General features: G+C 41.8%; 2 protein-coding genes and 1 non-coding gene across 6 annotated transcripts; 1 reads left to right on the top strand and 2 right to left on the bottom strand.

The window, feature by feature from the left end:
• Positions 1-12,326: 12,326 nt before the first annotated feature.
• Positions 12,327-46,855, bottom strand: nxph1 (neurexophilin 1). 2 transcript variants are annotated; one of them, XR_009061925.1, is made up of 3 exons: positions 46,539-46,855; positions 14,996-22,828; positions 12,328-12,909 (listed from the first exon to the last, which is right to left on the bottom strand). XR_009061925.1 is itself a non-coding variant. In XM_057828488.1 (2 exons), the coding sequence occupies exons 1-2, from the start codon at positions 46,590-46,592 to the stop codon at positions 22,073-22,075; spliced, it is 810 nt and encodes a 269-aa protein (XP_057684471.1). In that variant the 5' UTR covers positions 46,593-46,855; the 3' UTR covers positions 12,327-22,072. The 2 variants fall into 2 exon arrangements, 1 of the variants encoding a protein (XP_057684471.1); XM_057828488.1 differs by having other exon boundaries at positions 12,327-22,828.
• A 14,509-nt stretch (positions 46,856-61,364) lies between these two features.
• Positions 61,365-110,918, bottom strand: thsd7aa (thrombospondin, type I, domain containing 7Aa). Of its 3 annotated transcripts, XR_009061888.1 has the most exons (28): positions 110,547-110,918; positions 90,960-92,028; positions 89,600-89,848; positions 85,280-85,461; positions 81,676-81,831; positions 81,321-81,524; positions 80,901-81,095; positions 78,405-78,645; positions 77,965-78,080; positions 77,487-77,619; positions 75,208-75,311; positions 74,665-74,859; positions 73,911-74,177; positions 73,374-73,684; positions 73,167-73,300; positions 71,718-71,871; positions 71,366-71,507; positions 69,394-69,509; positions 69,216-69,333; positions 68,864-69,009; positions 68,537-68,708; positions 68,259-68,432; positions 68,076-68,171; positions 67,879-67,961; positions 65,719-65,932; positions 64,479-64,566; positions 63,699-64,031; positions 61,365-63,318 (listed from the first exon to the last, which is right to left on the bottom strand). XR_009061888.1 is itself a non-coding variant. In XM_057828156.1 (27 exons), exons 1-27 carry the CDS (start codon positions 110,683-110,685, stop codon positions 63,794-63,796), a joined length of 5,436 nt encoding a protein of 1,811 aa, XP_057684139.1. In that variant the 5' UTR covers positions 110,686-110,918; the 3' UTR covers positions 61,365-63,793. The 3 variants fall into 3 exon arrangements, 2 of the variants coding, with proteins under 2 accessions (XP_057684139.1, XP_057684140.1); XM_057828156.1 differs by having other exon boundaries at positions 61,365-64,031; XM_057828157.1 differs by lacking the exon at positions 63,699-64,031 and having other exon boundaries at positions 61,366-63,318.
• Positions 110,919-122,043: 11,125 nt separating this feature from the next.
• On the top strand, positions 122,044-122,177 carry LOC130911049 (U11 spliceosomal RNA). The gene has a single exon (XR_009061953.1). It is a non-coding gene; the product is annotated as a U11 spliceosomal RNA (small nuclear RNA).
• Positions 122,178-123,934: the final 1,757 nt, after the last annotated feature.

Raw genomic sequence — 123,934 nt, forward strand, 5'->3', positions numbered from 1 at the left:
ATGTCGCCTAATCTGACGCCGCGGTCGTCGGGAGCAACCCAAAAACATCTCGTCGTCGGGTCAGGCATTACAAATGAGGATCTTGGCAACTAAATCAGCAAGTGAAGGAAAGGGTTTTTTTTAGGTGGGAAAAAGCCACATTTTCCCCTGGATTGTGACATCGAGATTGTGGATTTTAGGGGATGGAGAGCTGGAACAGCCTTGGAGATAAAGATGAAAATGAGATGTACAGGACCTTGAAAAGCAAACTCAGATAAACCTTAAGACGCCAAAGTAAAGAAGATAAAGTGTGAATAAGTGGACCACACAACTTACCTGAAACTCCTAACAATTATGCGTGAGGACTGTTTTTAACCCGCAGTCAAAAAGACATCTAATTGCTAATCTATAATCCTTTTAAAACGCTTTCCCATTGATCCCATTCCAGCTGGAACAGCAGCACCGGGGGCCACATTAATCCTGTTATTGAAAGCCAGAAGTGTGGCTCTGGAAATCTGCGAACCTCTTTTACCCTTGTCGCCCACCCATCGCTTTTCAAATCATTGTGTCTAATTAATTATGAAATGAACAACAACGCAAAGAATGCAAAAAAAGGAACGCCACAATGTAGTATTGTTTTTTTCCCATGATTATGGTACGTAATGCATAAATTAGGACTCGATGAGCACAATGTAGCAAACTGCTTGATGCGATGGAAAAAAAAAAAAAAAAACATATCAAACTAAATGACCACCCTTGGGAGTATTTTAATCATACATAATATCAATTCCTGTCCATCATTTCAAAAAAGAAAACCTCGAATGCCCTTTTATTAGTTCTGCAAGATGATGATGTGCATGGTGAACGTTTTCTAGTTGCTCTTTTTTGCCTGGCAGATTTCTCATTAATGCGTGACATGCAAATAGGCTTGGCTATGACTGCATCGTTTAGACTTTACTGTTGACGATATCTCAGCCAAGCATTTTAGTTAGCTCAGTGAGACACTGGATAAGGTGAATGAACTTCCCCGAGGCAAGCTTTGATTTTTGCCCCACAAACGGAGGATGAATAAAATAGGATGCCGACGCGATGGGTCCATTCAGTCGGTCACCTGAGCATCTCTCCCAGCTGCATAAATTGAATGACTGAATCTAAGCCGGCACGCCAGATCAGTCTAGTCAGGTGTTACTGTAATCTGATTACTTTCTTTCAGTATCGATTCATCTAACGCATTCATTTTTCCAATCCAGTAATCTGATTAAAGTTAGTTCCCTTATTGTCTGTGTGTTACTATTTTGTTATTGCCTCATAGGTCATGGCCTACAGGTAACGAGAGCGCTTCTACAGTTTGTAAGCAGCCTTTACGTACATTTTATAGTTACAGTTTGTAACATAGACGGGAGTTTGACTTTTGGGGGAGAAACTTTTGGCCTGTACTGTATATATATATGTATATATATATATATGGCGGAAAACACAGACAAGGCTGAAAAAGCAGTTTCTGCTCACCCCTCTTTAAAATAAACTGCTGTATTTTAAGCCAAAAGAACTGTTTTGTTTGATAGAACAATAAGTCTATATGCTGCCATTGCAGATTAATGGCACATTAAGCCCCCAAACTGTTTTTAATTTGTTCGTTTTACCCTGGAAACCCCCGTTTACAGACGTCGCGCAACCGCTTTTCTTTCAACCCAGCCATAAAAAGAAGGTAAGTCATTATATTTATTATTCAAAATGTCTCATTTTAGCTTAGAATCATTAATTGATGTCTAATATATAATATTTTGTTAAAAAAACACAAACAAAAAAATTCCCTCGCATATTTTAAACTTTGAAACAAATAACATCAAAATGAAAAAAAAATGGCGTCTGTAAATACGTCACGTTAGTGTCACATTTTACCTGATATGTTAGAGGATAAGTAACCGTTCCAAACAAAGAAAAAAAATGTTTAAAAGGGTAAATATATGAAAAAGAAAATCTCGACCACTCCTTGATGTCTGCGATTGAAACTGGTGATATAATGGTCATATAACATGGTCTGTTATATGACCATGTTTCATCCATAAAATCCCCCAAAAATCCGGCTGTGGCCATTCACAGCTGTGTCTTAACAGTCATACATGCTTCATGGAGTTTTTGGATCGAAACAAGGTAAGTAGACGATAATATCTCGTTAAAATGAAGGTGTCTTTAATTACACTATCTCAGGTCTCACCCCCAGTTGAGGTTTTGCTGTTTACATTTTTTTTTAAATGCCCTCCTGTTCAGATTTTTTCTTCCTCCAGAAAACTGAAATTTTAAGCTTTCCAGCGATGTATCAGACGTGCATATCAGACAATTTTGAAATTTGGCCAAATTGGGGGTCTCAGAGCAGAACTTCAAGTCACATGTGTGTTTTCTGCCCTAGATGTGTATAGATACACATCTTGACACTGTCCTTGTTCAATTATCGGTTCAAGCTCAGTTGTTGTTGAAGCTTTTGAAAGCTTAGGTTTAAGGAAATTCTAAATATCCATCCTCAGCTGTAGTTTTGGACCGTCGCTAAGGTGGTTGTCACATGATATGTTCGAAAGATAATTTTGACCCAATATGAAATACTTACTACTGTAGGATTCTACTTCATTTCATTCCACCTTATTCTTTGTTGTATTGCTTTAAAACTTTAATAGACAACATTTTAACAGATAGGTCATTATCTAAAGGGGAAGTTCAGAATTTTTGACATTAGGCTTAATCTTCGATTTTGCGAGGGTATAATTAGTCCTCGCAGTTGAAGTTCCGTGAAGTTTGTCAGTTATTTGTTAGTTTCAGGGCTCCGGAGTGGCTAAGCTTGCGCGAGTCTATGATGGTTGAAATCAACTCCGTCGACTAATTAAACCCCCGTTAACTCGAAGATTAAGCCTCATGTGAAAAATTCTCGATTTTGTCCTTTAAATTCAATTCTCGGAAAGTCAATGACATGCGATGACATTTTTCTGTTGTCATTCTGGCTTAACATTTGATAAATGACTTTTAAAGTAACTTAGTTACTTTGATAATGAAGTAATCAGTAAAGTAACAAGATGACTTCTTACAGGCATAACCAGTACGGTAATTTAATTCCTTTTTCAAGTAATCGCTGACAACACTGCGCCAGATGGATTGTTCCGGATACAGTCTACATATCCACATATCAAGATGGAAAACATCCAATCCAAACCTGTTTGATGGGAGGAACCTTAAGGGGCCACCACCTCACTGTATCTGACACATCTTGTAAGTTACCTCCAGCACAAAGGAGAGTGAGTATAACTGACCTCACAAAATGGCAGCGTCTACAAGCGGTGCCATTTTCTGTTTAAACATGATTTTCTACGTTATCAAATGTAGCGTGAAGCGTATTTTGATTCAAAGTCATTTGTACTAGGGCATGTCTGTAGATATCTTCTATATTTCTTTTAAGCACAAATTAATTTTCCAAGTATGAATGTTTTAGCAAACACATTTTTTGGGGGGAACGCGCAAACTTCTTCACCACCCAAAAACAGCAGCAGGCTATATAAATAGAAAAACAACCCGACATCCAGACAGAATGACATGATCAAGGGAGTTCATATAAATAGCATGTTTTACAGTCATTAAGAACAAGGACATGTTTTCCCATTTTTGTTTAAGTGAATGCAAGTTAATGCTGGTCGCCCAAAATTTAGAGTTACAAATGTCTTTTTTTTTTGGGGGGGGTGTCGTCAAAACAATAAATATTATACACTCATTAAAGGGTGTTTGCCAATCCCATCCTAGCCTAGCCTAATCCATGCTTTGTCCCGGAACAGAATTTCAGCTTTAATCAAAATCAGAAAGAGGAAAAAGACCCTGCGTGCCTCTGGGATATTTTTCCATTAACCATTCTGACACATGACTGACTGTAGGGGATTATTGGTTTTTGAAGAACTATTAACAGCTTTACATTAGCATTTTAATATAGTTCTCCTCAACATACTAATGCAATTTACTTCTCAGCCTTGTCGCCAACTCATTCCTGTCGCAATTCAAACCAATGGCAATAAGCCCTGCAGCTTTCATCATTTTAATTGTCATGGAATAAAACTTATTTATCAATTTTTTAAAATCACTAGCTCACACAAATTCTCTCTGGACTCTTCCTGATACAGTACATACCTTCAGGGCCAAAGAAGCACCTTTTTCTCTGGCTTTAGATCAGGGGTTCCAAACGTATAGCCCGCGGAGCGCCGGTCAATCGGCCCGAGAAGAGCGTTGTCGCTCATTCGTACTGCACATACAAAATCACATATATTTCATTTTACATCGGCACAGTAAAACTGTAGATTCGCGTGATGGACGCGCGTGGCCGCACTCGGCTCACTTTCTTGTCCGACGTTACGTTCGTTCATTCGCCCCCTTCCGGTCAAAATGGATTGAATGTCTAGCGGCGTCGATGGTGGCCAAGGAAGTGATCCATAAATGCACCAAAACTAAGCGGAACTGACAGCAAAAAACTGAAGCAGATGCAGCCCCAAAAAACATCATGGGCAGGAAATGATCCAAAATCGAGAGACCCCGCAAGTATCTCAAAACGACACGGATGTGACGCAAAATGAACTCGTTGCTTGTCGTCGACAACGTTAGATGCAGGGAAATGGGGCAAGGTGGTGATCAACTCAAAAATGTTTGAATACAAGAGGCCGCGGATCGGTGAATACACAAGGAGCAGGCCACACCAGGTGAAATTCAATGGGTAATCACGAGGCGTGACACACAGTGCCATTGACGGCACTCGACATCCAATCCATTTTGACCGACAGAGGGTTCTTTCACCCCTCCCGGTCAAAACAGATTGGACGCGGAGCACCGTCAATGGCAGCCAGCGAGTTCACTTATTTGGCCAAAAAACAAACGAGTTGGGCTCACATGAAATCTAATTGCCATAAATGTGGCTGGTGAACCAAAATGAGTTTGACACCCCTGCTATAGACGATGTTTGAAACGGAGGTGCTGTTATTTAAAAAATATCATTTAGTCTCCTCCAACCTGAAATAACCTTTATATTAACATAAAAATGATTGAAATAATGACTCCATTTTCTGCGTAGCAACCTGTCTGGCCTTGCGGGATGGGCAGGTGAAACAAATCCAGGACATTGGCTGATTGAGGTCCCAAAAAGGTCTTTTGATGAGAGTGAAATCTTCCTCATTAGATTGCTTGTCATGCCCAGACAGTCAGCATGCATCCTGTCACGGTCCTGTTATTTGAAGGTCCCATTTTATTTGGAAGTTTGTCACTCACTTTGCCTTGTTGTTAATATTAGAAAGAGGAATAAACAGAAAAGCTGATGATAATAATAATGGTTATAATATCAGTATGACTTTCCTCTTGTCAAAGATGCAAACATCATTCTATTCTATTCTATTCTATTCTATTCTATTCTATTCTATTCTATAAGAAAGCAGCTGTTCCGTTGCACAAACATACCAATTTTGATCAGCTGTGATAGACGTCATTCGCTTTCCCACATTTTGAACATTACTGTCGATGTAGATTCATATACTACAGTATATAAGGGTTGGCATGGATGTATTGAACCCTTTGGGTTTTGCATTTTCGGTTCGATTCACTTCCATATCGTTTCGCTTGTTTAACTGAAGCTTTTCGTATCTGGAGATACTGCTGCATTAGTTTCGAATAAACACCACATAATCTAATGTTGGCATATGTTCTCTAGTACGTGATAAAGTATCATAATATTTAGGAGATGCCATGCCACACAATCTGACAAGTGTCATTTTGCAGAAAGGGGGCAAGCCAGGTCAATGGGGTGTGCTCATACAGTATGTCCATGCTTATGGAGTAAAGATGCACCGATACCGATACTAGTATCCGCAGGGGGCGCCGATCCGGCCCGAAATGGTGGTATCGGTATCGGCGAGTACCAACAAAGACGGCGCCGATACCATTTACCGGTCCATTATTATAACATTTGACCGCAGCCTTTTTTTTTCCTCCTGGCGCTCACTACACTCTGTCTCCGTGTTGTGTGATGACACGTGAACACCAAGCAGCTATCGCTATTGGCCTGCTCCAGACCAATGAGAACAGGCCAATAGCCACTCCTGACCAATGACAAGGCCGCTTGGCGGCGCCGACATAGCGACGGTCGGGAAATATTTCAAAATAGAAATCCCGTCAATTAAAATCAATGGCTGCATGCAAGATTTGCGGCCTGAAAGTTTCGAGATGTGGAGTTAAATCGACCAGTTCCAATACCTCGAACATGATAAAACATTTGAAGACGAAGCGTGAACAAACACAACGAGTTTGAGCCTGCAAGAGCAGGACTGCTATGGAAGGGCGCTGGACCGGTGCAACAATCTCTGGTCAGTTCACTACGTCAACTTTACTTTGTCTTTTACTTAAAGAAATACTGCAGTAATTTGGGAACTGTTTCCAAAGTAGGGTTGCCACCTTTCAGAAATTGAAATAAGGGACCCCCCCCCCCCCCCTCCCGAAAAAAGGAGGCTAATAGAGAGACGGGATGCTGTGGTCAATTATTATTACTCATAATTGTTAGCGTCCGCAAATGCGGAAACAAGGTTGGACCTCGAAGCGGACAACAAGCGGGGGATACGTACAAGGGTTTAATGATTGCAAACAAAAAAATAACACGCCATCGCGGGATAGTAGAAATAACAAAAGGAGTCCGTGACAGCAGGTCGACGGAGCTCAATACTACAAACTCGAAGGTTAACTAAGACGATAGGCAGCGAGCCAAAAAGTCAAAATAAAAACACTCAAATACCTGCACAGGGTAGAGGTTACAAACGAGTGCAGCACACTAACAGAAAAAACCCAATGCAGGGGCGTAACAAGCAAATGTAGCGAGACTATAGTGCGAGATGTCAAATGGCAATCAGCAAAGCAAATATCTCGGCAGCCTTCTCTGAGCTCACCCGTGCTTAAATGCTGCGTTGATGAGCCTGCATTGGATTTAGGTGTGACGTCAGGAACGCCCCCACTAACAGCCCAGCAACAAAACACAATCTAACCAGCAGCAGAATGTGACAATAATTTCATGAAAGTTGTACTGTTTGGCCTTTGAGAGGTTTAAAAAAGTTTACTCAGTTCATTCAGAGTTTATTATTATGAACTTATTTTTACTTTCTTACTGTTGGGATAGTATTATACTTTGTACAAATCCTTTTCCTATTTTGCAAAGGTAAGCAACAGCCTGACAAAGCCTTGATAGCAATGATTTCACATCCAATTATGTAGCTCTTTGGGGGAGAAAAACAAACAAACAAACAAAAAAAATATATATATAAACGGGGTGGTATCGGTATGGTATCGGTATCGGCCGATACTGCACAGCCAGGTATCGGTATCGGGGCCAAAAATGGTATCGGTGCAACACTATTATGGAGCCAAAGTTCAGCGGTTGGCACCAGCACGCTGTCATCACAATAATATCCGCCGTTGCTGTTTGCCCAACAGTGCGTGTGCTGTGCTGAACAGTCAGAGACCAGGAAATTGATTGATTAGCGATTTTGACGAAAACACTTCACAGTAACAGTATGTGGTTGAAGGTTTTGATTCTTTTAAAAAGAGAAATTGGTCTCTTCAGGAAACAGAGGTGAGCCAACTGTTGTACAATCGCTAGAACGGTTTGTGAGATTGAGATGAAATATGCTGGTCATAAAACTGCTTTTGACAGAGCAATGAATCCGGGATTCCAATTTTGATTAGAATCAAATTGTATTTGTAATGTTGTTTGGATTTCCTCTTTTGACCCGTATCGGTGTAATATTGTTGTCATGACTACCTCAGAGTTTGCATAATCATTCCTGTCACAGCCGGCAAGAAGAATTTCCACCGCAGTCATCATTATAATTGTGTGGCGTTTTCTTCTTCGGGCTGTCACCTGTAATTAATGTCAGACAGAAAGTCAAGTCTGGCCGACACCGACTTTAACATTTATAATGGGCTGTCGGATGTTAACTTTTCGCCATCATTTATGCCCCTTTCTATGGAGAGACGGGAAAGGGCGGAAAAGGAAATTGCTACTTTTTATTTTTTATTTTTATATTTTTATTACTCATGACAATTTTTTTTAATGTCATTAAAAAAAAATCTTTTACTTTGAACCCGTTGTCCCCACCCCCAAAAAGTCCTTCAGTAATTATTTTAAATTAATTGTATGTTTTTGTTATTGCCCATCCAAAAATTGGTGCAGGCTAATTCTACAACTGGATGCCAAATGAGGGACGCCAACTATTGTCGCGCGGGCCGCTCGTGTGAGACCCCTGCGCGATACGAATGTAATAAAAACATTTTCAGAAAAAAAAGTTATAATTTGTGCATGAAATGTTTCATTGTTGTTGATTGAAATGAAAATAATACAATGGTTTGAACCTTTTCTATATGAAGCACTACATCTCCCATGATGTTTATCGGCAAAACGGCAACGATTCCTCAAAAATGTGTCTCCCGCTGGACGTCGGGATCTCTGAACTGCGAGGTGTCGTCGTAACCGCTGGATTTTATTTTAAAATGACATTTAAAAGGTGTCATGTTATGTCGAGATATATCAAACATATACAGCAGAGGTTGGTAATAAGGCATTAGATTTACTCTGTTACATTTACTTGAGTAACCTTATGAGAAAAATGTAGGTAGTTTTACTAAGCCATACTTTTTACTTTTACTTGAGTAGATTTGTGAAGAAGAAGAAACGCTACTCTTGCTTACTCTTATTCTACATATTAGAGTTGACTTTGTTTATTATGAGATGATGCCAGCAGTGGCTCGATCAGTTTCACCAATGAGCCGTCGCAATAATCCATTATACCATTCAGACTCAAGCTTGCCGTTCTATCACACCGGCCTGTTCAGTCACGTGGTGTCTTTAAAGAGCGGTAAAAAATGAAGTATTTGACATCGAGCGCTGCCGTCAACATGACTCGAGAGCACTGATTTTAACCTCCCTCCCAGTATTTATTTGGCACCGATTGACCACGGAAAATCAGAAATGTGATCCTTTTAATTTCATAATAGGAAATATGTTTTCTCCACTAGAGGGCACTCATGCTCTTTGGACGAATGATGCTTTATTTCTGTAAATTGATTTTCTCTTAGCAGAATTGAATGTTTTTTTCATTGGCTTAATGTGTTTATGTAATAGGGTATAGTGCAGTATAATAATGGCAGTTCATATAGATCATTTTATGCTGAGAAAAAAAAATACCATTGTTTAAATAAAAGACTTTTCCCAATGTTACTCATTCCTCGAGCACAATTTTTGGATGACTACTTTTACTTGAGTCTGATGATTCTGAAGTACTCTTACTTGAGTCCAATTTTTGGCTGCACTACCCACCTCTGATATACAGTTTATATTTGAAGTTGATGATGCAGCTTACTGTTTGTTCATCCGTACGATTAAATGAAGGCACACATTGGAATGGGTCAGTCAATTTTTATGCTTTTGATTTTCAACCTTTTAATATGAACACTGAAATGCTTAAGCCTGCATGTCAAGTTTAAGCATGTATGTAATTACTCCTGGCTTTATTGAAAAGCCTATTGTATGTGTGAGTGTCTTTCTGTCCAAGATGCGCGAGGCAAAATGTCTTCAATTCCCCCTCCAATAGTGTAACTGCTGCGGAGCGGAGCATTTTAACAGCATTGTGGCGCAATCTGTCTAAACAATGAGTAAGCCGATTTGTCAACAAAGGAACAGAATGTAATTCCAAATGAGAATTTGGACTATTCATCCCCTCTTCACAGGCTGCGTCGCATAATCATTCCAAAATATTGGTGGATGACGTGATCATATATCATGTTTTGGGTTGTTGGGTTTTTTTCTTTCATCATTGACCTGTGCCGCTTTAAGTTCAATCACATCGCAAGGATTAAAGGCAGTTATTAAATTCAAATCCACTCATGTTTGCCAGAGGATGAGATCAAACTTGAATTGAAAGTTTGAGGCTTAGCGGTTCCATTTTGTTCTCCATGGGATTTCCTGATCCTTCAAATAAAGCCCTCCACCTGCCACGAAACAGAAATTCATATCAACATTTTATTCAACGAGGGACCCAAAAAGTCCATAACGCCGTTTCCTATGATGGCTGCTTTCATCTTATTTTTGCGTGCTGCATTCAAAATTCATTTTGTCGTTTTTGAGCTAAAGGATCCCCGTTTTCATTTTTGTTTAGAAAGCTGTTCCCAACATATTTTCTTGTTTTACAAAAAAAACACCCAGTAAACGATGAAATATAAAACAGAAAACTGTCATTCTGATGCACTTCTCCAAGTGCACGCACGCAAGCGTGCTCACTTAAATACATCACTCTCTTTTTGGAAGATGAGACAAAAATTCAGAATTGGGTCACTTGGGCCTCCCGTCTGAACGTAGTCTTAAATCGGTGGGCTTTGTATATTTATTTATTTAATGGGCAGTTTCCACGTCAAGGCGCTTGCTTTTGTCTTTGTTGGAATAAAAAAAGGAATACGACTTTGACGTTTTCTGCCAACTTCAGCCGCCACGTTGCCAGCGGCGACAACAACCCGTGTTGCCAGCTCGTGTAAAATTTCTCGCCCAACTTGAATCCATCGCTTAGCCATCCGAAGTTGTGGAAAGCCAAGGTTTAGCGTCTCCCATTTGAATATGTTTGAGTTAGTTTCGCGGACACGAATAGTTTTGCATTTTAATGAATAGTTTTAGTTGACGAAAAATTTTTTTCAATTTTAGTTTTCGTCATTTCGTTCGTTTTCGTTTACGATAATATCCTTGGAAAAATGTCACGACGAGCAGAAATTCGAACTCCCCGGACAACGTGGTCGCGAGGCGTCCGAGACGCCGGATCGGCAGTCTGCGGAGACGTCACGATACCCCGCTTCAAAAATGTCGGAAAGTCTCTCGTCTTTCGTCCCGTTTCTGACGATTTGGTACAGCGTGTATGATCAAAATCACTGCTGAAATATTGCTATAAAATGTGACCAACCCCAACAAGGATGGCGAGAATGTTTCAGGTGATTACAGAGAGTAAATATGGGCAAGTAAAACTGTCTTGGCACTTTTGTCTGAGGGGGGCACATTGCCAATGAAGTTAGCCCGCCGAAAAATGAACACACAAAAGTGATCAATTGTGAGCCAGCTAAAGGCATCTGATTTCCCGGCTCGGGCGGCTTAATCTGCTTTAAGACGACGGCTGATCCAAACAGCTGAGCCGGAGGATTCGATAGCAGGTGCTGCTGTACAGTCCCTGAACAGGCACCGGCATTCTTCTCATCCCCATCTCCCTGGGATTGAAAAACAAGTCGTTCAACTTTATAGGATGCTAGGCTATTAGGAAATCAATTGGAAGAAGTGCCGAGGTGTCAGGCGAGGATCTTGTGCTCCGGCTGTCGTGTTTTCTATGTCGGTAGATTTACAAAGGTCTAGGGTTGCGCCCTAACTAAGGCCTTGTTCAGACTGGCATCTTGATTGAAACCGGATGGCTTTTCTGTAGTCTGAACATTTACAAAGCACGGTGTTGAACTATATTTCCATTTATTCACAATAATCATATGTGGGAGCAGCCACTTTGCTTTTCTTCCAATATTCACACAGGCCCTTTTTCCTCTTACCAGTGTATGTCATCTGATCAGGGCCTGGGGGTTGCACATTCCAAGCAAGTCTTTGGGGGAAGTAAGAAAAAGGGTAGGAGCTGAAAGGCGGGACAAACTCTCTGCGTCCCGGTACCGGACTGTGATGTCTTTTCTGTTTGTCTGTCTTTAAGTGTAAATTCTTTGATATTTTTTACTCCTGAATTCTGTGTCATCATCTCCTGTTCCTTATAACAGGGGTTCCCAACCTATTCCACTAAGGCACACTGTGGGTGCAGGATTTCATTCTTACCAAACAAGATGACAACACTTTTTCCCCAATCTGGTGTTTTACAAGTGCAATCAGTTGATTGCAGTCAGGTGTGGCTTGTTTTAGCAGAAGCCTCATTGGTTCAACTGTCTCTGCTGGATCGGCTGGAACAAAAACCAGGACCCACAGTGTGCCTTGAGGACTGGGTTGAAAACCCCTGCCTTATAAGAATAAAACAACCTGTAACAAGGAATAATCGACTCTTTTCCTTCAACGGGAATCGGACGGATTGAAAGCACATATTACACTCCTCAGTCTGAACAGCTCAGATGGGCTTTCACTGTCCGAGACGCCGGTCTCTATGTTGGATAACGCCTTGGTTGCGATGTACAGTATGTTATTCAGATGCAAGTTTAGGTAGGGTAAGAAAAAAGGCACTTAAATATGATGTTTTTGATCTTATCCTGAAAAAATGGAATTCATATTTTTTGTTGAGTGCTGTAGATGATAGCGTGATTTCTAAATCCTCATCTATAATGAATTATGCAGAGGCCCATTGATGATCATGAAAAGCAATCATTTAATTTTCCTGAGCAAAAAGTACACGGTGAATTTGTTTTGAAAAGAACAGTAAATGAACAAACCTGATGCATGAATGATGAATATTACAGAGCAACATATCAGTCTGACAGTAAAATGTACTATAGTTTTATTCATTTTATTCATATCCAACTTTTCCTCCGATAAAGACAAATATTAGGAATACATACATTTTACAGGGTGGCCTTAAAAACACTCCCTGATTTCAAACGGCGATATCGTCTTATTTACAAACACTGCACTCTGTCACTGTCATTCAGCTTGTGTCCTCGTGTGTGAGTGGTCATTGTGATTTCCCCTGTTGTGGCCTGCTCCTTATGTCTTGACCAGTGTTGGGAGTAACGCCGTTATAAATAACGCCGTTACGTAACAGCGTTATTTTTTCAGTAACGGGGTAATCTAACTCATTACTTTTTCCGCCGTTACCGTTACTGACGGTCAAAAGCGGTGCGTTACTTACTCTGAATAAATTGAAGAAACTACCAGCCGTGTCGAGTCGACTCTCTGCTCTGTTGATTTGTCATCCAAGACTTGGGGTGCGTTCAGGTTCGAGAATCGCGCACGTACTTTTGACTCCAAGCTGTTTGTCCCTGCTCATTCAATTAGACAATGCTTTCCAAAGTTTGATAACGTTTCTCTGTTTGCTACACCTGATGCTAGCCTCGTTCCCATCTCCCACTGTCAGCCAGCAATAATTCTGCTTCCATCTTGAGGACGGCAGACGCTTTGAAGGTGACGTGAATTGTCCAGAAACGAGCCTACCTAAATGCAGCCCCTCGAGAGATGCGATGGAAGTGATTGGGATTGGCTGAGGGTTAGAGTCATGTGTCGTGGTAAGCCAATCAAAGCCGGTGATTTCACAAGCAAACCGGAACAGCGGGTGCGGCAAACACACACACGCAAAACAGATGCACAGGGTCGGGATGGCAGACCATTCAGAAGAAAAATGGTCCTTTAAGAGGTGGAGATATAGACACTATTTCAAGTTTGTCGAGATTAAAGGAAAGAACCTGCATGTAATGTGTAATTTATCTCCCGGGGCAAAGCGTTTGTCGACATCTGTGGTAAGCAATTCAAATCTGCTGAAGCACCTAACAAGTTAACTACCTGTCTGTTCTTCTCTATTCCACTGACTCGAATACTGCTCAGAAAATTCTTTGACATACAACAAGTTGTTTTTAAAGTAACAGAAATAGTTACTTTAGCTGGTAACTAGTTACTTTTACTATAGAGTAATTCAGTTACTAACTCAGTTACTTTTTGGAAGAAGTAGTGAGTAATGTAACTAATTACTTTTTTAAAGTAACATGCCCAACACTGGTCTTGACCAATCCGCTGCCTCTTGTATCAACCACTCGGGTCTCATTGTCTTGTTACCCCAGGGGTCGCGTTAACCGAATATTTTCCGTCGTTGACCGTTTTTTTAAAACGGTGACGGAAAAAACTGAAGTCCATCCGTCATTTTGACAGGTTGCAATTCACACCCCAGACCACAGGATGGCGAGTGAGCATATTTATAAGCTATTGTCTCTCTTGATGCATGACGTCGCTGGCCTTTCTCGGAAAAATGTCCGAACTAGCATTCAGGTGTAGCAAACACGGAAACGTTTGGAAGCTTTGGAGAGCATTGTCTAAGGCTGCGTTCATTCTACAGGTCTTAATGCACGAATCCAATTTTTTCGTGTTTTTCCGACTCCAGTCAGGCATTAACTTGACGGTCTGAACGGGACAAGTCGCATAGAAGTGGACCATTTCAAATCCGATCTGGGTCATTTTTTTATGTGGTTCAAATCTGATCTGGGCCACATTTTTCCAGACTGTCTGTACCGTCCAGTGTCCGAAATCCGATTTCAGTTGTGCGTTATTAGCGCCTAGCTTGCAGTGAACACGGCTTTTGGGGAAGGGCTGGGCTTGACAAACAGTCATAAAAAAATTAAAATGGGTTGAGGATAAGCATGAGAATGATCGGTTTTCTCTCTCTCCTCTATGTGAGCTATATTTCAACATTTCCTACACGGCCGAGAGTCGGGAGAGGGGTCTGGCTGCAGCCCGTCTTGGAGAGTCGGGGCAAACTGCCCGTATGTGTGTGTGACATGCACGGACAGTGCGTGCATGCTATCGATCCATATAAACTGTGAATATAAGCCTAAACGGGGATTATTTATGTCTGTTATTTGTGTCCTCCTTTTGAAAAGCAAAATATGATAGCCCTGGAATGACGGATGACTTGTCATTTGTTTTGATGCTTCTGCGCACCGGCGCGTGTCGGACTGCGAATTAGAGCGCATGCGTAATACTTGAATGGTCTCAATGGACAAAGGCAGTCTGAACGGGCACGCCAAAAAAACGGATATGACCAAAAAAAAATCGGATTTGTGCATTAAGACCTGTAGTATGAACGTAGCCTAATTGAATGAGCAGGGACAAACAGCTTGGAGTCAGAAGTACGTGTGCTATTCTCAAACCTGAACGCACCCCGAGTCTTGGATGACAAATCAACAGAGCAGAGAGTAGACACAACATGGCTGGTAGTTTCTTCAATTTATTCAGAGTTGAGTAAGTAACGCACCACTTTTGACCAACACTGCTATTGAATATGTCATTATTATCATTTTTAAAATTTAAGTGACGGGTAAAAATAGATTATGACCGGATTTTTATGACCCTGTCAGTCAAAATGACAGACAACGAAAAAGTCTAGCGCAACCTCTGCACCGCATGTCTGTATTTAAGTTCCCCATGTACTGTCTGTTCTCGTTGGGTCATTGTCAATCCAAGTCTCTATCCCAAGGTCTATTCATACCTCCAAGCCCTTGAATTTATTTTCCCAAAGTAAGTTTGATTCCTGTTTTTGTTGTTCTCCTTGAGTTTGGTTGTACTTTGCTTTTTGGACTTTTGTTTATCGTTTAAACCATTTGGAGTTCACCTCCACCTTGCTTCGCCTCTCCGTTTCCCTGCTTTTTGGTCCACGTCCTCACACACTCCTCCGGTGTCAGTGACACTGGGGAGCACAATTTGTACCTTGTGTTATGTCCGACAGCTGATTTCAAATCGGTTTTTGGTGTGAGGAATCCAAAACTGGTCCAGTTTTTTTTTTTTTTTTTAAACAAATTAAAAACAAACTCATTAATGTGCTTATTACACATATAAATCAGAAATGAATATGACATAAACAAGCATGGCAGCAATGATGATTTAACACGAACAATTTTCTTACTGTAATTATAATTTTGTGCAAGTATTAATCGTGAGTACATAAGGTGTGGAGAAAAAAACTTGATGTGCTAGGAAAAAAATGTCAGTATCAGTATACCGATTTTAGTTTAAATTGGCATGAAGATCAAACAGATCCAAATACTGTCATTTATTTTAAATGATCCTGTTTAAGGTTTCAGTTTCAAGGAAGATGAGGTACCTAAACTCCTAACAACACATTCACAAACAGGAGAAGTCTCTGGCCAAAGGCAGAACAACTCAAACTCTCGTACGGCACAGCCAACCATGGGTTTGTTTGGTGCTCGTGACGTGCAGTGTGAACCGTCTTAGCTATACTGCTGGCTAAAAGTATTGGCACCCCTGCAATTCTGGCAGATAATGCTCAATTTCTCCCAGAAAACGATTGAAGTTACAAATGCTTTGGTAGTAATATCTTCATTGATTTTGCTTGCAATAAAAAAACACCAACATCATTATCATTTTATGCAAAACTCCAAAAACGGGCCGGACAAAAGTATTGGCATACTTGGCAGCACAACCTTTAGACAAAATAACTGCCAACAACCATCAATGAGTTTCTTACAATGCTCTGCTGGAATTTTAGACCATTCTTCTTTGGCCAAATGCTCCAGGTCTCTGAGATTGGAAGATCTCTCCAAAGGTGCTCTATGGGATTCAGGTCCGGCCACTATACAAGTCTCCAGTGCTTGCTCTCAAACCATTTTCTAGAGCTTTTTGAAGTGCGTTTTGGGTCATTGTCCTGCTAGAAAAACCATGACCTCCAAGGGAGACCCAGCTTTTTACTTTACGGTATGCTCCAAAATTTGTAGGTAGTCTCCAGACTTCATAATGCCATGCACACAGTCAAGCAGTCCAGTGCTAGAGGCAACAAAGCAACCCCAAAACATCAGGGAACCTTCGCCATGTTTGACTGTTCATTTCTTTGAAGGCCTCGTTTTTCCCCTCCTGAAAACTCTATGTTTATGTCTTTTGCCAAAAAGCTCTACGTTTGTCTCATCTGACCAGAGAACATTCTTCCAAAACGTTTTTGGCTTTCTCAAGTACTGTAAGTTTTGGCAAACTCCAGCCTGGCTTTTATATGTCTCTGGGTCAAAAGTGGGGTCTTCCTGGGTATTCTACCATAGAGTCCCTTTTCATTCAGACGCCAACGGATAGTACGGCTTGATACTGTTGTACCCTCAGACTGCGGGACAGTTTGAACTTGTTTGGCTGTTATTTGAGGTTCTTTATCCATCGTCCGCACCATCTTTCGTTCAAATCTCTCGTCAATTTTTCTTTTCTGTCCACATGTAGGGAGGTTAGCCAGCGTGCCATGGGCTTTACACTTATTAATGACACTGCGCACGGTAGACACAGGAACATACAGGTCTTTGGAGATGGACTTGTAGCCTTGAGATTGCCAATGCTTCCTCACAATTTTGCTTCTCAAGTCCTCAGAGTTTTTTGGTCTTCTTTTCTCCATGCTCAATGTGGTACACACAAGGACATAGGACAGAGGTTGAGTCAACTTTAATCCATTTTAACTGGCTACAAGGGTGATTTAGTGATTGCCATACCCGGTTGGGTGCCACAGGCAAGTAACAGGTGCTGTTAATGACACAAATTAGAGAAGCATCACATGATTTTTCAAAGGGTGCCAATACTTTTGTCTGGCCCATTTTTGGAGTTTTGTGTAAAATGATAGTGATTTAATTTTTTTCCCATTCTCTTTTGTGTTTTTTCATTGCAAATAAAATAATTGAAGATATTAGTGCCAAACATTTGTCATTGCAATCATTTTCTGGGAGAAATTGAGCATTATCTGACAGAATTGCAGGGGTGCCAATACTTCTGGCCAGCAGTGTAAAAAGGGTGAGGTGGGTCAGCCCACTTACAGTTGTGGTCAAAAGTTTACATACACTTGTGAAGAACATAATGTCATGGCTCTCTTGAGTTTCCAGTTATTTCTACAACTCTGATTTTTCTCCAATAGAGTGATTGGAACAGATACTTCTTTGTCACAAAAAACATTCATGAAGTTTGGTTCTTTTATGACTTTATTATGGGTTAACAAAAAAAGTGATCAAATCTGCTGGGTCAAAAATATACATACATGGATCTGAAAAAGCGAATCATTGACTTGAACAAGTCAGGAAAGTCACTTGGAGCCTTTTCAAAACAGCTGCAGGTCCCAAGAGCAACAGTGCAAACAATTGTTTGCACTGTTGCAAACTGTTTGCAGTTTGTAAGTAGAAACCCCATGAGAGCCATGACATTATGTTCTTCACAAGTGTATGTAAACTTTTGACCACAACTGTATGCTGCCTTTATGTGGTATCATAAACATGTTAAATACTACTTGTCGAGTGGAAAAATCAAGACATAGACTAACTTACAAAAATGTGTGCGCAGGAAAGGGCAGCATTAACGTGTCACCAAAATATCAATTCTTCCCAGTAGGAGAGATTTTTTTTTTTTTTTTGAGTTGACATTGTTCTCTGGTGGCTGGTGTTAGTAATGCGAAAAAAAAACGAAGCGCAGCAACGAATAATTGTCCTCCGCGTTTACGGCGGCACCATTGTGACGTAAACAACAATAGCGACTCGTGTCGAAATAGTTTTTCATCTAAAAATTATTTCAAAACTTGTATATTACCGTATTGGCCCGAATATAAGACGGCCCTGATTAAAAGACGACCCCCTCTTTTTCAAGACTCAAGTTTGAAAAAAAAACTACTTTTTGAACACCAAATTAATTTTTATACAGAAAAATAATTACAGTACCTCTGAAACAAATGATTATAACAATACAGTTGAGAGAAAAAGCATGTTATTTTGCCTCATTCAAATCTTAATATCTGAACATTTAAATATGTCAACTAAAGTGTGATCACATTCTTAAATTAAATGGCTTCCGGTTTTTGAAATGTAAATAAACCAATCTATTGTGATAAAACAACACAATTGCAATAACTGCATTAACCATCAAAGTGAAGTCTAACTGTAGTCTTGAAACAAATTGCAATAAAATAATGCAAACTGGTTAAACTGGAGAGTAGCTGAGATCTGTCATGACAGAACATCGCTTCAATGATATCTGGCGCCATCTAACGTCGTGAATGGGTATAACGTCTAGACCGCGAATATAAGACGACCACCGCTTTTTCAGTCTTATTTCAATGCAAAAAACACCTTCTTATATTCGGGGCAATACGTGTATATATGAGCTAACATTGAAATAAAGCATACAGAACTGACATGTCAAGTTCCCTTTAATAATCTGTCCATTCCCTCTACCTCTTATCCTTATGAGGGTTGTGTGCTGGTGATTTTCCAAGGCAGAAATGTTAATCAAACACACATTAATTTTTTAATCGGTGAATCCTTAAAAGGCACAACATCAATTTAATCTATTGTTATTAGCAGTGATGTTAATAACGGCATTAGATTATAACGGCGTTATTTTTTTCAGTTGTGAGTAATCTAATTAATTACTTTTCTCATCTTGGCAACGCTGTTACCGTTACTGAGGATGTAAAGGCGTGCGTTACGACGTTGGTTGAATGACACGGGAAAAGTCTGCGAGAGACACGGACTCACGGAGACGAGAGAGCACAGCGGGGAGTGGGGAGGAGGGAAGGGAGTTGTGACGGCGTTGCAAACGCGATGCTAGGTGGCTCCAATAATACCTGACTGTAGCCTACAAACTCCACCCACATGATAGATATCACATGTATAGAGAACTAGATGCCAAATGACAGACACGGCGGCATTAGTAGGGTTGCCACCTTTCAGAAATAAGAAATACGGGACGCCCCCCTCGCGCCCAAAGCTGTACAGGCAGAGAAAAAAACTCCTAAAATGCATAGAAATGCATCTATTCATTTATATTCCTTATTAGTTCAATGCGTAACGCAACATTTAATTCCCAATTTCGGATCGTTTCTTATTTTAAGGGACAGGTGGCAACCCTAGGCGTTAGTAAATAGCCGCCATCTTAAAGCAGTAGACTTCTCAGGAAGGCTCTGTTGTAGAGAACCTTCCTAGCGAACCTAAGTAACTTTGTATCTAAAATACTCTTAAATCGGCAACATTTTGAGTTGAATCTATCTTTAAATGATGAAACAGGTTTAAAACGTTCACATGTCGAAAGTAGACAGAAGGGAACTAATGCAATAAAGGGAGCAATTGTAACAACTTTAACAGTTTATTCACAACATTAAATGACTTCCAAACATAGCAAAGGTTACTATGTTTTTGGTTTTTTTTTTTTTGGAATGGAAAAAACAAACAAACATGAAAGGTAATGCCAGTTACATTGCCAAGTAACTAATTACTCTTACATTCAAGTAACTGAGTTACTAACTCAATTACTTTTTGGGAGAAGTCATTTGTAACTGTAATGAATTACTTTTTTTAAAGTAAGATTAACACCACTGGTTATTAGGGGTGGACCAATACGGGATTTTTTTTAAAGGCTGATGCCGATAAAGATTTCTAGCAAAAATAAATTCAGCCGTTTGCAATGTTTTAAGCTGATTTTGCGTGCTGATATTTGAGGCCAATACGCTTTGTTTTTAAGAAGTTTGATTATGAAAGGTAATTGAAGCACTCGTTATATACAGTAAATGTCTATATTAGTGGTTCAATTTTTCCCTTTTGTAATACTGGCCACTAGTTGGAGCAAAACCAGAATTAACAAAGATCATCCCCCAAATGTTCTGATAGATTGACTTCATTTGCCAATCTATCGGCCCGGTATGTTAGCCGACTATCATATCGGTCGACCTTTATGAGAAAGATCAGCACCCAAACAGCTGACCTAAGGTCTTCTATATATTGTCCCGTCTTGAAAAACATCCATATGTCATTGGGACTTTAATTATTATTTCTTAATAGCATCAATATTTGTAGTAGTGTAGTGCATGAAAAGGAGTTCAATCTGGGAGTGTTTCTTCAGACACCCCGTAGTGTATTTTGTCCATACAGGCTCTGTACAGGATTGCTGTTTCGGGTAAATTCACATCTAGGGCAGCAATATCATTTTCTTTGATAGAAGAACCAAGAACAAGCATCAACTGGATGGACTAGTAGACTAAGCAAGAAAGGAGTTACACCGACAGTCATGGGGTGCATATACAGAAGCAGCAGGAGAAGAAACTATTTACAATTAGAACGTAGATATAGAATTAAATACATTACATTTCTATAATATACTCTATGTATATTATGTAGCGACGAATGAGTTTCATCTCCCCAAAACTATCAGATGATTAGATTCCAGTCAGGTAATCTGGTATGCGGTCAGCTAATGCTGCGTTCATAATCATCTGTTTGGACTATTTGCATTCTAAAGACAGTGAAAGCTGAGGCATGGTTGTCTTCCAGAGTCACGTTAATGCTAAATCAGGGTTACCCATACAACTGGGGGCACATGTGCTCACACTAATTTTAAGTTTGCAGTTTTCAAGCCGTTAGCAAGATTCCCCTCACTTGACTTTTCCATCCCCCCCTATTCTTTCCAGACACACACTGTACTACGACCACGCTATACGTTCGTCACAGCTGCTACTTCTCGATGGCGTTTAACCCAACATGTAACTCTAGGAAATGTTTTCGGAACGGAGATTCCATCGAAACCTCTGCTGCATCTACGGAAAGATTCACAACTTTCTCAACGGTCTCTAATGAGCTGCTTTCGACGTGATGAGATCAGCCCAGTTTTAGACTCGAAATAAAAGGTGTGTGGAAAAAATGGCTGCATTTTCAGTTAACAACAAACTACGATGCCGCTGAATACTAAAGAACAGAAAGCGGTCAAATCGCGCTTTCTTTTTTGGCCGAAAGAAGAGAATCGACTGTATCTTTTCATGAGGTACACATAAAATCATAGAACACAAACGAAAAACATTTTGTGCCGTTGTCACGGTCAGCTCACTCTTGAAAGAAAATATTATTCTTAGAATATTGTGAGGGCGGGTCTTCAAAAATCGGTCGAAATGCTGCCAAATGACTGTCCAACGTGGCTTGGTCGCTATGAAAATGGCTGGCAGTGAATAAATGAACTACAAACTTTACCTTTAACCATACAACGGAATTTTTTTTTTTTTTAAATGGGGATTTGATCATAAGAGTGTTGCAGGAATGAACAAACACATTGACGTAATAATCTAATTTGACAAGATTCTAAAAACATTGTATATTGGACCTCAGTGGTTTGTTCACAAACGACCATCTTATTCTGTTTTCTAATCAGTCAGTTAACCAATTGATAAATCCATCCGCCAATACATCAAATAATCCTCATTCAATAAAACAGGCTCAGTATTGTTAGCTTTTGACATATTTAGCCCGTCACAGTAAAGTTCATTTCTTGCCAGAAGTTAGAAACTCAACACACATTTCTCTTGCATTTGAAAATACAGTATCAGCCAGATGGGAAATAAGGAGTGTCACTATGGTAGTTGTAGTCCGGACAAACTTTCTGCACCAATTTGTAGTCAGTGCTATAGAAGGAAATGAAGATGCAGATGACTTTAAAAGGTTTGGAGCAAAGCCAGGAAACGTGACTCTGCGTTTGTTCCTGGTAACACGTCTTGGACGGGTCGAAATTGCAAAGTGTGTTTTTGGCACCCTTCTCCACCTTCTCGTACTCGATACGGCAATTGAAGGACTTGGAGTCTTTGGCGTCGATGACCGACTGCTGCGCCATGACGTCGAACTCCACGATCTTCGTCGGAGGGACCAAACTGACCGATACGTTGCCCTGGCCCGTAGAGTTGTGGCGAAAATAGACGCTGAACGTGCCGTTGCCGTGATCGACGATCTTGCCGGTGATCAGCAGGTTGAGTTTGACCGTCTTTATATTGGAGTGGAAGTCCCCCCAGCCGAACATCTTTTTAAACTTCCCGGTTTTGACCATGGGCCGCCTTTTAGCCCGAGGCCGTGACTCCTGTAGCTCCGTGGAGTTCCTCAACCATTCCCACAGATCTTGCTCCGAATAGGGCTCCGGGGTATCGTAACGAAGATCCAGCGCCGTGTTGTTCTCCTTGACGTGCAGAGTCTGTAACAACAGCCTACTTATGGACATGTCCTTACTGCTTTCTGTCCGTACATGTTTGAGAGAAGATTTGGGGCTTCCGGATTTGACGACCTCTGAATGTGTGGAGTGCACGCTTGAAATCTGTTTCAGGAAAAAAGATGAGATACAAAAAGAAAAGTTATTCACATCGCGCAGATTTTTTTCATCGTAATAATGTGTTGTTGTCTTTCTGACTATTTCTCTCTGGTGACGCAAAAGTTGGATGTGATGGGGTTTAGAATTCATCATTTTTCATTTATTCGTGCAAATGGGCTTTCCTCACTTTACAAATCCCCCGCATCTAGAGCTCTCTCCAGGCACAGCTGCTACATGTGCTAAGATGTGATCAGTCCATGTACAAAGGCTGCAGCCTTGTACATGAATTTATAACCCAGCGTACGTACTGGCACAGAATTGACACTGATGTTATTTCAAATGCTTTCATTACAAGTATCATTTAACAACACTGGTTTTTAGTATAGCTTGGAACCACTTAGGCCAGAGGTGTCCAAACCTTTTGCAAAGGGGGCCAGACTTGGTCTGGTAAAAATGTGGCGGGCCGACCTTGGCTGACGTCTTTTACGAAGAAGAATATATTTAAGCAAATTTTAGCAACCCACTCTGTGTGTCACATTTGCTTTATTTATTTATTTTTTTAATTAATGATTTCAACAATCTAGCAAACTAGCCTTTGTGGCACGCTCTTTCGACCCTCGAGCTCTTGCAAAATACTACTGCTGTGAAATTTAACTAGCTTCAATTTCTCACTGCGTATCTTCCCTTTAATCTTGTCGTACATGTCCGCGTGTCTTGTTTGGTAATATCGCCTCACATTGAACTTTTTAAAAACAGCGACTGTCTCTTTGCAAATGAGGCAGACACAGTTGTTGCGTATTTTAGTTAAGAAATATTCCAATATCCACTTATCCTTGAAGCGTTGGCCGTTGCAGTCAACTTTTTTGTTGTTGTTGTTGATTGTCGCCATTATAGAAAATTGGAAGTAAAGGGTCACCCGGGGTAATGTTGCTTAGAGTGCTGCTGCCTTTTAGTGGGTAAATGAGGAGCAGCATTTAGTGTGTAAACTACTTCATACGCTGGTAGCAGTACTGCTGACCAATTTATTAAGTGTGTGCAAGCCAGACATGAATGATTTTATGACAGAGGCTGGGGGCCGGATGAAATTTGACCACGGGCCGCATTTGGCCCCCGGGCTGGACTTTGGACATGCCTGACTTAGGCAATTTGCATGTAAAATGCCATTCGTTGTACCAAAAAAATCATCATACGAAAGCCGCTCTGGAATTTTTCCTTTCTGCTGTACCTGCCCCCTCCTTAATACATTTCTGTGGTATCAAATCAGGACTTAAAATCAAGTGACTCGTGTGCTCCGGACACCTCTAGTTTTTGACCGGCGGCGTTCCGCAACCGGTGAACTCCCGGGTTAAGTGCCAGAAAAAGACAAGCTGAAGACCTCATCCAAAACAGTCGCGGCTGGTGTAATAGGGTGAAGGAGGTCATCACGAGTGAAGCCAAGCGGTCACGTCATCAGATGGAAATGAAAGCATTTAGTTAACATTTCTTGATCGTCAGTCTGTAGTGGTACGCTCCAAAGCCACTTTTCAGTGGAGAAAGAAAATCAAATGGAATTTGTGGAGAGGAAAAAGCTCTCTCCATGATATCCACCGCTGTTCTGATCAGCTGCTCTGAGCTGTCCCCTGAGCTGTTTAAATAGGAAATAAATAATGGCAAACAATGCCAAAGCCTCCTCGCAGCCCTTTTGTGAGTTCATTCACTCCCACTTTGGTCCCACTCAACTAATCTTCAGTGTCACACTTAATGAGATTTTTCCAAAAAGAGAGAGAAGAAAAAAAGCAAAATGGGCCAAATCCCTCATCAAGCACACACATTACCTTCACCGTTTCTAGCATCAAGCTAAATGCTTTTAAGCAAACCAGCCTGCGTCTCATTCTGCTTTTATGAATGCAAAATTAAGGATTACTACTTACATTCATCGCATTCAATAATTCACTGCAAAACTATAAAGCTATTCTAGTTGTTCTATTATTTGCCTTCCTTACGAGAAAACAATTTCTTTATCTTTTCCATTTCCGGAAAATCATTCAACGTCACAGAATCCGCTACATGGGCTCGCTCTTTGCTGAATGATGAACAAAAAAAAATCAACTGTTAATTATGGTGTGTCTATAATGGCTGTTTTATTTCATACGATTACTCTTTTGGTGATTCAGATCTTACAATCTCAAGTCGACGGAGAGAAGAGAACATTTCCCTTTTAATATTCCGTGAGCATCAAAAGATGTTTATCTTTATTTTCCGTACTCAGCAGCTTGACCGACTGTTGATGTGCCTCTCTGTTGCCTTCAAGCTTCAATTTGGAATTTCTTCAGCTTCTGAAAGAGAATGAGTTCCTTCTAGAAAGCTGCGGCTTCTTCTTCATTTATTTTCCGTACTGCTCGTCTTCACTGCTGTTTGGTCTCATATTAGCTGGAGCCTACAACGGAGTGAGAGGCCAGACACGTGCTAAAATGCTTGCCGGCCAACTGCAGGAGTGGTAAGAGTAGTGCTACTTCTGAATAGCATTACTCGAGTAAACGTCAAAGTAGTCATCCAAAAAATGGACTCGAGTACAAGTAAAAAAGTGCTCTGTGAAAAAAATACTCAAGTCATGAGTTACTTGTATTATTTACAATGTGTTTTTTTTTTCCTCAGCACACCATCTATATGAACTGATATTATTATATTGTACTGTACTGTCTATTACATGACCGTATTAGGCCAAAGAAATACACCAAAATTCCGACTAGAAAAATGACACATCATCCATCCAATGAGCACGAGCGCGCTCTAGTGGAGAAAACGTATTTCCTACTGTGAAATGAAAACCATCATCTGTGGTCTATTGATGCCAAAGAAAAACTGGGAGAAATAAAGTCATGTCATGCCACAGGATTGAAGAGGCCGGCGTAATCGCGTTTAAACTTGAAGCTAACGCTAACGAACAGCTGCACGCTACCATAGCACCCTGTCTCTCTCACTCTTTTCTGACGTAATTGCTGCATGAATTCCGATTTGGAAGACTTGGCAGTTCAGACCGCCACCACATTCTGGAAAATGTGGCCCAGATCGGATTTAAACCACATACGAAAGTTACCCAGATCAGATTCGTGCATTAAGACCTGTGGTATGAACCTAGCCTCGTGCTAGAGTAGCGCTTCTTCTTCACAAATCCACTCAAGTAAGAAGCGCAGTGTGGTAAAACTATTCCCATCCATCCATCCATCCTTCCATCCATCCATCCATCCATCCATCCATCCATCCATCCATCCATCCATCCATCCATCCAGCCAGCCAGCCAGCCAGCCAGCCAGCCAGCCAGCCAGCCAGCCAGCCAGCCAGCCAGCCAGCCAGCCAGCCAGCCAGCCAGCCAGCCATCCATCCATCCATCCATCCATCCATCCAGCCAGCCAGCCAGCCAGCCAGCCAGCCAGCCAGCCAGCCATCCATCCACCCACCCCTCCCTCCCTTCATCCATCCATCCCTCCCTTGCTCTGGGGTCGGGTCGCAGGGACAGCGGCTTTATCAGGGAAGCCCAGACTTTCCTCTCCCTAGCCACTTCAACCAACTTCTAGAAGTCCAACTTTCTCCAAAAGTTACCCAAGTATGTGCAACACGTTACTATCCACTTCTGCATAATTATTCATGATTGTTTATTGAAAAGAAAATAATAACATTGTTTTAAGAAGAACCCATGGTGCTCATCAGTGAAACGGCGCTGATTCCACCACAATGCTTCCCTCACTGTTTCCTTATATATTTCTGGTTCTTATATGAAAAGAGATGAATATCTTGAACGGGAGGTTGTCATTTGGGCTGTTTTTTATTGAAACTGGGCGGGATGTCTTTCCCATCTGGCAAGCCAGTTTCAAATGCTGCTGGTTAGTTTCAGTGAAATAATCAGTTTGATAAATATGGATCATCTGTCAGACCGATGTCGTTAGAATTCAGAGGCATTATTTCATTCTAGGCTAAGGTGTTCCCCACCTCTCAGTCACAGTCAGAAGTGGCCAAGTTTGATGGATGCGTGCAATTTTGATGGACCTCGGCAAACGGCTATCAGAGCGGGCTCAGAAAAGTTATTTCTGGGTTAGGTTTTGCCAGTCAGAGTGGTCCTGGGACAAAATAGCATTTGGCGATATATTGCGACATAAAACGGCACGATACGCATTGCCTTTGAAAAAAATAGTTGGCTAGATAAACTTTCTGCCTCATGATTTGAGCAATATAGCCTAAAATTATTGGAGTCAAATTGCTTTAGTGACCCGGCAACTTTACCAACGAGCTAGCTTTTTAACGACACGTTAGACATTGTGATTTCAATATAAACCTATATAGATATTGTACTATATCATTCAGAATTGAACTATTCCCCTCCCCCCCCCCCCTTCTGAGGGGTCAAGAACGTTTTTGAAACCGAGAGCTACTTTTTTAGCGCTCATTATTGTGAAGGGCTACCAGATACACAATTGTGAAATAACGTATTACAAATGATCTGTCGTCCTATGTAGTTACTGATAAATAATGTCATTTGTGACTGGAGTATTCCCACAGTGAAGGCTTTTCCAATTAAATTGACACCGGCTGCTTCTTATTCACAGCATGTGGCACCGCCGCACATTGCTGTGTGTGGGCAGGTATTATTCATTCCAATGAAGTCAATGGAGTGTTCACCCGCATCTCAGAGCAGCCTCCGGGCGGGAGGGCAGAAGCAGCCCCGGCACACAACGCTAATGTGGATTCCGGATACGCTCGGTCGTCAATGAACAGCAGCTAGCTGGAGATTATCCCTTATCTGGCTGACTGGAGCCCCTGAGAGAGGGGGGAACGATGAGGGATGCGGGATAAGTCTTAACACACGCTGCTCATTTTTAACACCGTAAGTCAGGTACTCTTAGGATCCTCTAGTCCGACTGCTAATGGGAAAATCAAAGGTTGCGCTGTCTGTCTGAAGCCTGAGGGTAAGAGCTGTTAAGTGATGGCCACGCTCCAGATTTTTTGATACCTTGTCTGTCTTTCTCCCTCCGCCTCATCAAAGCAGAGCAGTCGATAAATGTGAAGCGTTACTTTTACTCCGGGCCGAAAAGAGCCTTTAATTTCATATCAGATCTTGACTGCCTCTGAACCGACTCGGTGGCCACTTGATGCCACGTTGTCAGGATTTAATAGAAAACAGACCTGGGTCTGTACTCGGCTCGCAGAAGTTGGACTACGATGAATTAGTGCACATCGAAAATGGGGATTCCTCGGGTTACAATGTCCTCAACCTACAACGTCAGCACAGGGACTCGAGGACCCCCTGTGTGCATGTAGGTACACGTATATACACGTACAATCGTACCTACGGAAGCTTCAGTGCACGACAAAATTCATTTTGTAAAATGTTTATCGAAGCTTTTTCGCTTTGTATTACGGAAAATTATTCAGCATGCGAAAGATAAGACGTATCGTAATAGATGATTCCTGCTCGCAATCGTGTAATTACAGTGATATGAAAAAGTATCTGAACCTTTTGGAATTTCTCGCATTTTTGCATAAAATCACCATCAAATGTGATCTGATCTTTGTCAAAATCACACATATAAAAAATTTTTAAAAACTGTCTGCTTTAACTAAAACCACCCAAACATTAAAAGGTTTTCATATTTTAATGAGGATAGCATGCAAACAATGACAGAAGGGGGAAAAAAATAAGTAAGTGAACCCTCTGCCAAAGGAGACTTAAAGAGCAATTGAAACCAATTTTTACCAAACAATTTAAGTCAGGTGTGTGCCCAATCACTGAGGAGTGGTTTAAAGCTGCCCTGCCCACTATAAAACACACCCCTGGTAAGAATTGTGTTGATGAGAAGTATTGTCTGATGTGCATCATGGCTCGGTCAAAAGAGCTGTCTAAAGACCTGTGATCAATGATTGCTGATTTGATTAAAGCTGAGAAAGGATACAAAACCATCTCTAAACGTCTGGATGTTCATCAATTGACAGTCAGAGAAGTTGTCTACAAATGGAGAGAGTTTGGCACTGTTGTTTCTCTCCCAAGGAGTGGCCGTCCACCAAAGATGACTCCAAAAGTTCAGCGCAGAATACTCAGAGGAGTCAAAAAGAACCCTATATGTCTCCTAAAGACTTACAGAAATCACTGGCTCAGTCCAATATCTCTCTGCACACATCAACTATATGCAAAACTATGGCCAAGAACAGTGTTCATGGGAGGACTCCACGGAGGAAGCCACTACTATCTAAAAAAAACATTGTTGCTCGTCCACTGTTCAAAAAAAGGCACTTGGACACACCACAAACGTTTTGGCAAAATATTTTGTGGACTAATGAAACCAAAGTAGAATTGTTTGGGTGTAGCACACAACATCATGTGTGGAGGAAAAATGGAACAGCTCACAAACATCGACACCTCATCCCCATCGTGAAGCATGGTGGAGGAAGCATCATGATTTGGAGCTGTTTTGCTTCTTCAGGGCCTGGGCAATTTGCAATCATTATCAAACCAGAGGCCGTCTGCCAGACAGTTGAAGATAAAACGAGGATGGATGCTGCAACAACACAATGATCCAAAACACAGAAGTAAATCAACTTCAGAATGGTTTCAGAAGAACAAAATACACATTCTGAAGGGGACAAGTCAAAGTCCAGACTTGAACCGCATGGAGATGCTGTGGCCTGACCTAAAACAGCGATTCATGCCAGACATCTGACTGAACTACAGCAGTTTTGTAGAAAAGAATGGGCCAAGATTAGTCCTGATCGATGTGCCACTGATCTGCAGCTACAGGAAGAGTCTGGTTGAAGTAATAACTGCCAAACGGAGGGCTAAAAATATTATATGTGATGGTTCACTTTTCCCCCTTTTGTCATTGTTTGCATACTATCCGCATTAAAATATGAAAACCTATAAATGTTTGGGAGGTTTTAGTTCAAGCAGAGTTTTTTTTTCATCAGTGTAATTTTGACAAAGATCAGATCACATTTGATGGTGATTTTATGCAGACATGTGAGAAATTCCAAAAGAATCAGATACATTTTCATTTTCGTAAAGAAAGGAAACATACGCCGTGCGTGAACTCTACTGTACCGTACGTAAGTCAACATTTTGCTATCAAAATTGCAGCCAGGTCAAGTGTCCTCTTTTTTAAAACAGGGTCACTCTTCGATACAAAAGTATGCATTGACCAGCATTTCTGTGGAAGGTTTTCGACAACGTGCCTAAACATGTTTCATGTGCCGAAATGGTCACATTTGAATGATTCCACCCTTCACTTTCAGGGCACGGAAATCACTTTCCTCCGGTGAAGCAGCTTACTGCGCTCCGAGTAGCTAATCTTTGAAATAATGACTGTGAGGTCTGACAGATCAGCCTGAGCTGTAGGTCTAACACATGAAAAAATCCATCAAAGTGACAGGATAAATTAAGGGTGAGACACTTCACTACCAGTAAGGAAGTACTCCTATCAGCAGTAATTGTTTTGATAAATGTACGAGCCGGATGAAAGATGAGGCTACGGACACCTAAATGGCACTTGAGGAAGTCTTACATAGGGGGTAAGTTTGTTAAAAGCACTTCAGGTAATAGAATTTCTCGGCATCTGCGCTATGCCCAACTGTTGTCTGTAGATGAATCGTCTTAATATATCACCTTCATTTCCATAATGATGCTCTTTAATAAATGAATTCCATCTGATTGTTTCAATCAATACATCTCTAGAGAAAGATAGAAAGACTGCTTGTCTCAAATGTTTAATTGCATTAAGGTTTGAACTTCCCATCTTTAAGTGTGGCCCAAACACTGGGGTTGTCTAGTATTATCATAATGAGTCATTCATCTGCTTCTTTGAAAGATATATATATATATATACATATGAAACGACGTGCTAGGTAGCATTCATTTCAATGAAGAAAAGAATAGTGAACTGATGAGCTCTTTTTGTACATACAATCTACTGTGTATTGTAGATGCATTAGGTTAAAAAGAGTTTTTCATTATCTTCTGAGTGAGTGTGCGTCATAGAACGTGATAACTAAGTGAGAAATAGTGAGAAGGGCCATATGAAAAAGAGAGAAGGAAAAATCGGAAGATTGCTCACGTCGCGCATGATTGACAGCTGTCACACATCAAAGTGTTTCTTGTGACTATTTGTCAGGCCTTCCCCGGAGACGACAAACTGAATAGTTATTATGGAAATCAATATGGCTGCCGCAAGCCCTATCATGTCCTCAGAAAGGGAAACGGACTGAGATTGCTCAATTTATTTCTTATTAAATATACTCTAATATATCGATTGGTGAACAATGAAACGCTATCTGCTTGCCGTGTACATTTCATCAAACACTGCACATTTTTAATCTACAGTATATCACAAAAGTGAGTACACCCCTCGCATTTCTACAGATATGCAAGTATATCTTTTCATGGGACAACACTGACAAAATGACACTTTGACACAATGAAAAGTAGTCTGTGTGCAGCTTATATAATAGAGTTAATGAATTTCCCCCTCAAAATCTAAACCCCTGGCAACAAAAGTGAGTACACCCCTTAGAAATCACATCCCTAAATGTCCAAACTGAGTACTGCTTGTCATTTTCCCACCAAAATGCTATGTGACTCGTTAGTGTTACTAGGTCCAGGTGTGCGTAGGGAGCAGGTGTGTTCTAATTTGTAGTGCAGCTCTCACACTCTCTCATACTGGTCACTAAAAGTTCCAACATGGCACCACATGGCAAAGAACTCTCTGAGGATCTTAAAAGACGTATTGTTGCGCTACATGAAGATGGCCAAGGCTACATGAAGATTGCCAACACCCTGAAACTGAGCAGCAGCACAGTGGCTAAGATCATCCAGCGTTTTAAAAGAGCAGATTCCACTCAGAACAGGCCTCGGGTCGGTTGTCCAAATAAGCCGAGCGCACGTGCCGAGCGTCGCATCTAAATGCTTTCTATGAAAGATCGTCGCAAGAGTGCTCTCGCCCTGGGAGGAAGCCTCTTCTGAAGACAGTACACAAGGAAGCCCGCAAACAGTTTGCTGAAACCATGACAACAAAGCACATGGATTACTGGAACCATGTCCTATGGTCTGATGAGACGAAGATGAATTTGTTTGGTTCCGATGGTCTCCAGCGTGGGTGGCTGCGAGCGGGTGAGGAGTACAAAGATATGTGTGTCCTGCCTACAGTCAATCATGGTGGTGGGAATGTCATGATCTGGGGCTACATGAGTGCTGCAGGTGTTGGAGAGTTACTACATTCCATTGAGGGAAACATGTATTGTGAAATACTGAAGCAGAGCATGATCCCCTCCCTCCAGAAACTGGGTCACAGGGCAGTGTTCCAGCATGACAATGACCCCAAACACACCTCCAAGATGACCACTGCTTTACTGAAGAGGCTGAGGGCAAATGTGATGGACTGGCCAAGCATGTCTCCAGACTTGAACCCAATAGAACATCTTTGGGCGATCCTCAAGCGGAAGGCGAAGGTGCACAGAGTCACTCAAATATCTGGCAGCTCCGCAACGTCGTCGTGGAGGAGTGGTAGAGCATTCCAGTGGCAACCTGTGAAGCTCTGGTCAACTCCATGCCCAGGAGAGTAAAGGCAAATCTGGATAATAGTGGCGGCCACACAAAATATGTATGTATGTCAATATTGACAACTTTCACTAAGGCGTATACTCACTTTTGTTGCCAGGGGTTTAGATATTAATGGCTATATTATGAGGGAAAAATAAATGAACTCTACTGTATAAGCTGCACACAGACTACTTTTCATTGTGTCGAAGTGTCCGTTTGTCAGTGCTGTCCCATGAAAAGATACTTAAATATCTGCAGAAATGCGAAGGGTGTACTCACTTTTGTCATACACCGTAAGTGAGGCACTCATAAATGATTAGCAGATAGCCAATGACATGAATGATGCATGGTTGTGGTAATGCAAAATATTTACAATTAACCATCATCACTCAATGGCCACAACATTATCATGCATATACTACAGTTTACTACACAAAGTGAAAAAAAAAGATCTGCCAATCAAAAAGCAATATTGTTACATGTGGTTATTCTTGCACAACTTGCGGTTGGCGTTCGTGTTCAACTGCACTGCGTCATACTGAATTCTCCCTCATATGTAAAATGATTACCGTATTTTTCGGACTATAAGTTTTTTTCATAGTTTGGCTGGGGGTGAGACTTATACTCTGGAGCGACTTATTTATGAAATTATTAACACATTATTATATCATTTCACATGTTACTTTGGTGTTTTGGAGTGACACTGATGATTTGGTAAACTTGTTAGTATGTTCTTTATGCTATAGTTATCTCAATGACTCTTAATAGCTATGTTACGTTTACATACCGGCCGCGTTCACATTTCGTTGTTCATGCATCATGTAACATTATCATACTGTACACTTATTCAGCATGTTGTTCTCTATTGTATTTTTATTTTACATTGCCTTTAAAGATGACATATCTGTTCTATGTGTTGGATTTTTTGGAGTAAATTTCCACCAAAAATGCAACTTGCAAACGACTTGTTTTTTTTTCCTCTTTATTGCGCATTTTTGGGCTGGTGCTACTCGGGTGCGACTTATAGTCCGAAAAATACGGTAAGTGTATTGATGTAGTGGTACTAATAGTAGGATTTTATTCTCATGCGAATGCTACCTTCACATGCTGTGGGAAAGTTGAACCTTACCACTTGCTAATTAGTAGTTACTAGTATGTCCTGTTCATGAGCTTTTGTTGTCGTAGCGCAAAAACAAAACAAAAGACAGATTTCATTATGGTTTGTTACGGGGGCAAAACCTTTTTTAGACCAATTCATTTATTTACAACAATGAGAAAAGATTGCATCAAAAAGCAAATGGTGACTTTTTGTTTGTAACTGAACACTTTAGCAAACACTTGGTTAAAAATAAGAGATTTATAAATGTATACATTACATAACTATGTTGGTTTTAAAAACAACGACAACAAAAAACATGCAAATTGAGTATACGTCTTATGAAAAAAAAAAAAAAAAAAAACTAGTTTCTTACCATTCACAACTTCTAATTGGCGCTCCGACATTTTGAAAAGTAAAAGGTCTACCCATCTCGGAAACGCGGGCATTGCTGTCAAAGCCCAGTTTTCCAGTAAAAAATACACCATTTTCCACTGGACAAGTGTTTACCATAATTACGACACCACATGAAGGCAGCAAAATAGTACTTTAGAAGTTTAGAGGGTTTAGAACTTTAATCTCTTAGTACAATTTTTTTTGTCTTTCTTTGGCCCTAATACTCCGTCATATGGTATTGCAAGTTGTTAGCCAATATTGTTTTCACAGAATTATTAAGAATAATTATCCTATAATGTAAGAAATGATACCATTTTTTAAAAATCGGCAAGGTCCAACATGTGAGAAAGTTAGCTTTCGTTTTTTTCAATTTTGATCGATGCATTAAGTCAACATTTTGCAACCAATATCCCAACTGTAATTTAGTTTGAAATGACCATTTAAAAGCGTCGTAAATCATTTCTATTTCCTTCTATAGATGTCTCTGTGTCAGATACTGCTTGGCCAGTCACTGGAACACAACAGTCAGGAAAGATCAAAAGGGGATGATAACAGACAGGGTGGAAATTCCCACCAGACTTTTGAGCTGAACAGTAGAATGGTATGGTGGAGGTTTGGCTTTTCAAGTAGTAGAGGGAAACATTTCCGCTTATTTCCCCTCAGGAGAACAATATCTCAGCCTACGTCCGTTTCAGCGGTCATCGGGCCGGAAAGCGGGGCGATCTATCACTGTTCTACAGCAAATCCGCTTCCTGGATTGCCAAACTCTGTCAGTGTCATGCGCCATTTCTTGTGTATCTACACCGAATGAGCGATCGGGCAATGAAACGGGACCGCGCTACCGTGTCACGTGTTCCATTTGGTCATGAAAAGCATAACAATCGTACCATGAATCATAAATATCATTGTAATATCTTCAGTGTCCTGCTCATTCCTTGCATCGAGTTCCTTACCGCCTAACAAATGAAGCATTCAAACATTGTCTTATGTTTACAATGTATTTGATTATTTCAACTAGATTTTGTCATCTAAAATAAAATTATTCGTGGAATCTCTTTTTCTGTAAACTGTTGCCGTTGTGGAGAACCTGTGAAAATACGGTGATGTTAGGGTTTGTTACCTCCTCGCGTGGCTTGCCCCCGTGATTACCCATTGATTTCACCTGTAGTGCCTACTTCTTGCGTGTTGACCAACCCGCTGCCTCTTGTCACCCACCTGTGCCTCATTGTCTCGTTATCCCATGTCTGTATTTATTTGTGCTGTCTGTTCTTGTTGCGTCATTAGCCACCTTTACATGGAGCCAAATATTGCAATCGGTTTAGATGTTCAAACCGAATAAATGTGTTCCATATAAACACCTCATTCGGAATGAACAGGCCCAAACCGAATGGAATTTCATTCCGTTTCACAGGGGTGGAATATTCCTTTTCCCAAACCGATTAGAAGTAAAATTATATCATGTAAACAGGGAAGCGGAATGGTGTCTGGTTGCGTTCTTTCTGCACATGCTCCGTACTGACGTCACTTGGTGACGTAAGTAACGTCACTTGCAACATGGCTTCCAAGCACAGCGCACAGCGCACCTAATTGGAGTCCGGCGGAAAGTTTATATCCATGAATCCCTCCACCAGCCCACACAACTTTTTAAATGAACGGCGTGTCATTCTGAAGTTTTGTTTCCACTCGAAAAGTTAAAACAGCAGCTGATCTGACGATCGATCTCCATGTTTTGCAACGTGACGCATTGTTTTGATTAATCTGCGCATGTCAGACGGCAGTTGTCAAACGTCCTTTCGGAATAAAGGCAGACACATGTAAATGCTGGACCGGAATAGATGAAGTGACATGTAAACAGCTGATCTGAAATTTCCATTCGGAATTATTTGAATCGGTATGAATAAAAGTCAGCATGTAAACGTGGCTATTGTCTATTTGTAAGTCCAAGCCCTCGCCATCCCCTGGTCTTTTTTTTGTTAGCTGTTATTAAAGCATTTTGAGTTCCCACACACCCTGCCTTGCTATTTGTTTTCCCTGCGATTGGGTCCCCCTCGTCCTTGAAACCCGACAGGTGATATATCGCGATACATTGATCGTTCCTTCCAACGCTGCCAACCCCTCAGTCAATCTGATTTCATATTCCTAAATAAATAGAAATGGCAGCAGTGAAACATCTCTCAATGCCAGGTTTCCCAGGGGAATGGATTTGATGTCTAGAACCATCGACGGTAGTGAACGTGTTCAGGGCTACTAGTGACAAAGTTCATCCAAAGGTTTCAGTGTTAATATTCATACTGTACATCCTGTAACATATTTATGTCACACTGCTGTTGCCATCGTTGTGTTGCCTGGTATACCAGACTCACCGCTGTTCCAGCCATTGAGTCTGGCGACCGTCCGGTGGATCAAATTCCGAGGGCGGAGCAAGCCACAGCAAACTGACAGCGGAGTGGACCAATCAGCGACGGGCAGACGTGACATTGTTAAAGCGACAAGTAATTAGCGTGAGCGGAGAATGGAGAAGTTTATTCAACATGGCTAGCGTGAGCCATGTTGACTTTTGTCAATGACCAAAAACACATCAAAACAAGTCATTTAAAACCGGTTTTACCTCAGATTGGAACATATTCTCGGCTCTCCCGTTCGCCATCTGTCTTGTTGTAGACACGACTTTCGGCGCGCAAGAGTGACGTTACTCGTTAAGAACACGTCACGCAAATAAACGAATCTGATTGGACAACTGATTTTGTACTTTGCTCGAGAGGCCGTTAATGGGCTGGGTCACAGACTTTCTCACAGTGTTTGAAAAATACAGGGAGAATAGTCTGGCTGTGCCAGGCAAATCGTTGTGCCCTCCCTGTGGGTGAGGTATTATGTTAGAAAGACATTAAAGTGATGATTCGTGTGCACATATGATGAGAAGCACACTGAATAAAGAAGTGTTGTTCCACTCAAGTCTCGCCCTTACAAGTACTTAGACTACTGAAGTACATAACACATGCTCTTACTTTGACATCGTAAGATCGAGTGCACGCACGACTGCACTTGATGTCCGCAGTGACATTTGTTCGTTGGCCCCTCCCGGTCAAAATAGCAGCCAATACGTTAGCATGGAAGTGACCCAAAAATGTCCCAAAACAAACAGAAAGAGAGACAAAAATCAACAGGAAGCTGCCCCAAAAATATCAATAGCCAAAATTGAAAGGAAATTACACATAATGAACTCATTGCCTGCCACCGACACAAAAGATTGACTTAAACCGGAAGGAATTGACGACATCCAAGATTGACTTAAATTGGAAGGAATTGACGACATCCAATGGACGTCTAGCGCCATCAACGGCAGCCAGTTAAATTAAGTTGACTTATATGGCCGGAAATAAACCGGTCCGGCCCACGTGAGATCAAATTGCCAACCACGTCCCATGTAAACATTAGGGCCGGAAAAGTGTTCAGCAGCCAGAATAAGACTCAAAAGTCACTTGAGTCACTGGGCATGTAAGGAAGGTAGGATAAGGTTATCTCACGGCTTTTCACCTTCCAAGACACTGCTCTCCCCGGACTGCTTCAAAGTTCCGTTATCAAGGTGCCATATGCTTTCGCCATAAAAGGATTTCAGAGAGGGAAGCGAAGGAGTCGGCTGCAATTCTTGAGCCTCTCTACCTGGGTCACGGGTTGGCAGACATTTTTTTTTGCAGCGCGCTCCATCTCTGACCTCTGAACTGTGAACACGATTGAAAATCTGGACCGGCGCACGCTTGAGAGAATAGAGGCTAGCGTCATTAATCTTAGACGTCTGGTGCTTCCCCCCCACAAAACACCCGTACAGACAGTTATGTTTACTTTGATTTGCGGGGAGATTCCTCTTCATTTCAACTCTCGGAGATCTAAATCCCAGACAGATTTTTCTCATTTGCCCCCCATCTGGATGTGAAATATCGTCCTGGCAATGATGCATGCAGAGAAGCCGAGAGTTAGAGCGCTGATTCCTTTCTCCGCGGTAGGTAAGCTACTATTATCATTGACTTAATAGCCGAGCGCCAAGGTCGAATGTTGTTTTCGCTTGTTTGCGGCCGGAAGCGGAGGCCCCCGGGGAGGCGGCTCTCGGATCAGACGGCCTCGGGCTCGCGGCCCGGATCGCGTAGGTTACAGTTCACGTGGTGTCGAGCGCCGGCACGAGACGGAGTCACCTTGGTGCCTCGATTCCAAAGTATCACCGTAGATTTAACATAGTCGGACCCAAGGTTAAACGGAGTTTCCTCCGTTTTAATCATACGTCCGTACATTCTACGCGTGACAATTAACAAGCAGACGTGAAAACATAACAGAGTATCAATGTTTTCGGCACAGCAGTCAAGTCAGCTGAGGGGAGCGCAATAAAGCATTTGTCATAGAATGTCATTTATTTGCGCAATCGGAACGCGCCCGCTGATTATTTTGTCATTATGATTCATGCGTTATTACTTTCGTCAAGGGGGTTTTTGTTTTTCATTAACGCCTAATGCATTTTTTTAAAAACTCGTTTTCTCAACAGTACATACAGAAAATGTGTATTTGTGGATCGCAAGAATGTTTACAGACGGACCGACATCATCTGACTACAAGACTACTTTGTAATTGTTTCCCTTGTGTGTGTTGGTTGTGCTTTTACACCCGAATGTACCCTGACCAAGTATTTCATGTTTTGTAAGAGCTGTAGAAGATATTGGTTCAGCATCAGTTGACAAGACAGCTCCCACAAACATTGCGCCACGACTTCCCGTTGGGGGCCAACCCAGGCAGAGCGTTTGGCTTTCACTGTGATAAACACAGGCTGCGTTCAAACGCCGGATTTAGGTTGAAAAAGGACCAACGTTTTACCAAAGCAGGCAGGAGTGTCTCAAGACTCGAGGATTCAAGGTAATTATTGTATAAAAAAGCCCCATGCACGCACTTTGAAACGTTGTGAAAAAAAATGCATGGAAAAAATTAGCCTAACTTTAGCTGAAAATATTTACGTAAAATGAATAATAACTGCCTGGTTTTCTGCTTTTAACCAAGAATCTAGACTTTTCTATGTTCACATCTATAGACATTCTGGGAAGAATTTTCAACTGGAAAATCTCTTTGTTTTGTGATGGCCGCCATGTTGTATCAATACACAGTAGCGTAATTTTCGGCAAAAAAGTAGTCGTTTAGACATTGCTGTGTCCATATAAAAAAAGAATTTCGAATTTTTTTATTTTATGTAACATTTCAATCTAAAAACGACGAGGGCCGGCGAGATGTGCCTCCGTGCTGAGGCAACAGTAACATCGGAATTCAACCTGAAGAAGTTGTGATAGTAGGTAGAAAAAAATGCTAATTTTGGTTTTTTTGAGTAAAATTAAGATGATTCTGCATGCTTTCCTCAAGTATTGAGTTTCTGATGTGAAAATTGAGTTATTTATTAGCTATTGAAAACTTGCACTAAATAAATTTTTTTTAAAAACGTATATGTTAAATATTGCTTTTGATCATGAAAATATACAGGTGATTATCTCAACATTTGGTGATTTTTGTGCATCTAGCATAAAACTTTCAGGTTGTTAGCAGCTTTGTTTTGAAAATATTTGAATTTGAAAATAGGCAATCAATATATTTCTTGTTGTTGTTTGTGTTTTTCTTTCTTGTGTCTCTTCTTTTCTTCTGTTCCCTCATAACCCCTTCCTGTTAGTGGCTCTGTCAAAATACACGAGGTATGTTGAATGATCACAATGGGAGTATGTCATACTCTCAATGTGAAACATTAACGGTTCAGACCATCCGGACACTTAGGCTACGTTCATACTACAGGTCTTAATGCACGAATCCGATTTTTTCATGTTTTTCCGACTCGAGTGAGGCATTAACTTGACGGTTCGAACGTGACAAGTCGCATAGAACTGGACCATTTCAAATCCGATCTGGGTCACTTTCGTATGTGGTTCAAATCTGATCTGGGCCACATTTTTCCAGAATGTCGCGGCGGTCTGTACTGTCAAGTCTCCCAAATCAGAATTCATGCAGCAATGACGTCATCAAAGAGCGAGAGAGACGCTACGCTAGCGGTGCAGCTGTGCGTTATTAGCGCCTAGCTTGCATTGAACAGGACTTTTGGGGAAGGGCCAGGCTTGACAACAGTCATAAAAAAATAAAAATGGGTTGAGGATAAGCCTGAGAATGATCAATTTTCTCTCTGCTCTACATGAGCAATATTTCAAGATTGCTTACACTGCTGAGAGTCCTACGTGTGTGTGACATGCACGGACAGTGCGTGCATGCTATCGATCCATATAAACTTTGAATATAAGCCTAAACGGGGATTATTTATGTCTGTTATTTGTGTCCTCTTTTTGAAAAGCAAAATATGATATCCCTGGAATGACGGTTGGCGGCCAGCATGTGTGGTCATTTGTTTTGATGCTTCTGCGCACTCGGGTCTGCGAATGAGTGCGCATGCGTTATACTTGAATGGTCTCAATGGACAAAGGCAGTCTGAACGGGCACGCCAAAAAAACATATGACAAAAAATTGGATTGGTGCATTAAGACCTGTAGTATGAACCTAGCCAATTAGACTTCCATTCTCCGCGCCAAACAGATGAACAGGACAGGTTTAAAAAAAAAAAAAAAAAAAAAGAATTTGAAAATAGGCCCCCTACAGATCAGCCCTGAGCCCCTTCAACTGATCGTGAAGTCTACAGGTTATGATGCACAATTTCATCAAAAATATTTTTCACTTAAAATGAACAAAACAGCAATTGCCTTACATTTGAAATCAAGTATATAACCTTGTCATGAGTGATTATTACATGATGACACCAAAGGAAAGTAATATATCTAAGGCAAACTGTTTTACTAATTACTACTACTGTACTACCACACCTTTTTCTGAATGCTCGGCATCTCGACCTCTGATTTGCATGCGCCCGAGGATATCTTTAGGATCGGCAGAGTTAACCCGAACCGGGCCGACCGGCAGTTAAGGAGCGAGAGGGAAAAATTCTCCAGTCTGAAGTTGGACCGCTCAAGCGGTCAGGCTGGAATGTGGTTGTTAGTGACACATCCATGCTGCTTGAACAGCTAAGTGCCACAAAGGCACAGGAGGAAAATGCTCTCTTAATCAGCAACGAGCTGGAAAAAACATAAAGTGGTCTCTTGATGGCCACACAATCAACTTGTCTGAATGTATAAAACCTCCCTTAACGATCGGGCCAGATCGCGTCGTTTTTAGAAGATGGGATTTTAAAAATGCATTTATTTATTTTGAAGGATTAACTCGTACGATGGCCGCCAGCCCTCCCGGTCAAAATGAATCGGCCGGTCGTCTGTCGTCGTAGACGTCAGTATTCCCAGTTCGTATACATTTAACATCTATCGCTGTCAGTGGCAGTGAATAAGTTATGGTCTAAACACAAGAAAACAATCCAAAGGTAATTGTGATTGGAAATCAGCCCCGAGCACGACCTTCTTAGATCAGAATCAGGTGATTTGAATTTTCAAATTGAAGGCCTACAAAGCAACAGAATAAGATGTACAAGGACATGGTCAAAAGAAACCAAAAATGTATGTTTTGTTCTACACATTTTTTTAAGAAGATGGGAATTGGGCAGAAATAATCCTGTTTTTAAGAATTTTTTTGCAAGTACTGTATTGGCCCGAATATAAGTTGAATGTTTTTTGCATTGAAATAGGACTGAAAAAATGGGGGTCGTCTTATATTCGCGGTCTAGACGTTATACCCATTCACGACGCCAGATATCATTGAAGCGATGTTAAGTCATGACACATCTCAGCTACTCTCAAGTTTAACCAGTTTGCATTATTTTATTGCAATGTTTTTCCTTATTCAGGACTCATTTCAAGACTAGTTACAGTGAGACTTCACTTTGATGGTTAATGCAGTCATTGCAGTATTGTTGTTTTATCACAATAGATTGGTTTATTTTAGGGGTGTCAAACGATTAAAATTTTTAATCAAGTTAATTACAGCTTAAAAATTAATTAATCGTAATTAATCGCAATTCAAACCATCAATAAAATATGCCATATTTTTCTGTAAATTATTGTTGGAATGGAAAGATGAGACACAAGATGGATATATACATTCAAGATACGGTACATAAGTACTGTATTTGTTTATTATAACAATAAATCAACAAGATGGCATTATCATTATTAACATTCTGTTAAAGCGATCCATGGATAGAAAGACTTGTAGTTCTTAAATGTTAGTACAAGTTATAGAAATTTTATATTAAAACCCCTCTTAATGTTTCGTTTTAATAAAATTTGTAAAATTTTCAATCAAAAAATAAACTAGTAGCCCGCCATTGTTGATGCCAATAATTACTTACACAATGCTCAATTGCTCATGGGTGCTGAAGCCTATAAAATCAGTCGCACCCAAGCGACAAGGGGCGACAAAACTCCGAAAAACACAACAAGTACACACTTCACTGTGCTGTCATTTTAATGTTTGAGCGGGGCATGTGCGTTAACTGCGTCAAATATTTGAACGTGATTAATTTAAAAAATGAATTACCGCCCGTTAACGCGATGATTTTGACAGCCCTAGTTTATTTACATTTCAAAAACCAGAAGCCATTCATTTACAAATGTGATTGCACTTTAGTTTACATATTTAAATTTGGTGTTCAAAAAGAATTTTTTTCAAAGTCTTGTAAAAGAGGCGCTCGTGTTATAATCAGGGCCGTCTTATATTAGGGCAAATACGGTATTAAGTGGGTAATACAGAAAATGATGGGGAAATGGTGTAGTAACTAATGAATGTTGAAATGATCCTGTGACAATCATTTACATGCAACAAAGTCATCTCAACTGATATGTTCATTGATTACATTACATTTGTGTAAAACAATTACAACATGAGCCACCGGGCCAATGAAGGAATAAAGTGCAGGCAAGATATTACTAACAGAGCCGCGTGATAAAAGGCCACGCTGTGTGACCTTAGGCCTACTTCTTTTTGCAAAGCTTTTAGTGAAAAATGATAAAAATGCAAGTTGCTTCCAGTAACGTAGATCGCGGAAAGAGCAACCGGGAGGTCATCGTCCATCACGGTCGGCGAAGAAGCCATGTCCTTATTTGTGCACAACACCAGCAGATGGTTAACGGACCGTGCCTTTGACAGTATATCGGCCGAGGGAGACCAATAACTATTCCTGTAAACATTCATCAGAGCGAGGGAATATCAGCCAGGATCCTGTATCTTGTTTGTCAATAGAGACGGGGAAAAATTACAACCTCCAGTGTGTGTGTGTGTGAGTCATTTTTGCGTCTCTCCTTACATTCTGTTCACTGGGATTAATGAACGCGCTGGGAATAATGTCTTCACCATAGTTTCCCTGGGTCCAAGGTATGTCCAGTGCGGATAAAATTCCAATATTGGCTACAAAGCAACAAAGTGGTCAAAGTATGTTTTGTCACACATTAATAAATAAATTGCCGAGGTATCGGGTCGGTATCGGCGGATCTTCAAAAACGCTAGCATACTGTAAAGTTGCCTGGCCTCTTTGAAATAAATGAGTATAAATAAAACACGCTAGCTTGGTGTTGTTTGATCTGGAAAGAGGTGGGGTTCACGCTGTATGAACTGTGCCTTAGAAATATATGCGGGGGGGCACCCTGTAGAGGCTCACTACCGCAGGCCACATTTGCACTGTATGATAATAAGAATTTAATGTCACTTGTGCCCCAGGGCCCACTGACATCGGCCTCAGTGGGTGGCAGCAAACTCCAGCTTTTGTTTATTCTCTTCCTCATCTGGGTTTTGGTGTCAGTCATCCATGGCTTTGCTTTGGACATATGCAAAAAGAAAGAAATGGAAAAACAAACAAACAAACAAACTAGTGCTGGAGCGATCCATCGATCAAATCGAGTTATTCGATTAGAAGAAAGCTTCGAATTCAATTTTGCCGATTCGATGATTCGTTCCATTAGAGTGGCATTGAGACTTTTTTTTTTTAAAGTGTCGTATTTACTGATTTGGGAGGACACACTGCCCTCTGGTGGCATCAGTGACTCATATCATATCATAACTCGTCAAACGGCTGAATCTGGCAGCTCCGTTCAAAGTTTTTGTTTGAGCTAATATGTTTTTTTATGCATTTGTCATTTAGTTTAGCGCTATATTTAGCCTTTTTTGTCAAAGTATGTGTTTGAACAATTTGTTAAGAGAATTGTAAAAGAAACTTTTAATACATTTAATAGCATTTTAGCTATGCAGATTAGGTTCATTCGATGTAATACACTTCCATATTGCTTCGAGTCATTAGATCTTTAAACTCTAATTGTTAAGTGTGAAGTGTTTTATTGTCGAAATGTGTGCTCGTAGTTGTGTTTGTGTTACAGTTTGTCAAAGAAGCACTAACCGTCTTGTTTGCTGTCTGAATAACGTCATTCAGTGAGGACAGATCAGGTGTATTCAAATGATTTATAAACTGTGACCGCCTGACTTTTTTGTTTCAATTATTCCGCAACTAATGAATCGATAGATTAATCAATGACTTCAATAATGGATAGCTGAAGCCCTGAAACAAACAATTGAAATCATTCACTACAAAAGACGTGTAAACTTCGTTGTGTATGTTTTTGAACTGCTCATCACAAAAGAACGAAAAAAGGAGAAACAAAGACGAGAATCTTATCTTTCTTTTTGGAAGTTCTGTGTTCAAATAGCTATAGAAAACAATATTCTGCAGGGGTGTCTTGTGATATCATTTGATATGATGTAATGATATGTTATATGATAGTGAATGAATTTAAAATCCAAAAGGATGAGCTTATTTAAACCTTCCCAATTAACAATCAGTCCTTCAGATTACTTGTCCGGCATTTACAGGAAAAATTAATAATGTAAATAAGCATATACATTAAAAAAAAAAAAAAAAAGGAATTAGCCAATCCACAGATCATTTGTCTTAAATCTCGACCTATTATATCTGCGATTCCTAACGGGAAGATGCGACAACTGTGAGATGACAAATAGTTCTCGTGGTTACTAAGTCCAAATATATTACACTGCATTTTCATATAATATAAACACAAAAATGTATTGTGAAAAGAGGCAATATTTAAAAATGAACAGATAACAAATAGGAAAAAAATAGATGTTTCCACTTCTTGCTTTCCCAAAAATGACTGCAGAAACAATCCCTGCTGCAGGATCAAATTGAAAAAAATATAAATGATCACGTATGACATTTGAACTGTTCTTAGTTGAACATGTTGTAATTGTCATGATAATACCAGGCAGGGCAGGTTGTCCAGGAATAATGAGTCTTCTTCATTTAAAAGTCAAGGCATAGGGTGAGTGACCCACTGTGTTTTAAAGACCGCTTTGCTGTCTACCTGCACTTGAGCTCTTATCGACAAGAGGCTTAAGGAGAGACAAGTGCCTTTAACATGAAATAAAACCATCAAAGTTCAGCTTTAATCCCTACTGCTACGGATAAGGCGGGCTGTTGCCGTGCTGCGCCGGATCCATTTACGCGCTGCCGTCTGTGTCCGTGTGTGTTTTTAGGTGTGTGTGTGTGCATTCCATTAACTTTGAAAGATTGGCTTCATGAGCTGTTTTTTCTTCTGTAGGTTTAATTGAGATGTTTCCATAAAATAATGCTTTTCAACAAGGCAGTCAAATGTCAATATGCTTTCACATTGATTCAAGAAGTTGCATCCACTCGCAATAATTCATGGAGTACAAAAATAGAAATTGCAATTGCAGGGGGCATCGTGTGCATATTTTGTAGACGATATTTTAAAGTATGGTCAAATCCGGGCGTTGTGAAAATAGCAACAGATACTGCAAAAGTCCAGTCTGTGAAAAACAAAACAAGGAGTAATTTAACATTATTTTTGATGTATTATATTTGATACATCTACATTTTGAAGGGATGCATTTAACTTGAGAATCAGACAGCTTCATAGAAGAATTAACAAGTTAAAAAACAAAAATAATTACAGTTCAAAATTGCCTTGACTGTTCTAATTGTAAACTGGGGGAAATCGTTAATGCTAATATTGTTACTTAATTAAGCTGTCATGAGTTTCCACTAATTTTTCAAATCCCCGACTGTGAGGAGAATTGCACTCTACCAAATAGCATTAATGATGATTAACTTTTTGTCACACTTTAACAAAAAAAAAAAAAAAAAAAAGGGGGGGTATTATAATGCAACAATAAAAGACGAGCAATTGGATTTCAATTGAATCTGTACTCGTCTACAGAAGCGACACTGACATTTGGTTTGTTCTGGCGCCCCCGTGTGACAACTTCATGTTACTTGTGTCATTCCAACAAAAACTTTTCGTTTTTAATTTGTAATATTCTATTTTACTCCGACTTTGCATGGAACAATAATGCATTTAATACAATGACGTGGCTTTTGAAGAACATCAGATGTTGGGTCGCACACGCGAGAAGTCATAACAGAAAATAACGTCAACTACCAATGATAGAAAAAAAACAGCACTGACAAAGGTAAAACATTAAAAGATGCAGTTAACGAAGAAAAGAGTTAGAGGTAATGGGTCGCTATTTGATTTGTGGACATTCGAGTGGCCAAAACCAAACTACATCTGTGGGATACGCAGGGCTCCGTAGACAGTGATGCGAAATGGCAAAGTTTTCCAAAGACGTACAGAACTCACCAGGTAAAGTGCAGGCGTGAGGAGGAACGCCGCGCACCAACACGTCCCCTGCATCCTCCGGCTGCTCAAACTTCCACAAATTTCCTTCGTGTGCAACGCGCTACTCTACGGACCATAAATCCACCGGTGTACGTCTGCTTCACTGCGCGGTCAAGTCCTGAAGTAACCGGCGAGCGAAAAAGCACGCGGCGCGAGCCATGACCACCGGCTGACTAGAGGCGACGAGAGGAGAAATGCTGATGCTGTGTTTCAAGATGGAGGGGGTCGACTGGCAAAGGTGCTGCTTCAACTTGAGATTGTGTGGCCCTCTGCCGTGCCGATGATGTGAAGGCGACGCAAAAGAGCCTCGCGCTTTATATAGCAAGCCTTCAATAATCACAGAGGTTGTGGGTGCATGCTGATAGGAGGAGGAAAAGGTGGGCAAATTTTTACATTGATTGTCACCGACTGACTCTTTTTTTTTCTTCTTTTCCTTTACTTGAGTCATATTATTTTTGAAATAATGTTACTCTAACTTGAGTGATCCAATTTGTGGCTTCTCTACCCGCCTCTGATCGTTTATAAATTTGTATGTGAGTATTTAATAATAGCAAGAGTACAACGGTTTCACAGAAAACACTTTCCGTAACCTAATTATAATAAACATGTCAATAAAAAAACATCCCATATTACAGGAAATAAAACTCAAATTGAGATAATGTAATTGGATGGTCAATCAGCTACCTCCAAGAAGTGGGTCTGCAGCTAATATACCACATGCGGCTCAACCAACCTGGTATTTTGTGAGTTTACACTGTATACAGTATTTACTTGTAAAGTGACTTATAGATCTAACTGCAGACATGCACCATTAGTGAGAGCGTGGTTTGTAAATGAGGCATACAGTATCAAGTCATTTTCCTATTTACATTTGAAAAACAATGCATTATCTTTATGAGAACACAGGCCAAGAAGCATACCTTTCTATTTCCATCCTTTGACTGGCAATATGCTCAAGAAAAACTGACAACAATAACGGTCTGCTCTTTCTCACTGTAACGTTGAAAAAACGGGGAAACCGTAAAGAGCTTACTAATAGCAAATTACACTGAAAAAACAAGGACATTTGTGGCCATCTTAAATCCAAAAATGCAACATGATGCATTCATGTTTTCCATGAAGTCTGATTTTATTATGTGGATTCAACTGAAAGAATGTTCAGAGAACAAATGTTTAATGCTTCGGTTGAATGTGATTTCACTGCTAAAACACAAACCAAGTCTTTCATTCATACTCCTGATCAGAAGGCGGCGGTCATACGCTGAGAAAGAAGACATAAAAACCATCAGAACAATGTCACTATTTTTTGACTGCTATTGTGAAAAGCTACCACATTGTCATGTTTATAATCCTTAATAATCATTTGAAATACAGTGATCCCTCTCTACTTTGCGGCTCAACTTTTCCGCTCTCATTGTATCGCGGATTTTTTCATCTTGTTATCGGAACATAATAGTCCTAAAACATATTTATGTACACACTATTTACATAACACTCCGTTGACTTGAAGTTCTGCTCTGAGACCCCCAATTTGGCCGAATTTCAAAATTGTCCTATATGCATGTGTGGTACATCATTGGAAAGCTTAAAATCTTCTGGGGGAAGAAAAAGTTTGAACAGGAGGGCATTTTTAAAAAATTAAATATTTTTTTAAAACAGCGAAACCCTAACAGGAGGTGAAACCATGAGAGAGCATAATTAAAGACGCCACGATTTGAACGAGATATTTTCGCGTACTTACCTTTTTTCTATCCAAATCTCCATGTAGCATGTATCATCAAGTGTCAAGACACAGCTGTGAATGGCCACAGTCGGATTTTATAAGTGAAACATGGTCATATAACAAGGGTCGCCATGCAGAAATCGCAGACATCAAGGAGGGGTCGAGATGTTCTTTTTCATATATTTACCCTTTTAAACTTTTTTTTTTCTTTGTTTGAATCGATTATGTATCATCTAAAATATTGGGGGAAATGCGACAGTAACAAAAAAATTAGGCGATAGTTATGAGGCAGATATCCGTGGCTTATTTACAGACACTATTTTTTTCATTGTGACGTCATTTGTTTAAAAGTTTAAAATATGCGAATGAATAATTTTTTAAAGGCATTTTTTAAAAGTATAAATATCAGACATCAATTAATGATTCTAAGCTTAAAATGACAGACATTTCGAACAATAAATATAATGACTTACCTTCTTTTGTATGGCTGGGTTGAAACAAAAGCGGTAGTGCGACGTCTGTAAAGGGGGGTCTCCAGGGTAAAATGGATAAATTCAAAATAGTTCAGGGGCTTAATGCGCCTTATTTTGTTGGACTTGGCTATTATTTGTTTTTGTCTTTTGTAGCCACTGTTGCCTTCCCCTTGGTTCTCTCGCCGACTTGGTTCGTGCCATTTTTCTTTGTATTTTTCTCGCTTGTCCTGGCGTGCTCCCTTAGTTTTATGTATGGTTTTTTTTTCATTATTAAAGTTTAATATACATCTATCAAAGTATTCTTTCAAACTATTGTTTAATGTTCTAATGATAACATATACATTTATAAAGTTTTATATACACGTATTGATACACAAACAAATGTACGTAAAAATGGGGGGGGGGGCACTGTTCGGTGTTTTCATTTTATGCGGTTGGTTCTGGTCCCCCTTAACAGTGATAAGTGAAGGATCACTGTTATTACGATATGATATTGTGGGGATTTTGGTGAACGCTTTGGATTATTGAGTGGATTGCAATCCACTAGATGGCGCTCTAGACGACGCCTAACTTGCCTACGCTGGCCGGCGACCAGTCAGTCCAAGTCTGCTGGGATAGGTCCTGGCATTTGATTGAGGTAGGTATATATTGTGGTTGACTTGGATAAGAGTGTATTCTTGTAAGTGACCTTCTCATAAGAGAAAGCACATAGTCCATCTTTGTTCGATTAGCCGCCCGCTATTTACGATTTGTCACTCCAGGTGAATTGTGTAAGAGCGAGGAGTCTTCTGTGTTGACCCCGTACGTGTTCACGTCTACGCTTTTTGTCTCCCATTCATCGAGGAGAGTGAAGTTTGCTCTCTGCCCGAATGTGTGCGGGGATAGTCTAGATAAGATCATTTTTGTCATAGAACAGAGAGGGGGGACAAGAGGGGAAGAGAAGAAAATATAGGAGGGGGGTGGGGGTGGGGGCTTTAATAAATCCCCACACCACCATATTGCTACAACACTGGAGCGCTCTCGTATTTTGGCCATAACTCAGCCAGCCCTGGCTGATGGGATACTGTGCCGTCCAGATAGCCTTCACTGGCCCAACATGACATGTAGAGCTTAAGCAAGCGGGGATAAATCACAAGGGCTTGGCTAACTTCCATTGTGCTTGCGACCGAGGACAATAAAGGCTGCATTACAGGGGCTGATACTCCCCGATGAATTTGCAGTATGCAATTAAATTGAATTTTCCAACATGGGTGTCGGAATGATTGGCGGATTCATTACACTCTTTCTTCTGCTACCGACTACTGAAAAGGTTTTGGAGTAAAACGCACGTAACCAAAGAAATGACATGTCATTCGGTGTCATATTGGTCACGTACAAACATAGAAGCTCAAATGAAAGAAGACAATTGATAAACACTCCCAGTCGTATTTTGTTTTTTGGATTGAGTTTCGTGTATTTGCTTTGATGGTGTTAAGTAAAATACTTGGATATTCAACCATTTTTTTTAAACTACATCCATCCATCCATTACTGCCTGTTCGGTTGTGGGTCATTAGTGAGCTGGTTGTGCTACGCTCAAAATCCTGGCATTTTCCTGGTGCTTCCACCAAATTATGCCACATTATCCGTGGTCTATCGGTGCCAAAAAATACTGGGAGGCAGGTTCAAACACCGGCGTGATCATAGGACTTCCGACTACAGACTAGCATGTGGTTATGTGCCCGTATTGTTACGTGTGATCGGTATCATGGAGTCACGCCATTATTTTTGCAATGTCTCATTGATGAAACTGGTTGGTAAAGCCACTGTACTGGCAAAAATAAAGCTCCATCAAATGTAAGGACTCTAGTATAGCAGAGTAGCGTTTCTTCTTCTCAACTATGGTTCACATTGTCCGTATGTATAATCATTGATTTGACCTAAATGAAGAAGTTTTATAATCACATCAATGTGGCACATACGAGAATAATTAGCCAAGGAAGTTTTAGACAAAGAATAAACATCTTCTTCAGGCCAAAAGGAAAGTTGAGTTTCTGTAAATGCTTTCCGATGCTGACGCCGGCAGTCATGCTAATTGTGACAAGGAAGCAATTGATAGCCGGCAGCTGCATCCTTTGGCCGGCGCGCTACTCAGCCATTCATCTCTGTCAGCCCTCCCTCCCAGCCGCCCACCTTCCGCATCCTCCTGAAAAGTGTTGGCTGCCTTGACCGTGACTGCGGGTTGCTGGCTGCTGGCTTTTTTTTTCTTGCGCGCACATGGCACGAAGTGCACCTTCTGGTCAAGCCTAGTTTGACTCCTATTTTGTAGCGCGGATGTGGAGTGACACTTAACATGGCAGCTGGTTGGAAGGCGGCCACTCTGCGTCACCGCTTTGCCTCGGGGCTCGCCGCAACATCTGCCCTAACAATTGGCAACGGAGCCAATTTCCGAGCCACCGGACACTAGCTTCGCTCGGCTCCGCAATCATCCTCTTTCTTTCTGCTTTATCTTGTCTTGGCGCCCCTCCCTTCGGAGCCAAAACGCAAGGCATTAGGAAGAGACGACACTGTAATTTTCTACCCCGGTAATGAATGGGCACCAATCACGTGCGCTGGGAAAATGGGCAAATTGGCCTTCTGGCGACACTTTTGTATTAACGATGTAGTGGAGAAAAGAGAGAGAGAGAGAGAGAGAGAGAAGCAGGTGTGTGATTGAGCATTAAAGCATGTTATTTCTTTTTGGGTGTATTGACCGGCAAATCTCATGTGATTGGGCCCCTATGCTTTGACATTGATACAACTCAGTGCCTTTGTTCACTGATCCTTGATAGTAGCCTTGAAAATAACGCTAACCCCACCCTTTCAGACTTAAAATGAGGGCAATGGGGTAACCATTCTTTAACTAGGCACTACATTTCATAGTCTTTTCCCCTAAATAAAACCACTGGTGAGAGAAGTAGGTAGCAACCAGTGTTGTTTTTGTTCAGTAGTGAGTAATCTAAGGCTACGTTCATACTACAGGTCTTAATGCACCAATCCGATTTTTTCGTGTTTTTCCGACTTGAGTGAGGCATTAACTTGACGGTCTGAACGTGACAAATCGCATAGAACTGGACCATTTCAAATCCGATCTGGGTCACTTTTGTATGTGGTTCAAATCCGATCTGGGCCACATTTTTTCAGACTGTCGCGGCGGTCTGTACTGTCCAGTCTCTCAAATTGGAATTCATGCAGCAATTACATCATCAAAAAGCGAGAGAGACGCTACGGTAGCGGTGCAGCTGGGCGTTATTAGCGCCTAGCTTGCCTTGAACACGGCTTTTTAGGACGGGTCGGACTTGACAACAGTCATAAAAAAAATAAAAATGGGTTGAGGATAAACCTGAGAATGATCGGTTTTCTGTCTGCTCCATATGAGCAATATTTCAACATTGCTCACACGGCCGAGAGTCGGGGCAAACTGCCCGTATGTGTGTGTGACATGCACTGACAGGGCGTGCATGCTATCGATCCATATACTTTGAATATAAGCCTAAACTGGGATTATTTATGTCTGTTATTTGTGTCATCTTTTTAAAAAGCAAAATATGATATCCCTGGAATGACGGATGACAGCCAGCATGTGTGGTCGTTTGTTTTGATGCTTCTGCGCATGCGGGTCGTCTTGCTCAGCGTGTGTCGGACTGCGAATTAGTGCGCATGCGTAATACTTGAATGGTCTCAATGGACAAAGGCAGTCTGAAGGGGCACTCAAAAAAAAAACAGATATGACAAAAAATTGGATTTGTGCATTAAGACCTGTAGTATGAACGTAGCCTAATTACTTTTCTCATCTTGGCAACGCCGTTACCGTGACTGAGGATGGAAAGGCGTGCGTTACTATGCGTTACGACATTGGTTGAATGGCGCGAGAAACACGGACTCAAGGAGAGAGCAGAGACGGAGTGGGGAGGAGGGGAGGGAGTTGTGACGCCGTTGCAAACACGATGCTAGGTGGCTCCTATAATACCTGACTGTAGCAGATAGCCTACAAACTACGCCCACATGATAGATATCACATGCATATAGACCTAGAGGCGAATTGACAGACGTGGCGGCGTTAGCACATGTATAGAGAACTAGATGCCAAATGACAGGCACGGCGGCATTAGTAAACAGCCGCCATCTTAAAGCAGTAGACTTTTCAGGAAGGCTCTGTTGTTGAGAAACTTCCTAGCAAACCTGACTAACTTTTTATCTAAACTACTCCTAAATTGCCAAAGTTTTGACTTGAATCTTTAAATGATGAAACAGTTTTAAAACTTTCACGTCGAAAGTAGACAAAAGGGAACTAATGCAATAACGGGAGCAATTTTAACAACTTTATCGGCGGATTCACAAAAATAAATGACTTCCAAACATAGCAAAGGTTATGGTAGCAAAGGTCCATGTTTTTTTTTTTTTGGAATGAAAAAAAAAAAAACATGAAAAGGTAAAACCAGTTACTTTGCCAAGTAACTAATTACTCTTACATTCAGGTAACTGAGTTCCTAACTCAATTACTTTTCTGGAGAAGTAATTTGTAACTGTAATTAATTACTTTTTTAAAGTAAGATTAACAACACCGGTAGCAACCCTACATTACATTTACCTAGAAAAATGTATTTCAAGTGGTGGATTGTAATAAAGTAAAAGTACCTCGTTACTGTACCTAAGTACCGTACACTTTTGTGAATCAGTACTTTACTTGAGTAGAAACATGAAAGTGGTACTTTTTACTAAATTTTATAGCACGTATCTGTACTTTTCACTCCACTAATTTTCAAATTGTCGCCTACGTTACACGTTACTTTTGTTTGTTTTTTTTTTCATTGTGAATTGATCGTTTCGTTTTCATGCCTCGTGCAACTATACCGTAACTGAGCACCAGAGGCAGCAGCATGAGTGCAAGCAAGATTAGGTAGGTGAACAAGATATTGACCTATAAAAACCAACAGTGAGAAGCTCGCCTTCAGATGATTGCTGCACAGTCTTGTACAGTAAGTGGGGGTATGCACCTGATAGTTGCTTGCAATCTGCCATTAAGCTATTTTTTTATAAAGAGTATATATATATACGTATACCCTGGTAGGGTGGGTGGTGGTCAAGCTCGGGACCTCTACCAGAGGCCTGGGAGCTTGAGGGTCCTGAGCAGTATCTTTGCTGTTCCTAGGACTGTGCTCCTCTGGACGGAGATGTCTGATGTTTCACCAGGTACCTGCTGGAGCCACTTCTCCAGTGTGGGGGGCACAGCCCCTGTTGCTCCTGTGACCTCTGGCACTACTGTCACTTTCACCTTCCTTGAGCCCTTGGTATTTCTCTAGTTTCTCGTGTTCCTTTTTAATGATATTGTCATCATCGGGGATGGCTACATCGATCATAGCGGCTGTCGTCTGCTGCTTATCCATGATCACGATGTCCGGTTGGTTGGCCACGGCCGTCTTATCAGTCTGCATCTGGAACAGGGGTCACGTTAACCGAATATTTTCCTTCGTTGACCGATTTTTTAAAATGGTGACGGAAAAAACTGAAGTCCATCTGTCATTTTGACAGGTTGCAATTCACACCCCAGACCACAGAGTGGCGAGTGAGCATATTAATTAGCTATTGTCTCTCTTGATGCATGACGTCGTTTGCCTTAGTCTGAAAAATGTCAAGGCAACTGAGTGCCCGAAGTTTCTTCAAAAAGCCCCAAAACGACGATGATGTTGAAAAAAGAGGTGAAAAAAAAGGGACTGCACAAGCGGGCACGCAATTCAAGTCCATGCGCACCAGGAGGAAGGTGTGAAACTACGTTCAGGCCACAGCAGGTGAACTGTTAATTTCATTGTTCCATATGCTACATATGGTAGGCTACCTACCTACTGGGGCCACAGTCAGTTTTTTTTGTCACTGCGGAGAAAAAGTTACATATTCATCTGCTTGATGTGTGATGGCACGGTGTGGATTCTCTGTTAAGCTTGTTAGGACAGAATATTAATTTAAAATGAATGAAAACTAAAATGTTAAAAGTCTTGTTAGCTCGAATTGCTGTGTCCAGCCGCTTTAGCTCTGCTGCTCTCTGTGAACTCTCTATTCAAGCCGGAACGCGTGCGGCTCTTAAGTGTCTCTGTCACGTGACTGTGTCGTAGCCGCTAACGCGCTAAATGCCAAATGCCAAATGGACACACAAGTACGGAAGGTGAATTACGCCAAACAAAGTCACCACAATGTCATTATCATCATTTTAAAAATTTAAGTGACGGGTATAAATAGATTATGACCGGATTTTTATGACCCTGTCAGTCAAAATGACAGACAAGGAAAAAGTCTAGCGCAACCTCTGATCTGGAAGTCCCGCAGGATCTTAGCCCTCTCATTTTCCACCACCTTGGGATGTGTTTCCTATTGCGATTTAGGGGTCTCCAGTCCATATTCTGCACAGACATTTCTGTACACCATACTGGCTACTTGGTTATGGTGTTCCATGTATATTCCTGCTAGTATCTTGCACCCTGCTATTATGTGTTGGACTGATTCGGGGGCCTCTTTGCATACTCTGCAGCTGGGATCCTGCCTGGTGTGGTATATCTGGGCCTCTATTGCCCCCCCTGGCTGGATAGACGTCCTCGCTGCTACCCCCGTCTCATCTGACTAGAGGGACCTCTTCTTGCTCCTTTACTCCACTGTATTTTTACGGACTATAACTTCGCTTGCTAATTCCCATTAGCAGTTCTGGGGTTCCTGTTATCCGTCCTGGGAGTGGATCTCTCCTGACTGTGGTACTCCCCAAGGTTTCTCATTTTTCTTCCAATTGACTCTGGAGTTTTTAGAGTTTTTCCTTGCCGGCATGGAGGGTCTTAAGGATAGGGGATACCAAGGACTTGAACTGTATCTATTCATCTTTGTTGCTTCATTTTTAATTGTGTATCATATTGCCTCTGTAAAGCCCTTTGAGACTTCTGTTGTGATTGAGGGCTATACAAATAAAATTGAATTGAATTGAATTAATGCTCAAGGAATGCTCCTGTGCTGCCATGATTAGCGCCTCTGTGCTGTCCTTCAGTCCAGCCCACTGTAGCCATTGATAGGACTTGTTCATATCTGCCACTTCAGTTATCTGTCGACGGTACATCCCATGCAGGGGTTTTTCCTCCCGTGATGGTTCCTCCAACTCCTCCTTTTCCAGTCTCCAGTGCCTGAGACATTCACGAAGTGCTTCATCTCTCGGGGCAATCTTTGTGATGTATTCGCGGAGCTCGGATGTTTCGTTTCGGATAGCGGTCCTGATGCTTAGTACTCCTTGCGTTTAGTGTATAGCCTCAGGAAACTAGATTTGGGGTGCAACCCTCCGTGCAGGGTGAGCAGCTTCTGTGTTTTCACATCTGTGTTCAGAACGTCCTCCTTTGGCCAGCTTATTATCCCAGCCGGGTATCCCATCACTGGTAGGGCACAGCTGTTAATTGCTCAGCTCTCGTTCTTGCCATTGAGCTGACTTCTCAGGACCTGCCTTACTCGTTGCAGATAATAGACTGTTGCAGCTTTCCTTGGGGCCTCTTCGCGGTAACAATTTGCCTGCAGTATTCCAAGGTAGTGCTCCTCAACATCTACGATCCTGCCCTGTGGGAGTGCAACCCGCACTCTCTGGACTCTCGCTCCCTCTTTTTGTGTTACCATTTAGCCACATTTCTCCAGTCCGAATGAAATTCCGATGTTCCCACCGTGGATCCTGGTGGTGTGGATCAGTGAGTCTATGTCTCGCTCGCTCTTAGCATACAGCTTAATGTCATCCATGTAGAGGAGGTGACTGACGGTGTCTTAAGACGATATCCCTAGTCGGTCTCGTTGATCGATTGGCTGTTGGGGTTCAGGCCTATGCAGAACAGCAAAGGCGATAGTGCATCTCCCTGTATATGCCGCATTTGATGGAGACTTGTGCAATTGGCTCGAGGTTGGCCTCAAGGGTGGTCTGCCACAGCCTCATTGAGTTTGCATCGAAGGCTCTTAGAATGGTGTTGACCTCGTACAGCTTCTGGCATTCCAGGATCCAGGTGTGTAGTATTAAGTCATAGGCTTTCTGGTAAGACTGCATTTATATATTTTAGCAAAACAAAAGTAGATTACCAATTGAAGTAGATAGCATCTATTTTATAGTACCGAAAGCTTTTTGCAAGGAATCATTAGACAAGAGCATCTAAATTGTTCTCTCTCTTTGGTCGCAGCAATGTCGCTCAATTAAAGAGGATTTTTACAGCATGCCCTCATTGATTAGAACGGCCTCTAGGAATTTTTTTTTTCTTGGGAGGTTAACTGGGAGACTGCCTCATGATTAGGTGAAGTTGTGATTAAATGAGAGGGCCAAAGAAATGCAATCCATGTTTCCATCTACTCCTAATTAGGATAGTAAAGGCAATTACATGATTTCGACAAGCAGAAGATAACAATTTCATAAATGAAAGAAAAACTAAATCCCCATACTTGTGTCCACATGTTTACAAGAATAACTATGTTGTGAATTTATACACTACGTATGGAACTTATTGACATGCCCTAGCCATCCATTTTTTTTTTTTTAGAATACATAGTCCCTGATTAGGGTTGTATCCATATGGACTGCATTCATGTACATTTGTTGATATATAGAGATGCAACGAAAAGGTTTTTTTTCAGTATGATATGGATGTAACACATGTCATGTTTGATGTTTAATAAAAATCCCACGTGCGAAATGTCAAATATGAATGAATTGGACCAAGTAAAAGCATTCCAAACCATGAAACAGCGCTCCCAGGCGAGGCGAATGATTATTTCAATATCAAGGCTTTTCCTGACATCTAGTGGAGGGCTAAAATATTGCAGCACCAGGAGTCGATCGCCCTTCTCTCTTCGCTACTGCAGTACAGTATATGAACATTAGATGGATCTATGAAGTTGGCTTGACTATACCGGCAAGACAAAGCTCTCTGTATTGCCAGAAAAGAACCCTATAGTAATTGATCATTTTCTCCATTGTAGATCCAAAATATCTATTAAATCAGTCAGTTAGTTCATTTTTATAGTGGAAAGAGAAATTGGTCATCTGAGGGTTGGCTTAAGTCAGGGGTCGGGAACCTTTTTGGATGAGAGAGCCATGAACACCACCTATTTTTAAATGTAATTCCGTGAGAGCCATACAATATGTTTAAAAATAAGTCATGTGTGCATTTTATGTCATTTCAACACTTTTAAAGTACAATAAGTCTCTGAATTCTTTTGAATAACATTGTTGTGCTGTTGCTAATCAATGATGAGTATTTCTTACCATTAATGCAACTTCTGGTGCTGCATGGTTTTGCTGATGGCTTTGTAGTCTGGTTGATACTTGGTAGGGTTAAGCTTCATGCAGGCATTGAGCAACTTATGCACGGAGCACCATCAGTGCACACCGAAACAAGTTTATCCATCGGGGAGAACTCGGTGAAGGATTTCAATAAATCCTCCCCTCTTGTTGTCCCTTTCATAGTCAAAACCTTGCAATCACGCTGAACTGCGGGATAAATAGCTAACGTCTGTTGACTCATCCAAAGCGAGAGGAAAAAAACGGTGCAGCATTTATGTCCTGCTGAAAAGTACGATACTCCTCATCTTTTTTTCTTTTTGCCATCTTCTCAAAAAGGGTTTCTAAAATTAGATGACAACACGGAAAACGAAAACGAGGAAAGTTTACTTCCTGATCTCACGCACACGCGCACATCAGCTGCTATTTTTGACAGCAAAATACGGCAACTCCACTCGAACGGTGTCTCTGTCTCATCTGCGTTGCCTATGCGATTGATAGATAAATAGATACGTAGACACGACGACATGTATGTTTGCCTCTTTCCCACTAAAATTACTGCGTACAGGCTTTCTAGTAGGGTTGGGAATCTCTCGCATGAAGCCGATTCGATATGTATCCAGATCAGAGGTGGGCAAACCGGTCCTCGAGGGCCGCAGTGGGTCCTGGTCTTTGTTTCAACTGATTCAGCACAGACAGTTTAACCAATGAGGTTTTAGTGGAAACAAGAAGCACCTGACTGCAGTCAACTGATTGCACTTGTAAGAAACCAGATTGGTGAAAGGCTGTCCTCATGATGGATATGAACAAAAACCCGCACCTACTGCGGCCCTTTCCGGAATAGTTTGCCCACTCCTGATCTAGATACACAGGTTACGATTTGATTAAAAAAACGATACATTTTTAAGGCCGAGCGATTCGATACAGTTTAAGAACGATACGGTTCGATACAGAGTGAAAACAATACGATAGTATACATTTGTTGTGTGTGTTCGTACAATATTTTAAACATATTAAACAACAAAATTTCCTACCAATGTTATGTTTTTTTTAATGAAAAGAAAAAAAAATAAAGCTTACTATATGACCGTCATTTTGTTGGATGGGATTAATAAAAAAAAAAACTCCAGTGACCGACAACAATAAAGTGCAGTAATTTAATGACTGTATTTCCTAGTGTTTTGAACACAATAGGTAAGTCATTTAAGTGCAAACTTTCAACGTAAACATCTTTCAAGCAAAAAATATTAATTACTGTATATGCAGCAGCTCTAGAAAAAAAGAATTAAACCTGCTAGTGTTATCAGAAATAAATAATAAATTATGCTTTACCACTGGTATAACTGGGGGAATAAAAATATGGCATTTTAGACAGACAGGTCCATATCATTACTTTAACCTTATACACAGCAAAGTCATTCACTTATGCCTGTGCTTCCACATTTTTTTTAAATTCCTCATCACTGTCTATATCTTTTTTGAAGGGCAGATTTTTCTTGAGGAAGATCAACTGATCCACATGTTCATGTTTAAGTGTTTGTTTATGTTTCGTGGAAACAATATGCTGCCCTTTCCACCATTGTAGTGGGTTATTTTTCAGGGTTAAAAACTCACGATTTCTGTACCGCTTCACACTAGCTCTGTCCCATGCGAACAGATCTGGCTGCCTTCGTCACTTCAAAGTCCGACTTTTGTTTTCCGGGGTGCGTTGAAAAGCAATCGCTGCACGTCGCTGGCGTGGTGCGCAAACTGTCCATTGTTTTAGCAAGTTGCTTCGTTGCCACTACTAGTTTCGTTTTAGGCTGTGAAGAAAACGCTACGGAGCGTGCGTTACAGTGGTTTTGTTAGCTCTCGCATTGTTATGACACGCCCGTGACGATCGGGTAATGACGGCGACTACTAGCGGTTCTGCCGAAATGAATGGGAAGTTGAGGCAACCACGACGGCGGTCACAATCTAAGTGCGCTGTGTGGTGAATGACACAAGCACAGCATGTGAGGTAAAAGCTATATTATTATCATATTAAGCAATGCATTGAACTAGGCATTAGAAGCCGTTTCTTGTGCTAGCGATAGCCGAATTCTATCTCTACTATCGGTTCATTGAATATTTAATGGCTAATTACTGTCGAATGGTAACTTTACTATCGATACAGCTGTATCCCTCACCTGTAAAACCGGGAATCCGGTCGTATCGGTTTATTGTTCTCAAGCTTACTTTCTAGTCGACGGTTATAGTATATGGACTACGTGTCCCATGATCACCCTGGGCTCAGGCAGCCAATGGCATGGGACTTGGGGGGATCTAACGTAGCACATCTAGGTCGCTATTTAATGATATCTAGTGCGAAGTGCGCGAGTGTAGTCGGAGCATTATAAAAGTTACCATATGCCACAAAATTCACGTCTGCTCCTTACTGCACAACACCAGCGTATGACCGGTGAAGGTCGCTATTTCGCGCAATGCGCAAAGGAGTATAACTAAACTTTTTTTTTTTTTTTTTGCTTAATAATCAAAGATTGGTCTGCGAGCCAGATGCAGCCGTCAAAAGAGCCAAATCTGGCTCACAAGCCATAGGTTCCTGACCCCTGGCTTAAGGTGAGCAACTTCATTTTCCGTTGGGGCAATTAACCGTTTCTTGCATCACCACACAATCCTATCTCCCATTTACACCGTTTTTTACAGGCTGAAAGCCTGTCAAGTCTTCTCAGGTTGTTTTTGTTGTCGTACGTCCTAAAGCCTCTGTCATTTGTGAACTGATGTCTTGAAATTTAGGAGCCACTGTATATAGCATGGGCATAGGAAAATTTGGACTCAAGTAAGAGTTTTTTATTTAAACAATTATCTTTTTTTCCTCTGCATATCATCTAGATTAACTGTTCTTATAATACTGTACAATAACCTATGACGGGCCTTAGTCCAAAAATGAGACAAAAATCATTGAATTCCAACTAGAAAGATCGACAGAAATGAAACATCACCCGTCCAAAGAGCATGACTGCCCTCTAGTGCACAGGTGTCAAAGCGATTCCAGAAAGGGCCAAGTGGGTGCAGGTTTGCTTTCCAACCAATGAAGAGGACACCTTTTCACCAATGAGATCTTTTACATGTGTAATCAGTTGAACTTTGTCAGGTGCTGCTTGTTTAAGCAGGAGGTTCATTGGTTAAACTGGAACAAAATCCAGCACCCACTTGGCCCTTTCTGGAATTGGTTTGACACCTGTGCTCTAGTGGAAAAAACATTTCCTACCATGAAATGAAAATGACCGTATGTGCGTTTTTCTATGGTCTATCAATACTAATGATGTAAATGAAACAATCGACTGTATATAAAGATGAAACCTAGTCTTACTTTTCTTGTTTTTATTATCATCAAATACATACAAAGAGTAGGAAAAGGACGGCATTCATCTGCATCTTGGTTTTTCACATGGTTGTTAATAGCATACTAACATTCGCTCCGCTTTTTTGTTCCACTTTTCATTACAAAAGAGAAAAAATATGGTACATAAATATTACATTTAAAAATGATTTTACACTTGCTTTTCAACTCATATCAAAGAAAATATAAATTAAACATTCAATGGAATTACTGGCAAATAGCTTCACATCATTTTGGACAGTCAGGCAATTACATGATATCAATGAATGCGTACATTGTATACCTTCTGTATTTTTAAGTGTATAGATGGATGCATACATTTCATAAATCAGTGTCAATGCTTCGGCGTTGACAGTGGTTATTGCATATGAACTACAGTACATCTGCAACTGCATCTTGAATGGTAGGAAAATGGAATCCTCTTCTCAGATGTGTACTGTAACAATAACCTACCTAGCCACAATCACTGAAGACTGTTGATCATACAACACAAAGCATTGTGGAACGTAGCAGTCAAATGATGAAAAACAAGGCCATATAATATTTGAAATCTGGACACACAAAACGGTTGCCAAACAATAATATCCACGGTATCCTATGGAAAGATGCATAGGTGCATAACAGGAAACTGCCTTGATTGGTTTTAGTTTATCATGCAATTAAGATATAACGAAATTAAAAATCAGAATAGAGCTTTAGTGCTTTATAGAGTCCTCGAGTTACGTTCCTACCTTAGTGAATTTTCGCCGGATTTCACCGTCGAAAAAATATCCAATACGTTAAAATAAGAACCATTTGACATTATTGCTGAGAGGCGGATGGAGGCTTTTCAATGGTATAATTGCAACCGAAAGCACGGAACACGACTACTTTGAACAGCCTTCACTCCAACTCAATTGGGGGGAAAAAAAACGGAATCAGATGTTGGTCACGTAAGGTTTGCGTGACCACAAAACTGGATTTAGCGACGAGCGAGACGCTTTGATTTTGGTCGTAGGTCGAGGCCATTGTAACTGAGGACTCGCTGTACTTTTCCGTTGTGGATACAGTATATATTAAGATAAATAAGATGTTGGTCAGTCTTATATCCCCCCAATCCCCCATTTAAACCCAACCCTGTGGCTTGAATGAGACACTTTTTGTATCAATTATCTGAATTAAAACTCATCAGTATTAGCCATATTAAAAAAAAAGAGAGAGAGAGAGATCCACTTAACCCACAGTGCTTGGGTAGAGTAGCTGTACATGTTAAAAAGGGAAATTCTGAGGGGGAAAAAAACAAGGTATTTACAGAAAGAAGCCCATCATATGCAGTAAAAAAAAACAAGAAAAAAAATCATTGTTTGCCCCCAGAATGAGTCCAAAGCTCATCTGGGGAGAGGCCGTTTCCCTTGATAAGGCCATTTCCTACGGTAAGCTCGACAGGTGCACTAATATAGTGCAAAATGATGCCTGGAAAACAAAAACATTAAAAGAGCGAGGCAGGCAGAAGAGATGATTTGCTAAGAGATTCATAAAGCCAACATACTAAGTTACTCTTTTTGGCCATTACAGATTCCAATCAAAAGATATAGGATGAAGATTTGTGCTTACCAGGAAAGAGAATCTGCATGTGGCCGACTTGTATTGAAAAACGGCCGAAAAAGGCAAACCTCCAAAAGCTCAATGACGTCAGAGAGGCAAAGACAAAACTGCTCGTTGCGTTTGATATGGAAAGGTCCTCTTCCAAATATTTCCACGCAAGGCAAACTGTCCATAGATCAGCACGGTAAACAGGACGATTCCTACATGTCGGCGTCCCCGTCGTAGGCCAGCGTCAGTGGTTTCAGTCTGTTATTCATGGTTCGTCTCTGTGGTTTCTTTGGCTTCTTACTGCATGACAAAAGGCAAAAGAAAAAGGAAACATTAAGTGTGGAATGTAACGAACGAGCTCCCAATTGCTCTAAAATCATGGTGACGGTAACTTAGCTTTTTAAACGACAAACAGTTGGCTCTAAAATACTTTGTGTTAGTTCATCGAGTCCAACTACAACAGTTTACGTGATATTTGTCAAACTAGAAGATGATACTTTTACAAACAGCTCAACGATACATAGTACCTTCCTTTTTGAATTCATAGCGAAGATGAAATGCAACATTTGTTTTTTTTAATCCAATCTGCCTAAAAATGACTTGTGACTACTGTAAATAATAGAAAACCTGGTCGGTATTGGCAGGAAAAACCTTGAGTCAAATGGATGCTGGAAGCTCACCTCCAGGACATGATGAATGTGAAATGATAAAGATGCATCACGGGTAATGAGGGTGTGAACGAAAGTGAGCCAGCGAGGAACAGAGATGGCACTGATTAAGTGATTAGCGTTTCAAAGCGAGACGCGGAGCATTCTAGTGCTTGTCGAGATGCTCGAGGAGCTTGTTGAACCGCATCTCGTTGTTGCTTCTGGAGTTGGCAGATCTCTTGCTGTTCTAAGTTCTGACAGGCAGGGCAGATGTAAGGCACCGTGTAGCTGTTTGGGTCCATCCAGTACAAGCCATCTCCAGGGGACTTGGAGTTTGGCTCATTGCAAAGGCAAAAACAATTACGACTAAACAGAGAATATGAAAGATGAAGGTGGAGAAAGGGGGAAAAAAAACATGATATGAAAAAATGAAATGATCATAACAAAAACAAAAAAAAAACAATATGGACAGCAATGTCATGGAGATCAAACTCTCACACATTACGAGAAAATCCATCTAATTTTAGCAGAGGAAGAGAATGTCTTTTTTCCCCTCAAACATGTCACTTTCTAACACTATGGAAACTAGAACCAGTATATCGGTCAGTTATTTTGGGTAGATAGTTTAAAGGGACCAACTCTAAAAATCCAATATAGTCCCTTGAAAAAGTAGTGAGTAGGGAAAACAAGTACAGGCACTCCTGATCTAGCATATGAATGAGAATTATTCTGATCTCCATGAAATCACGGGTCATGATATCGATGAAAATGCAACTGGAGGGAAAGATGATTGCCCAAAGGTTGCTACATTACCATGCTAAGTAAGTCATTGACATCATGAAGACAAGCAGAACAATGACTCCTGCTGCTACTCCATACACCCAAGTCTTCAGCTTTCCATCTATAAAGAAAGATTGTGAAAAAAAGTATATCATTTTGGGGGAAAAAAAGTACGGGCAACCCCTGCCTTTGTCTATCTAGTAATACGGGAGGATGGCGTGAAAGACGGTAGTTTTCCAACCAAAACTGGAGACTTGATAAGTAAATATAGAAGGAATCTGACCTTTTAACCAGACTGCCGGAATCACGCCAGCCGAACCCGCGCTTGGCCAGCGAGACCCGACAACCCGGCCAAAAGGCCAAACCCCATGCGTTCACCTTAGTCCTAACCCCTTGTACTGACTCCATTTTAAAAGCTGGAAAAAAAGCTTCGTAGCACAAGTTGATAATTTATTCAGGTCGACAGCGATCAAACGGCAAGGTTACACAGACTCAGGCGAGGAAGCAAGGTCACCATTTCACAAGTCAACAAAAGGTTCCCGAGAAAAATGACAACGAATATTTAAACACTGTCTTTTTGAAGGCTCTCGCAGGCCGGTCTGTGGAAAGAAGAAGGGTGTGCTTTGGCATTGTTTAGGATCATAGTCTGTTTGTGGATTGGACAGGAGGGTTCGGGAGTTACTGTTGTCAGGGCAACGGGGGTTGTGGATTTTGCCACCTCAGCGTCAAAGTCGAAGTCTTATCGGTCGTGTTATCAGTTGGATATCGGGTGTTCTCCTTGTGTTGGGATAGGGCCTCCCGCCATTTGCTCTGGATTGAACTGATTGTGAGAGTTGGTGGCGCAGATGTGGGCTAGTCAGTATCAATCTTGCTCAGTCAGTTGCATGACGCACACGTTGGGCTTCCGTGATGAGAAGACGTCATGTATCTTCTTATGCCCTATATTCTGCTTGTATTCCTTAAACTATGGTATAAGCGCTATTTCTTTTATATTGTGTGTGTCAAACAGTAAATACGAGAAACGATACTATTCCCTGATTGATTATATTAAGTGTGTTAGAATAATGCAAACAGTTAGAGGGTGCCTACGCGAAAAGGTACGATCTCCTTTAATATGAATTAACGGTTCATTTTTGAAGATATTGTAGAGATTAGGCCAAAAAAATGAATGGGTGCCAATATTGGTAAGCAGTGAGAAACACCGGCTCGACATTTCACTGTCAAAACAGCATTTTAAATAGTAAATCCTTTGGAATCCACACGAATGATCTACCTGGACCAAATGGCTGCAGAAACCAGGTGCGTCCCGCCCTGCCATTGGGGCCGAACGCCGGCTGGGTGGGGTTGAAGGCTCGTATGGTCTTGACATCTGCTTTGCTGTCACCGGCGGTGGGGAGTTCAAGCACTGGGATAACAGTGCACTGGTCTAGTAGGCCGTCAGAGGTCATCACTTCTGTGTAGCCCTCCTCGCAGCCACAAACACCCGACTGGAAACAGAGGGGCGAGGAATTCGCAATGACAGACACGAGAGGATGTACGGCAGCGATGTACCGGGAACTGTGCAAACAGCTCGGAACATGTACTCCCTGTTCAGCTTGATATTTTCACTGCAACCAGCTTTCAGCAGAAAATTCATTTTACTAAACAAAAACATTCCCGTTGAATAGTTACAGTGTTATGAAAAAGCATCTGAACCTTTTGGAATTTCTCACATTTCTGCATAAAATCCCCATCAAATGTGATCTGATCTTTGTCAAAATCACATAGATGAAAATACAGTGTATGCTTTAACTAAAACCATCCAAACATTTTATAGGTTTTCATTTTTTAATGAGGATAGCATGCAAACAATGACAGAAAGGGGGAAAATAAGTGAGTGAACTGCCTAAGGAGACTTAAAGAGCAATTGAAACCATTTTTTACCAAAAAATTTAAGTCAGATGTGTGCCCAATCACGGATGAGTGGTTTAAAGCTGCCCTGCCCACTATAAAACACACATCTGGTAAGAATTGTCTTGATGAGATGCATTGTCTGATGCGCACCATGGCTCAGTCAAAAGAGCTGTCTGAAGACCTGCGATCAAAGATTGTTGATTTGTATAAAGCTGGGAAATGATACAAAATCATCTCTAAAAGTCTGGATGTTCATCAATCGACAGTCAGAGAAGTTGTCTACAAATGGAGAGTTTGGCACTGTTGCTTCTCTCCCGAGAAGTGGCCGTCCACCAAAGATGACGCCAAGAGCTCAGTGCAGAATACTCAGAGAGGTAAAAAACAACCCTAGCGTATCTGCCAAAGTTTACAGAAATCACTGCCACAGTCAAATATTTCTGTGCACACATCAACTATATATAACTATGGCCAAGAATGGTGTTCATGGGAGGACTCCACGAAGGAAGCCACTGCTGTCAAAAAAAACAACAACAACATTGCTGCTTGTTTAATGTTCGCCAAAAGGCACTTGGACATCGCTCAAGTTTTGGCAAAATATTTTCTGGACTGATGAAACCAAAGTTGAATTGTTTGGGGAGTAACACACAATGTCGTGTGGAGGAAAAATGGAACAGCTCACCAACCTCATCCCCACCGTGAAGCATGGTGGAGGGAGCATCACGATTTGGGACTGTTTTGCTGCCTCAGGGCCTTTACAACTTGCAATCATTAACGGAAGAATGAATTCAAACGTTTTGCAGGGAAACCTGAGGCCGTCTGTCAGGCAGTTGAAGCTAAAAAGAGGATGGATGGATGCTGCAACAAGACAATGATCCAAAACACAGAAGTAAATCAACTTCAGAATGGTTTCAGAAGAACAAAGTACACGTCCTGGAGTGCCCAAGTCAAAGTCCAGACTTGAACCCCATTGAGATGCTGTGGCATGACCTAAAGATGGCGATTCATGCCAGACATTCAAGGAATCTGACATAACTAAAGGAGTTTTGTAGACAAGATTGGGTCAAGATTAGTCCTAATCGATGTGCCGGACTGATCTCAACTAGAGGAAGCGTCTGGTTCAAGTAATTGCTGCCAAAAAGGGGGAGGGCACAAAATAGTAAATGTGATGGTTCACTTTTTCCCCCTTCTGTCATTGATTTCATACTATCCTGATTAAAATATGAAGACCTATAAATGTTTAGGTGGTTTTCGTTAAAGTAGACAGTGTTTTTTCATCTGTGTGATTTTGACAAAGATCAGCTCACATTTGATGGTGATTTTGTGCAGAAATGTGAAAAATTCCAAAAGGTTCAGATACTGTTTAATAACACTGTAATTCAGGTTTCCTTTTCTTTATGATTGTATTAATTGCTAAAAGCATTCAAAGTATTTTTTTTTTTTTTGTACCGAAAATAAACTGAACTGAACCAGTTTAGTGTGCCGTTACAGCCCTATTCAGTATGATCAACTTTGGAGCATTTTTTTGGGTCATTAAACACACCTCTGTACAAAAGGAACGTGGCTTGATGCAGGGAGGGTCACATGATCGGTCGGCTATTGGTTTGGATGTTGTCGGGCACCCTCCTGTAACGAACAACGGGCTTTGCTTCTTACAAGTGGAGTGACTTGACTGAATGTTGTGATCAAATGGATTCAAATGAAGCCAAATTTAACTGAGTTTAAAGTGGTCAAAGTTACCTGTGACATTCAGGCCATCCGAACGCTGGCACCAGACGTGCCGTGATGAGCTTCTCCACGGTCCAGCTTGCCATGTGTATTCAAAACACCGTCCCCCTGTAAGAAAAATGATTTCCACGTGAGGATGAGCGGAACCAAAGATGAATTCGACCTTGAGTTATACGGTAACGCATCAATTCCGACCTGTGCACGGTCGGGCCTCCAGCTCCTGTTCTGGACACTGAAGCAGATTCTCGGGGTCTTGCGCGACAACGGCGCGAGAGCGGACTTGCACTGAGCCGTAACCCAGATCTTCCCCGCCGAAACAGATCAACTGGCACGGACTCCAAACTGTCCAGTCAGTCAAGTAGCATTCCCCTAATAAAAGAAGATTTCCATTCGTACGTATATTTGAAGGACATGAGGAAAAAAAGAACCTTGAGGTTTAGCAAATCTCCCGTTTCACTCGAGTGCGCTTTTACCTGGACAAGGTACTGTGCAGGAGTCCTGCAGTATAATCTTTGGATCTCCATCTACCGCAGGTTCTTGTTCTCCACACATTTCATCATCCACAAGACCTCCCGGTAAGTCTGATCCATCTGACACAAAGCATGAAATGTTCCTGAAGCGCAAGCCTTCTCCACACCTTGCACCCTGGAAAAGAACGTGAAAAATAGTTGACTCTAAAATGCTTTTGTCTCAAGTACTTCTAAATAAATGATGAATTATTTTGAAACAACAGAACAAATCCAGTCAATGAGTGATGTATTTTTCCAACCGACAGGTACTGTAGGTGGAAATTGGCTGACCTCTGACTTGCATTCAGACCATAAGCTGTATCTCCAGTTGTAGCAGGGCTTCACGAGGCACGGCTTCCACTGTTGCATCTGGGTCGGGCACGGCCTCCCGTCACCCCGGGGGGCCTGGACGACTGTCCGGCTTCTCCACAGTTTGCCTGCGGAGGGGAAAAATAGTGCAATTACAGGGAGTTATATTTTAAAAATAACACACGACAGGGTTCCAAAGTCGTGGGACCGTATTGTAGCATCTGATTGGTATCATGGAGTCATGTCATTAATGTCTTCACTGACTTTTGGCTTTTTTTGTCGTCACGCTGACTAGGCTGCTATGAATTTTCTCCAACTTAGTAAGAACACGTACCTTGGAGTCCGCATTTATGTGTACAGTCGGACCACGCCGACCACTCGGACAGTTGGCAGTTGACGGGGCATTCCACGACACAGGAAGCGTTCATCTGCCACTTCCTCTCGAGGCCAAGCTGAAATACAAACCTTTGTATGAACTCTGGCTTTGTTCAAGGCTGTTAGGGGCAACTCACCTCTTTACAGAACTTCAGGTCAACAGATTTGCCATCGCTCCGCACACAGTCCAGCATGCGTGTTTTGATACCTTTCCCACAAACTGCTCTATCACTCAGCTGACAGGTACTCCAGTCTGCACGTCAATAGAGAATCTTTTCTTCACTCACACTTTACTGGGTCTTAAAGGAGCAATATGTAAGATGGGTGGCCAAAACCAGGATCAAAATACTGAAGCATCCCTTTCCTTCGTCTTTGGGCTGCATGAGTGCTCCGCAATGGAGACTCAAGCTGCGTTATTGTATGAATGTCGCATATCAATACGCAAACGTATTTGTAGTACACATTATCTTCTTTCTGCAAGCTGGGTTTAAGAAGCCTACGGACAGGGGCGGAGTGGCCCGGGAGTCATTGAAAGACCGGTTCACTTCAGTGTGGGAAACCATTCAGCCAGCAACACAGAGAGGTCCACTACTAATATTGACTAACCAAGGTCAAAACATATTCAAAATTGTGGAATTATAGTAATGTGAACTGTAAGCTGTAATCAGATAGGTAAGACTTTTCATTTAAATTTGCTATTTATTTCTACAGTAGAAAGGCATAGTTTTGAGTATGGGAGTAGTCAGAAAAGTGTCCTACTAATATTCATCAACCTTAGCCTCTTCCATATTCAGATTTGTGGATTTACAGTGCGTGTGTCTCGTATGCACAGTCTAACTGTTTGGATTATTCGAACACACTTGATATAATAAAAAAAGACATTTAACCATAGTTTAATATTATAATCTAAGAATTATAATGTAAGTTATAATACACAGACGCACTCCTCACAAAGCAGGAGGCCAGCGCTGAGTCACCAGTACCTTCCATATCAGCCCTCGCCTGACAAGCAAAGGGAAAGATGCCGTCCTCATCTCTTCGGTGGGGCCAAGACGCCCCGGCCAACCAAAGCAACACACGAGAACAAGAAGAACTAAGTTTGATAGCGTGGCGCCTCTCAGACGTCAAGGCAGGCCCAACCTCTCACCTCAGTTGCCGTAGCAACCACGACCCAGCAACAAACTTGACCGGCCAAACCCGCAACAGAAGAATTCTCCTAAAACAACACCCTTCGCCTTGACCACCCCACCGCAGACTTCAAAAGACTGAATGTTTAACTTAGCGTTGTCATTTCTCTCGGGAACCTTTTGTTGACGTGTGATAGGGTGACCTTGCCTCCCCGGCTGAGTGTTTCTGTTTCGCCTTGCCGTTTGGATCGCGGTCGACCTGAATAAATTGTCAACTTGTTTTCGGTGAGCCTTCTTTAAACTTTTGAAAATGGAGTCAGTACAAAGGGTTAAGACTAATGTGAACGCGCAGGGTTTGGCCTTCTGTCGCCGGCCGGGGTCGTTGGAGCTGCGCAAAGCTGAGATTCCGGCGGTCTGGCTAGAGGGTCAGATTCCTTCACGTGAAGGCACACACATAGATGGAACGGTTTTAAGATCAGGCAAATTTATTTCATTTTTAAATGATGACAATGGTGGCATTATATATTTTAGAGCGTTACGAGTGTTTTAAAGGGTTGGGAACAACGCGAGCACGCGGGAAGCGACTGCCCTTGCTGCATTTACCAAAGTGCTTGGATTACGCGGGTGGGTGCGCTAATTTTGGGGTCCGCTCATTTGAAAAATCCCCGTATGCCGGACCACCCTTGCCCACAGAGCTCGTAATTAGTTGACAGGTAGGTAGGTGTGTTAGACGCAGAATCCAAATAGTAATGACTTTTACGGGGTGACAATCGACTGTTAAAATGGGAAATCTCAGTTTAAACATTGTGATCCGCAAAAAATGTTTCTTCAATGTCTATTGAAATATTAAGACCATTTCCTGAATCATTGAAGTGCAAATCTTCCATATTGCTCCTGTAATTTGGCCACGGCGTCAATGTCAATACAGTACTTATTGTTTCTACTGAAGATGACATGTTTGAGCAAGCTGTTTGAGTCTCACCGGTGATGTTGTAGGAATGGTGGAAGCAATTGCTGTTGAGTTTGCAAAGTTCTGCTTGAGTGGTCGAAGGACACACCTTCCCCTCTCCGGGTTGCCGGGCTATAGAAGCCCTCCTCTCTCGAGTGCTGTTCCCATTACAGGGCTGCAGAAGCCAGGAATACAGTAGTCCATTTGAAATGACACTTCAATAAATCTTTGTCATTTGATACCAATCGTTTGTCCCATTTTTACAATGACCTACTTTCCCATTCATAGATCACCGGTCGGTTAAGTTTGGGGACAGTGTTGCAAAGAGTTAGGGAGCTCAAACATTAGCTGCATTCTGGAGTTAACGGGGATATTTGATTCTCACCAGCGGGCAAGGACTCCAGGCTCCCCAATCTGATAAGACACAGTCCTCCGGACAGGGCAGTCGGCTGTCGCGAGCTCCTAGAGGCATCTCCTCTGGGTCACACAGGTAGTCCTCCACCTGTTCTGAGGGGCCATCTAGTGTGTTCAACATACACCTAATATACAAAAACAATATTTGAAGTTACTATTGTGAAGCCATTTCTCTTAATAGTTAGAAATAATGCAGAATTGTTTCCCGCTGCTTAGTTGGAAAAAGTCAACGTTACTGACAACCAGGATCCCCCTCCCACAACCCCGATTAGGTTTTTTAAAGTAACTGAGAGGACATCCGCTGCGACAACCAATTCCATCACTTTTGCTAGGGGTAAAATAATAATACATTGTATTTTGAAGTGCCTTTTAAATCACTTAAGGACACTATACAAGTTTAGGATCAATGTGGCTAAAATAGATTGAACAGATGTGTTTGGAGTCTGGATTAGAAGAGTGAGACAGGGGGTAGTAGCGGTGTGCCAAAATGTTTATCATTAGATGTATCGAGATTCGACACGTGACAATTCGATTACCATTCATAAATGTTAAAAAAACGATGATCTTCCCAGATAACCTCATGACAGCCACTAGTAGTGGACCGACATTCATGACACGTCTGCCAGCCGCCCGGACACCTTTAACGGACGCACGCACGCACGCACAACGTTATGATGGATGCTGCTGAAGTTACTGAGCAAGAGATTTACTCCTGTTCAAAAGAATCGAAAATAAATTGGTATATGAGACAGGCGGGGACCCGGCGGTCGCGCTTTGGGTCCTCTTCTGTGGGCAAGTTACTTTTTGGAGTTAGAGGGGAAAGAGAGATAGTTCGTTGCTCCTTGTCTTTCAGTTGTCCAGCAGTAGGTTCAAGTTGTGTTAATTGGAAATAGTCCCGTGTTCGTCTATCCGAGGTGAGTACGCGAACCCTCCTGAATCGTAATCTAATCGAATTGTGGGGTGCATAAGATGGCACACCCCTAGTGGGTAGGTAGGGAGTTCCCGACCTGAGTGATTAAAGGCTCTGGAACCAAAGGTGGCGAGAAGGGCCCGAGGGACAGAAAGGTGGAGGACTCCAAAAGAGGGGCGAACCCGGGTTGGCAGGAAACAGCACTTACCGGCGCGTGCCCATAAAAATGGACGCGATGAGGTGAGATAACCATCAGATGGATCTAACTAGTCCACTAGCCGAGCAAGCTAACAGCCTCTGGGGCTAGCCCTTAGTTTAGCGCTTTTGGGCACAAAGATGAGTTTGGTAAGCTACTTTCTTTAATCCAGTGTTGTTTGGATCATTTTTTTTTGTAGCATGCAGATGAGCGTATAGCTGTACGACGACGACCAGATACAAACAACGTGGCAACCAATAGTAACAGTCTCTGTGTTGTGTTAATAATCAGTCAAATCTGACGGTGAAAGTTACCTGACTTTTCTGGTCTGAACGCCTTCACCACAGTTATCCTTCAGGTCCGCATTGGTAACTTTCCATATGCTCCAAGGCTCTACTACCCAAACATATTGCCCGCAGTCACTGACACAAGGGACCACTTCATAGACCTAATTGGAGCAAATGCCAGAATGTTAGGAACGGAAAGAGATTGTGGCTATATAAGAAAAAAGTAGGACTTACTTGTGCCTGCGGTTGAAATGCAATTATCAAAGACAGGAGAAGAAAAACAGTTATCATTTTTCCAGTGTCATAAAAACAAATATATTTGTAAATGACTGAAGCTTTTGGAAGAACTGATTTGAAACAAATCACCTGGTTGACATGATCAAGTTTGGGGCACGGCCTTCCACCATTGTAAGGTTTTTCTCGGAGCCATTTTGATCGAACTTTGACACCGCTGCCGCACGACTTGCTGCATCGCGACCAGTTGGACCACTCGCTGAGCTTGCAGTCAGACGGACAGGGAATGATGCAAGCCTCCTCAATGTAGCCTAAAACGAGAAATATATTTACAGCAAATGTGTATACAGTGTATTCCATTCCCCACTGATTTTGAAAGTTTTCAAATAGAGACGATTCGGCTTCTTTTTCACCATTTCTGGGGAAGAGTTTAGGTTTCTCACGATATGAAATATATTCATTTGAAATCTCTTTTGGCTGTGAGTGCCCGTGATAACAACACATTCAAAGAATTTTTGATCCACTTTTTAAACTCACCGTGACTGTTGCAGTGGGAAGTCTGTACGATGCGATTATCCTGGTCGTAGCAAACCACAGCTTGGTATCGATACCCTTGACCGCACTCCTTGATGTCGCCCAGGACCTTCATGCCCAGTTGTCCTTCCGCGCGGCCGCCCTCGGAAAGTATGCAGTCGGACCAGTTGCCCACGGGCTGGGCGTTGTATTTGTTGCAGGGGCAGTACTTGGTCTCACTCAGGGGATACAACTGGTGGTTCTTACACTGTTCTCGCTTTTTGCTCTTACCTGCACACAAAATACCAGTCAATAACTGCCTACTTCAAAATAAAATACAGACACAAAATGACTTGCGGCTTTGGTATCGTGATGTTTTTCGTATAATAAATTGCGCTCTACAGGTAAATGGCCTAATTCCACATAAAATTTGTTGTCATGTCCCCTGATTGCCTTTGTTTGTTGCCCCCTATTGGTGCTCAAGTGTATCTAGTTTGCCAGGCTCATTCTCCAGACTTTATCACGATTATTCGAGCTCATAGCAGACACAGGGTCTTTTTTTGTTTGTTTGTTTGTTTTTCCTATCTGTATTTGTTTTGAGCACAATGAAACCTTGTAATACACAAAAAAATACTAAGAATTCAACAACAACTGTGACAATCACTAATGTTGGAGAAATTAATCATAGGGCTATACTAGTAGCACCGCAACCTCCTGCGTCAATAATCTGGTGGTTGACCTTTAGCGCCCCGGCTTTACGTGATCGCATTCGACTTACCTACAAGTATGCGTTTGCGGACCCTGACGCCCACACAGTCGGCCGTGCAAGGAGAAAATTTGGACCAGCTGCTCAGTTGACAGTCCTCTTGGCAGGGCAGCTGGCAGAGCTGCGTGAGAGCTGGCATAGAACCCGAGAACTTCAGGCAAGCTTCGACATCGGCCTGTCCGCCGTCCAGCTTGCGACAAGAAACAGCTATAGAAATATCAAAGATAATGCCAATCTCAAAATACCAGCCTGATACTGTAGATGTAATAAACACTAGCTAATTCAGCGAAGCGTAGCAGTCCAAAAAAAAAAACAACAACAACATTTGCCTACGCGCTAGCCATTTTGGAAGGGATATCATATCCCTCAAAGGACTGGCGGTCTTTAATATCTGTGTGGCCAAATATGATATATTGTGTGAAATACTCTTATCTATCCTAGGAGAGACATAGCCCAAGGCCTTTAAAATGTGGTCTTTAGCTCAAGACCGGTTTCGACACCAGTCTTAGTATTACAAGACTCGTGTGTCGTGTGTGTATGCGCATGTGTTCTCACCTCGAACCTGTAGGCCTGATCCGCATGTTTCCTGAGCTCCGGGGCTGTCCTGACGAATGGACCACGGAACCATTTGGCATCTTCGCCATTTATGTGTTTTCCACCTAAAGAATAAGGAGGAACAAATGCATTATTTGTATTTCAACTCCTAAATCAATCGTGCATGTCTGAGCACTGTTTAGAAGGAAAGAGAAAGAAAAACATTCTTTATTGAAAGTTAACATTCATATGAAACAGCATTGTATAGCTAAAATGTGGTACCAGCACTTCATTTACCAATGTATTACTTGATCTCTCGCTGTCCCCTCGTGATGAGCGGCCGAGCAGAGGGGTGCCAGTACAGATATTTCAACACTATACTACAGCTCCGAGCATCATCATATGTTTAAGTTTTTGGTATTTAGTTTTCTCCTAATTGGGGTTGGGCATCGAGCATCGATGGGAACCGATTCGAACACTCGGATGCTCCCGAATCGTTCGAATTTTTAAATTTCGATTCCATGTTTCGATGCCCTGACCGCTGAGCGGGAAAAAAATTGCTCGAGTTCAAAGACTGATGTTTATATACAAGTTAACATTAGCCCTGTAAGAAGTCCATATAATTTAAAAAATCATAGAGAAGTTTACTTTAGTTTACTTTAGAGAAGTAAACTTTAATATAAACCATGCCATTTTTTTTTACCCTGCCTTTTTCTTTTTTTTGGAATCGAGAATCGTTCGGAACCGGAATTGAAACGTGGATTCAAAACGAGGAATCGAAACCAGAATCGTTCAATTTCAAACGATGCCCAACCCTACTCATAATCACTTTTCATTTTAGTGCATCCCCTAATATATAGCCTACTGTACGTACATACAGTATGCATGCTTTCATAACGCATGCAGGTTTCCGATGGTCATGATACAGTATATATGGAATTTGAGCTCTCAATTTATTTCGTATAAAGTAGGAATAATAACAGGGCACATACATCTAATACAGTCTTATAGCATATACACGATGTACGTATCTCATTTTTGTTTAACAACATTTTTATTGTCTAATACAATATGTAACCCAGTGTTAAATAACCAGGAAATTCACGTTTTATATAATCGAATTATTTCCGATGCACCTGAATGCACCACGGCGAAATGTACGCCATCTCTTGCTCGCCCACTCATTTGCGAGAGAGAGAGCGGGAACGTTAGTCGTCAGGAAAGCTTCCAGAAGTTTCCACGTAAGTAGTATAAGACAAAATAGCGTTCCCTGATCATTTAAGTTTGTTTATTCACATTTTATTTCGGGCTAAAAGGTGTTGGAGACGACTGCGGTACATATTGAGCCAACGAGAGAAAAGTTGATAGAAGCAAAACTATCCTGGTGAGTGTTCCCATATATGCTACTGGGCTAGCTGTCGATGTGTGCTAAACAATTTGGATATAGCCACACGAAAAAATGATAAAACCAGTCAGGACAATTGTTATGGACTGCTATGGACAAAAGATTTGTGATTAGAGTTCTGTTATATCATTTATGTTGAGTTGTGAAAGAGGGGAAAAAAAGTGTTTTTAGCTGCCTTTTCAATGTTTTTTTCCTAGCATTAGCACATGAGCTGTGCTTGTAGGGGGGGGCGATAATGGTGTTCACTACGTATATTGGGGTCCAATATAAATTCATTTTTAAATCTTTTTCTAGTCCATTACTGGGGTGTGTGTTGCATTGTTTGCACCTTGAGTAATGAACCTGCACATTTCGTACAGGCTGGTTTTTTTTTTTTTTTGGGATTGATTCACTTTGGAGAAGAGACTACCTGCTGCGACCTGGACTGAACCCCAACAACGGACGCCACCAGAGGCGTAGGGGGAAAAAGTCACATAGAAGAACACTGACGTTCCTTGACCACCACCTATGTTCGTTGAGGGCGGTAGGACAAAAGGATTAATCAGCAGTCCTTGGATTATTTTTTTTCTTCTGAGATCTCAGATTTTCATTTTTTGGGGGGTAAGGCCTGACACCAGACAAAAGGGAAAAAAAGAGATTGCAATTCAATTTTATTTTTTCTCACTGACTCTAGGTGTCGCTATTTAGGTTAAAAAGTTTATAAATTGTTCAAATTCAAAAACACAGTTGTGTTCCACTACATGTTCTTTTGTCAGTGTGTCTTATGTTGTTGAGTGCCGTTGCCAATCTCCTACCGAATCTAGATTAGTTGAACCCTAAAATGATACAATTTACAACCCAGTCATACTGGGAGAAGGGTTACAAATACATTGTACAATACAATACATTTACAAACCTGTAACCTGGACAGACAGCAGGCGTATCAATCTCTCTTTCTTGTGTCAGCACTTCTGGACATTCTTGCCCACCATTGGCTGGTAATTGTATGATGAGACGTTTCCTAGATTGCTTCTTTTTTGTCTTACCACCTATGGACAAGCATATCAATCACAACCTTCCATACAAGAAAAAGTGTCAATTTAAGGTACACCCCACTTCAAATTCCAGGATGGATGGATGGACGGATTAGGTAAAAGTCTATTACCAGAAAACCTTCAGGCTACTGTTAGAAAATGTCAGTTCTAGCCTATTAGAACATCTGAAATGTATTTGGGTTCATCAGTGCTGACTATGTAAGTTTGAAAGGGATTGATCATTTTGAGCAGGATTTTCAGACTTGTCCATGCGCAGTGGTAAGAACTTTTATTGCTGCTTCCCAATAATCCCATAAAAATGGAACATATAGCAGACATACGATGAAGTGACAAACCGACCTTTCTGACACGTTGGTGAGTTGGAGTTCCAGTCACTGTACGGTGTGACCGAACAGTCTCTTTTGCAAGGCAGCAGGCAGGGCCGGACAGTGTCTGGACGCAGGCTTTCCGGACACCTGAAAGGAGGTCATTGACATTCTCACTCACTAAATACTGCAGCGCTGAATTAAAATGAAAGATCACAGCATCCGGTCAGATAGCTGCTTCAACCTTCCTTAAGCGATCAATCAGGTTATTCTGCTGGATAATTATATGGTAAATAGTATATGCCGCAATGAACCAAAACCATTGCCATTTTATCTTTGCTGGACGGCGACATTTCTGAATCACGTAACATTGACCGACCGCACGTCTATTGTAGAAAAGACCCCCCCCCCCCCCCCCCAAATTAAAAAAAAAAAAAAAAAGGGATTGCGCATAAGTAATATACAACGTCTTACTTCTTTGGAGGCACCTGGCCAACATTAACCCGAACACAGATGACTTTGCGAGTCTGCATCCCGACTGAGCACGAGGCATCGTCTCCGTGCGCATTGCTTAAAGATGTGTTGGTGGCCGGGATGGAGGAGTCCTCTATGCACTGTCCCCATGAGCCGGTCTGCCAGTGGTATACAGTGCAGGGGTGGTCATTGCAGCTCCTCACCTCCAGTAAGGCACTGACATTGGGACACTGCATTCCACCTATTAAATGACAGGCATCGATGTAATCTTCAGTGGTTTTTGTACTTAAAAGTTCATTCAAATATTTTGACATTAAACAGTCGCGATCTTTGATGATGACCGTATTTTTAAGGAGTCACCTGGACAAAGCTAATTTAAAATATTGCCTTGTGTGTTTAGTTGTACCTTGGCACTGTACTCTACGTATATTAGAATCGATAGCTTTAGCATTACATGCAAAGCTACCATCAATAAGCCATACCGATAGGGAAAACCAGAAATGTGCTCGCAATTTGCAACCATACATTTGGAAAATAGTTAAGATGAATGAAGTCAAACGTGTATACAGTTAATATGTCCATTCTCGTGGATGAATCAGCTGTGAACAAGCCAGAAACAGCATGTTGGACAACGTGTTCCACAAGTGTGACAGTAGCTGTTACAATCACAGTCGGGCCAAAAAACAAATTCAATTTGGGAGCAATGCCAAGCCAGGCGCGAGCCATCTGTGGGTATTTTTTTGCCCCTTCAAACCACTAAGGGGAAAAAAAATGGTGTTATCCTTTGAAGGGAATAGTATTTTTTCTCGTGTTTACCGATCGACTATTTGTATTAGTCTAACACACTTAATATAATCAATCAGGGAATAGTATCTTTTCTCGTATTTACTGTTTGACTGTTTGTATTGCTCTAATACACCCAATATTACATGACGTCTTCTTATCACGGAAGCCCAACGTGTGCATCATGCAACTGACTGAGCAAGATTAACGCTGACAAGGAAGACATCTGCAAGCCCACGTCTGCACCCCCAACTCCCGCAATCAGTTCTCCCGGTCAGTCTAGAAAAAATGGCGGGACGTCGTGTCCCAAAACAAGGAACATTGGAGAATACCTGATATCCGACTGGTAACATGACTGATAAAACTCCAAGAGCCCCTTCGACGCTGAGGTGGCAAAATCCACAACCCTTATTGCCCTGACAACAGTAACTCCCGAATCCTCCCGTCCGATCCACAAACAGACAATACGACGCCCAAGCACACCCTTCTTCTGCCCACAGCCTGCCCCGCGAGAGCCTTCAAAAAGACTGAATGTTTAACTCATCATTGTCATTTTCCTCAGGAATCTTTTGTTGACTTGTGATATGGTGACCCTGAATCTTCACCTGGATCCCTCTGTGCTGTATGATTGCTGTCGACTCAAAGAAATTGTCAACTTGTGTTTCGAAGCCTTTTTCCCGCTTTTAAAATGGAGTCAGTACAAGGGGTTAAGACTAAGGTGAACGTGCGGCGTTTGGCCTTTTGGCTGGATTGTCGGGTCTCCCAAGCCCTGGGCATTGGATCTGCGCCTGCGTGGGTCCAGCGTTTCGGCTGGCGTGACTCTGGCAGTCTGGCTAAAAGGTGAGATTCCTTCACCTGTTATTAGTATTGGTAGGTTGAGATGTCAAACAACTGTATAAATTCATCAATTGGATATGGCACAATTGTGAACTAAATGCTGTCATCACCTCACAGTTGCTGGGGAATATCATCATTACCATCAGCCCCCAAACACCACTGCCAAAAACCTTCATCAAATGCAACCATGATCTTCTTCAATTAAAATTTTTTTTTTAAAAATGCAGAATTTCATTTTCATGGTGAGATCACCATAAATAAAGGTGGCTGCCTTAGTACGAGTAGCCATTTTATCATTGCCTATACCGTTTTAGTCTCGTATTCCAGATTGTCAGCTCTTTCTTATGACATCATTATTACCCATTGTCCAGAAGTTGATAGTAATGTGCTACATTTACTTTTGGAGAAAAATGTACCACTAAGAAGAGTGGTTTTACCACACCATATTTTTTACTTGAATAAATTTGTGAAGAGAAATTTGGGCTACATTACATTTTTTTCTTTATTCTACACTTTAGTTTTGACTTTATTTTTTCCAGCACAGTGGCTCTAAAGTACCAGACTCATCGACGAGACGTCGCAACAATAATCTCATGACTCCGTGATGCCAATCAGATGTACCAATTCAGTCACTTGACCACACAAAAGCTTGAGGTCTGAAGTCCGACAATCACGCTGGGCTGTTCAATCAAGTGGCGTCTTTAAAGCAGCATCAAAAATAAACTTTTGACATAGAACGCTGCCGACCACATGACATGAAAGCGCGCATTTCTCGTCGGAATTCGATGACTTTTGTGCAATAAGGTCCTACGATCACGCCGGCCTGTTCAGGAATGTTCTGGAACTATCCATTAAAGTTGGAGTGTATCCTCTTACCCTGTTCTGCATTGTAGGCCAAAATGGAGCGAGCTCTGGTCTGCTTGCCCTCTGTATTTTTTCCAGAGCAGGTGTGGGAGCAGTGCGACCACTCTGTCCAAGGACTTATCGCACAGTCCTTTGGGCAAGGCACCTCACAGATGACTGGCATCGGCAGTATGGCATCACGGCAGAGTTGCCTCTCCACATGTTGACCTAGTAACAAAAACGTTGACTTAATATTTTGAAAGCGGCAACAACTGCCCCGCCACCCAAATGGGGGATCCACCTGGGACACCCCCCAGGAGGCCCCAAACACTTTAGTATAATTCCAGTCCAACACTTGTTTAGCTACTACTTGACTACCACATCCCAACTTAGCAGGAGCACTTAGAATTGAAGGACGGTAAAAGAATGTTACAGGTGACAAAACGAACAAACCATCACTGTTGACACACTGAACTTGAGGATTTCGTGTTCCCGGTCCACATTCCATCTCATGATCCGAAATGCACGCTTCCAGTTTAACTACGAGCCAGTCGTAGCACCTGGGGTCTTCGCATGGTATTGCTTCGACCAAGTGTGGGCAATTTCCTGTTCCGCCAGTTGGATCGTTGACAATTTTCCGCTTCCTCATTTTGAACCCTGTTAAGAAACAATAATAAATCATGAGCGCAGGCACTCACTCAGAACTGCAAAATGCACACAAATTGCCTATTGGACGTATGGAAACCAGACTTTGTGTACTCGTGAGCCGTATCACGGGGTTCTGCTGTCATAATATGTGTACAACTACCTTTCTTAGCAGTTTGATCCTGGCAGTTTTCAAAGGCGCACGGTCCCCAGGCGCTCCAGGCTGATACATCACACTCGACCGGACAGTTTATATGGCAGAGCTGAGTGGTGTTTGGGGGCGTACCGACACACAGATCATTGTTCACAGGCCGCAGTGCTAAATGGAACACAAACAAAATGTGACAACGCATGAAACGGCTGGGTGAATGACACATTCCAAATATTCATATGAAATAGCCTCTCCCGTTCAGCCGCTCGGACACGCAGAACGGTAAAGCCGTATGCCTCCTTTAGTCTTCTCTAAATTCTTCATTAAAACAGCTCCAAGCATTCATAACAAAGACGGATGAATGGAATTCTCATCGCAAGCTAACCTTGACCTGGTAACACTGCGCCAGATGGTCTAGGCTTCAGTGTTCTACTTCCAGCTGCCAAACGACAATCCGTAGAGAATGCACCGTAGCTGTACCTGTGCTAAGTGCGCACCGTCTTCTAATTTGACTGAGGGGCCTCCCAGTCAAAATGGATGTCTGTCGACGTCAACGGTGAGTTAATAGTTAAATAAATGCATCTTCAAAATCTTTTTCACCCGATTCTGATCTTCTAAAAATGACGAGATGGGGCCCGATTTCTGATCAAGTGACGGGATCGAGGACATCCCTATGAGATACGCGTACTTTTAAAACGGAATTCTTGGTGCGAGATGCCATTGGTTGTCGTGAGAAATATGAAAGTTGTTGTTTGTTGTTGAAAGTTGTTTGACGGTTGTCAAAACGACATTTAGCGATAATTGAGACTTTGCAGGTCTTATGCAAGATTGGTTTTTTTTTGTTGTTTTTTTAAATTTAGTGGTAAGAATAGAACAGACACCGAACAGCAGTTTCACTTTGTTGTCTTAAATGTTCATTTCAAACGGCAAAGGCTTAAATTTAACTTGGCTCGAAGCACCAGTCAGAAACACATTCCGTAACGGTGTTACGTTCGCAATTGAACAGGTTGGTTCTGCAAGTGGAGTTGGCACACTATCCAATTTCATCCTGCCAATAATGATAGCGGGAAATGTGTGAAACTCAATGCCGTTAACTGAATTGGCAATGGGAAATGTGACACTGATAAAAGTGGGTGGCAAGTAGGAAACAGATGATGTGAATAATTATCAGTAAGAGGCAGCAGTTCAGTTTCCCTGGCCAGACTCACGGTGTCAATGGCGAAGCAGAGAAATTTTACCGAGCCACTTCCGGCGTCCGTACATCAAGTAACGCTGCTAATTTAGGGAAAAGGTCATTTCCCCACTGCTTGCATATTATTAGCATGTTCATATGATGAAGTCACAGATTGAATATGACAGGAAAAGCGCTTTGATGCTCATCGCTGGTCCTTGTGTGGCCAAGAAAACAAAGGGATGCGACCTTAAACAGATGTCATGGCTGTGTGTGGGTGTGTTAACAGAGGATGCAAATACTCCTGATTGGCTTTCTTTGTTCCAACAGACCCACTTTCACAGATGTTAATGTTGGCACACAGCTCCCCCCACCTGGTTGGGCGGTTGGTCGCCTCTTTTAACTTACACCACTAGTCTAGTACACACAATACACTCTGTAAATAGAGACAGGCAACACATTCCGTGGATGGCTGGGCAGTGTTGTTAAACGTACTTTAAAAAAGTAATTAATTACAGTTGCAAATTACTTCTTCCAAAAACTAATTAAGGTGGTAACTCAGTTACCTGAATGTAAGAGTAATTAGTTACTTGGCAAAGTAACTGGTGTTACTTTTCTTTTTGTTTTTTTCAAAAACAGAGGTCACACTATGTGAAGTTCAAAATGTTTTTGGCACAATTGGCCAAAGCCCAATTCTTTACCCTAAACTTAACTAGACACAGGTGGTATTGCGGATATTGCGATAACTAGATAGTAACCTTTGCTATGTTTGGAACTCATTTAATGTTGTGAATCATCTGTTAAAGTTGTTAAAATTGCTCCCATTATTGCATTAGTTTTGTCTACTTTCGACATATGTAAGTTTTAAAATTGTTTCATAATTTAAAGATAAATTCAACTCAAGATTTTGCCAATTTAGCAGTATTGTAGATAAAAGTTACTTAGGTTCTCTACAACAGAGCCTTCCTGAGAAGTCTACTGCTTTAAGATGGCGGCTGTTTACTAATGCCGGTGAGTCTATCATTTCACATCTAGTTCTCTATACATGTGATATCTATCGCAGCATCATGTGGGCTAGGCAGTAGGCTATCGGCTACGGTCAGTTATTATTGGAGCCACCTAGCATCGCGTTTGCAATGGCGTCACAACTCCTTTTTTCCTCCCCACTCCCGCTATGCTTTCTCCGTGAGTCTGTGTCTCTTACTTTTCTCGCGTCATTCAACCAATGTAGCAACGCATACAAAGTTACGCACGCCTTTACATCCTCAGCAACGTAAGCGGCGGTGCAAAAATGGGAAAAGTAATTAATTAGATTACTCACTACAGACAAAAATAACGCCGTTATATTCTAATGCCATATTAACGTGGGGCCGGAGAATGACTATCCTTTCTCCACAACTCCCCTCCAACTTTAATGCATCACACAACCTGGGAAACGGGTCGATGTGGGGTGCGGGGAGTCATTGGATAGGGTAGGCCCCAGTCCAGTTTTATGCTGTTGTCCAAGCCCCACGCCACCATGCCCTGCCATGACTTTCCCCATTTTTCATGCATTCACATTTTGGGTCTGCCGGGAGGGGTTCCAACTAGAAAAATCTACAGAAATGAAACAACACCTGTCTGTAGAGCATAAGTGCTTGTCAAAAAGTACCGTATTGGCCCGAATATAAGACGGCCCTGATTATAAGACAACCCCCTCTTTTTCAAGGCCAAGTTTGAAAAAAGACTTTTTAAACACCAAATTAATTTTATACAGAAAATAATTACAGTACATCTGAAACAAATGACTATAGCAATATATTTGAGAGAAAAAGCATGTTATTTTGCCTCATTCAAATCTTAATTTCTGAACGTTTAATAATGTAAACTAAAGTGCAATCACATTTGTAAATGAATGGCTTCTGGTTTTTGAAATGTAAATAAACCAAACAACAAAACTGCAATAACTGCATGAACCATCAAAGTGAAGTCTAACTGTAACTGTAGTCTTGAAACAAATCTGAATAAGGAAACACATTAATAATGCAATAAAATAATGCAAACTGGTTAAACTAGTAGCTGAGATCTGTCATGACAGAACATCTCTTCAATGATATCTGGCGCCATCTAGCGTCGTAAATGGGGAGAGTAGCTGAGATCTGTCAAAACAGAACATCGCTTCAATGATATCTGGTGTCATCTAGTGTCGTGAATGGCTATAATGTCTAGACGGCGAATATAAGACGACCCCCTCTTTTTCAATCTTATTTCAATGCAAAAAACACCATCTTATACTCGGGCCAATACGGTACTACAAAAAGTAAATGTAACGCGTTAACCTACCACACACCTCTATCATATTGCGCAAGCGGTGACTGGTGTTGCTTGTCATTGATGTCAGGTACATTCATGGAAAATTTAAACGCACAAGGAAAAAAAAAAATGTTGACATCTACATTTGATTACCTTCTTTGCTCTTGGTAGAAGTGATATTGGACGGCATATCTGCACTGGCCAGGACGCAATACACCTCTCGTGTTTGAATCCCACCTCCACACAAGCCTGTCAGGTTTCCTTTACGACGGTCCTGTTGGCTCAGCAGCAAGTCCACTCTGCACTCTGTCCACTCTGTGCTCTTCCAGTTGTAACTGGAAAGATGTGGATTGGAGATGGTTAACCACCCAAAAGCATGTTAATTTGTCACTGGAAAATCAACGCCGTGATATTAAACAATGAGCCGTTGTGTCTTAAATTTTCATTTTAATCAGATATATGTGTAGGCGTGTGCTTCGCAGGGGTGCTACAGTATACGCTACAGCAATAATGATGATTTGGAAAAACACAAATGTAATCATTGGATCGCCAGAGATAGAAGTGCACAATGATGTCTTTTTTTTTTTAAATAATAAACCTTTAGGGAAATGTACAGAAACAACAAAATATTATTCAGAAGACGAGCTGGCTTGTCAATTTAACACCTGCCTAGTCATGTGACTGTTCACTCTATGGGTGCTAGATTGTTCCGTTGGCCTGTTGACGGTCACTATGATCCAAGGGTGTAGGTTTGTATAGGGACGGTAGGGACATAACACTAGCAACTTTTCAGGATGCTCAAATTTTCCACACCAACTTTTACGCAACATTATTTGCATTATTTCATGACTTCAGTTATATAGGTATTTTAGCTTGTCTTCCCATGTTGTAAGGATAGAATTAACCCTACCATTATTAAGTGAATTACAGTACTTTTATTATGTTCAGACTTACATTGTCCCCTTTTCCCTTGCTGAATGTGCTTGTCCATTTTTCCCCTCAAACGCAAGCTTGATTGGCTGATGACTTGGCCCCTCCCCTCCCTATACACACGCGCGCATTCACAGCCGGTGTTCTGTCAAAATGTTCACCCTGATAATATTTAGCTCCCGAAGCTTTTGTGGTGGTGGATAAGCACTCTTTTACATTCAGTTGGACTCTCAATGTTATCCAAAGGTGCTAGATAAACAAGTTACATCATAAACATACACGCGCAACATGAATATGGCATAAATAAATGCTTAAAGACACAGTGAAGACGTGAACAATGAGAGAGCGGCCTGCAGTTAAGTTGTGGGCAGCCACATGGCAGGATGTGTCTGAGGAGAACTTTTCTACATGTCCAGCCATGATCAAACGTAAGTAAATATGCCTTTCTTTATCGAAAGTTTGTAGACTTTACTTTGGAACCGCTGCATTCGCGGCCATTTTTAACATTACATACATGTGCAGAACCTTTTTTTTTTTTCATTCCTGGATAGTTAAGAGATGATGAACAAGTTTGTATTTCTTGTGTATGCTAATATAATTTGTGTTTCAATTGGCTTATAAAATCGAGACACTTATTCTTGAAGTTTTCAAAACGTTTCATTATTAGTTTTTGAAAACAAAGGTTTGAATCGAACGGGGCAAAAACCCACCTCCATTGATTTGGGGAGGGGGAGGGTCCCCTTGTTTTCAGTGTAAATCTACTAAAAATAAGTGAAATCTTCCAGTGCTTCAAGTAAATTTTACGCAGATTTCTTGAAATAAGAAAAATAGCTAGCTGAAAACAAACACTTATTTTAGGCGACAACAAAAAAATGTTTGTATATTTCATATTTAAAAAACTTGTTTATCAGAAATGTTCTTAATTCTAGAATAGATATATTTGAAAGCATTTTTTTCTTGACACATTAATCTGTTAACCAGCCTTTAACACTCAAAACAGGATGGGAGAAAATTATTCAGCTAGATTTAAGAAAAATTGTCGTAAGACGTTATAAATTTGCAGTCTGAAAGTCGATAGATTTATTTTGCATTAATCATTTAGCCTTTCAATTAATTAGGTTCATATTGGTGAGAAATGTAGCCCTGACCCCCGTTCACCCAATCTCGTATTAATGTCCCGTCCCCAGCTAAAAGTGTACATGCAGGTTATGCTGTTATATTGTCCCTACCAATACTGAGACCAAACGTACGCCCTTGCTATGATCCAAAGAGCCAACTACTGTGTGACGCGTTGTCATCATCGCGTTCTTGCAATATTGTGAATTTTGCCAAGATATCTCCATTGTTATTGGAGCGTGAGATCAATCCCGTGACAACGACAAACTGTGATTTACAGATATTCGTTGCTTTACAATACGGCTAAGTATTTTTAAAAAATTATTTCACTAAAAATTGTGCTTCTTTTAAAGTATCATTTACGTTACGCTACGTCATGTTACACTACTGTAATTATGAGGAAAATACACAGATTCAATGTTACAAATAAATGTAGTAAGGTGTTGACACCTTCAATTTTGCTCAAGTTCCAAAAATGTGAAAAATGATTTTGCTTGTGTTCTGTTAACTAGAATAGGCAGTAGAAAATGGCTTTTTTTTTTTTTGCTTTAAACTGGATTTATGTTTACATAACGTCTCAGGAATTCCACTTTATGTTGTATGAACAGGGTGCTCAGAATGCATTTTGTTCAAGAGGAAATAGGTTCTCGCTATGGCTATTCATTCAAGCGCTTGCGTATGGTTAGTGAATAATATCGTCTGAATCAGCAATACGTGGCAGTTTTTACCCTTAGGTCAGATAGTAAAGCAGGCTGCTCCCATTCCTGTTTATAATTGAAGTTGTTTGAGGTCGCCTATAAGAGGGACCACATTTATGAATGGCTTTCCACTTACCAGTGCTGTCTGACAACAACAACAACAAAAAAAGCCTCGGGGAAAGCTTCTTGTTTGGAGCCTTCAAGTTTGCGTAAATGTTGACATGCTGAAAGAATACCCCTAAGGTTGGAGCACAAACCACTCCAACTGCATTTTGCGTTTGGAAATGAACCCACGAGACAATTTATGGCTGTCGAAAAATAGTGTTTCTAAGCAAAAAAATATTAAGAGTTGTCCGATAATGACTTTTTAACCGTTTCCCCGATGTTGTCCAACACCAAAAATCCAGTACTCATACCAACACTCAACATATTATGTCTAATTGTATTATGATGCTCCACTGGATGTTGTAGCAATGATAAATGTAACAACTTGAAGGTTTTCCAAATACAATAAACATAAATAAGAGAACACGTTCAACTGAAGTTATGGAGGAAAGTGCCAATATTCCATCCATCCATCCATCTACTATATTTATCATTCAACTCAAAATAGTGCAAACATCAAGTTTTTTTTGTGATTATGTTCTCTCTGAGATAATCCCGGAGAGTGCCAAGTGTCAGTAAGGCACTTACACGGTGCTTACAAGCAGGCAATCATAGAACCAGAGTCCAGACAATGCCAATGAGTGACAATTCCCAAGATGTATTTGCTGAGCGTTTGCACAGATTTTTATCTATAATGATGTGTTTTATTTAGTGCTGCAACAATTAATCGATTAACTCGAGTATTCGATTAGAAAAAAAGATTGGAATTAAATTTTGCTGTTTCGACTATTCGTTTAATTAAAGTAGTTTATTTTGAAAGTGTTTGCATTTAAGTTTACTGATTTGGGTGGATACAATGCCCTCTAATCTGCCTCATTTCACACGGCTGAATCTAGTTGCTCCATGTAACGACCAAAATAAGCTAAGTTTTTGTTTGAGCTGATGTTTTTTTTTTAATGCATTCGTAATTTAGTTCATTGGTATATTTAGACATTTTTTTGTGTAGAAATATGAGTGTGAACCATTTGTAAAGAAAAAAAGTGTAAGCGTTTTATAGCATTTAAGCTGGCAGACTTTTGCTATGTAAGTTAGCCATTGTTCTTTTCTTGTACATAGATCCTTTTTTTTTTTTTTTAATACCGTTCGAGGCTCAGCTCAGGTATTTTAATTATTTATGTTCCGTATCCGATTACTCAATTACTCGAACTAACTAGTTAATAGATTAATTGACTACTAAAATAATCGATAGCTGCAGTCCTAGTTTTATTATTTTTCTAAGTGACTATTTCGTTCTGGTAACACATTAGTTATATGTGATGAGTTTGTAATTTATTATTTTTCATTTGTCGTTCATTTTATTTGTGCACCATGAATGCCAATAGCCTTATCCTCAGTTAACAAACCATAAGCATCTTAGTTTGGAGGAATCTGATATTATTTCCAACACAGCCACTGTGCTAAGCCCATGTAAAAAGACATAGTTCATACATAGTAGCTCAAAACCAAAATCAAAAATTTTACAATACTATTTGAATTGCTTTTACGTGGGGGCTGCTGCATTTGTTTTCCAGCCCGACCGCCTTCAAGATTCAGATAGTTTGTTCCAAGAAAGACGACAACTTACACCACGCAGGGTGGCGCCGTTTCTCCCCGAGGACTGCACGGCTGGCTCTCCTCCAGCTCGGGACACTCGGCCCCTCCTCCAGTAGGAAACTGACTCACTTTTCTTGTGCGAGTCCGCTCACCATTTGGCCCATTGGGGTCATAGCACTCCTTGGAGCAAGCTGACCATTCAGACCAGTCGGTCACATCGCAGTCTTTTGTTATGACACACGCCTGGTAGGTCACTGGCAGAGACTCACGTGAGCACAGGCTGGAAATGACACAAGTATAGCACTATTATAGCGAGGGTCTTCATCCATTACAGCTAAAACCAGAGGTGTCAAACTCATTTTGGTTCCCGGGCGACATCTATGGCAATTAGATCTCATGTGGGCCGGACCAGTTTACAGTGGTACCTCTACATACGAAGTCAATTCGTTCCAGGACCTCGTCTGTAAGTCGAAATGGTTGTATGTCGAGCAGGATTTTCCCATAGGAATACATTATAATTCCATTAATTTGTTCCGCAGCCCAAAAACCTACACTTAATCCTTAATAAATACTGCTTTCACTATTGAAAACAGCAATTACAAAGAGCAAAACAAAGAAATTATGAATAAAAATCAGAATAACAATAATGATAATAATAATATCTGTAATAATGTAACGAATGGGGTTCTAATGTGGTGGACTTTTTTTCCTGTACCTAAACGCACCGCGGGGCTGTGACGGTGAGCAAGAGAGCGCTATTTTACTTTCTGTTTCGATCTTAGGCGTCAACAGCAGTGGACACCAGGTGAGTTGATGGAATAAATGATTAGAAACCTGACGAAGTTGGCGATTTCTTTGGTGGTGAAGAATTGTCACCTTAACATATAAAGACTGACAAACGGAGGAGGACCGCGGGCCGAGATCGACATTCTACGGCCCAGTTCATGGATGCACGCACCATGCTTATAATTTGCTATCATTCACATCTTCATTTCAATGGTAAGCCTCACCTTTTTCTCCCTCCACCTGCCTTTTTGGTTCCAGTGTTGATTTCTCTCACATGAAAATTAGCCGTGTGTCCGTCTTCCGGCAAAACAGACTGCGACGCTGTCAAAAATCGTCGTATTTCGAGCACGTCGTCAGATGTAGAAACAACTGGCGAGTCAAATTTTACGTCGGAAGTCGAAAAGATGGCGTGTCAAAGCGATCGTATGTCGAGGTACCGCTGTATTTTAAGCCAAAAACTGCCATTAACGGCTCTCGACGTCGGATCCATTTTGAATGGGAGGGGCGAACGAACAAATGTAACTACGGACACGAAATGTGGGTTGCGTGTGACCCACGAACCAAAATGAGTGTGACACCCCTGTTCTAGAATAAATGGCTCTTACCTTAGAGCTTCAACACTCCCGCTCCTGTGCACACAGGTGACTTCTCTTGTCTGGTAACCGATTTGCAGATCCCAGAACTTTCCTCCGGGGCGATTCTGGCGGTTTCTGTTGCGTTTCTTTTTGATAAGTTCTCTGGTCTCCGGATCTTTGACCTTACCCCTCTCTCGGACTTTAATTTTCTCTCGTTTTTCTTTGTTTTTAACCTTTCTCTGTCGGGGGGGCCGGTCTGCCTGACGAGAAGGTCTGTCTGGTTTCCTGTTCACCTTGCCCAATTTCCTGTTGGACTTTAGTGGTTTGTCTCCATCTCTTGCAAGTTCGTCCCCCTTGTCTCTGCTCTGTTTGTCCCTTCTTTTAGACTGTTTTTTCCCCTGTCTTTTTGCTAACTTTTCACTTTCTCCGGACGGCTCGTCACTCTCACGTGTCGGCTCGTCCGTATGTCTGGCCTGCCTCGCGACCGGCACGGAGCACGGCCCCCAGGATCCGACCCGCAGACTATACTGGCTCTCTTCCCCTTCGCACGATCCCGGTTGGCACGTCTGAAACTCCGTTAGGTTTAAGCAGGCCGCCCCGTTAAACAACGGCGCCGCGAGAACGACGCGAATTCTGTTCTGTAAGCCCATCCCGCAAGTTTTAGAACAGGGCGTCCACGGACTAAACTCTGACAACACACAATCCCGAGGACACGGGATGAGACAGGCCTGCTCCAGACGGGGTTTGGGTTCAAAGTATTCACAGATGGCGTCCTCCGCCGGCTCACCGTTAGCTTTCTGGACACATCCTACCTCGCGGGTCTGTATCCCCTCCTCGCCCCGAGTGCACACGGTGGGCCGTGGCACCCCCGCGCTGCGCATTGACACGGGAACGCATTGGTTCCACGCGCCCAGTTGCCAGTCATACAAGTCTTTGTGCCAGTCGCACACTCTAAAACAGATTTGTTGGTTGTTGGGCCGTTCTGACTGGTCGCAGTTGGTGTGGAGAGTGGTCCAACCTTCAGAGTGAGCGCACCATACTGCTCTGCTTTGGCTGCCGCCGGGGCCGCACTCGCTGCCCATGCATCGACCCCATGGACCTGAAAGATGAAGAAAAATGGTCATGAAATGTGGTGGCTAACTTTCAAGGGTGAACGTCTCGGTAAATCAACACTTTAGTTAGTTTTAGTTTTAGTTTTTAGTTTAGTTTAGTTTTGTTTTGTTTTTTTTTACTACTAGTCGGCAGAGGTGGGCGGTAACGCTTTACATTTCACTCCATAACATTTGCTGAGAGTAGTTTTAGCAGGCCACACTTTTTACTTAAGTACATTTGTAAAAATGAAACGCTACTCTTTTGCCATTACTTTGGGCTACACTTGAGTCCTTACATTATTCCTCTTTATCTTCTTTATGCCAGAGATGCTATGATCACGCCGGCCTTTTCATTCACTTGACGTCTTTAAAAAAAACAACAAAAAAAAGAAACTATTTAACATAGCAACAAGACTCGAAAGCACCGGTTTCAACCAAGTTTTTATATAGCACTGATAAACCGCAGGTGATTGTTTTCATTTCATGGTAGGAAATATACAGTGCCTTGCAAAAGTATTCGGCCCCCTTGAATCTTGCAACCTTTCGCCACATTTCAGGCTTCAAACATAAAGATATGAATTTTAATTTTTTTGTCAAGAATCAACAACAAGTGGGACACAATCGTGAAGTGGAACAACATTTATTGGATAATTTAAACTTTTTTAACAAATAAAAAACTGAAACGTGGGGCGTGCAATATTATTCGGCCCCTTTACTTTCAGTGCAGCAAACTCACTCCAGAAGTTCAGTGAGGATCTCTGAATGATCCAATGTTGTCCTAAATGACCGATGATGATAAATAGAATCCACCTGTGTGTAATCAAGTCTCCGTATAAATGCACCTGCCCTGTGATAGTGACAGGGTTTTGTTTAAAGTGCAGAGAGCATTATGAAAACCAAGGAACACACCAGGCAGGTCCGAGATACTGTTGTGGAGAAGTTTAAAGCCGGATATGGATACAAAAAGATTTCCCAAGCTTTAAACATCTCAAGGAGCACTGTGCAAGCCATCATATTGAAATGGAAGGAGCATCAGACCACTGCAAATCTACCAAGACCCGACCGTCCTTCCAAACTTTCTTCTCAAACAAGGAGAAAACTGATCAGAGATGCAGCCAAGAGGCCCATGATCACTCTGGATGAACTGCAGAGATCTACAGCTGAGGTGGGAGAGTCTGTCCATAGGACAACAATCAGTCGTACACTGCACAAATCTGGCCTTTATGGAAGAGTGGCAAGAAGAAAGCCATTTCTCAAAGATATCCATAAAAAGTCTCGTTTAAAGTTTGCCACAAGCCACCTGGGAGACACACCAAACATGTGGAAGAAGGTGCTCTGGTCAGATGAAGCCAAAATTGAACTTTTGGGCCACAATGCAAAACGATATGTTTGGCGTAAAAGCAACACAGCTCATCACCCTGAACACACCATCCCCACTGTCAAACATGGTGGTGGCAGCATCATGGTTTGGGCCGGCTTTTCTTCAGCAGGGACAGGCAAGATGGTTAAAATTGACGGGAAGATGGATGCAGCCAAATACAGGAACATTCTGGAAGAAAACCTGTTGGTATCTGCACAAGACCTGAGACTGGGACGGAGATTTATCTTCCAACAGGACAATGATCCAAAACATAAAGCCAAATCTACAATGGAATGGTTAAAAAAAAAAAACGTATCCAGGTGTTAGAATGGCCAAGTCAAAGTCCAGACCTGAATCCAATCGAGAATCTGTGGAAAAAGCTGAAGACTGCTGTTCACAAACACTCTCCATCCAACCTCACTGAGCTCGAGCTGTTTTGCAAGGAAGAATGGGCAAGAATGTCAGTCTCTCGATGTGCAAAACTGATAGAAATATACCCCAAGCGACTTGCAGCTGTAATTGGAGCAAAAGGTGGCGCTACAAAGTATTAACGCAAGGGGGCCGAATAATATTGCACGCCCCACTTTTCAGTTTTTTATTTGTTAAAAGAGTTTAAATTATCCAATAAATTTTGTTCCACTTCACGATTGTGTCCCACTTGTTGTTGATTCTTGACAAAAAATTAAAATTTTATAACTTTATGTTTGAAGCCTGAAATGTGGCGAAAGGTTGCAAGGTTCAAGGGGGCCGAATACTTTTGCAAGGCACTGTATGTTCTCTACAAGAGGGCAGTCATGCTCTTTGGACAGGTGACGTTTAATTTCTGTCGATTTTTTTAGTGCACCCTTTGCTGTACACTGCTGGCCCAAAGTATTGGCACCACTGCAATTCTGTCAGATAATGCTCAATTTATCCTAGAAAATGATTGCAATTACAAATGCCTTGGTAGTAATCTCTTCATTTATTTTGCTTGAAATGAAAAAGCAAAAAAGTGAAAAATGAACAAAAAAAATAAAAAGAAATAATTATCATTTTACACAAAACTAAAAAAACGGGCCGGACAAAAGTATTGGCACCCTCAGCCTAATACTTGGTAGCACAACCTTTGGACAAAATAACAACCGCTTCCGGTATCCATCAATGAGGTTCTGACAATGCTCTGCTGCAGTTTTAGACCATTCTTCTTTGGCCAACTGCTTCAGTTTGAAGGGATTTGAAGGGTGCCCTTTTCAGATCTCTCCACAGGTGTTCTATAGGATTCAGATCTGGACTCATTGCTGGTTAATCGCCAGTGCTTTCTCCCAAACCATTTTCTAGTGCTTTTTGAAGTGTGTTTTGGGTCATTGTCCTGCTGGAAGACCCATGACCTCTGAGGGAGACCCAGCTTTCTCACACATTATGCTGCAAAATTTGTTAGTAGTCTTCAGATTTCATAATGCTATGCTCACAGTCAAGCAGTCCAGTGCCAGAATTAGCAAAGCAACCCCAAAACATCAGGGAACCTCCCTCATGTTTCACTGTGGGGACCGTGTTCTTTCCTTTGAAGGCCTCATTTTTCCCTGTAAACTCTATGTTGATGCCTTTTCCCAAAAAGCTCTACCTTTGTTTCATCTGACCTGAGAACATTCTTCCAAAACGTTTTTGGCTTTCTCAGGTAGGTTTTGGCACACTCCAGCCTGGCTTTTTTATGTCTCTGGGTCAGAAGTGGGGTCTTCCTGGGTATAGAGTCCCTTTTTCATTCAGACGCCGACGGATAGTACAGGTTGACACTGTTGTACCCTCGGACTACGGGACAGCTTGACCTTGTTTGGATGTTAGTCGAGATTCTTTATCCACCAGCCGCACAATCTCTCCTTGAAATCTCTCGTCAATTTTTCTTATCCGTCCACTTCTAGGGAGGTTAGCCTCAGTGGCGTGGGCTTTACACATATTGATGACACCGTGCACGGTAGACAAAGGAACATACAGGTTCTTGGAGATGGACTTGTAGCCTTGAGATAGCCCATGCTTCCTCCTAATTTTTCTTCTCGGGTCCTCAGACAGTTCTTTGGTCTTCTTTCTTTTCTTCATGTTCAATGTCGTACACACAAGGACACATGACAGAGGTTGAGTCAACTTTAATCCACTTTAAATGTGAGTTAGTTATTGCTACCACCTGTTATGTGCCACAGGTAAGTAACAGGTGCTGTTAATGACACAAATTAAAGAAGCATCACATGATTTTTCAAAGGGTGCCAATACTTTTTATCCGGCCCATTTTTTGGAGTTTTGATGATGATTTCATTTCCCCCCATTCTCTTTTATAAATGAAGATATTACTACCAAATCATTTGGAATTGCAATCATTTTCTGGGAGAAATTGAGCATTATCTGACAGAATTGCAGGGGTGCCAATACCTTTGGCCAGCAGTGTAGTTGATTAACCACAAATTTATAAGACTACTAATATGGGTAAGAATATTATCTGCTTTTAAAGTGGTTACCATGAAGCGAAACGTAGAAGAAGAACATTAAAATGGCAACAGTAGTAATTGTTGAAGTACAGTAGTAGGGCATCTGTATATCCTTGTGAGTGCCAGTTACATTCTCAGTCACTCACAAAATAGCTTTTTGGATCAGGGCACGTTTGACTACAGCAACCAAGTCAAAGTCTTCTGGTGGAGATTATAGCATCATGCCCTGTGGCTGACCCAACACGTTCAGCAAAGATGTCATTTTCATCACGTAATGAATGCGTTTTCAATGAACGTTCTAAAGCTCTTTGACAAGACGAGTGCTCCTTATCCAAAACTCTATGACCAAAATGTGAGCAGAAAAGTAGTGAAGAGAATGTTTTGTCACCGCTCTCTCGATGAAAAGATGGCATTATTAATGGAGTCATTCTACCAGTTCGCAGTTCCTGAACAGCCTGGCTCTGAATCGTCTCCTGCTCACCTCAATGTCTGGCAGCGTATTGGGACTGATGAATTATTCAAAGCTTGGAGAAGGCCTACTCCACGAATGTCAACACTAATCAAATGCAATATGCCACGGAGTGTTGTTTCTGTAATTGCCCAAGATGCCGTACATCTGGGAAACAACGCGTACAGTATGTGTATGTGTGTTGTTGTTGTTGGTTTTTTTTTTATTACAGCGACACACGTCCAAACCAGTTCGACTGGGTGGCAATGGGTTAAGACTTAAAAATCAATACAAAGAAAAACCCCACAAAAAATCGTGGCCGATTTCACGCGAATGAGAAAACATATTTGATTGGCTGCTTCCTCATTGTTGCTGAACCTGTGGCAGAAAGAGCAACTTCTCTGCAAGGCAAAAAGTCACAGCCTGTCTGGTCAAAACCAAGCGCGAACGCAGCATAAAAGGTGCCTATAGTCTGATAGTTTTTCCTATGGGAAACATTTAACTTTCTCATGTAAAGTTGAGATAACACACAGTACGATGGCTAAACAAGATTTTCAGATCATATGTTGGATGAGGGTTTGTTTGAGGCGAATGCTAATGGGGAATGACAAGAAGAGGAGGAAACATCTTGATGAAAAGCTCTTAATCCCGCTTAGGCCAATCCACTGGATGTCATAAAGCTTCCAGCCAGGGAACACGAGTTAGCCGAAGGAAGACGAGGGCTAATCACTAAACCACATAATGCCAACCGCACAACCTGGTATTCAACCACCCTTATCCTTAGGATACAGATCAGCCTATAGCTGCCTAATGAGAGGACGCATACAGTCCTGTAAAAAGTACTGTATGTTTAACAAAATCAAATGAATAAATTCATTTTGACTCGTGCCATTTTCATCGCATAGCAGTAATCTCTCGCACTGTGTGCCATTCTACTTCCCAAGTAGACAAGATTTGCTTGTGCAAATATAGAACTGTACAATGACAAAACAAAACCACCGAGCGGATCGGACTAAAATAGAAATGTCCCCTTGAACATGTGGTCTAAAAGTGGTTTAAATGCTTCATTTATCTTCTTCCTATTGAATGTGAAATATCCGTCCCTATTTCTGGCTTCTCTCCCTACCTTCACTTCAAAATTCTACCGATAGAGGTACAGTTGGAAATAAGTCAATGACACACAAAATACGTTTTTGGACTCTCCTCGTTTTCCAGTTCTGACATCTTCATGAGATGGTCCTCAGTTTAATTCTGAGGGGTCATTTATCACAACGGGTTTTTATAGTAGGGGTGGCACAATCCGATACTCCGTATCGGCAAACAATACGGCTATTTTTGGAGTATCGCATTCGGTCACAAGATCGGCTCCGATAGCGTGTATTCATAACCGAGGTGCTTTTAGGCTACTCTCAATCGGATTACTAGGCCAGGGCTCGGGAACCTATGGCTCGTGAGCCAGATCTGGCTCTTTTGATGGCTGCATCTGGCTCGCAGACAAATATTTAATCATTTAAAAAAAAAAAAAAAAAGTATCGTTATACTCCTTTGCGCATTGTGTGAAACAGCGACGGTCACCGGTCATACGCTGGTGTTGTGCAGTAATGAGCAGACGTGACTTTTGTGACATATGTTAACTTTTTTAATGCTCCGACAACACTCCCGCACTTCGCACTAGATGTCATCAAATTGCAACCTAGATGTTCTACGTTAGATCCCCCCGAGTCCCATGCCATTGGCTGCCTGAGCCCAGGGTGATCATGGGACGCGTAGTCCATATACTACAACCGGCGACTAGAAAGCCGGTTCGCAGTAATTTTAGTGGGAATGTGGCAAACATACATGTTGTTGTGTTTATCTACCTATTTATCTATCTATCTATCAATGGCATAGGCAAAGCAAATGAGGCAGAGGGTGTGTTCAAGTGGTGTTGCCGTATTTTGGTGCCGAAAATAGCGGCCTATGTACGCGTGTGCGTGAGATCAGGAATTAAACTCATTTCAGTTTCGTTTCCTGCGTTGTCATTTAATTTTAGAAACCCTTTTGAGAAGATGGCAAAAAGAAAAAAAGACGAGGAGTATCGTACTTTTCAGCAGGACATACTGTAGATACATGAATGCGACACCGTTTTTTTCTCTCGCTTTGGATGAGTCAACAGACGTAAGCTATTTATCGCAGTTCAGCGTGATTGCAAGGTTTTGACTATGAAAAGGACAACAAGAGGGGAGGATTATTACAAATCCTTCACTGAGTTCGGTAAAGAAAAAAAATCTACCGATAAACTTGTTTCTGTGTGCACTGATGGTGCTCCGTGCATAAGTTTCTCAACGCCTGCAAATATCAACCAGACTGCAAAACCATGCAGCACTAGAATTTGCATCAATGGTAAGAAATACTCCTCATTGATTAGCCACAGCATAACTATGTTATTCAAAAGAATTCAGAGACTTATTGTACTTTAAAAGTGTTCAAATGACACAAAATGCACACATTACTTGTATTTTTAGTTTTAAACATATTGTATGGTTCTCACGGAATTACATTTAAAAATATGTGGTGTTCATGGCTCTCTCAGCCAAAAAGGTTCCCGACCCCTGCACTAGGCAAATATCTCGGCTGAGAGAGATTACTGCTCTTTAGAAACTAGTGATGGTTACTTAGCATCGTGTAGTATTCTTGAGGAGTAAACCAGCAGAGCTCGCTTTAAACACCCCCCCAAAAAAAAAAAAGATTTTACTGGTTTAAAAATATATGTATTGGATGGGCACTGGCAAAACAGCTTGAAAAAAAAAAACGGCTTGGATGTCAAAAATCAGCATCCCTTATGTGGTCCTGAACCATCAACATACTAAAGTGAGACTGAAATTCAATTGAAATGGCTGTGCTTACTGAATCGTTGGTTGGAGTTGAAATGAGACATAATGCACTGTAATGTAACATGGGTTAAGATTCCCTGATTTTAGCCAGTACTTGTTTTTCCCACGCTCCCTGAATGCACCACAGCACATGACAAGTCACATTACACCAATTATCCAATCACCAGTCACCTAGGCACTATATGAGCTTCCTTGACTCCTCTCCTCTCAGTCGTGTGGGAGAGAAGCCAAGGAGCAACAGCTGCAGGTCAGTCTCAAACACTTTTTGATGCATCCAACCAATTGTTTCAAACTTGTTAAAGGCTGTTTTATAACTTATAGAACCAGACCTTTTAGTTGTGTTGGGGATCTGTTAGTGTGAGTGCTCAACTACATCCAAGTGAACTGGTGAGTCTGAATTTTTTCTGTTTAGCGAATTAGCCACCATGCTAAATTAGGCTAGGTTATGTGATTTTCTGTGCCCGTTGGTGATTTTTTTGTATTTCTGTATGTTAGCATGCTAATGCTAACATGCTAATGCTAACATGTGAAAACTTTTGCATTTTCATGTTTGTTGGTGCTTTATGATGGTATTCTGTTGTGTTAGCATTCTGGGGCTAATGCGCTAATGCTAACATATTATTGCATTTTTTTTCAATTGTTTAATTGGGTTGGTTGGTCCATACAGGCCAGGTGGTCCTACCCTGCCTTGGGACCACTCCAACAAACAGATGGCGAGCTAGAACTTGCGCCAGGAGCCTGACGGTTCTCTTTTTCCTTGTCTTCAAACCAAGTCAGGGTCTGGTAGGAGGCTTAGCAGCCTGTTTTTCCTCTCCCCACTACTCGGGTCAAGCATTTCAAATACCCATTCAACTTGTGACCAATAAAGCAGCGCTAATGGACACTCACCTTGTATCGCCATAAACTGAAGCCATTCATCTCTTGACTGTTCGTAACTTACGAACGGCGGGGTGGGGAAAGTTGGGATTTTGTCTACCTGTTGATCAACTGTAAATTGTGTACACACTGGTATTTTGCAAATATTTGTTTATTTTTTGTGTCACTTTTTGTAAAATACATATTTCACTCAAACCAACTCTGTCTGTCTTTATTCATTGCCGGTGCCCTCTAGTAGCCGAACTAGATCTTCTTGATTTGCCCACTAATTTGTCACCTCAGTGGTGCCCTTAACACGGCTCATACTTGTTACATTTCTTGGCGAGCTAGCCAGGAGGGCAGTTGTGCAGTGAATATTGGCTGTATTCAGTCTCACCAGTTCATTTTGACACAATGGAATTGTTTGATAAATTTGAGGTCAAAATCCCAAATGCAGTTCTAACACATGGGGCAACAGATTCCTCTTCATGCGACGAGATCGTTGATTTCCTTTCGCAGTATGGCGAGGTCAGACAAAATGTCGTCATTGAAAATACTGCAACCGATTTCGATAACTGCATTGTAGTTGAATTCAAGTCCGGTTTAGCTTTGCAAAAGTTATCCCACTCACTGCCATACACATATACTTCAGAGTCTGGTGCAAAATTTTATATCGAGAGCTTATCAGACGTATACACATCCAAGATTTGTGGTTCAAAAACACGGTCACTAATGGTGGAATTCAGGAATGTTGCAAGGTTGTCTGGAAAGCATTACGTGGAGATTCTTCAGGAGATGATGGAGCAGATCAGTCAATCCGTACCAGAAATTCATCGTCCTGTTCCACCCAGCATTGCTTCAAGCACAGCACACCCCCCGGCGCTAGCATCTGACATGGCAGATAACAAAACTAATCCCTCTCCACCTTCGTCCACGGCTGGTGCGGGCATAAAGAGAGAAGAGAGGTCTACAATCCACATGGCGCAGAGTGACCTAAACCCTCCGGAAGTCCAGCGTTACGTTGTGGAACACGTGGTAAGAAGCGGAGACAGCTCGTCGCATCGACTGAGGACTTTCTCCGGGAAAGTGCCAAGGCCAGCGCATGAGATGGACTATGACACGTGGCAGTCTGGTGTCGAGTTGATCTGCAAGGACCCTTCCATCTCTGACTTGCAGCGCACCCGGCTAATTCGTGACAGTCTGTTGCCACCTGCAGCCGATATTGTGAAACATCTGAGCCTTGACACTGCTCCTGAGGTCTATGTACAGCAACTCAACTCTGCATATGGTGTGGTGCAGGACGGTGACGAACTGTACGCGAAGTTCCTCGATACCTACCAGGATGCTGGCGAAAAACCATCTACGTACCTGCAACGTCTTCAGGTCACATTGCAGCACGCCGTGAGGCGAGGAGGAGTTCCGGTGAGAGATGTGGACAAGTGCTTGTTGACTCAATTCTGTCGGGGCTGTTGGGACAATAATCTCATCGTGGAACTACAGCTAAAACAGAAGAAGAGTTGCCCACCTTCTTTTGCTGAGTTCCTTCTCCTGCTTCGTACAGAGGAGGACCAAGACTCGGCAAAGGCAGTTCGGATGCAGCAGCACCTGGGTGTTACGAAGCAGAAAGTTTCCAGCCACACCCAGCTTGTACGCACAGAGCCAGAAACCAGCATGTGTACTGCACTAATGACAATGACCAAGCAGCTGTCTGAACAAATGTCAGCTATTCAAAAGCAACTGGCGTTGTTAACAGCAAGTCAGACCCAGAACACTCCCTCTGCTGCAAAGGCTTTCAACCCACCAAAAGCTGGCAACTCGAAAGCTTCTTCAAAGCCCGGATTTTGTTTCCGCTGTGGAGAGGATGGCCACATGAAGCCACAATGTCAGAACGCCCCGAATTCATCACTGGTAAGCGCCAAAAGGAAACGATTCAACAGTCAACAAAAGTGGCAGAAACCAAGCGCTTCTGGACATTTAAACTAATCTCAGCTCCTGTTGAGGGACAATCAGGAGCTGTGCCGGACAAACTCTGTCCCGCTGAGAAACCTGTCCAGTGTGCGGAAATGCAGTCCAACCTGCGATCGAAGAAACGACCACCAAAGGGGTTGATTGGTTCCAGATGTACAGCGGAAGTCAACATTGCTGGCCAAGCTTCTTCATGTATTCTTGATACAGGATCACAAGTGACCACAATCCCAGTGTCGTTTTATAATAACTACCTGTCAGACAAACCCATTCATTCTCTGAACGAACTTCTTCATATTGAAGGTGCAGCAGGTCAAAGTGTTCCATATCTGGGTTATGTTGACACTACAGTAACATTCCCAGCAGACTTTCTTGGTACCACTTTTGAAATTCAAACTCTGGCACTAGTAGTTCCAGATGTCAAACTTGGTTCTCCCTCTTCCGTTCTGATTGGCATGAACACTCTTGAAGTGCTCTATGACATGTTCTGCAGCAGTGAGTCTTCAACCTTTCAGCCCAGCTCTCATGGCTACAGGGTTATCCTTCAAACCCTCCAGCTGAGACATCAGAACACTTCTCAGAACAATATTGGACTCGTCAAGCTCTGCAGCAACACCCCAGTGCTCGTTCCAGCAAGTCGCACTGTGGTGATTGAAGGCTCAGCGAAGGTGTCCGTTCCAACAACCAACCAGTCTGTAGTCATTCAGCACCCGGTTTCAGGCCTGCCGGGTGGCTTGTGTGTAAGCAGCAGCTTGGTTGCCCTACCACCTTACTCATCTAATAACATTCCAGTGGTGGTGACGAATGAATCAGAGCAGGATATTTACATCCCTCCATGCTCAGTGATTGCAGACATCGACAGCTATAACTGCATCGTCTCGGACCACCATGTCGCTAGTAAACCTCCAAAGAGCTCGACTCCACTCTCCTTCAATTTTGGCGAGAGTCCAATTCCACCCGAATGGCAAGAGCGAATTACAGCCAAACTGAATGCCATGCCGGAAGTATTCTCACACCATGACCTTGATTTTGGCTGCACCAATCAGGTTAAACATCACATCAACCTCCACGACAATACACCCTTCAAACATCGTGCACGGCCCATCCACCCAAACGACATTGAAGCAGTTCGGAAGCATCTCCATGAACTGCTTGATACCGGTGTGATTAGAGAGTCGGAGTCCTCATTCTCTTCTCCCATCGTGGTGGTGAAAAAGAAAAATGGAGACATCCGGCTGTGTATTGACTACAGAAAACTGAATTTACAGACCATAAAAGATGCATACCCATTGCCAAACCTCGAAGAATCCTTTTCTGCACTTAGTGGCGCAAAGTGGTTCTCAGTTCTCGACCTCAAGTCGGGATACTACCAGATCGAGATGCATGAAGAGGATAAGGCCAAAACCGCCTTTGTCACACCCCTGGGCTTCTGGGAATTTAACAGAATGCCCCAGGGTGTTACGAATGCTCCCTCAACATTTCAACGGTTGATGGAAAAGTGCATGGGTAGTCTGCATCTGAAAGAGGTCCTGGTATTCATTGATGATCTTATCATATTTTCAAATACACTTGAGGAGCATGAACAACGTCTACTGAAAGTGCTAAACAAGCTCAAGCAGTATGGGCTTAAACTGTCCCCCGAAAAGTGCAAGTTCCTGCAAACATCTGTCCGTTACTTGGGACATGTGGTGTCGGAGAAAGGCGTTGAGACGGATCCTGACAAGGTCGCCGCTTTGAAATCCTGGCCAGTTCCGCACAACCTTAAGACCTTGCGGTCCTTCCTTGGTTTCGCCGGCTACTACCGACGGTTCATTGAGGGGTATGCCGGCATTGTGAAGCCACTCAACGACCTCACCCGTGGTTATCCATCAACACGGAAGGGAGCATCGAAGAACAAAGCCTCCACTCCATCCTTCGACCCAAAGCAACCTTTTGATGCTCGATGGACTCCTTCATGCCAGCAAGCGTTCTCCACGCTCATTGAAAAACTTACCAGTGCTCCTGTGTTGGGATTTGCCAATCCATCACTACCATACATACTCCACACAGATGCCAGCACTACAGGGCTCGGAGCAGCCCTTTACCAGGACCAGGAGGGACAACTAAGGGTAATTGCCTTTGCAAGCAGAGGGTTGTCGCAAAGTGAATCCCGTTACCCAGCACATAAGTTGGAATTCTTAGCACTCAAGTGGAGTGTAACAGAAAAGTTCCAGGATTACCTCTATGGTGCTAATTTCACTGTAGTCACAGACAGCAACCCCCTTACATACCTCCTGACCACAGCAAAGCTGGATGCCACCAGCCATCGTTGGCTTGCAGCTCTTTCAACATTTTCCTTTAAGATTCAGTACAGAGCTGGCAAGCAGAACTTGGATGCTGACGCACTCTCCCGACGCCCACACGACAGTGTAACTTCGGAAACTGAACAAAAAGATCAGGATCTCCTTAACCACTTTGTTCAGCAACGTCTGGTCACCATCGGTGAAAATGACTTATCCTCTGAGGTGGTTGAAGCTGTATGTCTGAGTAGCCTTGTCCGTTCATTGGCTGATACCACTCTCGTTGAGTCACTCTCGTTAAACATCACTGCTGATGTGCTTCCTGAAATATTCACGGAAGGTTCAAATGGCCTGCCCATTGTTCCTGTGTTGTCACAAACTGACCTCCAAGATAAGCAAAGGGCAGATCCAGCCCTTCGTGAAACCATCTACCAGCTGGAAACTGGCGAAAAGATACCACCTACAGCTCGGGAAGAGATTCCACACTTACCCCTTCTCCTGAGAGAGTTACCCAAGCTGGAGCTTCTTGATGGTATTCTGTACAGGAAGAGAAGGGAAAACGATCACCCATCTTATCAGTTGGTTTTGCCAGAAGAACTTCGACCTACTGTTCTCCAGAGTCTGCATGACGATATGGGTCATATGGGAATTGAGCGAACCCTTGATCTCGTACGCTCAAGATTTTATTGGCCCCGAATGGCTGCTGATGTGGAGCACAAGATTAAAACTTGTGGCCGCTGTGTTAGACGCAAAGCATTGCCTGAGAAGGCTGCGCCTCTCGTCAACATCCGAACATCTCGACCATTAGAACTCCTCTGCATGGATTTCCTTTCCTTGGAGCCTGACACCAGCAACACCAAGGACATTCTGGTATTGACAGATCACTTTACCAAGTTTGCTGTGGCCATACCAACGCCAAATCAGAAGGCACGAACTGTGGCAAAGAGTCTATGGGACAATTTCATTGTGTATTATGGGATCCCTGAGAGGCTACACACAGACCAAGGCCCAGATTTCGAATCCAAACTGATCCGTGAACTGTGTACAGTGGCTGGCATACAGAAAGGTCACACAACACCTTATCATCCTCGAGGAAATCCAGTTGAGCGATTCAATAGAACTTTACTCAACATGCTGGGAACTCTGGAGACAAAACAAAAGTCCAAATGGAGAGAGTATGTCAAGCCATTGGTCCATGCATACAATTGCACCAAAACCGAAGTAACAGGATTCACGCCTTATGAATTAATGTTTGGGCGATCTCCTCGGTTACCTGTGGATCTGGCTTTTGGGTTGCCACTGCTTGATGCGAAGCCTCAACCTCTCTCTCAATATGTCCATGATCTGAAGCAAAGGTTGGAAGAAAGTTACAGAATTGCTTCAAGGCATGCAGCCAAAAATGCAGAAAGGAACAAGGTTCGCTTCGATCAACGCATTACACCATCCAAGCTTGAGCTGGGGGATCATGTTCTAGTGCGAAATGTACGACTTAGAGGCAAGCACAAGCTTGCTGATAAATGGGAACAAGACATATTTGAGGTGGTGAAGCAACCTGGAGACCTTCCAGTGTACGTCGTCAAACCTGTGAACAAAGATGGCCCCATTCGCACTTTACATCGGGACCTTCTCCTCCCTTGCGGGTTTCTCCCTGTGACAGTCCCATCAGAGGAGGTAGTTCCCGTACCGGAACCTCGAATGACTCGTCAAAGGTCAAGAGCGCAACCTCGGTCCGACGACGACTCTGTAGTTGAAGAGGAAGTGGTGGTGGACCCACCGACCAATTACAGTCTGGATCCAATTACATTTTCAGTGGAGAGAGTTCGTACTCCAACGGAGTTGCCATGCTGCAGCACACAGCTGTCTATGCCAGAGCCCATGCATGCCACTGAACACACTCCCCTACCTGATCCTGTGGAAGACTTACCTGGTCCTGGTTGTCCGCCGCTCCTTGATGTCCCTCTCGACGATGATGTTTCTGAAGAAGAGGATGAACATCCAGGATTGAATCTGCCTGAGCCGCAAAATCTTGGGTGTGTATCTGACTTACCTGACACTGAGCCCGTTCTTAGACGCTCAAGTCGTCATAGGTCACCTCCTAAGAGGCTGGCATATGCTTCTTTAGGAAACCCATTAATTTCTGTTGTTCAGTCTTTGTTACATAGTCTGTCTGATTCTATGGGTGCTTTAACCGACACTAGTACTTCCGTTGTCCAGGTCGTTTAAGTACCTCTTGCAATGGGACTTGCAAGGTTTAGGGGGGGAGGGTGTAACATGGGTTAAGATTCCCTGATTTTAGCCAGTACTTGTTTTTCCCACGCTCCCTGAATGCACCACAGCACATGACAAGTCACATTACACCAATTATCCAATCACCAGTCACCTAGGCACTATATGAGCTTCCTTGACTCCTCTCCTCTCAGTCGTGTGGGAGAGAAGCCAAGGAGCAACAGCTGCAGGTCAGTCTCAAACACTTTTTGATGCATCCAACCAATTGTTTCAAACTTGTTAAAGGCTGTTTTATAACTTATAGAACCAGACCTTTTAGTTGTGTTGGGGATCTGTTAGTGTGAGTGCTCAACTACATCCAAGTGAACTGGTGAGTCTGAATTTTTTCTGTTTAGCGAATTAGCCACCATGCTAAATTAGGCTAGGTTATGTGATTTTCTGTGCCCGTTGGTGATTTTTTTGTATTTCTGTATGTTAGCATGCTAATGCTAACATGCTAATGCTAACATGTGAAAACTTTTGCATTTTCATGTTTGTTGGTGCTTTATGATGGTATTCTGTTGTGTTAGCATTCTGGGGCTAATGCGCTAATGCTAACATATTATTGCATTTTTTTTCAATTGTTTAATTGGGTTGGTTGGTCCATACAGGCCAGGTGGTCCTACCCTGCCTTGGGACCACTCCAACAAACAGATGGCGAGCTAGAACTTGCGCCAGGAGCCTGACGGTTCTCTTTTTCCTTGTCTTCAAACCAAGTCAGGGTCTGGTAGGAGGCTTAGCAGCCTGTTTTTCCTCTCCCCACTACTCGGGTCAAGCATTTCAAATACCCATTCAACTTGTGACCAATAAAGCAGCGCTAATGGACACTCACCTTGTATCGCCATAAACTGAAGCCATTCATCTCTTGACTGTTCGTAACTTACGAACGGCGGGGTGGGGAAAGTTGGGATTTTGTCTACCTGTTGATCAACTGTAAATTGTGTACACACTGGTATTTTGCAAATATTTGTTTATTTTTTGTGTCACTTTTTGTAAAATACATATTTCACTCAAACCAACTCTGTCTGTCTTTATTCATTGCCGGTGCCCTCTAGTAGCCGAACTAGATCTTCTTGATTTGCCCACTAATTTGTCACCTCAGTGGTGCCCTTAACACGGCTCATACTTGTTACAGTAACATGCTCCTTGTGATCAGATTGAAGTAGAGTGCAGTGCATTAGCTCTATGAGGATGCAATAATGGCAAGCAGGCCTTGGACAGAAACTCACATTAGAATGTAGGTAGACCTGGCCAAGTACATTACATTTTTTTCTCATGCATAGATTTTGGTCCTAATACTTTTCTTTAAATGTTAGTCATCATTAGAGGTGGGAATCTTTGGGCCCCTTACGATTCAGAGGCTCCGATTCGATTATAAATCGATTATTGGTTTTTATATCGTCTTTTAATGTGTTGTACATTAGTTCCAAAATTGTTCAAAAATCCTCTCAGGCTAAACCAAACTAATATTTCATTATCAAGTTAACTGTTAAAATCAGTAAATTAAATACTGTCCCCATAAAATCCCCATTCTGAATCAGCAACATTCAATTAATTTAATGATGTGAATGAACCGTTAAAATTGTTATAATTGCTATCGTTATTCCATAATTTCCCTTCTGTCTACTTTCAACATGTCAAAGTTTTAAAACTGTTTCTTCATTTAAAGATAGATTCAAGTCAAGATTTTGCCGATTTAGGTGTATTTTAGATAAAACGTTATTTAGGTTCGCTACAACAGAGCCTTCTAGAGGAGTCTACTGCTTTAAGATAGCGGCTGTTTACAACGCGGCAACTACTAAACGGCAAGTCTGTCATTTCGCATATACTTCTCTTTATATGTTTTTACGCCAGCGTCGTCTGTCATTTACCATCTAGTTCTACATATATGTGATATCTATTATAGCCGTATGTGTCCGTATGTTTTTAGCAACTAGCAACTGGGCATTGTTTGAAGCAGCTGTCGGCCGCAGTCAGGTATTATTGTTTTTTTATCTAGCGGCATGAGTTGTACATGATATTTACTCTCGGTCCGTTCCTCATTGCGTCCCGAAGACCGCGCTGACAGTATTTTAGTTCTGCTTTACCTGGTATAATTCAATCATCGGAATTTGGATGTTTGTGAATTGTTCTTGAATCGTCCACGGCCGAATCGCGAATAATCTAAGAATCGGAAATTTCGCACGCCTTTAGTCATCATGAATGAAAAACACCTTATTCTTAATAAATGACTGTTGTAATTTATGCTCGCTTACACCCTCCACCACTTTATTTTGATCCCGAATGACTTCTAAGGTGGTACTCATGGCAGAAAGTTTGAGCTCTGCCGCACTGGAAGCTGATCAGGGATCAGCTGTAATTGACCTGAATTTCCTTGCCAAGGATTCTAACCTGCTTCTGCGTTCAGAAGCACCAAGTAAAAAAAAAAAAAAAAAAAAAATTGTTGTTTTTTTTTTTTTTGCCTTGAGATATGCTTACACTGTACGTTTGTACACTTGCGCACTCCATCAAAATGCTTTAGTGTGGAAATTGCGAAGATGGGAGAAACAAGATCATACTGTAATCCCTCGTGCTTTTGTGTTCCACAGTGAGACAATGCATACTAATCCTCTCCCAAAACACATTATAGCAGATTACACATGTCAAAACAAGTCCAACATACAGTATATTGCTTATCCTTGTTGTGTTGGGAACAGTGTGACATAGACACTAGAATTGCTTTTGAAGCAGCTTTAGTCAGCAAAAACTGTAATGCATTGATTAAAGGCTAGTATTACGACTGGACATTTGATATATTGCTCGATCTCTTCAGCGAATAGCCTGTGCGACAAATGGAGTCCATTTGAGACACACAAGAGTATGTCTATAGCATATCTAGGTTAACTTTGTCCAGCCAATCTGCTACGTAGCCTTAATCGCCTCCCCTGCGTGGACTCAGGGGGAGGCACGGCCCATAATACAATAGGATTCTCCGTTATTTGCATTTGGTTCAAACAATAAAGCTTGTAGAGCAAGAAAACTGGAGTGCGATGGATTGAATTTGATCGGACATCCCTAATGTATATTTAAACAACTCTAACACTTCAGATCTTTTGTACTGTCATAATAGCGAATTGACATTGCAAAAGGTGAAAACAAAACATAACCTTCAAATTTCTACTGTTACTTAAAATATTGACAAATATGGATTTTGATCCTAGTCTCCACTGAAAGCCTTATTGATCCCACGCAGAGTAAGCCACATGACTGGAAATATATAAGCATTGATCAGCCGGTGCGAAACCAGTGCATTGATCCAGTACAACGGAGAGCGCGATTAGACTGCCGTGAAAGAGAACACCTGGATCCATAAGGGCATTCCCATATTGACAGGTTGGGGGGCGGGGCGGTGCGGTGCGGTGCGGTGCGACCGTCCTCCAACCGCTCCTCCTCCTCCCCCATGCTTTCTTCCCCTCCGTTCTGCTCACTGGAGCATGCATTGGTATTGTGTCCCTCTGACCATGTGCTCCTCTCTCATAGTGAATGAGCCTTGACTGGTGCAAGGCACCACCCAAAATAACAGGGTGATTGGCCCCTCCCTCCCTCCCAGTCCCAATAGATTGGCAGCCAATGAGTGAACTTATTTGGCCCAAAATAAAGTGGTCCGGCCCACTTGAGATCTAATTGCCATGAATGTGGCCCACGGAGCAAAATGAGTTTGACACCGCTGCTTCAGAGAGTTACAGCCCAAAGACTTTGACCACCAGTTGTGAAGCCTATTAGGATGAAGAATTACAGTATGTTTGATATAGATCTATATCCAGTGCAGTAGTAGCAATTGATATGAGCTAAACGAGCAGTAAAGAATCAAATGAAACTTTGTCTAACTGGTCCACCGGAAGGAAGATAACATTTCATTAAGAGACCATATGAAAGTTAAGCAGGGTTCCTGCACGTTGTGAAGACGTCAAATGTCAACATTTGTCCAAAACTGCTGGAGTAGTGCTGAACGGATGATTATTTGCCCGGCCCGAGACCGCATAACATACCTGTTTGCCAAATGTATCTGGGTTTGGCTGCTTGAGCATCCAATTGCCTGATGGAGAAAAAGAACAGCGCTAACCGCCAGAGCGGGGGTATCCATTTCAGCACCCCTAGCTTCCCGACAGCTCTGCTGGCCAACCCCATGGCCGCTGCGCAGAAAGCGCTCTAGTTCCCCGCGCGGTCAGAAGGATGAAAATAAGAAGCGGAGCCACGAGGTGAAAATCAACTGCGGCGTACGTGCGCGTCTTCGTATGCTTTGCTTTGGTTCGGCCCAGCGTATCCGAGGAGTGGTAATCCTCTGGTTATAGGACGGAGGAGACCGCTCGTTCGTCTCTGTGTCCCTTTCGCTCCTGGCTCCTTAATGAGAGAGAATGAGCTTTGGCACCACAACACAAGGAACAATAGATCTCTAAATCCAGCCAGCTGCTGCTGCTGCTGCTGCCGCTGCTGATGTATGCCGGCTTGATGCAGCACCTTCCTCCCTCCCTCCCTCCCTCCCTCCCTTCTTGTTCTCTCCCTCTCTCACACACACACACACACACACACACTTGCATACACGCCCACCCACTCTACACACCCTCCTCCTATAGCATCCTCTTTTTCAGATGAACTTAGACAAACTGTTTTACATTCAAGTCTAAATAGTCACAAATGTGTGAAACACAAATCTGACATTTTCATTTCCCTGACCTTCGTGATTTACAGGAGCAATATGCATACTTGTCAAGCTTGAGATTTGAAAATTTAGGAAACTTGGCAGCCAGAGCTCGCTGTTGAAGGAATAGTATTTTTTCTCGTATTTACTCTTTGACTGTGTGTATTACTCTAACACGCCTAATATATAATGAATAGCATTTATATTACGGTTTAAGAAAAAACAAGCAGAATATATTTGATATTATGAACAGTTGCACTTGGAATCATTAGAACTTGCAGCGCCAAGACAACGTGCAGATAAGGACACCTACTGACCACTGAAGCCCGACGCGTGCGTCATGCAGCTGACTGAGCAAGATTGACGCTGACTACCAGGTGATGGGCAAGACCAGCCCACATCTGCAATACCGAATCCCGCAATCAGCTCTTCAGGACAGTCCAGAACAAATGGCGGGACGTCCTGTTCAACCACAACACCCTATAACAAAAAGAACTCTAAGTTTGATGGCTCAGCACCTCTCAAACGGTGAGGCGCGCCGAACCTCCCACCTCAGTTGCCTCATTAACCATGACCCAGCAACGGTGACACACGAACTTGACCGCCCAAATCTGCAACAGACGAAGACCCAAACACACCCCTCTTCCTGCCCACGGCCCGCCCCGCGACAGCCTTCAAAAAGACTGAATGTTTAACTAATCATTATCATTTTTCTCGGGAACCTTTTGTTGACTTGTGATATCGCGACCCTGGAACGAGTCTACCCCCTCGCCTGGGTCTGTTGCTGTTTTGCCTTGCCATTTGATCGCTGTTGACCAATTGTCAAATTGTGTTTCGAAGCCTTTTTTCAGCTTTCAAAATGGTTAAGACCAAGGTGAACGCGGGGAGTTTGGCCTTTTGGCCAGGTTTTCGGGTTTTCGCCCGCCCAGTTCGTTGGAGCCGCGCCAGGGCAAGTCCCTGGCTTGATTCCTGGCATGACACACACACACACACACACACACACACACACACACACACAGGCTGCATGAACCATTCAGGTAGAGACGGCGCACTAGAATAGTGGGAAAATACAGCATATCCGCCAGGGGTCGCGTTAACCGAATATTTTCCGTCGTTGACCGCTTTTTTAAAACGGTGACGGAAAAAACTGAAGTCCATCTGTCATTTTGACAGGTTGAAATTCACACCCCAGACCACAGGGTGGCGAGTGAGCATATTAATTAGCTATTGTCTCTCTTGATGCATGACGTCGCTGGCCCTACTCTGAAAAATGTCATCGAAGTTTCTTCCAAAAGCCCCAAAATGACGATGGTGTTGATAAAAGAGGGACTGCACAAGCGAGCACGCAATTCAAGTCCATGCGTACCAGGAGGAAAGTGTGAGACTGCGTTCAGGCCACAGCAGGTGAACTGTTAATTTCATTGTTCCATATGTAGCCTACCTACTGGGGCCACAGTCAGCTGTTTTTGTCACTGCGGAGAAAAAGTTACATATTCATCTGCTTGATGTGTGATGGCACGGTGTGGATTCTCCGTTAAGCTTGTTCGGACAGAATGTTAATTTAAAATGAATGAAAACTAAATACTATTGAATATGTTGAAGCGGTATGCAATGTTAAGAGTCTTGTTAGCTCAAATTGCTGTGTCCAGCCGCTGTAGCTCTGCTGCTCTCTGTGAACTCTCTATTCAAGCCGGAACGCGCGCAGCTCTTAAGTGTCTCTGTCACGTGACTGTGTCGTAGCCGCTAACGCGCTCGGCCAAATAGACACACCAGTACGGAAGGTGAATTATGCCAAACAAAGGGTGACCACAATGTCATTATCATCATTTTAAAAATGTAAGTGACGGGTAAAAATAGATTATGACCGGATTTTTATGACCCTGTCAGTCAAAATGACAGACAACGAAAAAGTCTAGCGTAACCTCTGATATCCCCCCCCTTAAATTATTCCTATGTCGCGAGATTTCGATATGTCACAACCCTACCCTAGGCTGCGGGCGCATGCCTTCAACTTGCTACTTTGAAACCGACAGGCAACACTGAATCCGCAATTATTGAATAAGTCCTGATACAAAAGGGATGGATAGATATCGGCCAATGCTATATATGCTATATGCATATGCATATACGCATAGGCTAACCCTAACCCTATTTGTTTGACAGAGGAGTAGGACTTCAAACATCGTTTTCAAAGTAAAAAGAAGATTGAGTGGCAACTTGACAGTCTGCCTTCAGCCTGTAAGAACAATGAACAATGCTAATTGTGCACGAGCGGTGCCAACGTTCTCTTGCCTCTGCTGCTCCTCTAGCAGTCCGTACTGCTGGAAACTAGACTGCTTTGTGGGACGCCGGTCCTGACCGATTTAGCAGCTCTCGTGTCTACTGACCTGAAACTGTTGAATCCATGTCATGACAACGTCAACTATAGGTTGTAGACTGGGTTTTGCTATTTTCTCTTGAGAGGGTGCACTCATGTTGACGTTGTGTTTAACCCTAGATTGGTAAAAAGACAAAAGTATGAGCAAGGCAACTGCAGCAGAGCCCACCGACTTTCAAATATTGTGGCCATTAGATTTGGGATTGGTTGAATGAACTGACAACTTCTGCTTGGTCGAGCGTACCATTTTGGGGTGTGTTTGTGGCAAAATTGATGTCACAGTTACAGATGCCGCATTCTAACGAACATCTTGTAAACAAAACAAAAATAACGCAAACATTTACCATAACAACGCATAAACAACGCTTTACCGAAAATCAGAAACGGGCTAACAGCAGTCCCGCTGTATTTTATCGTCTTAACAAACAAATTGACCCATTCTAAATTAAAAGGTGTCGATTCAATATAAGAGAGTTGAAGCCGTTCTCCAGAGACCCTCACAAAACATTTGCGGACCCTAACCCACCATTGGAGGTGATCAGACTTCAGTATTCACATTGAATAATTGAGTAGGTGGTTCCACATCGCACGTGGTGTTAGATGCACTTGTTAATATAATAGCGTAGGCTAGAATGAAGCTGCGGTTCCCAAGTGGCAGAAGCTGGAAAATGAGCTCGGCCAAGTCAAGGAGACATCGTCGTAAACAGGGCAAAAGCGAAGTTGTGAGTGGCATGGCAGATGGCACAATTTGTAAATGGGTTGTGGATGCTTGAGCTTTTCTGAGCAGCCTCACAACAACCAAAGAGACCTGGCGAGTTTGATGGAGAACTAAAAAGATGAGGAAATTGAGCCAGAAGAAAAGTGAGCACATCGTCAAATACTTCAATAAAGTACAACCGACACATGCCTACAAACAACCACGCTTTGACAACAGACAGGTTAAGACCGTGGGTCACAGAGAGCTAACTCACGGTTACATGATGAACAATGAGTGGCAAATTAAGAGCGCTGTACTTCAAACTCGTCCTGTTTATGAAAGTCGATTATCAAATATTGGTGTTGTGCAGTCATGAGCAGACGTGACTTCTGTGGCGTTTGTTAACTTTTTTTAATGCCCGACAACACCCGTGCGCACACACTAGTTATCATCAAATAGCAACCTCACTGTGCTACCTTAGATCCCCCCAAGTCCCATGCCATTGGCTGCGTGAGCCCAGAGTGATCATGCGTAGTCCATATACTACAACGATGAATTAAAAACCACCATGACTGAATGGAAGTTAAGCAGGCCAAATCAATCCATACCAGTGACTACAGATAATGCTGCAAAAAGGGTTCATTCAGCACCTAATAAATAGGATGGTTTTCTCATGTGGTAAATATACCTGCGAAGAGAGTAATAGCAATCAACATTTGCCACGTTTACATGGAGCCAAATATTCCAATTACAATCGGAATATTTGTTCAAACCGAATAAATGTGTTCCATATAAACACCTCATTCGGAATGAACAGGCCCAAACCGAATGGAATTTCATTCCGATTCACAGGGGTGGAATATTCCTTTTCCCAAACCGATTAGAAGTCAAATTATATCATGTAAACAGGGAAGCGGAATGGTGTCTGGTTGCGTTCTTTCTGCGCATGCTCCGTACTGACGTGGTGACGTCACTTGCAACATGGCTTCCAAGCACGCGCACAGCGCACCCACACAACTTTTTAAATGAACGGCGTATCATTCTGAAGTTTTGTTTCCACTCGAAAAGTTAAAACAGCAGCTGATCTGACGATCGATCTCCATGTTTTGCAACGTGACGCTTTGTTTTGATTAATCTGCGCATGTCAGACGGCAGTTGTCAAACGTCCTTTCGGAATAAAGGCAGTCACATGTAAACGCTGGATCGGAATAAATGAAGTGACATGTAAACAGCTGATGTGAAATTTCCACTCGGAATGATTTGAATCGGTATGAATAAAAGTCAGCATGTAAACGTGGCTACTGTACCCCGCCTCGCTTTACAAACGGTAAAGATTGTTCTCAGTACTTTTATACAAAATTTCTTCAGATCACTAAGAAGTAAGCACATAAATACTATGCACTGTAATGTATGTTTATATCAGTGCTTCTCAATTATTTTCTGTTATGCCCCCCCCCAAGGAAGACGTAAATGTTTCGCGCCCCCCCAAACTCTGCAGCCACTGTAAATAGTATCATTTGTCTATAATATTACTATTATAAGTACACCTCTGCCTCACATTGTATCCTTTTTTTCTATTAGAGAAAATAACAGAGATCAACTTATAATGTATAACTTTATTAACATTGTTTTGTTTGTAACAGAAAAGACTTAACGCGCATCGATTTGCCTGAATTAAAAAAAAAAAAAAAAGTCACATCCAAACTGTAAAAATACACTCAAGATACATTTTTGACCATTTGATACTGAAAAATAAAATCAGTAAATAATAACACATTCAAATTGATTAGAAACATTAACTCATGAGGACAATATGCCCAAAAATTTGACCAAAAAAACAAAACTGAATAGAAGAGAAAAAAAAAAGTGTCTTTGGACAGAACGACAGTTTTTATTTTGGCTGCCTCCAGTATCACCTCCAGTTTGCAATGATGTGGTGTTATTTTGCACTGAGCATGCTAACGGTGCTCACTGGTTTACTGATATAACACTGACAAAGCGGGACGATTGTTGGACATATTCGGCACGTTTTCGCTGAAAACAACCAAGCGGCTTATCAATGAGATTGGGGTCTAATGTCTTTAAGTGGCGTCTTAATTGATTTGGCTTCCGGCTGTCCGCTAGAATCATTTTTAGACACAGTAAACAGTGGTCTTTCCTCGTCTACCACTGTATTAAATGTCAAAGCCAAAAGGCAAACGGCCCGAAAAAAGCGCATTCTCAGCGGCCGAGGTAGAACCGTAGGTGAGGGCGGTCGTCGTGACGATCCCAAGCCGAAAATGGCACATCTCGGGCGGACACGTGAGAACCGGAGAAGACAGCGGGCCGCTGCGTGAGTCCGGCCGGAAGACGACTTTCGAAAACGGCGCACAGCTCTCCAGCTCTTCATGAGTCTCTTCCGTGTGCTCTTGCTCACTTCAAAAATAGTGCACGCACTTTGAAAATGAGAGCGCCACTGCCACACACTGAGTGGATGCGAAAGTACACTTTATTCTTGTACGGCAATAAAAAGAAAAATAAGCATGTTCCCTGAGGTCACACGCGCTACCCCTGGCATCGCTCTGCGCCCCCCTGGGGGGGTGCGCCCCACTATTTGAGAAGTACTGGTTTATATGATGGCATTGCTGTTTTTGCTTGTTAGCAAAATTTTTTAAAAAACATAAAAAAAAAAACACTTGTATTTTTTGCTCCAGAGCAATAAATGTATTAAATCGTATTGAAAATCGTACCGAACTGTGACTTGACTGTATCGTTGCATCCCTAATTTACATTGTAAATTCTCACTGAAGGCAATAAAAGTATTGTGAGGGATTATGTACTTGGCAAAAAAAGGTGAAATAACTAAAGATGTATAATATTGTAGTATTTTCAAAGTAACCAACCATTGCTCTGATTACTTTTTTTGCACATTCTTGCCATTCTCTTGATGAGCTTCAAGAAGGACTCACCTAAAATGGTTTTTGACTTCACAGATATGCCTTTTCAGGGTTAATTAGTGGAATTTATTGCTTTATCAATGGGACTGGGACCCTCATTTGTGTTGCATTGAATGAGGTGTGTCCAAACTTTTGGCCTGTACTGTATGTATGTATGTTATGAATAATTTTGGGATATACAGTATGTGTGCATGTGAGCCTGACCCAGATATCACTGAAGATGTGTCCAGATGAGTCAGGTATATTATCTGTCTTTGTAAGCTGTTTGTGAAGTTTTGTGTTCGTACGCTACGTTCACTTACATCTTGTGTTTTTAAAACCTAGTGACGCCCCTGGTGCGACATACGCTTGCATGGAGGTCAAGTAGCTTAGGTTGTGTCCATTAATGCGGTAACCGGTAACTGAGACTTTTTAATACGGTGCGCCTTATGACGGCGGAAATACAATAGTCTTTACTTTATTACATGGATTTCAATCGTCTTTATAAAATGTTAAATATTGGATTCTCTAAGTATGTTTAAATGGTCAAAAAATAACACAAGAAAAAAGTAGGCCAGGGTAGTTTTTCAATAAAGACTTCTGGGATGCAATGGATAAATACAAAATAGAATCACAGCTCCCCAAAATGGGATATTGGGACACTGATATCGTTATCACACTTAGAGGATTTGGTTAAACCCTTAGCCAGTTGCAACAACGTTTCCTTTTCAAGAAGCAGAAATTTGACCACAGGCCTCCTCGGATGAACTTTTTCGGCTTGTAAACATTTCCATTTATGCTTTGGCGTATCAAATGTGGTGAATTGACTCTGACGGCACGGGTTCACCGGGAAGGCGGTTGCCATGCCCGAGGGTGGTAAGAAAACCTACATATTGCGCACCCTACCAATTCGGTAACTACGATGCAGAATCTGTCGGCGGAAAGCGCGTGATTGGTGTGAAGCGTCGTGACAAGTAGAGGGAAAGGATTGCGCTAGACTTGGAGGTTCCTGTCTCCGGGAAGGAAAAGCGCTGTACGGCTCTCATTGGCACAGCCTCCGAGATCCTGGGGGGTCGCGGGGAGTGCAGTGTGGGGGTTTTGTTAGTGGGGGATGGAGGGGGAAATGGGGTTAAAATAGCATCGGGATGGGGGGAAAGAAAGAAGGCACGTGTTTTTGTTTTTTTTGTTCAACCCCCTTGCTATAAATTCGCTATATAGTCAACTTTAAAAAAATATATATTTCCCATTCAAAGCTCCAGGTTACATGCAAATATAAAGTTTGAGCTTTTAATTGTTTTTTTTTTCTTTCAAGACAGAGCTATACAGAGGAAACTTCGCCCGTTTGATCTTATTATGAAGTATGCTCAAAACTGTTAGCTCCTTTAGATCAGGGCTAAAAACGCTTTTGTTTAGCACAGCATATCCATAACTGTCTATATATTTCAAGCTATTTTCTTTCTATTCCTCTAGTGGGTTATCTCCATTGCTGATTTCAATTATTATTAGTAGTAGTACAGTCGGGCAAATAAGTATTTAGTCAACCACTAATTGTGCAAGTTCTCCCACTTGAAAATATTAGAGAGGCCTGTAATTGTCAACATGGGTAAACCTCAACCATGAGAGACAGAATGTGGGGGAAAAAAAGCCAGAAAATCACATTGTTTGATTTTGAAAGAATTTATTTGCAAATCATGGTGGAAAATAAGTATTTGGTCAATACCAATCTCGATACTTTGTTATGTACCCTTTGTTGGCAATAACGGAGGCCAAATGTTTTCTGTAACTCTTCACAAGCTTTACACACATTGACCCGTTCCTCCATGCAGATCTCCTCTAGAGCACTGATGTTTTGGGGCTGTCGTTGGGCAACACGGACTTTCAACTCCCTCCTCACCCCGTTGCGTCAAAATGATAACAAGAACGGTGAGCAAAAAAAACCAGAACCACACGGGGGGACCTAGTGAATGACCTACAGAGAGCTGGGACCACAGTAACAAAGGCTACTATCAGTAACACAATGCGCCGCCAGGGACTCAAATCCTGCACTGCCAAACGTGTCCCCAGTACACATCCAGGCCCATTTGCGGTTCGCCAGAGAGCATTTGGATGATCCAGAAGAGGACTGGGAGAATGTGTAAAAATAGAACTTTTTGGTTCTCGTGTTTGGAGGAAAAAGAATACTGAATTGCACCATACCCACTGTGAAGCAAGGGGGTGGAAACATCATGCTTTGGGGCTGTTTTTCTGCAAATGGACCAGGACGACTGATCTGTGTAAAGGAAATAACGAATGGGGCCATGTAGCGACAGATTTTGAGTGAAAATCTCCTTCCGTCAGCAAGGGCATTGAAGATGAAACGTGGCTGGGTCTTTCAGCATGACAATGATCCTAAACACACAGCCAGGGCAACAAAGGAGTACCTTCGTAAGAAGCATTTTAAGGTCCTGGAGTGGCCTAGCCAGTCTCCAGAGCTCAACCCCATAGAAAATCTGTGGAGGGAGTTGAAAGTCCTCGTTGCCCAACGACAGCCCCAAAACATCACTGCTCTAGAGGAGATCTGCATGGAGGAATGGGCCAAAATACCAGTGTGTGAAAAGCTTGGGAAGAGTTAAAGAAAACGTTTGGCCTCCAACAAAGGGTACATAACAAAGTATTGAGATTGGTATTGACCAAATACTTATTTTCCACCATGATTTGCAAATAAATTCTTTCAAAATCAAACAATGTGATTTTCAGTTTTTTTTTTTTGTTCCACATTCTGTCTCTCACGGTTGAGGTTTACACATGTTGACAATTTCAGGCCTCTCTAATATTTTCAAGTGGGAGAACTTGCACAATTAGTGGTTGACTAAATACTTATTTTCCCCACTGTACGTAGTATTTTTTTTAAAAATTCAATTCGTGATTAAATGCGATTTTTATGTATAATTTTATTTCCTGTTTAAATTGTCTCTGTTTTTGACGTTCTATTGATTTAATGTGATTATTATGATCTTCATGTGATGTAAAGCACTTTGAATTGCTTTGTGTTGAATTGTGCTATATAAATAAATTTGCCTTGCCTCGCCTTATTCTTTCAGAGCACACCCTGCGTATGACCGAAGGTCACTTTAAAGTGAAGCCATATACTGTAATGCAGTTTAATGACGACGATTCCATCATAACAACAAGGGCACACATGCAGTATTTTACTGTATGTGCTGAATAGGATGGACGGACTGCTAAAGCAGTGTTTTCTTGACTCTGCACTCAGACGAGGTTCTGAGAACCGCTGATTAACCTTGACGCAATCACCGCCTACTTCGCTCGTCAATGGAAATAACAAGAACAGCAATTTTACCGTAAGGGCCAATCAGAGTCCAAACATAATAGTTGCTGATTTGCGCTGACCTTAGCTCATCGTGTCTAAAAAAAATGACACACCCAATCAGTGGTGAGAAGGACAAAGTAAACAGAGCGCTCGGTCAACGTGTGCTTACAATTGAAGGCTGTGCACCTTCATATTGAAATATCATATTTACACACACACACGATATTAGTGCTGTGGGATTAAAATTTTGGTCACGATTGATCACATTTTTTTAAGGCAAAAATGATGTTAGTTTCAAATTACGCCTGTTGGATGAATCGATTTTGAAATAAAACCAAATTTTCTGTTTAAAACAATGTCAAATAGGTTCAAATCGGTACGTTCGATTTTTAAAACCGCAGCGTTTTGGTTTATCCAAACTGCCGCAGTTTCCCCTGCATTTCCGCTTCCTCCCAGGAGAGCACACCATCTTAAACAACAAGAACAACTTTTGCACAATTAACTTTGGACACAAATTGCGTAAAAGTGAACAATCTACCAAGACGTGCTCGTAACAATAAGTCCAATCAGTGATTCTGAAACGGGATAACAGATGGTGAATGTGCATTATGAGATGAACATCATCAATCCGTTATAAGAATAGAAAAAACTGACTTTTGCAAGTGTTTTATGTGGTGCATGTTACGACGACGCTTTAAATCTGGTTGTACTCTGTACAATGTAGCCTACACGATTTTCTATTCCATTCTAAAATATCATTATTTTTATTTTGGAGTCTAAAAGAACTTTGGAGTCCAGATCCACTGTGGATACTTGAGCTGCAATTAACAATTACTTTAAACGTAAATGAGTTGTTCGACTATTTGTTACAACTTCTGTCGTTGGTATATATGTCATGCTATTATCTGCGTTGCGTTACGTCAACATCAATCACACCCCAGCATGGACTTGGAGGTGTCAGGGAGAAATATGATTTTAGATACTGTACCTCCATGAAGAAACGAAGAAGAAGCATGAAACGCGCTATTTCGTTTAGCTATTCTTTACCTTTGTAAACACAACTTATAGTTGAGGAAAGTCTTTTTCATAAACTAATAATAGTTAATAGTCAAATAATTTCATACTTCCATCGTAATTAATAGCCACGTTAAAACAGTAGGTTACAATCCAACAATTGGGATTTAAAAGTATGATATGATATAATGATGTGATTGCTAGTTTTTGTGTCACATGTACACACTGGACGGGTCCCTAGCCAATCGCTAGGCCCCATTTAATTCCACGCGGTCAAATCAACCAATCATAACCAAGAACACACGGTAGTTCCTGTCTTGGTCTTTTACCCAAAATGCACTACGGTACGCTGTAGTTTAAATAGTCATATATTGACATCCCATCTAATGCTCTTTTTGTTGTTATTTGTATTATATAATTTGGTCAATGCTTCTTTGGATTGAGTTACTGGTTGCGAAATTTTACTACTGTTTGGCACCATGATAGAGAAACGTAGTACCAATGTATAATAATGCAATCTGCGAGGGAAATGGTTAAAAGGGCTTCAACAACTGAATGTTTCAAACAATATTCTGTCAAGAATGTTGTTTGCGGAATCTAAATCAAGAGATTTCGGAAGCATAATTTTTACGAATGGGACAGCTGTTACCTGCAGTTACAGCATCCCGCATTATTGTGAAAATAAACACTTATTGATCGAGCTCACTCTGATCTAATATTTCGACGTTTGGTCTGTCAACACTAAAGCGGTACGCAACGGAACAGTATTTTGGCAACTGCATATAAACTTTTGATTCAAAACGAATAATAAGATGTATGTTAGTAACACTTATGAGGAATTTCCCCACTTGCAGCCAACTGTACCGGTGTCAGTTCATGATTTACTGTAAGACGCCATCTAGAGGTCAAAATGTAAAATTGCTTGTTGGTATTATAAATGTGTCTGTTATTTTGTGGTAGTGCTTGGAAATAAACAAGGAAATAAATAAATAATTAAGGATAAAATGTCTACCCTACGTGAGCAGATGATGTCATTTTGCACTTTCTGTGACGCAAACATCAGTCACATGGTATGGTGAGAAGGTAGGTTTGAACGTCATTGTTTACGTCATCGAACCACGCATCACTTTGCGACTGACCCACTTTGGAGTCTGCTCATTTCACACCCATCCCTACTGTTTATGACTCATATATATTAAAAGAAAAAGAAAAAAACCATTTAACAATGCAGATTTAAATTATTCTTGCACGAAATGGTTCAGTTGTAATCCTGAAGTATAATTGGTATATAGTACACATGCAAATATTCTTTGTTGCATACGTATACTTTTGCAACAATAGTTCCCAACAAGAAACTGTCCATTTTGAATTGCGTTGTTGCGTTACAAACGTTCTGAAAGAAAAGTTTCGTCCAACACATTTGTGGATATGATCATTTTGGCCAATGAACTCTTATGCATAGCAGCAAAACTCCTCCTGCATTTAGCATTGTTGGGAAACAGAACGCAGATTTAATAAGCACACGGAAATCTATATGAAGCCACATTCCACCTGTTGGACCTTCATTCAACTTCCGTGCTGCTCATCCTCACATGGGTCATTGTTGGAACTTCATATTTAGGGTCCGAGCACCAACAGGCGCAAAGGCCCTATTGTTTTTGCAAAGGATTATTATTCCTTCTTCAAGGCAAATGAGAATAGTCCATTTGAAGGCCCAAACATATTTGAAAACTCACCAAAATTTGCATACATGCGGCTTCTCGTAAATTTTGATAATTTTGCAACACTGACAAAAAAAAAAAAAAAAAACATGACAAAATGGCTCAGTGGCACCCCCTTGAATTAAAAAAAAAAAGGCCTCTCCATTTAGGTTTTTTGTCAACGTAGAGCGATGAAATTTGGGGAGTTGATACATTGTGCAAAACTGCTTCAAAAAGTCTCTTGCACCCATTTACCGAACCCAGCGGGAAATCAGGTATTTTGGATTGAATGTTAAAAAAAAAAAAATGCAATTTTTGTCAAAAACCAGCGTGCACGTTTGAGACCATTGCGCCGAGGCAGTTAGTTGGATCCTCCTCAAAATTGGTGAGACTGTTCATGAGACATATGATATGTTAACTTATCAAAATGGTGAGTTTTTATTCACGGGCCTGACCTGTGCGGGGTACCAAAGTCAGGCGTTTTTTTTTTTTTTTTTTGGCAACACGCCAATTCAGTAAATGACTAATAACCTCCTGACACAAGATGCAATCTTTTTCATATCTGGCATGCATGTGAGGTATGCAAGCATGAAAATGACTGCATGGAAATATTACCCATTAGATGTAGCGCCTCCTAGTGGGAACAGGAAACGCCCTTTCTTACGAGAAAGGCTCCTCCTCCTCGGGGGAAAAAAAATCAATTGACCTCAAACTTGCATCACAGG

Source organism: Corythoichthys intestinalis, chromosome 22, assembly GCF_030265065.1.
Source record: "Corythoichthys intestinalis isolate RoL2023-P3 chromosome 22, ASM3026506v1, whole genome shotgun sequence".
Classification (NCBI taxonomy): domain Eukaryota; kingdom Metazoa; phylum Chordata; class Actinopteri; order Syngnathiformes; family Syngnathidae; genus Corythoichthys; species Corythoichthys intestinalis.

Bases quoted from the DNA above. Each gene is read 5' to 3' on its own strand.
- nxph1 (XM_057828488.1), bottom strand. From the start codon at position 46,592: ATGCAGGGGACGTGTTGGTGCGCGGCGTTCCTCCTCACGCCTGCACTT. The intron at 22,829-46,538 runs GTGAGTTCTGTA...TTCCTGAAACAG, and splicing joins TCACGCCTGCACTTTACCTG to ATTTCAAGCGTGCACTCCAC.
- thsd7aa (XM_057828156.1), bottom strand. From the start codon at position 110,685: ATGGGGTTGGCCAGCAGAGCTGTCGGGAAGCTAGGGGTGCTGAAATGG. The intron at 74,860-75,207 runs GTGAGAACACAT...ATATTTCTATAG, and splicing joins ATCAGGCCTACAGGTTCGAG to CTGTTTCTTGTCGCAAGCTG. The intron at 69,334-69,393 runs GTGAGTTGCCCC...TTTGTATTTCAG, and splicing joins ACCTGAAGTTCTGTAAAGAG to CTTGGCCTCGAGAGGAAGTG.